The sequence below is a fragment of the Pinus tabuliformis genome, chromosome 1_1, assembly GCF_031772625.1.
Source record: "Pinus tabuliformis cultivar Carrire ecotype Pingquan chromosome 1_1, CPIR1, whole genome shotgun sequence".
In the NCBI taxonomy this organism is placed as follows: domain Eukaryota; kingdom Viridiplantae; phylum Streptophyta; class Pinopsida; order Pinales; family Pinaceae; genus Pinus; species Pinus tabuliformis.
Window position 1 is genome coordinate 217246780 of NC_142297.1, and position 144179 is coordinate 217390958.

Genomic DNA, 144179 nt, shown 5'->3' on the forward strand with positions numbered 1-144179 from the left:
GATTCGTTTCGCATCTGTAAGCCTTTGGAACCAGTCATCTGTACATATTAATTTGGAGTTTTTATCGACTTATAAAATAGTGTTGTGATCTATCAACTTTGAATTCTTAAACATTGAAAGGATGTCAATATTGTTTCTAATAGTTTCCACATAACAATTTAGGTGGGAGAAATCAAAACTTTTCCAGAATGCGATCATCTAGTACTTGAGCTGAGGTTGGAGATGCCTAACTTTGGGTATGCTCGCGTGGAAGGCATATTTAGCGTTGGGCAGTCACTGCAACTAATATATCTTAATGATGATTGCTAGCATCACTCCTCGATAGCTTCAAATATTTCAACCCAAAATTTATTAGCTTTAGATATAAGGAGAGAAAATTTGAAAACACTGTGGCACCTTGAATCTCAGGTAGGTAGTCATGTAACTCATTGACAGGGTTGTTTCTATTTTCCTACATTCTAAAAATCGATTTACTATTTACATATACCACATTACATATGGTTGACATAGGGGGGGATTGCAGGCACCTCTCAACCTGACGCAGTTGCAAGTCGAGTCTTGTAGGCTATCCAAGATTCCAAAGTCCATAGGGCAACTGAAACACCTCAAGAAGATTGTCCTCCGCGGTGGCACTGGGAATACTCAGATGCCATTGGAAAGTTTGTCGAAAGAGTTCTGTCATCTGGCATCCTTGAAACACTTGGTATTAAGTTACTGCCATTTGAGGCCGCTGCCAGATGCTTTTGGGAATGTTACCAGCCTCCGATATGTTGATTTGTCCTAGTGCGGCCTACTTGAAATGTTGCCTGATTCTTTTGGGAATTTAATCAACCTACATGATCTATTGTTGATTGGCTGCCATAAATTGCAGAAGCTCCCAAATTCCATTGGAAATTTAATCAAGCTTCAACATATTGACTTGTCTTGTTGCAGAAAATTGCAGATGCTACCAAGTTCCCTTGGGAATTTAATCAACCTCCAACATATTTACTTGTCTGGTTGTGAAAAATTGCAGATGCTACCAAGTTCCTTTGGGAATTTAATCAGGCTCCAACATATTAACTTGTCTCGTTGCGGAAAATTCCAAACGCTGCCAAGTTCCTTTGGGAATTTAATCAACCTCTAGCATATTTACTTGTCCGGTTGCAAAAAATTGCAGTTGCTGCCAAGATCCTTTGGGAATTTAACCAAGCTCTAGCATATTGACTTGTCTGAGTGCCCAGAAATGTGTATGCCCCCGAATTCTTTCGAAAATTTTGTACAACTAAAATATCTAAATTTGAGTGGGTGCAAGCAGTTGATCATCTTGATCAAAACCCTGGGAAAGGTCACCACACTTGAAGACTTGCCTCTTTCAGGAGGCTTCTCTCTTTCAGCTCGTGAGAATATTGAAGCAGTGCCCCCCCAACGTGCATATTAATGGTTCTTGGAAAGATTGTGTTTGGACTTTGAGTTCAAAGAATTGTCTAGTGCTATCGGAAACCTAAGTAATTTGAAAACTCTGAAATTAAGAAGCTCTTGCCTGGAATCGCTGCCACCTTCATTCAGTGATCTAAGGAGCTTGAAGGAATTGACGCTAGCCTACTACTCCTTGAAATGTCTGCGCGATTCCATCAGAACGTTGAGTCAATTGTGTTAGCTTCCTATACCAATAGGTTTCATTTTTCATGATTGACAGTGGAAGTGCCAAATATGTTCATCTTTGATGCTGCAAAGGTTCCATATTTTATATGACAGATAGATGTGTAAATATTGTTCTTTATCATAAATTGATGGGTGGCCCAACAGTGCAATCTGGACCATGCCATGTTTGAATTGTTGTTGTAGAATAGAGAAAGAGCATCTGTCCAAACAGTTTAAGCTTGGCAGATCAGTAGCTAGGTAGAGAAATTAAGGTGCCCAACTGTCTAATCTGGGCCCTTGGAAGTAATAAGGGTAGTTTTAGATAGGAGGGCAGTTAAAAGAAAAAAGCAATCAGGGTTTGCAAGTCTAAGTGCACCCTTCCAGAAGTAACAAAAAATGCTAGGTGTATTAGGCTGGGTAGGTAGCTTGGGTTGCAGAAGCAAGGTCATTCTCAGTTTTTTGCCTTGACAAGGAGAGTTCATCTCATCAGTGACAAAAGTACCAAAGCAGTTGTCTGATGACAGAATTTTGGAAGCATGTCTAACTCCCGTTCACTCCCCTTCAAAACTTTCTTACTAACTCCCCCTGAGAAGCTTGGGATCTGCCCAACAAGTCCTGTTTTCATTTCATTTTTGTAAAACATTGAGTCAAGTTTGACTTTCTCAATGAAAAGAAGCCACATTTCTTGTGTAAAATTATTTCTCCATATCTCATTCAAATCCCATGTCTAAGTTTCAGATCATAAACTTAGCCTCATTCCCCCTTACATTTCCATTTCACAAAGTCATATTAACTTCTAACCCTATTATGTAGCTCCCTAACTACTTCCCCATCCCTATTGCTACAAAAACTATATAAAATCCCAGAAAGATTATATATCCCGCCCTATAGCACTATAGCTATGTAACATGGTTTGGGAGATATTAGTCCATTTGGGACCAATATGAACCCTTCTACGTCCTAACCCCGGAGTTAGTTTAACCCCTGGTTAAATTAATAACCATCGCCCACCCCTTTACCCTCAAACCTTACTATCCTACCTTTTGCGCTCTTTGTTTAAAGTTTAGTGTTTAAATGTTTCAATTAAACATTAAACGTTACCCCTGCATAACACATAAACCCACATTTCCAAAGTTTTGGGGCCCCCCTCCACTTGCAATAAGATATTAATAAAAGGCGAGCCTGCTCCAAAGTTGCACGCCACCCCAATTAACCCGCCAGTCGTCCGATGCCCAGCACTTCAGATCCAACGGTGGGCGGTCATTCTCAGCCCCCGATCCGCCGGAGGTTAACGTTCGAGGGATGGGCAGTTTCCCTGCCGTACCCCCGCCACGTGTCGCCTTCCCGGCGTGTTCGGAGCCCCCTCGGCCAATACTGCCTATGCTGAAAAGCGGTGCGGGAGGAAACCGGATACCACCCTCTGACCCCTAACGTTAGCAAACACGTCATCTGTGACATCACCTCCGCGCTGGCCCGCCACTGTCCCGTGTCGCTGCCACATCACCTGCTCGCGTCATCACCCCGTCAGCGTGTCCTATGCCACGACATCATCCGAGTCAGCTGCCATGTCATCTCGCCATACCCGGGACCCGCCAATGACGTCATGATGACGTCATTTCAAAAAAAGCGCCAAAAGTGCCAAAAAGTCCAAAATTTTCATAAAAACACGCCATTTCGACCGTTTTGTTTCATTTTCATTGGTTGTGTGCGGGAGCTGTTTGTGCCATTTTTTCGCTCGTTGGTGTCAAAATTCGAAATTCGACCAATTGCACTGTTGCTGCCTGCAAATTCGCCGCCATTGTTCACCATTGTACCGGTCCAGTTGTCCTCGGCGCCATTTTTACCCAGTATTTGCCCAATTTCACCAGTTTCACCCTGTTCTTACCATTTTTCTTCATTTTACATGAAACCTGCAAATTACTGAAATTAAAGTCACTCATACGCCTAAAAACTACCCAGATTCGCTCACCACCCGCCACTATTAAAAGAGAACCCTGCCAAACCCCGACAATTCACGAATTCACTGTAGGAAGTTGTTTTTAAGCTCGGGTTTCCGTCAAAATTCTGCAATAACTCAGCATTATTCTTTTCTGCTGCACTCCACTCATAAACCTTTGTAATTTCACTGTAATACTCCCCATTCCCTTGTAAAAATTTGCCCTCACAGTCTTCTATCCAGAGAGTTTGCCAAAGAGACTAAAGCCTTATTCGAAACTCTGCAAAGTTTTCCTTTTCATCATAATTACAGATATTGAAGGCCATTCCCTCACTTGAACTCATTTTGCAACTCCTTTGCAAATCCTGAAAGTCAATTATCATCAATTTGTTACTGCTGTAAAACTTCATTCCAAATAGACATAAAAGGTTTTACCATGGCTACTCAAACAGCTCTGAACATCACTCCTATGAATCCACCAAACAAGGAGCTTGAATCAATGCCCCTGGCTGACAGAGATTACCTCATTCAAGACTTAGTTGGGGATAGAAATCACTTGCAGACCTTCTGCCAATTAAGAAACAGTTTCTTAAACAACTGTGATATGTATGGCATATGGGAGTCCAATTTGCCTTATTATTTCCTCCCCTCTATTAATATTTTTCCTGAGATCATCCATTTGTGTGCTGAGAACTATGAACCAAATCAGAGAGCTGTCAAGTCTCCATCTGGGAGCATACTTTTTCATATTACTCCTGACTCCATCAACCAGATGCTAAACTTCAAATAGACTCAGCTATTGTTTCCTTTCTCTATGAAACACTTGCTGGATGAAGCCTCCAGACTCTCCAGCTCTAAGATTGCAAGAATTGCTAAGACATTCATGAGGGCAGACTGCCAGCCTACAGAGCCTCCTCCATTCTTGTATGTACACTTCAATGAGGTTGGCAAGCTACTTGTAGACATGATATCCTATGTATTAGGCTTTAAAACAAGTGAGCATGTGGATGAGACAGTGTTGGTTCTGTTGTCTGCATACAACCCAGGGTAGCCTCCTGCTATCAAGTATAACTATGCCAAGTTCATAGCTAATAAAATTCATGATCAACTGATAAAGCTAGATAGGGAGGGAGTCTTCAAGTATTCCTCATATATCTACCATCTGTTCATGTATTACCAGTCAGAGTCTTTTCAGTGTCCCATCAAGAAGTTGGATTCAAAGGGTGAAAGACGCTCTGTTATCTTTTGTTCATCAGTTTTCCATGAGGTTCAAAACTCCCCATTTTCCTACTACGAGTTCATTGACAAATTTGTATACCCATTCTCTTGTCTCCTAATGAGATCCCCTCCTCCTAGATTATCATATGACATACAAAAGATCTTGCAGCTATCCAAGAGTTATAAAATAGGTGATTGGTATCTCTATAAAAATCACACTGTCATTAGAATATATGGTTGTGAGCTCTGTCCTTACAGGCTCCCAAGATATGTACCAATGAGACTGTTTGCCTTGGAGTACTATAGGCAACTTATCAATTCTGATCTCACTCACTTTCATAGTGCCAAGAAGAAAGCTCATCTGAAATTCAAAGACCATCTAGGCCCCTTCATTATGAACAAGAAAGAGGGTTGGCAAGATGCCGATCAAATATTGAGGGACAAATATAAGTTAAAAAGGAGCTTCTGGTGGGTCCCTTATGACCCGGAGGGTTTTATCAGTGCCAGAAGAGTGAAATATAGGCTGCTAGCGTATGACCATTGTAAATTTCCACAAATTGAACAATATGCCAACCAAGATGAGTGGCTGCAAGACACATTAGTTGAGGAATTGACCCAAGAGGAAATAATGGAGAAAAATGTCAAGGATTTAGAAAAAAACTCTTGACTTGGATTCTTTGCAGTAGGTAACATTCAAGTTGCCACATCAAATTGGAGAAGGCACATCTGTTGCTGCAGCCACACAAGCCACCCAGGGACCATCTACATCAGCAACAGGTACAGCCAAAGGAAAAGAGCCAATGGATACAGAACAAGGAATGGTCACAGAACAACCTACTACTTCAATGGAACAATCTCAAGGACAGGCTCCTCCACAGCAAATAGAGGCACCACAAGTGCCTGCTTTACAGACTCCTGCCCATGAGGAAAGAGGCAGAAAACAAGACCGAGAAGACTCCACACCTGCTAGTGGGTCTACACAGCAGCCTGAAGCTAAAAGGCAAAGAGTTGATTCTCCATTTGAGGAGGAAGTCAGTGAGGAAATACTTGAAAGTCCAAGGAGAGACAGAGAAGAGAGTCAACAAACACCTACAAGCTCTTTCCAACAAGAGCAAGACAGACAGCATGGCATGGAGGTGTCTTCCTCTACACATCAAAGTAAGAGGCCGGCTAGCATCAAAGCCACCTTTAAAGAAATTAAGGCTCAAAATGAGCTATTAAGAGTACAATTGTATGACCAATTTCTTAAGGCAACACTTGCCAAGCAGGAAAGGTTGATGGCAGCATATGACATCAAAGAAGAAAAGATGATTCTCAGCCACTTCAAGCCCAAGGTTCAGCAGCCACAGTCGGCTGCAGATTATGTCAAGACAAGCTTAGAGGTCCTCTCTAAGGATATACACCCGATGGATCAGATAGAGCTGCACAAGCAGACAGGGGAAATGGTCTATGCCACACTGGCAGACAAGGCCACACTGGCCCATGAATTGAAGGAATCTTTGAAGAACACAAATACTCAGCTTGATTTGGAAAGAATGTCCTCCACAGCCAAAGACAACAGAATAAAAACATTGGAGGACATTATTGTGGACCTAGGGCATGATCCTAAGAATCCCAAAGCCATCAAGGCCCTAATGAAGAAAAAGGAGGATGATATTGCTGCACTGAAAAAGCAAATGAGGTTGTCCTCAACTATGCACCCACAAACAGCAGAACTTGTGCAAGAGAAAGAAGCTGAGGATACAATGGACCTGCTGATGCAAATGAACCAGAGAATAATTCAGATGGAGGGAGAGTTGGAGAGAGCACTGCAAGGCAAGCAGGGAGAGTCGACCTCCCAGCCACCTCAAACCGCTCCAACTGTTGCTACTATTCCACCTACACAAGCAGCGGTGACCCCTCCTATTATTCCAGCAACTACAACAGCTACAGATGCTACAACAGCAACAACAACAACACCTGAATCAAGCATGAGCATGGATGAAATGATGAAAGCTATCAAGGAGCTAGAGATTCAGGCAATAGAGTTAAAGGAGGCCAAAGAAAAGTTGGCCAATCTGGAAGTAAAATATGATAAGTCCAAAATGACAGTAGCTGAAAAAACAAGGGAAATTAAGGCCTTGAGTGACAGAATAAAAGTCTTGGAGAAGGAACTAACTTTGGATAAGACACTTGCTGAAATAAAAAAGATTCTTTGGGCCAAGATCAATCAATCAATAACTGGCCAATGGCAGTCAATTCAGGCCATATATGAACAGATAGAGTTAATTGGCCTAGCTTAGTTTGAAAATCAGAGAGCTAGAGCAGCATTGGGAACCATGCCTGAACAGGTCAACAAAATGATTAATTTTTTGAACCATCAAACTAAGGAAGAGTTGGCAGCAATGCAAATTATGAATAGGACAGATGCCATACTCACAGCAAAGAAGGTGCTGACTTTGAGAGGTTTTGTATAGACACTGGAAAGAAAGTGTCAAGAAATGCAAAGGGACATAGATGATTTTAAGTTGAAACTTGCAGCATTACAAAGCAAAGGTTTGCCCAGCTTGCTGACCAGTGCTGGAAGACTGTTAACACGTGAGCAATATGCCACCAGAGTGAACAACTATGTCACAAATCAACTTACTGCATCCTCAAGTTCTCCAGCAGAGGCAGGACCACCTTCTGGGCAGAATCTCTATGATAAGTTGGAAAACTTATTTTTTATTGAACATGAAATTAATCATTTGTTTGAGATGCCACCCAACTATTATAGGTATATAGAGGCTGATGAAACACTCATCAAAATACAAAGGCATCAGTTACCTCCCGAGGATTGGTGGCAGGAAATGCTGGCCATTTTACCCAGGTAATTTCAGTTTTTTGCCCCTTTTTGTTATTTCAAATTTCGGTCAGCTATGAGTCAGCAAAATGAGGCACAAAAGCACCAAACAGAGCAGTTAAGCAACAGGTGGAGCAGGTCAAATCAATGACAAAGCAAAGAGCTGGGACAACAAGCCCAAAAGACCACAATTTTTAAAAGCGCAGCCCCAGCCGACTCAATTGGACTCAAAAGTCAAATTTCTCTGACAGAATGAACAACTGTTATATTCATCTTTACTACAACATTTACTTTTTCATCAGCCGCTCCTTAGGAGTTGGTAAAAGAAGTTATGAGCTAGTAACTCGTCATCCAGATATTTTATATCTCCTTTTTGTATATATACCTCCCCATAGAATGTATTTGGGGTTGGTTGGTTGGTGTTTTTCTCTCTGAAGAACTGTGTTGTAAACTTTCAGACTTTAATGGAGTTGGTGGAGTTCCTGATTTTTTATTCCTTGGGTGTAAAATCGATGAATTTCTTGCTGCTACAGAATTCCTGTGTCGTTTCATGCAATAATAAGTTTTCCTAAACCGTGTTTTTCCTTTCTTCGTTTACAGAACTCACATATGATACATGATCTTAGTAGTAGAGAAAATGAATAGCTCAGGATTTGTTTAAGTACACCCTAAGCTCAGTCTCTGGTACTAATTGTGTTTTCTTCAGAATTAGTCATGAATATGAATTTCTTCATTGCTCATGTTTGCACTAATTCTTCCATGGTGAATGATGTTTAGGAATTCTTAAATTGCTCCTAGACAATATTCTCATATTTTCCTTCTGTCAGCATAGTGGAAGATCCTTAACTGCCTTCCACTGCTTGGTTTCATTCCACTACCTTTCAGATTTGAAGAATTGTTTCATGGATGCCTATCTGGCTCTATAGTATCTCTATTCTCAACAAACACTTTCAGCAACATATAATCATTGACTCCACTGCCCAATGGACTAAGACATTCTGAAGACTACGTACCACCTCTGCTAGAAGACATCACCCAACCAAACCAAAACTCAAAACAAAACTCTGTACATCATAACTAGCCTAAAATCTCACAAAACAAAGCTAAATCATAAAGAGAGAGCCCTCTCTGATTGCAGGTAGGCTAGGACCTGCAGTCCAAAGATTGGTTTGTGGTTACCTCGGCCGTATTCCCTTAGGAGTCAAAGGGAACAACCTGAGTGATAACAAATTGGAAACGTTGAAGATCGAAGGGATCAAGGATCTTGAAGTGTTAGAGATAAAGGAATTGGAAACGTTGAAGATCGAATGGATCAAGGATCTTGAAGTGTTAGAGATAAAAGAATGCCCGACAATAGATGCAACATTCAAGAAAGTTGGAGGGGAGGTTGGAACAACAACCAAGGAAACTGGAAGATGTTTTCCCCAATCTTCAATGCGTCCAAATAGAACATTGTGATCATCTTGTGAAAGTTGGAGCATTGCCAACAACACTTAAACAATTCGTCATTTTCAGGTGTAGAGAATTAGAGGAGCTACCGAATAAGGAAACATTGTCATCCTTGACGGCATGGAGTTCGGGTGGTTGTCCTAAGTTGAAGCAATGCACAGGTTGGGGTATCATCCTACAAAAGAAACAATGCAATGGTTGGTGCATCCGACAAAGATTCAAGGGTTTGACGTTCCTAAGGCACATCCAACAAAGCTTCAAGGATCGGGCATTCCTAAGGCGCACCCGACAAAGCTAAAGGCTTCGACGTAAGAAAGTTATGCGGGAATGGAGAAATCGACGGGAAAATTGCACCTCATGGAGTGTTTTCGTTGAATACCACCAAATGTTTTTTCCAAACCAGCAATATCATGTATTAAAGTGACAGAAGTCATTGCAGAAACCATCAAATTTGGCCGGTGTTTTGGATTTGAAATTCCTACCGGTGTTTTGGATTTGAAATCCCTACACTGTACTTGGTGTAAAGCATGAGCAGTTTTGTGTGTCTACAGTCTAAAGGATGGGCAGTTTTGCATCTATGGTTGTTTCTTAAGTAGCCTGCAGGGGGCTAAGCATGGTTTTAACCTGTAACTTGTTAGTATGAGGGCAATTGACGCACATAATAAATGTATCCAAATAATGTGGATTTAAAATGTAAGATGTTATTTTTGTTATGACCACCGCAAGGCATTATGTTTGTGAATGATGTGTAATCAATCTAATATTTTGCAATGGATCAAGTATCATGTATTTTTCTTTTATCTTCCTTGTTTGCCCAATTTTATTATGTCTTATTCCATTGAAGATGGGCAGTTAGTATATAAACTTGGATACCTTTTAATTATGGGAAATGAATCCCCAATAGCTACATTATTCAAAGACAAATAGATAGATAGATTGAATATATATATATATATATATATATATCTATATATATATATATATATATATATATATATATATATATATATATATATATATATAAATGAATATTTAAAAGGGTTTTTAGTGAAGGTAAATGTGAATGCACATGTGATAGAAAGATATAATGCATGAGTGTTTGAGTTACTTATTTTTGTTAAGTTAATTCTAATTAATGTTTTTAATGGAGCTCTCAAGAACAATAAAATGGTAAGATATAAAGAGAATATTCCAATGATTATTGGGTGCAAGAAATAGAGCATCATTATGTATCATGATATTTTCATTGATCATTGTTACAATTCAAATAGAGGTATGAAACTATTGATTCAAATGAGCGCGAAGCAGCTTATGTGTAAGCAAACCAATTATTTAAAGACAAAAATATGTGTAAGCAAAGCAATTATTTAAAGACAAAAATATAAGTGTACATTGTTAGGATGAGAATTTAACCTTGAACCTTAGTGGTGGTTTGCTACTAAGAAATAAAAGTGAAAGCCTCCACCTCAACTATGTCTCCAAAATCACAATTTTTGTCTTTGCCCTTGACCTTGGCTTGTTGCCCCTCAAGTCCATACCATGCATAAATCTAAACCCATAAATAACCAAATTGAGGCTTCAAAATGTTGATGCTTCTATTTGTTTTAAATGGGGATTCCTATCTTGCTATTAGTCACATGTGTGTTGTTTCTATCGACGCTACTCTGGTGGGTGGCTTTGTCAAAAATGTCTTCTTAATTCCAACTTTGAAATTATAATTCTCCAACCATGATGAGCAGGTTGTAGATAGATAGGTCACATTGAATCCACATTAAATACTTGGATAAACATGTGGCCATTTAAGGCCCTTGATTTGTGAAATCTAACCCATCTGATCCATCCATTTCCATTCAATGCTCCATGGCGTTTCAAACATAAAATGGCCATGACCATGAATGATTATATCAATGTGAAAATAAAGAGCAGACTAATGAAATAATATTTGCCATAGAAGGTTTTAAGAGTAGTGAGGCCAATGAAGTCCCTAAATTATGAAGAAAAAATAGTAATGGAGAAAAAATTAGGCCCAAATTAGATGGAACCTCAATGTAATGGAAGAGAGCATTGACATGAATGTATGTCAATTGTTTAGAAATTGAAATTAGTACACACAAATTAAACAATAATTTATAAAGGCTCTTAAGACTTCAACGATGGTTTAGAATGGAAAGATGTTAATAAAAGACATGTTTGTTCCTAGTAAATGATTGTTGAACTACTGAATATACAAAAAGATAGGCAAATAACTTTCTTTCCTACAAAGGTATACTATAGAAGGGTGTAGAGGCATACCTCTGAAATCATTGTCCCTACAACCTCTAGTTGTTTGAGCCATGGAAGTATGTTGTTCTGAATGGAATAGTCCAAATCAATCAATGTTTCTCTTTTTACTTTCACCTCCTCAAATGACCGTTTGTGTATCAATGGAAAATAAATTACCCTCAACTCAGTGAATTGTGCCAATAGTCTAAGAGAAGGTGGAAAACATTTCAATTCCTTATATTTATGAAGTTGCAACTCCTTCAAGTTCTTTAAGTCACCCAATTAAGTTGACAAACAATTCAAATCCTTACATACATGGAGTTGCAATTTCTTCACGTTCTTTAAGTTACACAATGGCAACATGTCCAACAAAGGACCTACATCTGGAACTATCAAATTGCTTAACTCTCCAATTGCACTTGGAAATTATTTTAAAATTTACCTCCCATATATAACATTTTAACCAACCTCTTGTGTGCCAACTATGAAGGGGACACTTCGGTTTTCCTACAGTAAGAGAGATTTATGTACCCAAGCATGCTTATATTTCCTAGTGTTTTGCTTGACTCCAAATCAATATGTTGGAGTTTAATGATATTTAAAAAAGGAATCTGACAACCTTTCTAAAGTGGGGAACTAGGAAAACTTGATCTATAGGAGGTTATTTAAATCACAAAATATTATGGAAACTCTTCAAATTTGGGAAATTATATAGCTGAATCTATTGGAGTTTAGTTAAATTACCAAAGGAATCTGGTAGGCTCTCAAAATCTTGGCACACAAGCAACTAAATATGTTGGAGGTTGTTTAACTTACCAAAGTAATGTAACAAACTCTTCAAAGCTTTGCACTCAAACTGTTGAAAATGGCAACAAGAAATGCAAAAAATAACATTGCTATAAATAGCATTTCAGGATATACTCCAACTCTGATGGAAATAACAAAAACTAGAAATGCTAAAAATAGAATTGCTATAAATAGAATTTCGGGATAGATTCCAATTTTAGTTAGTCCCTGAACTAAAATTGAGAATTAAATTTCGAATTTGATCTTAGCAGCTGTTTGAAAAATAGTTAATTAATTCATCTTGAGTTAATTAGATGGAGAAAAACAAACATGAAGTCTATGTGAAGACATGCAACAGTTATCCCTTAATTAAGGAGATAAGGATGAGTTGTAATTAGTTAGCTTAGTTAACTGAGTTAAGTCAAGTTAGATTAGCTCCAACAGTTTGTGGAACTGATTGTGAGTTCAGTTAGTTAATGCATGCATGCATGTAACTAGTATACTTCAAATAAGTAAATATTCTCTCATAAATAACTCATGCATGTCAGTTCAGTCAGAAACCTAGTTGAGATCAAAGGAAGGGACAATGTAATATCAGTTGGAGGATTTTTCCTAGATAGGAAACTCATCCATGCAGAAGGAATTATCTCCTTTAGGATTGCGCAGTTATTTCAGAGGTTGGTGTGTAGTGTGTGAGGTAATTACACACAAGTGGCAGCTTGAGGACCTAGGAGAAACTATGCAAGGAAATAGGAGGCTTGGAGGGCAGAGGAGAAGGTTTGTGAGAAGCCTTTCACTGTCTATGAGTAGCAGTGAGGGATTGTACTGAGAGCTGGATAGCTTGTGAGCTAAAGCTTTGTGTAATCCTGAGATATTTCCACTTGTATGATAATATAGATAACGAGGTTTTTAGCTAAGGCTTTCCCCAGAGTATTCTTCTGTGTTTAATGTGTGATTGAATCTTCTTCTCTATTAGATGTGTTCTATTTGATCTTGCTCAAAATCGATTAAGCTTTTGCAAGTTTGATTGTAGAAGTAGATTAAGTATTTTGCTTTAGTACATTGCATAATCAGATGATCTATAGTGGGCATTTCTACATGGTATCAGAGCAAAGGTGATCAAAGCGGAGAATAGTATACAAAGAAGGGAGAAATTCGAAGTTTGAAGTTCTTGATTATAGAAATCAAATTCTTATCACATCTCAAATTTCAGTAATGGCGTTCAACGGTTTGAGAGTCAAGTATGCCCTGGATGGTAGCTCGAATTATATAGCCTAGAAGGATCGCATGGAAGCGGTATTAGAGGACAGTGGTTTGAAGGAATTCATTAATCAAGAAGTCCCCAAGCCAACAGCTGCTAATGCCCAAGAATTGACGGAATGGAAGAAATGTGTGGCTAGAGCAAGGAGGATTCTTCTAGAGGGAGTTCAAGACCACATTGTCTCGAGTCTCCATGGGAAGGAGACATTGTTTTCAATGTGGAAAACATTGAAGGATCTATATCAGAATAACAATGATCAAAGGAAGCTGGTGCTGAAAGACAAGCTTTGGAAAATCAAGTGTGAAAAGGGTGACACGATCTATACATATCTGAACAAGCTCACCACCTACAGGGATGACCTTGGAAGTGTAGGAATCATGACAGCGAATGATGACATAGTGAGTCTTGCTCTCCTCGGCCTTCCTAAGAGCTGGCATAGCTACCAAGACTTAGTAAATGGAAGAGAGAAACTGCCAGATTGGGAACGACTGTGGTCAGATCTGATGCAGGAGGAGATCAGGAGAAGCACCAAAGATGGTTCTTCATCCAAGGAGGATGAAGAAAATTGCGCCTTAGCGAGTAAGGAAAAGAAAGGGAAGGAGAAGGATTTTCATCCCAAATCGAGTTCTTCTCATGGTGGGAAGAAGATTGACAAATCTAAAGTGCAATGCTTTAATTTTCATGAGGTGGGCCATTATGCAACTAATTATCCATTGAAGAAATCCAAGAAAGGATCCAAGGAAGGATCTGAAGGTGAGGCATTAGCCTCTTAGTTCGAATTGGATTTTACCCTCATCGTATGCATAGTTTCATCGATGATGGGTTGTGGTTGGTTTCTTGATAGTGGAGCCTCATTCAACATGACTAGCGATAAGAGTTTGTTCAGTATGTTGGAGGAGAAAGACCTCAAGATACTCATAGAGATGGGTAATGATGAAAGGTATAGTGTTTTAGGTGTGGGCATGGTTTCTTTTCAGAGGGAGCATGGAGCTCGCATTACCTTGACAGATGTGAAGTATGTGCCAGGACTGAAGAAGAACTTGGTATCGATTGCAATGCTGGAGGACAAAGGCTATGATGTAGTCTTTAGTAAGGGAAAGGTTTTCCTTAGACACATCACCATGAGACAGGTGAAGCAGATTGGTTCACGAGTCAAGAACCTGTATGCTCTTGAGGTTCAAGATGCATGCAAAGCCTTGAGGAGCAAGGAAACTGTTGGAGACTTGGTGGTTGAGAGGGAGAGTACACTACCTCTCAACATGCAACGCCAGAAGAAGTCTCAAACAATTGTGGAGGAGCAAAAATTGGTGAAACAGCTTCAAGAGGTTGTGGAGCAGCCACAACTGGAGAAGTTGAGAGGAGATCGAGTGGAGGCATCCACTCATGCAGAGACCTCCAATAGGTGGAAATTTTGAGCCAAGTGGGAAGAGGGATCACATGCATCCATACCTTCAGGTGTGAGGTGGGGCGATGTGAAATGATAGTCCCAAGACAACTGAAATAGGGGTAGGATCCTTGAGGTACCCAACCTCTTTGATTAGACCTTGCTATGGGAGCATCGACAAGGAGTAGCAGGACTGACTAAGTGGGTAAAGACAGATGCAGATGGAGTGATAGAAGAAGCTTCAGCATCAGAGGGTGTTTCTAGCCCAATAGGGAGGTCAGTTGGGAGATCTGTTACTTACTTCTCAGTAACTGAGTTGCAGTGCAACAGTGGGCAGCACGATGCAACATGATGAGAGGAGGTGCAGTGCGGATGCAGTGCTGGGAGACAATAACAACAACAACATGGATGAAATAGGAGGAATTAGTGTGATTGATGCAGTTAGAGATCAAAGTGACAGAGGCTAGAGCTGTCAGATAGTGAAGAGAAGAGAGGTGTAGAGTTTTTAGTCGACAGAGGTAATAACAGTGAGAGACTTTGATGACAAAGGCATCATTCTGATTCAGGATGGATATTTTTTGTTTCTAGAGTTGCTAGAGCAACAACACTTGAGAGAAGTGTTGCATGCGAAACATTCGAAAGGTTCAGGATCGGGTTCGAGTTGAATGCCTTTCTTTTTGAGAGGGAGTGTTGAAAATGGCAACAAGAAATGCTAAAAATAGAATTGCTATAAATAGAATTTCAAGATATACTCCAACTCTGTTGGAAATAGCAAAAACTAGAAATGCTAAAAATAGCATTGCTATAAATAGCATTTTGGGATAGATTCCAATTTTAGTTAGTCCCTGAACTAAATTTGAGAATTAGAATTCGAATTTGATCTTAGCAGCGATTTGAAAAATAATTAATTAACTCATCTTGAGTTAATTAGTTGGAGAAAATCAAACATGAAGTCTATGTGAAGACATGCAATAGTTATCCCTTTGATTGATGAAGTTATCCCTTAGTTAAGAAGATAAGCATGAGTTGTATTTTAGTTGTAATTAGTTAGCTCAGTTAACTAAGTTAAGTCCAGTTAGATTAGTTCCAACAGTTTGTGGAACTGATTGTGAGTTCAGTTAGTTAATGCATGCATGCATGTAACTAGTATACTTCAGATAACTGAATATTCTCTCATAAATAACTCATGCATGTCAGTTCAGTCAGAGATCCAGTTGAGATCAGAGGAAGGGACAATGTACTATCAATTGGAGGATTTTTCCTATATAGGAAAATCATCCATGCAGAAGGAATTATCTCCTTCAGGATTGCGCAGCTATTTCAAAGGTTAGTGAGCAATGTGTGAGGTAATTACACACAGGTGGCATCTTGAGGACCCAGGAGAAACTGCGCAAGGAAATAGGAGGCTTCGAGGACAGAGGAAAAGGTTTGTGAGAAGCCTTTGACTATTTATGAGCAGCAGTGAGGGATTGCACTGAGAGCTAGATAGCTTGTGAGCTAAAGCTTTGTGTAATCCTGAGATATTTCCACTTGTATGATAATATAAATAGCGGGGTTTTTAGCTTAAGCTTTCCCTAGAGTATTCTTCTGTGTTTCATGTGTGATTGAATCTTCTTCTTTGTTATATGTGTTCTATTTGATCTTGCTCAAAATCGATTAAGCTTCTGCAAGTTTGATTGTAGAAGTAGATTAAGTATTTTGCTTTAGTACATTGCATAATTAGGTGATCTACAGTGGGAATTTCTACACAAACAACTCAATCTATTGGAGATTGTTTAAATTACCAAAAGAATTTAGCAATGTATCCAATTTATTGCACTTTTTCAAGATGATGTGTTGGATATTGGTTAAGCTACCAAAGCACTCAGTCACTGACTTCATTTCTAAGCATCTCCTTAAGTCCAATTCTCTTAACAATTGTAGAAAACAAAATTCTTATGGAAAATTTGACAGATTGAGCTTTTCTTGGAATGAATATTTAGTAGGAGGACCAATCATGATCCATTGTAAGTGTTTCATCTTCCTTATAAGCATTGGAATTCTCGAGAGGGGAGCTTAAATCTCCAGTGGCTAGAGCTCGATGTACTACCAAGTTTCTTATTGATATTGATCTAATAGTTAAATGTATGTTATGGTTATGTGTTAATATACTTTCTATGAAAAAAGTCGAGTATTATTGGAATACATCACAATTATTTGAATTATATGGAAAAAAATAATTATTTGTTACTTTGTGATAAGTGTAGAGACATAGAAAATAATATATGACCTCACAAGGGAAGCTTGTTGTTTATTTTGATAAATTTTTCATATTGTTCGAAAGCCCATTTTTTTATATTTAAAAAAAATGAACTTTTAATAAATAAAAAATATATTGATTTAATAAAATTGTTATCAAACTATTTAATATATTAAAATATTTTATATATGTTAAGTATTAGATTACCTCGATGGGGGTGGGTGAACATGAATTACGAGACCTGTCTCCCAGAGGGTAAAACAACGTTGAATGATGTGTGTTAAAAGGAAGGATGGTGGCCAAGCTAAGTGGTGTAGCCCAGATAGAAACATTGAGAAGGTGATGGTCTCCTTTATAGTCAAGCGACTTAGCAGTTTCAATATTATTTGGTTTCTTGGTATGGGAGGGAGGGTGAGTGGTATCAATATGACTATGTGTGCATAGGTTTTTCACCTATGCATTCCCATTGGTCTGTGTATCTCGGATTCGAGGGAAGCCAAATGTGGGGGGTATGTGCATAGTGTGAGTCTCATTCGAGTGACTTCTAGGGTGGTGTGGGATGCAGGGGAGTGGATTTGGGGGTGCCAATAGAGTGTGTCTGAAATGCATAACGAAGCTTTTGCAATGAGAAATCAAGTGGAATTGCTATGCCTTGGACATATATTCTGAGTCATCGATGGAAATTTGGTAAGTGGAGGATCTCCCTTTGGCTTCAATTACTCCTTGTTTTATGTCTTTGGTCAGTGTCTGGTTGTCTTGGTTTTGTTCCTTTCATGGGAGGGTGCAATTAATCCGAACTTAAACAGGAACGCAACAACTTACATATATGATCATAAACACAGAGATGCAGTAGAAAAACACTTCATTTCATTAATAGAAAACTATTGAACCATGCTTACAAACAGAATGGAAATAAGATAGCTCAGGCAATGGTAGCTTATCTCTGAGCAGAGATGTGGCGGCTACATGCCTCTAAACTGTATTGCAATGAGGCTCAAGGGCCTATTTATTATTGGAAAACATGAGAAAACCCTAAACAACCAAAATCCTAACCCTAGGAGATGTAACACCAAGAATTTGTGGGCCCGTTGGGGTTAGTTGGGCAACCAACTTCCCGGGGTCATAACATGGTCATATTATCTCCATTTGGCACGTACAATAACTTGTTGGAAATATATCTTTGAGTACTACAGGTTTCTCCGCAGGCCCCTTCCTATGGCTACGGGCCTGCCACAGACCCCAAAAAAATGTAGTTTAGAGGGTCAAAACTCCTCCGGAAGTTCAGGACCCGAAAAACTGCTAAAAATAGTAAATGATGAAATGAACAAGGAAACATATGTAACTGACTGGGGGGTCTAGGTGGAATATGTGGGTGGCCACAAATATACACTTGGATCATTCCTCCAGCCTTAGGAAGCAATGGTCCCCATTGCATGCAAAGCCTCCATGAGTTGATGAAATTTCTGGTGAACCTGGTCCCTAGTGAACCACTTGCCCTGGTGAAGGAGTTGGCCTTCTTTGGCAACTCGATATAGTTGCATCCTCTGTTGGTGAGTGTTCTTGATCTGTGTGTCCATGATCTGATCAGTTGTGGCCTATTCCATGCATTTTGAGTTGAGCTCTGTTGGTGTGAGTTGTTCTGCAATGTCAGATGTGTCCAACAAGGGTGGAAAGTATGGCCGAAGGGGATCTCTATTGAACACTAGGTGCAGACCATGGAACGGTGGGATGCTAAGCTCAAAGGCATTATCATCGATGACCTTGGTGATGGTGTATGATGCATATCACAGTGGGTGAAGCTTGCAGTGGGGTCCAGCAAGGCACTCCTTCTACAAATATAGCCAAACTTTGTCGCCCACCTGGAACTTATGCGACACTCGACGATGATCATGGAATTTCTTGTACTTAGCATTGGATCTATCCAATATATCATGGACCTGCTGGCGAATGTGTTGAATGCACTCAATGAAGTTGTTATCCCTTTCAGCTTCGGACTGAACATGAGCCGAATCTACCTGAGTGGCTACAAATGGTATGGCCACATCAATGGGGCATAATGGTTGAAATCCCAACCCTACCTGAAAGGGGCTATGGCCTGTTGAGCTATGGAGAGCTCTGTTGTAGCTATGTTGGACATAAGGGAGACTTTCATCCCACATGCGTGGATGCTTTGAGTTGTACATAAGCAGAATGTGTACGATCATCCTATTGACAACCTCTATTTGGCCATCACCTTGGAGATGGAAATTCATGGACTTAGTAAGTTTTGTATCCAACATCGACCAGAGACTTGATCAAAATGCACTTAGGAATCTGATGTCCCGATCTTAGGAAATGGACTGTGGGATCCCAAATTGTACCCATACTCTCTCAAAGAAGAGCTTAGCAGTGGCTTCTACTGTGATACTCTTCTTGTAGGCCACCATGATGGCCATCTTAGAGAATCTATCGACAACCATGAAAATGCAATCATTGTCATGCTTAGTAGAAGGAAGGCCCGACATGTAATCCATGGAGAAATATTCCCAAGGATGGCTAGGAGTAGGTAGAGAAGTATACATGCCTTGCTTCTTGATGGTTGGTTTGGCAATGGCATAGGCGGTGTAGGATCTAATGTACTTCCCAACATCCTTTTGGCCAATAAAAATACTTCTGCAATACCACCACTATTTTCTCTACTCTAAAATGTCCAACGACCCAACTGTAGTGTGCCTCCCAAATCATCTTGGCACACTCACTTGAAGGAACAAAGATGTGTCCCAGGTGACATAACAGTCCATTCTGTAGGTGAAAATTTGGAACTTTCTTCCCTTCCAAGAGTGTTTGGCATATGCTATCAAATTTTGGATCGATCTTGTAAAGATGCGGCCACCCCGATGTCTCGTGCCCATAGGAGTCGAGCACAATGATCAGTGCCATGACTGGTGGTCAGTTGAGGCAATCAAAAACATTATTGGTGTTTCCCTTCTTATACTTAATGTTCAAATGGAACTATTGCAAATAGGTGGACCATTTTTTATGGCGATCATTCTGTAACTTCCCTTGTGTCTGTATGAACTGTAGAGGTCGGTGGTTTGTGTGGATGACCATTTCCTTCCCCAAAATGTAATTCTTCCATTGATGGTAGGCTTGCACAATGGAATACATTTATTTTTCGTAAGTGGGGTACTTTCAGACTGTGTCTGAAAGTGTGTCATTGTGGTAAGCCATTGGAAGCCCATGTTGAGTAAGAACCACACCAATAGCATAGGCGGAGGCATCTTTCTCAATCTCAAATGGTTGTTGCAGGTCTGGTAATGTGAGCATTCATGTAGAAGAAAGGCTATTCTTTAACTTGGAGAACACTGGTTGCTGGGTTTCCAACCAAAAAAACACTTCTTTTGCTTCACTCTTGGTGACTTGACTTAAAGGCCAAGTGATATGAGATAATCCCAACATGAACCTACGGTAGAAATTGGCAAGGCCCAAAAAGATGTGGAGCTCTATTAGAGTGCTTGGGGTTGACCAATCCTGAATGACTTGTATATTGGATGGGTCCACATGTACACCCTGCTCATCAATGATGTACCCCATATATTGAACCTGGGTCAGGCCAAAGGTGCATTTCTCCAAGTTAGAACACAGTTTGTGTTGGCACAAGGTTTGAAGGACCTGTTGAATATGGTGGAGAGCTCTTTCCAACTCTGGCTAAAGATCAAGATGTCATATAAATACACCACCATGAATGCATTGGTGAAGGGTCACAATATTTCGTCTGTCAGTCTCATGAATATTGCAGGGGCATTCGTCAATTCGAACGACATGACCAACCATTTGAAAAGTCCCTCCTTGGATTTGAAGGTAGTCTTCCACACATTGGAGGTTTCGATAGGCACCTGGTGATAACCTGACTTCAATTCAATATTTCTGAAATATTTGGCCCCCTTAAGCTAGTCCAAAAGGTCATCAATCTGCGGTATTGGGTACCTATTCCGAACAGTGATCTTTTTCAACACCCGATAATCAATACAGAGCCTCTAGGTCCCATCCTTCTTCTTTAACAATACAATTGAGTTCCCACAAGGTGATGAGGTTGGGCCGATGTTCCCTTTCTGCAATAGTTCCTGAATCTGCCTCTTGATCTCATCGTTCTCCAAAATAGAGCGTCGATAGATTGGTCCATTGGGCAGCGATGCACCCGCGGTCAGATCGATGGAGTGCTTGACTTGACAGTGAAGAGATACCCCTGTGGGTGAGGCAAAAATATCCTTGTACCCCTCCATGACCTTTTCCATATGCTACTGCTTTGTAGAGGAGCCTTGCCTGGAAGTTGTGGCCACAACCTTCTTCTTTCCCTTGGGACGAACCATAAGGAAAACAAATTTCCTGGTCTGGGAAATGATATTACTTTCGGTATCCTGTACAAATTATTATCCCAATTAATAATCATAGAGCGAGGTCTAGACTCATATACAACATGTCGCTTCCACAAGTATGGTTGTCCTAACAATACATCAAAAACTTCAAGAGGAGAAACGTCACACAATACCTCATTTGTGAAGGGCTTGATGCTGTAGGGAAGACAACACTACTAGCTAACATGAAGATCTCATCCTTGGTGAAGCCACCCAATGGTGTACGGCCATGAATGTGATATAATCTTTAGGTCTATCTGCTTCATGACCTCTATTGAAATGATGTTCTTTTGGCTCTCACTATCAACAATGAACTACAACAGAGAACCCTTCACCCACATCTATGAGTGGAAGAGGCATTCCCCCTCCTCTGGATATTCAGGCTCAATCTTTTGGATCTTGGTGGTGGCCATAGTGGTACTGGGCTCCGCATCAATGATTTGCTTCCCTTTGTCAGTTCCTTATTGGGTTTTGATTCAGATTCGGAACTTGCATATGATTTGGAAGCCTTCAGCTCGACCACCAATGAATGCTTGGCCCAGAACTCACTTGTATTGCGATTGGAGATATTATGGAACTCACACCATTTTCCCATGTCCTTCTTCATCTTCGGGGTGTTGTTCTTTTCTTTCGGATTTGGCGGGATATCCTGGGTAGCGTCGCCTTGGCTTGGTCCTTTGTTCTATGATTTGGGGGCACCTTTTCCTTGCTTTGGATTTGTAGATCCAAAGTCCCACTTCTTCTATTTAAACTTCTTCTCAATCTTGACAGCATATCGATACACCGTGCCGAGTGAGGAAATGTCCAGGAACTCCATCTCATCCTATATGTACTTGTGTAGATAGTCGTGGTACTTGAGCACCAAATGTCGTTCAGTATCCTTAATACCCAGCTTCGTGTGAAGGGTATGGAAAGTATTTGTGAACTCTGACACATCTTGGTCCCTTCCTTTTCATAGCATGGTCCACTTTATGTATTTGTCTTCATACCTCCCGATAATGTAATATTGTTCCTTGATGGTGTCTCAGAAATAATTCCAAGTTGGTGCGACTGAAAACAACGAGGGTTCACTCTCATCCTTTTGTTCACAGTAGGTTTTCCACCAATACTTGACGTGTGGGGCGAATTTAAGAAGTGCAAAAGTAAACTTTTCCCGATTGGAAAAGTCATGAACTGAAAATTATCCTTCCAATAGATTTAACCATTTATCTACAATGTCTGCATCTATCAGGCCTTCAAATATGAGAATACTGAAGTCAATTTGTACCTTAAAAGGAGTGGTGCCTCAAAAGTGGCTGTTGGATGAAGATGCATCACCTGTGGGTAGCTGTCAAAGGATTTGGGAAAATTTATCCATCATCACGTCCCTTTGTTGCTTGAGGGCTTCCTCAAGAAATTTTTTGAAAGGATCTCCTACCCCTTCATCTTTATTTTCTTCTGCCATGGGAGGTCATCGAGTTTTGCGAGGCTAATCTTGCAATGATTCAACCAGATCAAGCCCTAAGTCCTTATACCCTTACCTCGTTTGGGACATGCAAAGAAAAATAAAGAAAGAGAAGACCGCTCTGATACCATTGATCTGAACTTAAACATGAATGCAACAACTTACAGATATAATCATAAACATAGAGATGCAGCAGAAACACACTTAATTTCATTAATAGAAAAAAATTGAACTATGCTTACAAATAGAATGGAAATAAGATCCCTGCATATGAATTCTAAAACACAGAAAATAAACAGTGTGAGAGCATAACACATAAAACACATATACACAAAGATTTTCCCCTAGATCCCAAAACCAGGACTACCAACTTGATTTTTCATTATGTTACTTTCAATGTTACAATACATATTTATACATGCCGAAGCATCCAATACCATGGATCGAAAACCATCACGTCGAAAACCATGGACCAAAAATCATCACGTCCAAAACCATGTGCGAAAACATGCACAAAACCATAGGTAGGTCCGCCCAACCTAATATAGGGTCAAAAACCAAAATTTTCCGTGGCGCTACCCCAGACCCCATAGAGTGGGGTTACCTCTAACCCTTAAACCCCTTGTGACTCCCCCCCACTATGCAATCACTGCAATGAAGGGGGGGCTCTGCCCCCCCTCTAACCCCTCGGTTAACTACATAGGCTAGTCGTGGAAAGAATATAACACAACCCAACATTCTCCCACTTGTTATTTTCTTTCCATAGGGGGCCACGAGAGAGCTTAGTCATTTATCTAGCCCTACAATGCCCATTGTTTCCCTACACCAAGAGAACTTCTTAGACCTCACAGATTTTGTCAATGCATCTATAGTATTCTTCAAAGTGTCCACCTTTACCAGCAACACCTTTTTGTCTTCTATCATATCCCTCACAAAGTGATACTAAACATCAATGTGCTTTGTCTTTGAATGGTAAGCAGGGTTCTTTACCAAGAAAATTTCACGTTGGCTGTCACAGTTTATCCTTATAGCTCCCTGTACTAACCCCATACTTGAACAAAATCTCTACAACCAAACTACTTCCTTGCTTGCATGAGTGGTTGCCATGTATTCTGCCTCTGTAGTTGATAGTGCCACTACAGGTTGTTTCTTACTCATCCAACTGACTGTACCTCCAAATAGGTTAAACACATACCCACTTGTAGATCTTCTCTGATCCAGATCTCTAGCCCAGTCTGCATCAACAAAGCCACGAATATCCAAAACTCTGTCCAATCCTGGTCTTCCTTGGTAGCACAAACCATAATCACTAGTGCCATGCAAATACCTGAAAACCCACTTCACTGTTGTCCAATGCTCCTTCCCTAGTTTTGACATAAACCTGCTCAATACTCCCACTGCATGTGCAATGTCTGGTCTACTACAGATCATTGCATACGTCAGGCTACCAACTGCACTTGCATATGGAACATGGGACATATCCTCTTCCTCTTCTTGTGTCTTGGGACACTGTTCAGTAGATAACTTTACACCTACAGGAATAGGAACCTTCACCAGTTTATTGTCCTACATATTAAACCTCTAAAATATTCTCTCGAAATACTTCCTCTAGTTTAACTAGAGTTTCCTCTTTGCCCAATCTCTTTTAATTTCCATGCCCAAAATATAGTTTGCAACACCAAGATATTTCATGTCGAATTTGGAGGACAATTGGGTCTTCAAATCCTAGATAATTTCTTTGTCATTTCCAACCAACGACATATCATCCACATACAAGACCAGATAAATAACACAGTCACCAAATAATTTAAAATACACACGGTGATTTGCTTTGCTTCTGGTGAAGCCAAGTCCCCGTATAAATGTATCAAATTTTTGATACCACATCCTTGGTGACTTTTTTAACCCATACAAAGACTTCTTTAACTTGCATACCAGTTCTCTCTTACCCTTCACCGCAAAGCCTTTAGGTTGCTTCATGTAGATCTCCTCTTCCAGATCCCTGTGAAGAAATGTTGTCTTCACATCCATCTGTTCTACCTCAAAATCAAAAGCAGCAGCAACAGATAAAAGTAATCTAATAGAAGTTACCTTGGCAATAGGAGAAAAAATGTCACCAAAATCAATTCCCGGCACTTGGGAATAACCTTTTGCTACCAGTCAAGCTTTGTATTTCTCCACCTTTCCTTCTGCATTTGTCTTCTTCTTGAACACCCATTTGCTGCCAATGGGTTTTCTTCTAGCCGGCAACTCCACTAGATCCCAAGCCTCATTTTTGTGCAAAGATGCCATTTCATCAACCATGGCTTCTTTCCAGAGTTTTCCATCCTCTGAATCTATTGCTTCCTTCACAGTTCTGGGATCATCATTAGTAATAGATAAAGCAAAATTTTAATAGAAATCAGATGGACTATAACTTTCTGGTAGCCTTCTTTCTCGAACTAATCTTCTCACACCCGGAGTTTGTGGCTCTTCATCTTCTGATTCCTCCTCTGCTGTAGAGTTTGATTCTTCCTCCTTTAGCTCAAACTCTATCTTCTCAAGTTCCTTTGATTGGACTTCATGTTTAATAACATATTTTACCTCTTTGAACACCACATCTCAGCTGTACACAACCTTCCTTGTTACTGGGTTCTAAAGCTTATAACCCTTTAAATCATCCTTATACCCAATAAAGATGCACTTTTTAGATTTACTATCCAAAGTGGTTCATTTCTCCTTTGGAACATGTACATATGCATCACATCCAAATACCCTTAGATGTGAAAGAGAGGGTTTCTTACCAGTCCATACCTCTCGTGGAGTCTTATCCTCCAACGTTGATGAAGGTGATCTGTTGACCAGGTAACATGCTATCTCCATCGCCTCTACCCAGAATTCCTGTCCTAACCCAACACCACTGAGCATGCTTCTTGCCCTTTCCATCAACGTCTTGTTCATTCATTCTGCAACTCCATTTTACTTAGGTGTCTATGGAGTAGTCTTTTGTCGTGCTATACCACACTTCTTCAGAATTCTTCAAATTCCTTACTGCAAAACTCTCCACCGTTATCTGTCCTCAACACCTTTATCTTCTTCTCTGTCTGGTTTTCCACCATAGCCTTAAATTCTTTAAACCTGTCAAAGACTTCAGGTTTCTTCTTAAGGAAATATATCCATGTATTCCTGGAGAAGTCATCTATAAATTATACATAGTACATAGACTTACCCAGTGATGGAACCTTCACAGGTCCAAACACATCACTGTGCACAAGCTCTAATATTTGTTTCGCCCTCTTACGACCAGAGGGGAAACTCACTCGATTCTGCTTCCCATATACACAATTTTCACAAAAATCAAAATCCAGAGAGCTATTACTCATAACTTCTACCATACCTTTACCATGAAGTATTCAAAGGCCCTTCTCTCCAATATGTCCAAGTCTTTGATGCCACAACATGGTCTTCTCTCTAGAGACCACTAGATTTTCTACTCCACTTTCAAGAACCACTGAACTGTTGCACCCATCAACAATAGTGCTACCTTGCAGCTTGTATAGAGTTCCAATCCAAATTCCCTGCATCAATACCAATGCTCCCCGAATCATCTTGTAGGTATCCTTCTCGAACACTATTTTTACACTTGCATCATCCAACTTGCTTATAAAAATTAGATTTCTAACCAATGCAGGAATATGCAAAACACCTGGAAGTGTTCTAGCCCTTCCACCTTGCAACTTCAACTTTACTTTTCCGCAACCAACGCTTTTAGCCTTCCTTTCATCCCCAAAGAGGACATCACCACCATCATATTTCTCATACTCGCAGAACCACTCTCTATGAGGAGTGAAGTGAAAGGATGCACCTGAGTCAATCAACCATGCCTCGTGATCTACATGTGTACTTGAAGAAGCCAAGTACACATACCCACCTTCATCTGAGGTGGTTTTCGCCTCTGTAGAAGGAGCATCATCAGATCCCTTTCCTTTGTCAGGAGCTTTAGATTTACAGTCCCTTTTGTAGTGCCCTTCCTTTCCACATTTCCAGCACACCACCTTTACAACTTTTCCTGGAGATTTAGATCTCCCACTCGATGACTTATTTTTGTTTCTGTTCTAGGACCATCCTTGTACAGACAAGGCATCACCATTCTAGCTCTCCATATTTTTCCATCTCATCTCCTCCATCAGCAAGGATGGGACTATTTCATCAAACTGCAAAGCAGTTGCATTGCTACCTATTGCAATAACTAGACTATCCCACGAATTTCATAGACAACACAACAAACTAATGCACTTATCTTCATCTGAAATTTTAATATCAATAGATAATAACTGACTTACCACAATATTAAATGCATTCAGATGCTTTGTCGCCAAGTCTCCATCTTTCATCCTCAGGTTATACAGCTTTTTCCATAGGAACAATTTATTCACCAGAGACTTAGATTGGTGCAAAGTCCCTAACTTGTTCCACAAAGCCTTCGCCATAGCATCCCTTGATACATTCAACAATACTGAATCTGAGACACACAATTGTATTGTGCTCTTTGCTTCTAATCCAACTTCTTCCATTCTTCATCAGACACTCCCGTTGGTTTAGTACCTGGATCTACTGTGATCCATTGATCTTTGTCTACCAACAGATCCTCCATCTTGAGTTTCCACAACTCAAAACTTTGACCATTAAATTTCTTGATCTCTATCTTTCCACTGCTTGTCATCTTCTTTCACCACCAGAATCGATCCTGCAGATCTCCCACTGAACAGGGTCTACCACAAGCCCAAGCGAAACCCCTCAGCAACAAAGGCGTCCCCTTGAAGCCAAAACAACTCTGATACCAAATGTAGGTTTTAACTTGGTACATAAATTACCTGTATATGAATTTTTAAACATAGAAAATAAACAATGCGAGAGAATAACACATAAAACACATATACACAGAGATTTTCCCCTAGATCCCAAAACCAGGACTACCAGCTTGATTTTTCATTATGTTCCTTTCAATGTTACAACACATATTTATACATGCCAAAGCATCTAATACCATGGACCGAAAACCATCGTGTCCAAAACCATGGACTGAAAACCATCGCATCCAAAACCATGTGCAAAAAGCATGCAAAATACCATAGGTAGGTCCGCCCAACCTAATATAGGGTCCAAAACCAAAATTTTCTAGGGCACTGCCCTGGACCCCATAGAGTGGCGTTACCTACACCCCTCAAACCCCCTGTGACTCCCCCCCGCTACGCAATTGGCACAACGAAGGGGGGCTCCGCCCCCCCTCTAACCCCCTGGTTAACTACGTAGGCTTGTCGTGGAAAGAATATAACACAACCCAATAGGGCGATGGTAGCTTATCTTTGAGAAGAGATGTGGTGGCTACATGCCTCTGAACTATGTTACATTGAGGCTCAAGGGCCTATTTATTATTGGAAAACATGAGAAAACCTTAAACAACCAAAACCCTAACCCCAAGAGATGTAACATCAAGAGTCTGTGGGCCCCATTGGGGTTAGTTGGGTAGCCAACTTCCTGAGGTCGTAACATGGTCATAATATCTCCATTTGGCATGTATGATGTCTTGTTGGAAAGGTCTCTCTGAGTACTACATATTTCACCGTAGGCCCTTGTTTATGGCTATGTGCCTGTCGCGTACCCCAAAAAAACCCCGTTTAGGGGGTCAAAACTGCTCCAGAAGTTTAGGTTCCAAAAAACTGCTAAAAATAGTAAATGCTGTAATGAAAAATGAAACATATGAAAATGACAAGGGGGTCTAGGGGGAATAGGCAGGTGGCCACCAATATCCACCTAGATCAACAATTTTGCATCAAAATTTTATTTTTGGAGTCTAGAGAGTCAGAACTGGGTGGTCCTCTTATATAGGAGGCTCTACAAAGGACCCCTCTTCAAGGGTTCATGTCAATTTAATTTACAGTCGGTGTGTTGGTAGTATCTGTGGTCATTGCATTTATTGGATGGGTTTTATCTCTCAAGCGGGATGGAGTAGCCAAAATTGTAGGAGTGGTTTGGATGCTTTTTCCAATTTGGAAACTTGGTGTTTCAATAGTTTGGTGGATATGCTACGCCAATGAGGGTGTGATCGATGAAGAGTGGGACCTCGAGTTTATATGGGGGAGTGATCCGACTGTGTGGAAGGGATGGATGATGATTTGGTGGGGGCTGCATGCATGGAGGAAGAAGTGGCTCATTTTAGTGCCTAGTCTTTGGGACACGTGTAGCAGTCACCTTCAATAGCCTCCATAACAGAACTATTGCATGAAATCTCGGCCAACCTCGAGGTCATCCACCAATAGAGGTACAAGGATAGGAATGAGACTTTTTCTTATATAAGTAACATCTCATACAACCAAAGGGACATTGTAGATGGAACAATTTATGCACATCAAACTCAACATCACACCAACAAGCAATTGGATGAGATTGAAGCGTGGCTTGTTCATATTGATTATCATGTTCATGAAGGTCATGGTCCTCTAGGGGGCCTGGGTGTTTTCCATGCACCGGCTCCTCCCCCTTGAAACATTATCTGTTGGGTTCATTTTGGTTTTGCAATTGTTTTGGGCTATCCGACTCTTCTGCCTCTCAAATTCATGTAAGGAACAATGATATCTTATTCATTTTTGCACTTCTCTCCTGGCTAACAAATCTGGTCAGAGTGAAGTTGGTTGAGGAGTTCTATGGATTATATGTTCTACCTTTTTGAAGAATTAAAAAAAATGTTTATTAAAAGTTTCAAATTTATATACTAATTTTATTTTTAAAATGGTTTTAGTCAAATTTATTTATTTATTATTTTTATTAAATTGATCTATTCCATTTCAACGAAGCTCTCATAATTCATAGAAGACAATTAACACAAAAAAAGAGAATTCTTTTTATAATTGCAACTCTGCCAAAATTTTTCTCTATATAAAAATATTAAAGCACTACAAGTAGTTTATAAAACAACAAAAGTTAATTTAAAAGCTTCCAATAGTTACAGTTGTTTTGGACGAATTCAAAATAGTCGACTGACTGTATCTATAGTAACACAAAGAGGCCTTGAACGACACAAAATCCTTATCACACTTAGAACAAAATATATGTACTACAATGGTAATAATATGTCGACTAAACATTAAATTAACCAAGAGAACTCAAACCACTACAAACTAGATGCTCTCTGAGAAGAGTCGTCAAGCCTTAAAGGCCAAGGCATTAAAATGAGGGAACACACCTGGAAAACGCATTAAAATATAGGAACTCGTTAAGATCAGTATGGGAAACCCAAATTTGAGCCAGTATCACTCTTGAAGGAACCATGCCTACCTGCACATAAACATATATACCTCATATTAGTGATTCATGAACGACATTACAAAAAATATAGAAGCAATTCATGGGGTAAGCCATACAAACAAAGTACCTGAGTGGAAAAGCTAGGTAAGAAGGAACCCTTTTCCGCAAAATGGGCAATTAAAACAAAACATAATGAAAATTGCAGATATTAGAATGAAGGTCTGCATCCAAACTAGAAGTTTACCTTGAAAGCTTCTGCGTATCTAGTTGGTGAAGCTGCAACCCTATAAATTGGATCATATGGACTGCAAAGCCTCGGTGAAATGCCATGGAAGGTTGCAAGCATAATAGCCCTAACAACACAAACCCTAAAGCAATAAACCCTTGAGCATACGGAAGCCTCGACGAAAATATGAGAATAGTGGAATGAGGCCCAAACGCGAGGTGTGGGGGGCTAGTTACTTCCCAAGTCCTATGACTTGATAATTCCCTGTCGTCCAACCAACTCAACATCCATGAACCATAGATCTCAAGGGATGGCGGCCAGGTGGATGGAGACAACCAAGTTTCTAGACGCTTCCAACTCACTACGGGTCCCTTCGGTGGGTTTGTTAACCAAGCATGAAACCATGTTAATCATTATATGTGATAACCTAAATTTGAAGCATGAATTAACGATCACGGTTACTTTGCATAAACACCATGGTTTTCGTATTGAATGTGTGCCAAATAAATTTATTTTGCAAACCTTTATTATATATGCCAGAAAAATTAATCTGTAACCTTTATTAAATATATATATGTTTGTGTGTATGTGTGTGTGTAAGGTTTTTCATATAAAAAAAATTATGTGTTGTTGCATGGAAAAGCGAATAGAGGTATATGACAAGTGGTAACAGAGCCACGTTTCAGCACTGTGGCATTTGGGAGATAATTTAATCATTTATGTTAAATAAACAGATATGTATTTGTGTTTACAGTGAGTAGAAGGCAAGAAATATGAGGAGAATCGGGCATACCCCACCGAGACCAAGTATGGGAATTGGTCCTAGTACATCAACTAAAGGGCACCTTGACATGTGGGTCTAGTTGGGAGAGGAGGCGCAACACGTTAACACAAACCTGTATGAAACAATACAATAGCTAAAGGGAGAAATTGCAAAGTTAAGGGAAGATAATAAGTGATTAATGCAAGAGAAGGAAAGGATTATGAAAATCCTTTCTGATAGACAAAACCACTGACAATGAGTCCCAAGTCGTGATCTTGAATATAGGGTTGGGAACCACAGGCAGAGGGAAGATAATCTCAAATCTAAGGGGAATCATGATGGAAATGGATACGAATTCGATAATATCTTTGGCCATAAGAATTCAAAGAAATAAAAAATAGAATTGCACGGTGAATTCAAAAAAATCAAGGCTCTAGTGTTTGATGGTGGGCAAGAAGAAGCTGCGTAAGCATGGTGTTGTCTAGGTAAATCCTCTCTATGGAAAGAGACGATCCCTCTAGCCCAGTGAGTGGGTTTAGTAACCTATGTGACAATCTACTAGACACTATCCTAAGTTACAATTGAAAAGAGAGACGAAGAAGATGGCCTACCCCGTTCTGCTTTGTTGAAGACCTTGAATCACTTGCGTCACATGTTCATTCCTGTTGCTCTCAGCATTTATGCACCTGCACAATAGATCAAGACATAATAAGGCATGCAAATACAAATAGTGCATTCAAAATAAACCTACTTAACTGATCAAGGAATGTTAAGCTAAATGATACACGAGCATACACATTTAGGGAAAATGAACCAGCAGTTGTATATTAATAGAAAATAAGGGGAAGCATACAACCAAGCCTTGATGTTGATAGGATCTCCTTGAATGAATATCCAAGTCCAAGCTAAGCTCTCCAAGCACTCCTTCTCCAAGACAAATGAGTAGCATATAGGCACAATCTTAGCATAAGGGTGCAAATAGGCATAGACCAACCAGCCTCCAACCTTTTGGGAAAAGGAGAGGATGAATATATAGGTTGGGAAAAGGAGTTAGGACCTCTCCAAAGATAGGATTAAGCCCTCATCTCAAGGAGGTAGCTCATAGGGATAAGACCAAGAGGCGAAGTTGGGAGAATTTGACCTCATTTATGTCGAACAACCTCTAGCTCACCGCTCTGGAAGCTTCTAGATCACAAATCTTCTCATCCTCTTTGGGAAAATTTCCTTTTTGGGATAAGCGTTGGTATACAAGTGAAAAGAGCGATGCCATCACGGGTCAAGTACAGTGCAACAGGCGTTCATCATTTTTTTTAGCCTCATAAGCGTGATGATTCTCAAATTAGGGTTTAAGAGTTATTTCCTTTAGGGGAAGCTTAAGGCATTTTGTAGTCAATGTCTGAGGGAGGATCTGAGTTGCATATGAATAAGTACACTGCATGATAGTCATGTTTCGGGCACTTCGGGGTATGCCACAGGGAATTCCAACAGGTTTGACAAAATACTGTGTAATAGATGCCCCCTAAAGCATGAAGCCAGAATGAGGAGTGATGACTGAGATGCTTTATGAGCTTTTGCAAGGACGAGGTCAAACACTGTCAGGAAACCTACAAATCAAGGACACATATAAATATACATATCTGATATCAAAACATGAATCCATGGTATGGAAGCAGCCATACAGATGGTAAGGACTATATGTAAGGATCCATGGTACGGATGCAGCGATCCAAATGAGGAGGATCATTTGTAAATATAAGATCCATAGGTATGGACATAGCCATCCGATATAGAAGGATGATCATCATAAATATAAAGTCCCATGGTATGGTAATAACCATCCGTATAGCAGAAACATGTGTACAATCATGAATAACACATAACTCCACGCAGCTTGAGTCATATCAAGCAGGATTGAGGGTCTTGTGATGAGCACCAATATTGTAGCAAGAATGCTACAACTCCTGGGGCTACCAACTTTACTTTATCAACCTGGGGTTTGTACAAACTTGGAGGTGACAGTGCTATATCTACACGCAGATGTGATGAGTCCGCTCTTTGTGACTACTAAGTTGGCGATAGACCACTATGGTTTTTCAAACCAAACTTCTATTGATTCAGAAGAAGCTTGATTACCAATGAGAAAAAGGGAAATTTACACTAAATGAAATCTTGTCTACTGTAGTAAGGAAAATGCTGAAATCAAATGCTTAAACACACCATTCATCTAACTAACTGCTAAGAGGCTTTGCTTCAAAAGAATGCTAAGTTAACATGTGTGTGATCCTACTGTCCTAGGCATGCAATTTGAAACATCCAAACATTCTACTATTGTGCATGTAAATGAACTCAATAACTCTTTTTTCCTTTTTGTCTTTTTTGTGTGAAAATGTGAATGCTAACTTCTCTTGGTGATGTGGCAAGTGGATTAGGGATGATGGTGAATGGTCAGATGGCTTGGGAGGAAAGTAGGGGTCTTCTCCTATCTTCCTAGGTGCTTTTTCCACAATTCGGCCTCAAAACAGGCCACTACAGGATGTCCTAGTGCCTCCTACAAGATGTCCTAATGCTCCTACAGGGCCCCCTATATTCCTACAGGATCTGGCTGAGAGCAAGAGGAGGGATTTGGAAGGTGGTGTAGGGCTTAAGGAAGGTGAATGGTGGGAGAAATGAGGCAAGGGAGTGGCTAGGACTCCTTCAGAGCTCAAAATAGAGTTTGTGAGATGGTTGGATTTGCTCAACAAGCTTGGAGAAGTATTCTTATGGAATGATGAATTTGGTGAAGGAATTAGTGGAAAAAGTGATAATTATGGATGGATGAGGTTAGGATGGGGTCGCTGGTCATGAAATCCCTATGTACTACTAAAACTTCTTCACTGGATCAATCATTGACATTTATCCATGAATTATGTTAAACAAGAATGATTTTAAATCAACTAAAGAAAAATATAATTTCATTATCTAGTTGCCTATTTCATGCATGGGAAAACTTGTAGATAATGTGAAACCTTTATGACATCTAATGCAAGGATGAAGATATCAAAAATGAAAATTAAATCATATCCTCGAAAACTAGTAAAATGTTGGCCTAAGTAACAGAAAACCATAAATTCCATGAGAAATCAGAATTCGGTCTTTTTGGGGCTGCATAGGAGTTCTTTACTCAAACGATGGTCCTTGAAGGGAGGGGTGAGGCCAAATTCACCTACTAATAGCTTTTTGATATTCCTTTTATCTTCCTAAGCTACTGCTGAAGCAATGCACAAATGGAAGCAAACTAATTAAATCCACAACTACTTGCAATGAATTCACGCTAAAGGCAATTCAACCATTAATCTATGAAATCAACTAAGCATACAAATACATGAAGAGAAGACTTTGCTGCTAGGGTTGGGCCCTAGTCCAAGAGCTTTAGCCCTCTGAGTCAACTCAGTGCTAGATCAAGGAAATTCTCATTCTCATTATCTAATCAGAAAATTACATAACAATGTCTTCCACAAGTCTTGAACTCGAAAAATTCTTAGTGTTTTTACATCAAAAATTGGAATCGTAATGAGGCTCTAGGCCTCCAGGCTCCTTATATATACAACTCAAATCTCCAATGACTTCCTTAAATCTAGGGAGGCTCGGTTCCCAAACTCAAGATGAAATGGCTCTTTAACAATGACTGGCTCGGCTTCCTTTTGATCTTCATGACTCGGCTGCTTACAACTCTGAGGTAGTGTGATTTGATGGAGGAATATTCGAATGAGTGAGGAGTAAATGAGGAGGATCTATCTCCTACAATCTCTCCTCCTTGTCTCATTCGAGTTTATGCCCTTAATTAGCCAAAATTGCCATGAATTGCTCTAAAAAACATGCAATCAATGCACATTAGTCCACTATTTAAATAAGCTTGGAGGTGTATTAAGGTCCATATAGTTACCCAATGATGAGGCTCATCATCACCCCCTACTAAAAGTGTTGCTCATCCTCTGAGCAACTCAATCTATATCCATGTCTTTCATTGCTCTAGTGGCCTCCCTGGCATCCCATGCTTCTGTTGTAGTTTCCTCTTCCTGTGAATAGAATCCTGCCTTCCTCTCTATCTCCTCCCATTGCTTTCTTTCTTCCTTTTCCTTCCTTCCTTCCAACATTCCTAGGAGCAGTGGTGGAATGAGTCTCAAGCCAATCGAATTGACTTTGAGTCTTTGGAGAGCTTGATTGTGCATGGGTGTTCTGTCTAGTGCATCTCTCATTATTTGAGGAGAATGGTACTCTCTATTTTTTAGGCTGTAGGGAAAAGTGTTCCATCTCCTTTGGAAAGCTTGCATGCTGCCATCCCCTAACAACCTGAACATGTCCTAAAAGTGTGTGACTGCTTGATCTTTGGCAGCAAGGTATCTAGGCACAAGTTTAGGGTCATTTGCAATTAGGTTATGGGTGCTGATGACAACCATTGGATTTGATTGATCAACTCTTATCATGAGGGGTTCTGTCTCTTCTCTTTCCGTTACTTTCTTCAAGCTCTTGCATCCTCATCATTTTTCCATGATGCTAAGGCCATCAATTACAAGTCCCCTAGTTTTGAATTTGGATCCGACACATTAAGATTTGTCAAGTCCAAGTTGTCTAGGTAAAACTCAGACATTTTTTCCCTATCCTCCAAGGTGCTTTGATCACAGAGATCAATGAATCATCTGTAGTCTTGGAATTGCATAGTGCCTCTCTGTGCTAAAGTCTTAATTTGGAACTGTAGCCACTATTCCTTAAGATATAATGCATAGGACTTTGCTGGCATCCTGCACTGGATTGCCTCTAAGGATAAATTGGTCATGGATGCCAATTGACTTTCTCTCTCTTGTAATTGTCCCCTTAGCCATGCATTCTATGCTTCCAACTGAGCTTTCATCATTGCCTCTCTGTCCCTTATGTTGCTCAGTTATCTGCCCATCTCCTTTACTTTCTCCTCCATGTGGCCTATGTCCTCCATTGCTTTAGATTTGGGAATTTGCATCCACCTATGTGTTATTTTTCTTTCCTTTTCAAGCTCCAAGAATAAGGGTATGGAAACATTTTGTGGAATGACCCTGCCCCCTTCAATGAACCTGTAGTAGGAGTCAAGGTTGGGTTGAGGACTAGGTTCCCTCAGTTCTAGATCTTCCTTCTTTGTTTCTTGCTGAATGATCCCTTCTTGGTCCATTTTTTGAGTTTCCTGTAGGTTTAGCAGAGTTTCCTGTAGGATGGCCTCTACTTCCTATAGGTCCTTTTGTGTCTCCTATAGGGGGCCTTTTCCTTTGGATGAAGCAGACCTGGTGTCAGGCCTCCTAGCATAAGTTATGAGATATTTGGGAGAGGCTTGTCCTGATGATCCTTCTCCTTGACGTTTCACAAGAGGAGCTATCTTTTCTTACTGCTTTGGTGAGTCTTCAATGACATTAGGAACTTTGGTGGGTGTTTGAGGATTTCCTTTCCTGATCCTTGTACTTTTTCTTGTCCTAAAGTATAATGGGGTTTGTCTATATCTCTTCCCTTTTTGCTTGATAGGTGTACTTAGGGCAGTAAGAGCAGCTGCTGCCTCTTTCTCAGTGGGTTCTGGAGATACCCTTGGTGATTCTTCCCCCATTTTTCCTTGAAATGTAGACCTCTATTCTTCCTTGCCCTTTGTTTCCTCTTTTCCATTCTCCTTCTCATCCTTGTCTTTCTCTTCTTCTTCTCCCTCCAGTTCCTCACTCTATTCATCAGTTTCTTCTTTTTCATCTTCTTTTGTCTCTTCATCACTTTCCTCCTCATTTTCTTCCTCTTCTTCCTCCTTTGTTTCCTCTTCATCCCTCTATATTTCCCCTTCATCCCTCTCATTAGCAGTGGGGCTTTTGTCATATTCAAGATCTTTTTATTTCTCCCTTTGTCTGCATGTCTCTGAAATTTGTCCATGTAATAGGGAGTCTTCAGTTTTAGAGGGAATCTTCTAGGATAAGTTTTATTAACACATGATGGGCTAGATGTTGATGTTTTACTTCCTACACCTTGATGCTTATATCTATCAGTGATTGGAGAAGAACGTAGGGTATGCTTAGTGTGTTTTGAGGAGGTGTGTCTACTCCAAACCTTAGTTCTTGAAGAAGGTTGAAATGGTATCCATATACCACAAGGTATCTTACTTCATATGATATATACTTAATGAGGTGGTAGATAATTTCATTCCAAGGGTATGGTAGGCTTTCTCTTCTGACCCCATTTTTGTCTTCCTTTGCCTCCTCTCCTTCAAAAAAGAATTTCTTCTTTTCAAGTTGGCTGTTACCCTGATCTTCCATTCTCCAAGGCGACCCTAAAGGAAGTGTGGTGATTATGCTTATGACTTCAGGGGTGATTTCTATTGAGAGGCCTTTTACCACAACAGTGGTATGGGTCTTAGTTAGTGATATGAGTGAGATAGAAAAGTCTCTGGTCACCTCATCATCATCCCCTCATTTTTTCAAAGAAACCCATTCAATTGTGCCTTGTGAAGATCTCTACTATAGGAGGGTGCTGATGAATTCTCACTGTGTTTGTGGGTTCCCTCTTGTTAAATTCCCCTGTCAGTTTTCCTCTGATGATTGTGGAGGCTTATATGGGTCTAATTCCAAATTCTAATGGGTGAGAGATTTTAAATGACAATTCTGTATATAATTCCCCTACATTGCAATCTCCTTAACCAAATGGAAGGTTTTTCTATATTTTTTTAACTTGGAAAATGTGGGAAGGTATAGCTCCTACCTCCTAGTTACTACCTGATGAAGCCAACCTTTGATTTTTCCTCTCTAAATTCCCACTGCCAATCCTGTAGATGACTACTCTGTATCCTATAGGTTCTCCTGTAGGTTTTCCTATAGGATCCTATAGGTGCTCCTGTGCTGAAAAACGGCTCACTCCCTTTCCTATAATCACTACTTCAAGAGCCAAGAGCAACCTTACTGGCAACCGAAGTACAAGCACCCACTTTTGGACCGTTGGTCCCACTACCACTTCATCTTTCCTTCTTACCTCGCAATCATATCCCACTCCAGTCATCCATAACTTAACCATTTTTGGCCTCATTTACTCTTTCTCCTAATTTGATTGTTGCCACGTTTGTAGTGAACTAACTGTATTCTCCTTGTTGACTAGTCGAAGGTGGCGAAGTTAACTGGCCACCTTTGCTTATAAAACCTACTCTTACACAATCCTACAATTTTTTATCATATTATGCTAACGAGAGAGCTTAAGCAAGATGACATACCTGTGGGTAATATGCCTTGATGATGCTACTTGTTGGAGAATGATGTCCCTGTTGTCTATTTGCTACATATGTTTTTTTTTTAATTGGCCTCCTTTGATGCTTTTTCTTTGATGTGCAGGTACTGGAGGGTGATGTTGATGATCATGTTGCTATTTCTAAGCCCTGGAGGAGCTTCCTTGACAATAGGATCTCTATGCTGAAGATGACTGCAACCTGTGAAATTTCTTTTTGTGGGATAGGCTGCTACAAGATTTCCTACAGGAAACCTACAAGATGTCCTGTAGTTACCTCTCCCCTAAATTTTTATTTATTCCTTCACTTCTGGAGCATGAGGATTGTTGTCATGGGTAGAGAAGGGGTCTAGTAATTAGTAGGTGAGAGGTATAGCCTTTATGTATTGTCCTCTTGTTCTTTGTTCTTCTCCTCTTTTATTTGTTTTTTTCTCTCTGAAAACTGTAATTTTTTTGAAGCTGACTTATTGGATGAATGCAGGGGTAATCATGGTGGTGAGAGGCATGGTGATGAGGTGGCGAAGTAAACATTTTTTTTTTTAACACAAGCAGGTAATCCCCTTTCTCTAGGGTCAGTTTCCTTGGGATTCCCAAGCCACTGTAATTCCCACAGGATCATCCTATAGGTTTTTAGGAAATCCTATAAGTTTACAGGGAATCCTGTAGAAAACACAGAACCCATGCAAACTGAGCTAGATGAGTTCACAGATGGAGGGAAGGATGGGATGATGAAGAATATGGAATGGAGGAATGAAAACATGAACTGTATAGGTCCTTTTGATCCTATCTTATTGCTCTGATCCTCCTCCTGTTGACCTACAAACAACATTTTCAAAGTTTTTCTTTTCTCTTTTTTATATATATTTTTTGTTTTTTTTGTTTTTGTTTTTGAAAACAACTAGTCTACCTCCAAGAGGTTTTCACCCTAGCTGCTTGCTTTGGTTGCCTCAAAAGAGGTTTTTACCCATATATCTTTTTATCTTTTATTTTTTCTTTTTTGACACCATTGATCCGCCTCAAGAGGTTTTCAACCCAACAGTGGGACTCAGGTTCCTCATGGAGGTTTTCACCTGAGTCTCTTTATTTTTTCTCTTTTTTCCTTTTTCTTTTTTTTTAGTGACTTGATGGGGTAGAAGCTCAGACTCGCTCCACTACCATCACTGTCTTGTTGATGCCATTAATGAATTCTTTCTTTGATAAGGGCTTATTGTAGACCTTCAATCTATTCCCATTGACAAGTAAAGGAATAGCCTCTTCATCAATGGTTCTCATATGCACTGAACCATTATCCTGACATTTCTCTATGACATAAGGCCCTAACCATCTAGCCCTTAACTTTCCTTTAAAATCCTTGTATCTGGAATCATACAACAAAGCCTAATCACCTTCTTGAAATTGTTTGTCCTTTATGTTCTTGACATGCCAAATCTTCCTTTGAAATTGAGTCACCTATGTGTGCAGGAGGGCCTGCATTCTAAACTCATCTAACCCATTCAGCTGGAGAAATCTCTCTTGTTGCACCCTGTTGAGATCTATATCTAGTTGTGTTGCCATTCCTAAGGTGTTGTATTCAATTCAATGGACAATAAGGCCTTCTTACCATAGACAAACTCATAAGGAGTGAATCCAGTGGTGGTCTTCCAAGTGGTATTATAGGCCCAAGTGGCCTCAACTAAACTATCTTCCTAGTCCTTTCTACTACTTCTAATCACTTTGGTCAGAATGCCCTCCAGTGCTCTATTGGTCACCTCCACTTGCCCATTATCTTGTGGGTGGTAAGGAGTGGATGTTCTATGCTTTATCTTGTGCTGGCTTAACAAATTTCAATCATGTGAGATGTAAATTGGTTACCTTGATCAATGACCAGTTCTCTAGGGTACCCAAAATTATAAAATATATTTTCCCTTAAAAACTCAGCCACTTTCTCCTCTGTTGCTGCCTTGATAGCCTTGGTTTCAGCCCACTTGGTTAAATAGTCAGTGCACACAATGATGTACTACTTTTGCCTAGATGGAGGGTCAATGGGTCCAATGAAATCCATGCCCTAGTTGTCAAATGGCTCGAAAGTCACTTGAGGTTGCAGAGGCGTTTCATCCCTTGGGGTAGGTTTTCCCATCCTTTGGCACCGACCACATTGACTAGTATACCTCTTCACATCCTGGTGAAGAGTGGGCTAGTAATAACCAACTTTTAGCACCTTGAATGTTGTCCTCTTGGCTGCAAATTGACCTCCACAAGACCCATCATGACAAGTCAGAAGGATGTCAAATACTTCCTCTTGCATGACACATCTTCTCAAAATTTGATTCGGGCCTAGTTTGAAAAGGTTGCCCCCAATCCAAGTGAATGGGGTGCTCTTCCTCACAATCTTGCTTTTCTCTTTGGAGGACAAGTTCGATGGAAACTGTTCATACACCAAGTAATTTTCTATGTCAAAAAACCATGGAGAGAGAAATGAAATGGCGAATAAGTGTTCATCCGGTAACTGATCATCAACCATTCCTTCCTCCCCTGTAAGCAACGTTAATATGGATAAAAAATCTACAACAACATTCTCCTTGCCAAGCTTATCAATAATAGTTAGATCAAATTGTTGTAATAAAAGTAACCATATAATAATCCAGGCATTCACATCAGGTTTATTCATCAAGTATTTAGTTGCAGCATGGTCAACATGTAGAAATGTTTAGTAACCTATAATCTAATGCGTAAAATTGTTCAATGAATGCACAACAGCTAGGATCTCCTTTTCAGTCTTAGTGATGAAGTAAATGGCATAAGGTAACTTATCATCCATATGGCCTAGAGCTACTCCTATGGCTTTATGAGAGGCATCACCATGTATATGGAAAGGAAGGGCCCAATTTGGTTCTCGGAGAATAGGTGCAGTGGTAAACTTGTCCTTTAGGGTGTCCAAGGCCTCTTGATAGCTTCCTTACCATAAAAATTCAGAGTCTTTGGTCAGTGCTTGCATAAATTATGGCACAATCTCTAGTTCCTGCTATGTATCTCATAATTGTTTTTCCTGCACTCCAATGTGTGTCTTTTGGAGTCTCCATAAATATGGAAATCAAACCCACTCCTTGCATGATATCCGGTCTTGTAGCCGTGAGATGCATGAGGCTTCTAACTAATCTTTTGAATAGAGTTGGATTGACATCTAATTCTATATCATCCTTGCTTAATGTTATACCTGTTGAAACTGGTCTAGGTACAAGTTTGCAATTTTCCATCTTGAATCTTTTCAACAATTCTTTGGCATATTTATTTTGACAAATAATAATTCCTTTTTCAGATTTCCCAACTTCTACGCCAAGAAAATATTTCATGAGACCAAGATATTTCATCTCAAATTCTTTCATCATGGCTAATTTAATTTCATCTAACTCAAAATCATTTGTAAAGATCATGTCATCAACATATAAGAAAACAATCAAAATCTCTCCGTGCTCATTTACCTTTGTGTACAAGGTAGGCTCAATGTTTCTTCTGCAAAATCCATTCTTAATCATGTAGCTGTCGATTCTACTATACCAAGATCTAGGCACTTGCTTCAGCCCATAAAGCGCTTTCTTCAACCTGTAAACTTTATCTTCGTTACCTTCAACTTCATAACCTGGAGGCTAATGCACACAAATTTCTTCTTCTAGAATTCCATTCAAGAAGGCTGATTTCACATCCATCTGATATACTTTCCACTTATTTTGAGTCGTTGTGGCTAGAACTTCTCTTATGGTATCTAATCTAGCTACCTAAGCAAATGTTTCTCCAAAATCTATTCCTAGTTGCTGTGAGAATCCTTTTGCTACAAGTCTTGCTTTAAATCTCTCAATTTCACCTTTCCCATTCAAATTTGTCTTGTGCACCCACTTCACACCAATGTGATTTTTGTCCTTTGGTAAATCAATCAAATCACATGTATCATTCTTTTCAATAGCTTCAATTTCTTAATCCATGGCTTGCACCCAATTTTCATCTCTGATTACTTGTTCAAACGAAGAAGGTTGGAATGACAACAATGAAAAATTTGAAATAACATCCAAATCATCATAAATATATTTCAGACTTCTCATCTCTCTCTTACCATTACTTGATTCATCACCTGGTTGATTATTAGGATAATTTTGGTTTGTTGATCTGCTTGAAGATCCATGTTGCTTTGAAAATCTTGGAGTCCTTGTTGGTGTGCCTCTATTTGGTGTCTTCACCTATGATTCTTGCTGCTCTTTTTCTAGTACATCATCTTCTTCCATCAGTGGCACTTGTGCATCAACTGCTTTGTCTACAATTCCATGCCATGACCCTTGGTCTTTGAACACAACATCTCTGCTAATTATGGTCTTCTTCGTGACAGGGTTTTACAATTTGTAAGCTTTTGATTTGTCACTATAACCATTAAATACGCATTTTTCACTTTTATCATCCAATTTGCCTCTTCGCTCCTTAGTCACATGTGCATAAGCTACACATCCAAATACTCTAAGATGAGATACGCTGCATGACATACCTGACCATGCTTTTTATGGTACTATGTTCATCACATTCTTTGTGGGAGATCTATTGATCACATAAATAACACATGTAACTGCTTCTGCCCAATACTCATTAGACAAGTTTATGCCTTTCAACATGCTTCTTACCATGTTCATAATTATCATGTTCTTTCTCTCTGCTACACCATTCTTCTACAGTGTGTACCAGGTTGTAAATTGTCTTCTGATTCCATGTTGTTTGCAATAATCATGGAATTCCTTGGAGTCATATTCTCCAACAATTTGTTGGAAAGACAGAGAAGCTAAACACACAAATTCACCCAAAACACATGAGTTGCAGCTATTCTATTGATCACACAATACTTGATTTGTCGATCACTTTGTTTATCTACTAAGGCTTTGAATTGCTTGAGCTTTGCAAAAGTTTCAGACTTCTGCTTGAAGAAGTAAACCCAAGTCTTTCTAATATAATCATCAATGAATGTGAGGAAGTAACAACTTCCACCAATAGAATGTGTCCTCATAGGTCCACACAAGTCTGTATGCACTAGCTCAAGAGGTTTCTTTGCTCTGTATGCAACACCCTTTGGAAAACTTTCACGGTGTTTCTTTCCCAAGATGCAACACTCACAAGTACTAGTAGGTTCTTTGATGGGAGGTAATCCTTCGACCATCTGTTTCTGCTGTAAAAATCTTAAACCAGAAAAGTGCAAGTGTCCAAACCGAAAGTGTCATAACCAATAATCATCAAAACATGAAACTGTAAAAGAATTGACCTGATTATTGTAATTCACAATGAGAGGAAATAGTTTGTTCTTCGTCATCTGTAACTTTTCTGCCAGCTTCTTTCTGGGGGGCTTTTCATGTATAACACACTCTTGTCCTTGAATGATAACTCTATATCCTTTCTGTGTCAATTGACCAACAATTATCAAATTATGTTTGAGACTAGGAACATAATATACCTCTGAAATTATCTTCAACTCCCCCTGCTTGGTCAGAATGTTGACCACTCCTTTTCCATCTTCTTCCACAGTCTTGTCAGTCCCCAACTTTACCTCTGTTTTCATAGATTGATCGCAATTTGCAACCAAATTCTTGTTGCCTGTCATGTGGTTACTGCAACCACTGTGTAACAGCCACACACTAGCAAAAGGTTCATGCATGGTATGACAAGCTAGGAATATGGAGTTAGTACTTTATATAGTGACATTATCTCTTTAGTTTCCTTGATCAGCTATCTTCTTCCTGCAATCACAAGCATAATGACCAAATTTATTGTAATAATAACATCTCACCTTTGATTTTTCAACTCTTTGATTATTGTTTAAGCTTTTGTAGTTTCTTCCACTTTCATGTTCATGCTCTTCTCGGCCATCTCTCCCACCACTATATCTTCCGCTAAGTCCTTTGCCTCTCAATCTACTTCTGTCTCGACCTCTGTCTCTTGAAATAGAAACCTGACTTTTGAAGGCGGTCTCTAAAATGGAATCCTTATTTATGTATATCCTTGCTTGATGCGATAGAAGTGATCTCATCAACTCATCAACTGTCAATGATGCCAAATCCTTGGCTTCTTCTATGGTTGCTACCACAACATCAAATTTGGTAGACAAATATTTGAGGACCTTCTCAACCACTGTTTGATCTTTAATTTGTTCACCATAAATCTTTAATTGATTTATGATAGTTATGACATGATTCATGAAAGAATCGATGTCCTCTGTCTCCTTCCTCTACAGACTTTCAAAATCTCTCCTAGTATTCTGCAACTTAACAATATTGATTTTGGCCATAGCTTTATAGCTTGTTGCCAAAGTATCCTATGATTCCTTTGCTAAAGATGTGATCATAATATTCTAGAACACTGCTCGGTCCACTCCCTACTGGATAAGCTACAACGCTTGAGCATTCTTCTTCTTGTCCGTCTTCCATTGTTCCCTGTTTGCATTAGTGAGAGCTTGTGCTTCTACTTCATTCTTAGGTTCTGAAAACTCAAATTGGACATAATCCCAAACATAATGAGCCTGCAACATGGTCTCCATCTTAATGGCCCACACATCATAATCCTTCCTTGTAAATGGTCAGAACTGGAGCTAGAAATTTGAGAAAGCCATCTTTCTCCAAAAATCTCTTTTAAAATCCCTAAATTTCTCTTTTTATAAACTTTGCAAAACTCCTAAAAAAACTCCTTCCTTTTATAAAACCCTTGACTATATTAAAATACCTTTATATAAAAAACTTTTATAATAAAACTCTTTTAAAAAACTTTATAAATCCCTTTTTTTAATAATCCCAATTCCTTTTTAATAAGGAGTTGTCTTTAGTGCAACTTTTTGGAGATTTCGATGACGGAATCCGGCGGAAAAAATTGAGTTTAAATATTGATTTGTATTATTTAAAATGGTTTTTTAACTGCATATTTGGATTCAGCACCCTGAAAAATCCCTAGGACGCTTTCATTGTGTAGAAATTACCTATCAAACTTGCGATTTCAATAAATTGCTGCCGGATTTTAGAGAAATTTGACTGGAAAAACCCACCGAAAAAGCTTCCAAAAAGTCTCACTAAAGATAAATCCTTTTAATAAGCCCTAGCTTTTGTTTTATATATATAAAAAAACACTTTTAAAAACTAAGCCACACGTGACATGCATTAACAAATAAAATTTTAATGTTTAACTGCTTTAATGTCACTGCCCACGTGACTTTGATGAAGCCGGAAAGTCATTCAAGCTTGAAACTCGGAAATAAACCCACACGATTTTACCTTTCACTTTTTCGCGAGTAGTTAATATTGCAAGAGTGTGCGCACCCCTGACAGATAATAAACTGAACAATTAACTCGAATTCTCACAGATTCGTAGTTAAATGAGAATTGCGTAGTTTTATGTACTAACAAAGTGCAAAATTTGCGTGGTTTTTAACCATTCGACAAAATTGCAATGCAATTTAAAAAAAACCGTCGGTCTTCTTTTCTTGGCCCTATTTTCACTGGATTTGTAGGCACCACAGATCTTATGATCCTTCCTTAGCTCCGATACTAATTTGCTGGAAATGAAGAGAAGCTAAAACATAAATTCACAGAAAACACGCGAGCTGTGGCTCTTTTATTGATCACACAAAACTTGATTTTTACAATGAACCCGGTGAAGGGTATTTAACCTTTTTGATTAGTGACTTGCCTAAAATATCTTGACATGCTAACACACACTAAAAGCCATCTATCACTTAACTCGACTTGGCTAAACACTCCAATACTCAACACTCAACACGTAGTTAACTGACTCTCTAAGTTTAGCCAACTCCTCATGCGGGAGTAATTAGCTTATTTTAACAAATTGTTGCATAGTTCCATTTTTCTTGCAGTATTAGAAAAAAGCTCCTAATGTGTACTCACTACCTTTATCTAATCAAAGAATTGTAATGCTCTTTCCTATTTTTTTTCAACCATACTCTTGAATTCTTTAAAGTATTCAAACCGATCACTTTTGTTTCTTATAAAGTACACCTAGGTGTATCTAGTGTTATGATCAATAAATATAAGAAAGTAATATGCTCCACTAAGGGACTTAGTTTGCATTGGACCACATACATCAATATCTAGTTCAAGTATTTCACATTTTCTTCTATTTCCACGCACAATAAATTCTTCCCTATTTTGTTTTCCTAATGCACAACCTTCACATTCAAAGTGTTCACCCTTAATATTTGGAAGGTCTTCTACCATCAATTTCTTTTGTAGATACATTAGGTCATTATGATTTAAGTGTCCATATCTTTTATGCCAAAGCTCTATATTTGACATGCCTATTGATGCCAAAGCTTGATGCCCATTCTTCATTACATCCAACTTTTATAATCCTCCAACTCTCATTCCTTTTGCAACAACCTTGTAGTTTTCCTGCACATCCTTTACCAAACAATGTGATTTCACATATTCAACTTTTAAATGCTGATCTGCAATAGTAGAGACTGAAATTAAGTTCTTCTTTAATCTTGGAACATACACCACATTTTGAATTTGTTTTTCTTGTCCATTAGGCATCATAACATTTATATCTTCATATCCTTTAATTTCATGTGATCTATTATCTCTTAAATAGACATGTGCACCATTATTAACCTCATGATAATTATCAAACCAATCTCTTTTACATGACATGTGGATTGATGCACCAGAATCTATAAACCAAGAATTATCATCATCAGTTTCCGCCGATAAGCAACATTGGACACAAACAATTTAAGATTTCTAAAGTCATGACTAATTGCTTCATCTCTATCAACATAATTTCTTGAATGCCTTCTTTGTTTAAGTTGATCAGGCCTTCTTGTCATGCAATTCTTAGCAAAATGACAAGGTTTTCCACAGTAATAACACACATCATCTCTACTTGATTTGGCATTTGTCCTTGGTAAAGGTGCACTTTGAAATGATTTTACCTATGTCCTTTTGCCTTTATTTTTTTCCCACTGTTTTCCTTTGAAGGAATGTTTCCCTTTACCCATCAATGCTAAATATCAATTGGGAGATTTCTGTTTAATAATTATTATCCGCTCTTCTTCCTGCATAAGTATACCTGCCAACTCATCAAAAGTAGGAGCCTTCTCTCTAGCTGAAAGGCCAGTGACAAACATTTGATATTCATCAAGCATTCCATTTAATGCCACAGTAACCAAGTCTATACTAGATATTGTTTCACCAATGTCACTTAATTTATCCTTTAGATCTTTAATTCTGGAAATAAAATTATTTATAGTTTCATTTTCTTCCATCTTAACTGAAAGAAGCTTACCCTTTGAATACAATATTCGATTTGTAGTCTTCGTCTCATACAAATTTTTGAGAATTTCCCATGTCTCCTTGGATGTTTTTCACTCTCTAATGTGTGGAATAATGTTGTTCTTAACAGACGTCCACAAGAGTACCTTCACTTTGTTTTCCCATCGCTCCCAATCTTGAATTGCAACATCTGTGGCTTGAAGGGATATTGGCTTAACTTCAGCTCCAGACACTTTCATTCATATATTGTAGCCTTCCATCAAAGTTTGCAACTTAAACTTCCAATTTCCATAGTTTTCACCATCTAGCTTGTTAGAGTGAGATAAATAAGATTTGGTCAAGACATTAGCCATGTTACTTATTTTCACCAAGTACCAACCACCAAAAAATACTAATTTTCACAAATAATTTCCTCACACATATAAAGCCTCAAGCATAAGTCATAAAATTTTATCCAATATCATATGAATGTCTCTTGTACTCAAAGAAAACTCGTATTTCACCACTCCACAACCATCCTGACTACACAACTCATTTGCTTTAAAATCTTCAAAATTCCAATTAAAAAACCAGCCTTTTTTTGAAAACCACAATTTACTTTTTACTTGGTAATTTCCATAAATTTAGGAACTCATAACAACTACCACAAACTTATTTCATGTAGTTCAAACTGGGAGTTGTGTATGAGCCATAAAGATTAATAAAAATTCTTTTCATTGCTCGAGTTTGTAAAATAAACCACGTTTTAAAATATCAATTCCTCTATTTAATTCCAAATAAACCAAATAAAAACTTTTCTTCCAACACCAATTATGATATTGGCGTTAGATTATATAGATCGACTATTGTGGAGTTGATTTATGAGAATATGGTTTTAGCCTTACATGAAGGCCTTTTTTTAGCTTGCAAACGAATATGGTTTTACCCTTACGCATAGGGAAGGATTTTTTGAGCATGCAAACTGAAATGGACTATGACCATAGGCCTCTTTTAGATCTCGCTTTCTCGTGACTCAGTGGAACACAAAACTCCCCTCTCCGTCCAGCATGCTCTCCAACACACAAGCAATTTTTCCTTGCAGTGCCACTTCCAGCGAAAATCTCTCACAACAATCTCTTCCCTCGGCGATTTCCACATTATTTGCACACAAAGACTTCTCTGAAACACAACAATGTCCCAAACTCATATAGCAATTTCTTTGGCAGCAGATAACTCCCTCGAGTGAGCCTCACGAACCAGTCCTCCGCAACAGCACACTCTTTATGCAATAATGCGATTACTCAAACTCACACACAACCGACTTCCCCAATCTCTATCTGTAGTCTCTACGCAACAACTCTTCACTGGCACACCCTTGCACGTTATCAAAAACTCTAGTTGAAGAAAAATTGTCATAGTTGCACCACTTGCAACAAAAAACTCTGAACACTTGTTACAGAGCGATCTCCCAGTGTGATCGCTCACAACAAAATCTCATGCACTCAATGTTGAACCTCGCTCCTCGCTCTGATACCAAATCAGAGAACACATAACTTGAACTCTACATTGCTATCGAATGATTTTTATACATGCTTGATGAAGTTTCTCGATTCTGGTTATCAGTGTCTTCCTCAAGAAGCTATCTGAAGTCTCCATAAGCCTCGAGACAATCTCCTAAACTCTCGAGAAGACTCCCTACTGAACATAGTTAATGCGGAAGGTTGGTTGGTTGGAATTACTGTTTATCCAACAATTCTTGAACTTCTCAACCTCGAGGCTGAAGGACGTGGGATGTTCGTGGATACTGTTAGGCCAAGGGATGATTAGAATATGTTCTTTGGTATACATTGTTTGCTGCAATATTGGATCGTTGAAGGAACATTTTAGCTCAACGATATTTGACGAATGAGATCTTTAGCTCAACGATGATGTCTTTGTCTTCTTCAACGTAAAGATCCCCAATTTGATGGTGTAGAATTCATCCAAAACCTTGGTTTGGTAGCTTCCAACGTGTATGTTTTGCAGTACCATGTCGAGAGCCGAGGAGCAAAAAAGCTTCAACTGCACATCCTACACAATGACGCTCCGCAGGCCCCCGGTGTCTTGGATTGAAGCTTCAACTTTCTTGGTGTTTTTGGACAAATGTACTGGACTTTATGGGTGGTTTCTTAGTGTTTTTGTACAAATATATCTAATATAAAACCGGATTTCAACAATTAGACGACGAAGTTGAGTCAAGAGTTCTCATTCACATTCTACAGGTAGACCCTCAGGGAACCTCTTTGTTTCTACAGACTAATCGTAGATCATATAGTTCTTTGGCACCCATTGGAGCTTTTTCTCTTGTTTGGAGTCCGAAGCATGTGAAGTTTGTAGAAGTAGCCACATATAAATTGTTGAAGGATGCAACAAAGGGGGCTTTACTTCAGTCTATCTTGACGAGGCCACCTCTGGTTGCCCAATCATCTGTATTCCAAAGGCTGGAGTACATCCTCATTGCTGGACTGTTGCAACTAACCTAGTCGCTTTCACTAAACCGCGTGGCGTCGTTTTCCGGAATGTAATGTAGTTTTAAATTCAAGCACGCCCAAGGAAGTGTTATACCACCATTCATCTAGAGGTAACCACTTGACCCATTATGTTTGTTTATTAGATACAAAGAAACAAAGATATCCTTCCAAACATTTTTTCACTATCTTAGTTTTCCCATCAGACTAAGGATGATATGATGAGCTATAGCTAATTGAGTACCAAGACAAGAAAACATTTTCGTCCAAAAAATTCCAGTGAAAATGGGATCTCTATCACTTACTATAATCTTTGTATTTCCATGAAGTTTTTGAATTGTTTCCATAAATGCAGTAGCAATTGTGCTGGCTTTAAAAGGATGAGATAATGCACAAAAGTGTGCATACTTGGTAAGTCTATCAACTACCACCATGATGACACTCTTTCCTTCAAACTTGGGTAAACCTGTGATAAAATCCATTGAGACCTCCTCCCAATGCTGACTTGGAATGGCTAAAGGTTGTAACAGACTCGGGGTCTTAATTGTCTCAACTTTATTTTGTTGGAAAACCAAACATTTTGCCACAAAATTTTGAATATCAGATTTAAGGCCATCCCAAAAAAAATCCTTTTTGACCCTATGGTAAGTTTTTTAAAATCATGAGTTTCCTCCTAAGGGAGAGGTGTGCAATTCCAAAAGAATCTTTTGTTTGAGTTGGGAATTATTACAAAGACGTAAGCAATCTTAGTACCATAATGAATCATTTTTCTAGCTAAATGTATCAGATGTATTGGGATCTTGTTGCAACTTTTGAATGAGTGACCAAACCTCTTCATCATTCTTCATTCATCCCTTGCTTCGATTATCCACTCAAGTTGGATAATAGAAATGGCACAAAGAAATGCTTCCACATCCTCATGCTTTCTTGAGAGTGCATCTGCAACAACATTTTGCTTTCCTTTTTTGTTGATGATTTCAAACCCATAACCCAACATCTTTGTCACCCATTTTTTCTACTCTTCTGAAGATAATATTTGTTCCAAAAAGTATTTAAGACTGTCATGATTTGTTTTTACCTTGAAGTGTCTTCCCATTAGGTTAGGTCGCCATTACTTTAGTGCATGTAGTATTGCTAACATTTCCTTCTCATAAACAGGTTTTTGTAAATACTTTCCTTTAATTGGATGACTTTCAAAAGAAATGGGTCTTCCTTCTTCCATTAAAACATCACCAATTCCATTTCTTGAAGCATCACATTCCACAATAAAAGTTTTTGTGAAGTCTTGTGTAGCTAAGACCAGTGCTTGGCACATTTCCTCTTTAAGATGTTCAAAGGCCTTCATTTCTTATGGAGTGCAAGAAAATGCATCTTTCTTTAGTAATGATTTTAGAGGTCCCGCCATTCGCCCATAATTCTTAACAAGCTTTCAATAATACCATGTCAACTTGGGAAATCCATGAAGATGCTTCATGGTTGTGGGGATTTTCCATTCCTTAATGGATTTAATTTTGTTAGGGTCTACCTTAACACCCTCATTAGATAGAATATGACCCAAATATTTCACATCCTGTACTCCAAAGAAACATTTAGAGGTTTTTTCATATAACTGTTTCTCCTCCAATAGTTTGAGCATCCTGTCAACATGATGAACATGATCCTTCCAATGCTTTTTATATATTAGTATATCATAAAAAAATACTAACACAAATTTTCTAAGGAATTTTTTGAAAATTGAATTCATCAAACCTTGAAATGCAAAAGGTGCATTAGTAAGGCCAAAAGGCATGACCAAAAAATCATAAGGACCCTCAATGAGTTCTAAATTTTGTTTTCAAAATGTCTTTAGCCTTCATTCTAATTTGATGATATCTTGAACGAAGATCCATCTTAGTTAAGTAAATTGCTCCATGTAATTCATCCAACAATTCACCAATGACAGGAATGGGAAATTTATCTTTAATAGTGAGCTTGTTGAGATCCCTATAATTTTGACACATATGCCATGATCCATCCTTCTTGTGCACCGATACTATTGGAGTAGAGAAATAACTTTGACTGGGTTGAATTATACCAACCTCTAGCATTTCTACAACCATACGTTCAATTTCACTCTTTTGGGCATAATGATATATGTAAGGCCTAATGTTTGGAGGAACACTTTCTGGAATCAAGTGAATCACATGATCATGATCATGACTAGGTGGGAGGCCATTAGGAGTCTCAAATACCTTGGAATGATTGTCCAAGGCTTTTTGGAGATTTGGAGAAATAGATGATTTCGATGTTTGAACCCCTAGTGAGCATAATTTTTCAATTAGACCTCATTGTTATTTCTTCAAAGGATTTGTCATGCCATTAGATTTGATTATCTTTCCTAGTTTCCCTACGATACCCCTTAATTCAAATTCCTTTCCTCCCAAAAAAAATTTCAAGAAACGTTCTTGAAAATTGAAACCTATTGTACATAAAGATTGTAACCATTGGACTCCTAGTACAATATTAGCACCACCCATTGCAATGGAAAGCCTTGGACTATTCAATACATATTCCCCCATGGTTAGCTTGATATTATGGCACTTTCTAGGGCAATTTATAGTTCCTCCATTTGAAACCATCACTTGACACTCTAGTGTTGGATATAGGAAGAAATTCAATTCCTTGGCTATCTTACAATGAATAAATTTATGGGTACTACCTGAATCAATAAACATTATTACCTTTTTCTTATTGATATATCCTTTTGTCTTGAGAGTTTGAGGAGCGATAATTCCTTCCAATGCATTACAAGATATGGTCAGATTCATTTCTTATTTCTCTGGGGTTAGTTCCTGGTGTATATCCTCCTCTTTTGATATTTCTTATTCCTTTTCTTCTTCCTCTTCACAACCTATGTAGAATAATTTCTTCTCAACAAACTTATGACCTTTAGTGTATTTGTTATCCCAATTGTAAAAAATCCCTTTTTCTCTTTTTTTGTCCAATTTTTGTGGTGTCAACCTTGTAGGTTGTGGAAGGCTAGGAGTAGCAACACTTCCATCTTTATAGTTGTGAGTGGTAGACTTCCTTTTTGCCATAATTTTTCTTTCAACTTTTCTTTCCACCCCAAATGCCTTCTCCATTGAATCAGGTTCCTAAAGGCGAACCTCATATTGGATTTTATCCTTTAAGGTGAATATGAAGACATCAATCCTATGCTCCTCTGGAATTTCATTTACCATGATATTCAATTTTTGGAAGTCCTTAATGTGCTCTGCCATTGAACCCTATTGTTTGAGATTTATCAATTAGCTAAATAAGGTGTTGTTGTGTGTATCCTCATAATGTGCTATCATTTCCTCCGTAAAAATTGACCAAGTGAAAAGTGGTTTATGTGAACAAAGCCATCGATACCATACAAACTAATTGGGTTATAAATATAAAGTTTCAATGCATACCTTTTGTGTGTGTTTCACATAATGGAGATCGAAATATTGCTCCATATGTAGTATCCATGTTACCAATCCTTGCCATCAAACTTCTTCATATCGATCGTTGGAATATGGTGGGTCTTTAATCCAAATTTAGAGTCTATAGAATTGTGATTAACATTACTTTTATTCTCATCATGGGTTTCATCTAATACATTTTCGCCATTAGGAAGCATTTCTTGTAGCAACTTGGTCAAACCTTCCTTCAAACCTTCCATGTCCTCTTTTAAACCATTCTTCAAATCATCCATGTTGCCTTCATTTGTGCTTCTACATCATCCATTTTAGCTTCCATACCATTCTTCAAACCATCTATATTAGCTTCCATTTCGTTTTTTGTTACTATTTACAAGAGAGAAATTTTTTTGCACGTGGTCTTGATCATATCTCTAAAACTATAACGAGACAAGATCTGAAATTTGCACATGAAGTTCACCAATATTTCGGCTCAACATGGTTGCAATTTCATCTTCTGATGCTTCGTATAAAAAAAGTTATAGCAAAAATGCCACGATGACCTGTTTGAAGCAGCAAAACCCTAGAATCCAAAGATCTGATACCAAATGTTATGCAACCAGATCACAAATAGATAGATCAATGACTTAAAAATTATCCTCTTCGAGGGGGAAACCTTCTTTACATTACATACATGAATAATTCTTGGATGATATAAATGAAAAGACCTCCTTTGTATATATAGGAGACTAAGGGGTCATAATATAATCAGAGCCTACATAAAAATAATAATGTAAGGGCACAACAATAACAATAGTGGGCTTCTATGGGGCACAACAATAACAATATGAGGGCTAGATGGGCACAACAATAATAATAACGTGGATACAATAGTATTATATGGACCTAACAAGGTATCATTTTCTTCAAGGTTGGAGATATGGAAGTTCTTCTAGGACCATAGATGGTTTCCACACAACATCCTTGCACTATTTCTGTTCCCAAGTATCGTCTTTGTACTATGTCTCATTCCACTTGATCTAGTATATAGATAATGAAATGGTATCAACAACTCTCTCTTTTGTGTAAATCTCCCTCATCTTATAACAAAGTATAACCCTCTTCATCTAGTTATAGGAGGATGGTTTAAAATCCACAATTTGGTCCTATCAATGTCTGCAACCATGATAAATGATATACAGGGTGGATCTTAAAGTGGATCAATAGAGCTAATTTATACACAATTTGTCCAATATGTTTGAATATTAGAGATGGCCCATTGGTCTTGGGTGCAAATATTTGGTGTTTCTTATCCTTGAGAGATGTTTGCTTATATCGTTAGATACAAAGGAACACATGGTCCACTTCCTAAAAGTGATGATAGGTGTGACATTACTCAACTCATTGATCCATTTTGATATGATCCAAAAATAAATTGTCCTTTAGTCTCCCACAAATATTGGTTTAAAAAGTCAAGGTTTTCCCCACTTTCTAAGCCTTGAATGTGCTTTGTTAACATGAGACCATGGGTGTTTTTATTTTTATCCATATGCCACCTCATAAGGTGGATCTTTTTTTGTAGCACCATCATAGGTTGTATTATATCACCATTCAGGAAGGGATAGCCACTAAACCCACCATTATTATTATTTTGAGAAAAATTATGTGGTTTCACCATGCTAGGTGGTATTGTACTACCATTTTGCAAGGGGTATCCATTAAAACCATAGTGCTTGTCATCTAAGGAAAAACATATCGAACATGTTTCTAGACACTTATTTATAACTCTTAAACGTTGAATACATGTCTGTGTTGTTAGATAAAAAACATCATAATAGCTTGGAAAATATAGAGAGAAGTAAATCTATGCCTTCATAAATAGATATATAAGGATGAAACATAAGTCTATTCAAGGAGGAAACCTCATTTTACAATAGAATAATGTACAAGATGATATGAATGTAAGATTAGGTCTCCTTGGTGTGTGTGTGTGTGTGTGTAGGAGACAAATGGTACATTATAATTAAAGGGTCTAGTTGATGACACTTATATAACAATATAAATGTAATAAATTTAGGATTAACTTAGGTTTTATCATGGTGTTTTGTAAGGTTGAGCATTCCTCTCCCCTTCAAACAAGTGTTTTCCTCAAAATTAGATTAGTTGTGGATATTGATGCATGAATAACTCATCTTACCATGTCATCTTATCTACTATATCTCCTGCTAGATGATGAGGTATTTAGTAATTTCCTGATTCCATAGTTGTCTAATCCTAATTTCAAGGATTTGTTTTGGTTCTTGATTCGGATCTTGGGGAAGTCTCCTAAGATCTGAAAAATTGAAATGGTTGAAGAGTAGGATAACACACAATAAACAAAACCACAAAGAAACTTTTTATTAAAAATAGAGAATAATTATAAAAACTACATTGTGGAGGAAAATTTGTCCTTTTACAAAATGCAGCTTGTTACTTCTAGCCTTGTTTAGTTACAATACCATGAGTAAATTCCATGGGTGGGTAAATACCATGGGTGGATGCCACTTTCCATTTGGATCATTATTACAATGCCATGGGTAAATTCAATGGGTGAATAAATACCATGGGTGGATGGATATCATGGGTGGATGCCACTTTCCATTAAGATCATTCCTCCCCACTTAAGAAACAATGGTCTCCATTGCGTAAAGTTCTCTCTTAAGAATCCTTTTTTTAATATGAAGAGCCACTGAAGAGAACGGTTTTGTCTCGTTAACTCATAACCATGATGAACAGAGATTTGAGGATGGAGATACCCTGTAATTCTTGTGACCAACTGTGATACTGACAATATGAAACCTAGAAAATGGACTTCGATGAAGCATGGGTTTGTGGATGGCCCATGACCATAACAAATGAATATTTGAGGATAGAGATACCTTGTAATGCTTTTGGCCAACAATGATACTAACAATGTGTAGCTTAGAAGATGGACTTTGATGACAAGGGTTTTGTGCGGTTGATCCATAACATTCAGTTTGTGGGTGACCCATAACCATGATGAATGAGGTTTGAGGATAGATATATCCTGTAATGCTTGTGGGCCAATTGTGAGACTGATAGTGCATGGCTTAGAAAATGGACCTAAAAATATTTTTCTTGTTCAATGTTTTAAGCATCAATAAATGAATACTGAATCTATTGGGATTGATTTCCAACACGTTCAATGTTCCATGCTCTTCCAATCACTCCTTTGGTTGAGCTTTAGTGTAATCCTTCTGAGAAATCCATTTAAGGGCATTAGCATAGATGACATCCACAATCTTTATTATTAAAGCTTCCTCCCTTATGATTGAATAAATGTTAGATATGGCATCCATACCAGTTTTCTTTCTTTGGTCAACTTATAATGAGAACTTTGACATTTGGATAAGTCCAAGGGATTCATTTCTTTGGGCCAATATTTCTGAAAATTTAAACCGAATTAGGTCCATTGATATGCCAAGAATTCTTAGAAGTGTTCTCGAAGTGGTACAAGAATGTGGTGCATCACTTTGTGCTTCCTCTTTTCTCATGGAAGAATAAGAACTGGCAAGATATTTGGTAAGGTGTTTAGGCATAGAAGATGATACCCTTCTTGTCGTTGTTATATAAACTTTGATGATGGAAGACTCGAGAGGAGTAAAGCCTAAAAATGGTGGCTCACACTTTTGATACATGTATAACATATGTCTTTCCATATCCAAATCACTATCCATATCATCCTTATCAAGTATCAACCAAAACAAGTAAAAAAGAGAAAGAAATGTTGGAGGAAGATTTATATTCTATTCAAGTGTTATTTATAGATCATACCGACCTCGGGAGGGATTTGCGGTAGCCAGAATAGGCATCCATGCATTTAGAGAGGTTATTATCCTCACCTTTGCAATGCTCACAGTTTGTTTTCCATCATTTCATGAATAGTGGTACGTTCTATCTCATCCATATTATCAAATTCATCTATAACACATATACCCATGTCGGCAAGCACCAAGGCTCCACCTTCAAGAACCATTCTGTTGGTGAATGGATCCATTTGAATAACAACTGTCAGACCAACACCACTACTTCCCCGCCCTATGGTGTAAGATTCTCGAGGTTTCACATTGATCATGTGTTTCAACGGCTGAATCATTACAACTCTAGGATGAAACTATGACTCTTCATTCCATCCATAATTTTCTTCTAGTTGGGTCACCAACAAGAATCAGAAGCATGGCCTTTTTTTTTTACTTCCTCGTGTCCAAATATTTATGGAATTAATGAACAAGCAAGCTTGTTGTAGATGTTCCCATACTCACCAAGTCACTTTATTTGTTCTTATTCACTCCCTTGTAAAATGTACTCTTCACATATTTTCTTTAAATGAGTAATCACCATTACATCAAGATGTGTGTTAGCCACCAATCCTACTCACATTTCTTGAAATACTTGGAAATCCCTGAAATTACATACTAGTCTTTGAACAATATTGAGTATTATAGAATGAATGGAGACACCATTATGTTGAATACATTAGAGCATCTCTCGAATGAAATACATTATCAACTATTTCATATTCATATGCACCACAAACCGAAAACTAATCTAGATTTCACTACTTCAGTAGACAATTATGATACCCCCTAAGAATTCAAAATGTAAGAGAGAGATATGTGACCCTAATTTATCTTTGTGATCGGTAAAAGTAATTTTACTTTGATCAGAATATATAGTTTTAAAATTGGTGCAAATTTAATGATAACCAGGCAAGGAAATTTTAATTGAAGGATGTGATACAAAGTGGACAAGTGCAAGGAAATTCTATGCAAAGTGAGTTGATTCCATTAGAGCACATACAAATGTAAAATTTAACCATTAGTGCCTCTCTCTCTCTTCTCATTGAAGTTGGGAAGCATTAACAAGAGCATATCGTAACATAAGTACATGAATCATGTTACATTGATGCCACTTCCATGCATACTTCTTGACATTTCTTCAGGTGAAGCTCTTGAACGTCACATAACATAAAAATATTCTCAATTGTGAGGCTCACAACATGCACTTTGAATCCAATGAGACCTAAGCAATATATGCTTTCCATCCTCCTATTTCTATCTTCTCTACCTTCTTCAATGTTATTTCTTTCATGTCAACTTGGTATTGGCATATTATTCCTTGTATATTGCAATATGTGGATCCATATATTCATATTTCCAACAACCCAACATTTGCGGCATTTTCAATTGTGACAATAGCCACAGTGACATCTCTAGGCATCTGGTAAGTTGATAGGTGGTTGAGCTAGGATTGAATCAAGCTATGGAAAAAAGAGTTAGCAGTTCACGGGTGATACGATACCTGTAGTTGTGTGCAAAGGGGAGCTCGAGAGAGTTCATCTGATGTGATCTTCTATGAAGATAGAGAATAGGCCAACATACATAGTCAGAGCCACTATGAGCCCACATAGGGATATTTAAGAGTGTATCAGGCCAAATTGTGCATAGGTTGTGTGGAAATCATGGAGTGAGAGAAAAACAAAAAAGGGGTGGGTGGCTCGACAAAATATGAACATAGTTGGAATGTATGACCTCTTGAGGAAATAAGGTGAGAATCAAGAATCCCTACATTGAATTCTAGATCTATTCTTTGAGTGGGACATAGGGTTTAGATGGCATACGAACCTAGTAGGCTCAATGGTTGTGTAGGGGATCCATCAAGCCATCCTTTTCCTTGTAGTCGAGTACCCACATTATATCAACAACCCTTCACGGGAAAACCAAAACGAGTAACTCAAGTTTGATCTCAAACTCTCCCATGAAATTTCTCATTGACGTCGTATTTAACAGAGTGAATGCGAATCAAACCCTATGTGAAAAAACCCTTTATGAATAAACCAACTTCACACACATAATTGTCATTGAACTATCTTCACACACATGATTATGATTGAACTGTCTTCACACTTTTGAAAATTTGATTTCCATGTATTTGTAACTCGCTCTGATAACACTAATTTGGATCTATGGGAGGTTCGCAAGATCTGAAAAATTGAAATGATGGAAGAGGAGGAGAACACATAGTAAACAAAACCACAAATAATTTTTTTATTAAAAACAAAGAATAATTGTAAAACCTACATTGTGGTGGAAAATTTGTCTTTTTACAAAATACAACTTGTTATGTAGAAATTAATATGTAGATTCTAAACTTCTCATGAAATTTACTAAATCACAAGACTAGAAGCTACTCTACTGATCTGTGGAAGCTAATTCATGATTGAGAACACACATCATAAACATGCATCAAGATTTAGCACACATAAACAAACATTTATCTACCAGAAATAAATTGCTCATAAACCCTTACTATATTTATTTCATTAATCAAATAATAGAGATGAAATACAATGCTTGCTCAAGCCTGAGCACACCCTACAAGTGTATAATCTATCTCTCTTCCTGACTGACTGAACCTGACCAATACTTAGGCAATTTTCAAGCCTCCAAGCTCTTATTTCCTTGTGCTATTCCTTAAGGAATTAGCCCCTAGTATTTAGGAAATTCCTCAATCTAGATTGTGTAATTCATGTAGGCCCATCCTTTGACTACATGCACCATCTGTAAAACTTGGATTAGTTTACAACTGATAGTACAATTCCCTTGAACTCTAATCTCAACTAGGTAGCTCGAATTCTCTGCATGCATCAATTATTTTCAGTTGATTGATCAATTAACAAGATGATAACTGAGTGTGATAGAGGTTACACTGCACAACTTGACCTTCCACTAGTTTCTCCAACAGTTGGAACTAGTCTAACTGATAATAACTCAACTTAACTGAAATAGATTGCTAGAAATTAGCAATCAATCATATTGAGCTGAAATCAAGTTTCTCCAACTAAAATTAACTAAGTTAATTGAGTGAAAAGAGACATGTCACCTCAGTTAACTACTTCCAAGTATTCTATTGAAATTGAAATTGAACTTTTAATCTAGTTTGACCAAGGCAAAGTCAAAACTAGATTTTCTTGCTGCATTTTCAACACTCCCTCTCAGCAAGAAAGGGTTTATCAGATACCCAATCTTGCCTCTATGGAAATCAAATTTTCCTCTTGAAAAATCCTTTGTCAAAATATCTGCATCTTGTTCCTTTGTAGGAATGTATTCTAGCAAAATGATCCACCTTTGCACACAATCCCATAGTTGGTGATACCGAATGTCAATATGCTTGGATCGATCATGAAATACTAGATTCTCAAATAGTTTGATACAACTATGATTGTCACAGTAAATCATAGTAGGATCCATCATCTAACCAAATAACCCAACAATAATATTTTTCAACAAGATTGCCTCACATGCTGCTTGAGTGGAAGCCATGTAATTTGCTTCTACTGAGCTGAGTGCCACAAATCTCTGCTTCCTGTTGTGCCAAGAAACTTCTACAGACCCATCAATGAAAATTCCTCTCAATGTTTTCTTCTTATCTAATGGACTTCCTTCCAAATAGGCATTTACGAAGCCTTGCAGCTTCACTCACTCTGTTCATTTGTACCAAAGTCAAAACTGAGTAGTGCCTATGAGGTATCTCAACACATGCTTTGTTTCCTTCCAATATAATTTGGTTGGATTAACCATTTCTTGACTAAGATGGTTAAATGAATAACACATGTATGGTTGTGTTTTCACCAAATACATAAGTGAACCCACAGGCTTCCTATAAATGGTAGCCTCCACTTCCTCACTTGAAGTGGCATCCTCCTTCCTCCAATTTCTTGCTAGAGGAGTGTCCATCGGTTTTCTACTCTCCATGCAGAACTTCGTTAGTATCTCATTGGCACAATTTCCTTGAGAGACAAACAATTCTTCATCTCTTTTTCATACTTCCAAATCGAGGAAATAATGCATGAGTCCCATGTACTTCATTTCAAATTCTCTTGTAAGATCCTCTTTGCAAGAACTGATCAACTTCTCATCACTAGTTAAAATTAAATCATCAACATATAACACAATAATTAATAATTTACATTCAACCAAAATATGATAAATATTTGTATTTGCTGCACTCTTGGTGAAGCCCAACGTGGTTAGATAGCTATCAATCCATTATACCAAGCACGGGGTGCTTGCTTCAATCCATACAATTATCACTTGAGTCTGCACACATGCAACTTTCTGTCGAAGGTCTTGAAACCTTTCAGTTGTTCAATGTACACCTCCTCCTTAATAAATCCATTGAGGAATGTTGTCTTCACATCCATTTGATGGATCTTAAATCCCATTTGTGGTACAAGTGCTAGAATTGATCTGATGGATGAGTAACTTGCTACTAGAGAAAAGGTCTCCTCATAGTCAATTACCTCCACCTGAAAGAACCCCTTGTGTCTTGGACACAAATATGGCCTTTTTTTCTCAGTGCTTCCATCTACTACTTGATTTACCTTGTAGATCCATCTCGAACCCACCACTAATTTGTCCTTTGGTCTTGGGACCACTTCCCAAACACTGTTTATGATAATGGAATCATATTCCTATACCATAGCATCAACCCATACTGGTTTCTCTACAACTTCCTCGAATGAGGATGGCTTAGTCTCTACAAGCTCACTCATTAGAGCCATGTAGCCAGTGTATCGATTCGGTGACCTCTTTTTCCTGCACTGTGATGTGGGTGCTCCCACATTCTCTCTAGCATCATGCAATAATCTATCAGCTTCCCTGGTTTTCTTCCTTCCTAATCTGGTTGTCTTTGCTTGAGTGGGTGTCTCCACTATCTTCTCCTCTTCTTTTAGCTACTCCACAACATCTTGAGGTTCTTCCTTTGGAGCCAAAATCTCCTGATGTGAATGCAACTGAAGCTCCCTCTTAAGAGAAAACCTCATTGCCTTCTCCTCATCAAACTTGACGTCTCTACGAACAACTATCATCATGATAGATGGAAAGTAAACACGATAGTGTGAGGTGTTTCTTTGTACCCAAAAAATATGTTGGTGAGCTCCAGTATTGCAGTAATGATGCTGCAACTCCTGGGACTCCCTACTTTACTTTTATCAACCCGGTAGTTCATAAAAAATTTGAAAGCGACGGTGCTATATGCACAAGTACTAGCCCTTACTACAGGCTATCACTTGATCAGCTGGCACAAGTTCGCCAGGAGCTTAAGCCAACTTCTATGAGTTCTTAGAAGAAGCTCTTAATTGTGATGGAAGAAAGCTAACTCAAAAGAGGCTATTCTACTTGCAAAAAGAATATGAAAACTCACAGGAAGCACAAACCCTAGCAAACCCTAGTTTTACCCACTACCCCTACTTTTGTAAGAAAAAGAGATGAAGCTACAGAAATGGATTCCATTGACTACTGAAAAGGTAAAATGCATGTATTCAAGCTACTTCTGAAGGAAAATATGGAAGAATCATCTTTTTGTACTTTTTAGCAGTTTCATGCAGAATTATTATGCTTGTGTTTTAACTATTTGTGATTGTGCAGAGGTTTGGTGGTGAAGGAAAATGGAGTTGGCTTTTGCAGATGATGAGGAAGGTATGGAGGGGTCCTAAGAAATCCATATTACCCTTCTAGAGATTTCCATTGTGATCAGACTTCAAAAAATTGCTCGCATGAACTTCTACAAGAAGGCTGTAGGGGATCTACAGGGAATTCTACAGGAAGTTCTACAAGAGGAGGCCGAAAGTGATTTTTGGAGGTTTGAAGGTGGAAAAATGGTGGGAAAAGAGAAATGAAGGCTGGATGGAGGTGTCAAAGGGTCTAGGACTCTATCAATGAGGATCATACATGAAAGAGATGGTTGGATTTGTTCAAAGGTCAAGGAAGCAATCTTGCACAAGAACGTAGAAATTATGGTAGTTTGGAGAATTGAAGTGAACAAGTGAAGGATTTTGTGAAAGATGAGCTAGTATAGGTTGCGCTATGGAAGGATGGAAAGCTGGAACGTGTTTCAAGTGAGCTACACACCTACTTCTAAGACTGACCCAAGTAAAAACGAAAAAACAGAGTTTTCCTAATTTGACCTAAAAACAGAAAAGTGCTTAACAGAATTTTATGAACAGGAATCTATGTGAGAAATCCATGGTAAGTGCACAAGAAATGGTCTGAGCATGTGAATCCAAGCAAATATCAACTTCTCCAACTCAAAACATCACACTACCAATTGCATGAAAGAAAAAAAGAGTGTTTTTGGGGCAGCAACAGTGCCTTGTCCTCAATCATGGTCCCAAGGAGGGAGAAAGGGAATCCAAGCCTACTGGTAGCCTTGTTGGTTCTTCCTCTATTACTATAGAAAACTACTTAAACAACTTACAGCAAGAACAACTAATTTAATCATCAAAAGCAACCTATTTTACCAAAGCAAGATTTAACCTAAACAACAAAAATTATTTCATGAATGCAAGAAAAGCATATAAATACACAAAGGAGGTGTTGGGCACTTGGGTTGGGCCCAACCCCAAGAGCTACAACCCCCTAGGAAAGATCAGTGCTGGTTCAAAGCTGGATTCATCTTCATTCATCAAAAAATAATATTTACATCACAAAATTGTCTGCAAAAAGAGCTCGAAAATGAGCTGAGTACAAGGCTGCACTAAAGTGTGAAACTAGACTATACAGTGGCTAACCTACTGAGGCCTAAGGCCTTCTTACTTATGCAAGTGAGGACTCCCAACAATCCTCCTAAACTTTAGGAACTCGGCTGCCTAAAGCTGCAGATAACAGTAACTTCAATAGACCTACTCGGTTGCCCTTGTAATCATTGATATGGTGGCCTTTGAACTCTGAGCTATTGGTGGAGAACTTGAGGAAGGGGTCATAAATGCAGGAGACACCCCTCCTATAAGTCCTCAGTCCTGTTTCTTTGAATTTGGCTGCCAATCTGCTCATAAATGCCTGGTCTTGGTCCAAAAATGTCCAAAAATCTACAATAAACAGTCATTAGACTTTGTGGTAAAGTGACTATCCCCATTCACTCAATTAACATAAATATATTCAAAAACATGCACAAAACTATGGAGAATGGTGGATTAAATGGAAACAATAGGCAAAATAAGCCCATATAGTTACCCATTTCTGGGGCTCATCATATGCCCAACTCTGTTGTCACCTCTAGCACTTTCCTTGATTCCTTAGAGACATGGCAATATAATAATGCTCCAAAGATCCTTAAGTGTGACAAATCTGGTTTCTTCCCTAAAAAATCTTCTTCTGATGTACTCATCCCAAGAGTCCGATGAGGATTCCTCCTCTGCAAATAGATTGTTGTGTTGCATGCGTCAGCCCACAAGTGTAGTAGTAGGCCTTGGTCATGCAATATCGCCCTTTCTGCTCCCACAATAATTATGTTCTTCCTCTCAGCCACCCCATTTTACTGTGGTTTATGGGGTTTTTTCAACTCTCGTCAAATGCCTTCATTTGCTCATAAATTTTTAAGCTCATTCGACACATACTCACCTCTGTTATCTCTCTTAAGGGCATTCACTTTATTGCGAGTTTCTTTCTCAACAAGTGCTTTAAATTCAAGAAACTTGGAGAATGTTTGATCTTTCTTCTACATGAAGAAAATCCATCACTTCTGTGAGAAATCATTTACAAATATAACATAATACATGTGCTTGGTAGTGAAGGCTGTAGAGAAAGGTCCACAAACATCAGAGTGGATCCTTTCAAGGAATGCATGCGCCCTGTTGTCCCAATCATTGAAGGTGGCTTTTACATATGTTGGGTCTCCAAAATGTCATTCACTTTCACCTTCATTTCCATCAATTTATCCCCATTCTCTAACTCTGTAGCCCCATAACCCTACATTAAGTAACTATTTTCATGACTATATGGGTTTATCATTATTATTTTCCAAGTCATTTATTTTTATTTTAAGTATTTTAAGTGAATTTGTGATTAAATATTAGGAAATTAACATATTTTCATATATATCTAAAAGTGCTATGAGTTTTGTGATATTGTAGGCCTACTTGGAGATTCTAGAAGGGTCCTATTTGGCCACCCAACTACAAATTCGAATTTCAAATTCCAACTCATGAAGATTTGTGGAATAATTGTAGGAGATGTGGATAATTAACTATGCACATTCAAAGGAGAAGAATCATGGATGAGAATTTTGAGAGGATTTGTATCTTACATTTTTAGGAGATTGATTGTAACCACAAGAGATAAATGTGGATTTAGGAGAGATCTAAGGATCTATGTTTATTGAATAGTTATCCTTATTTTTTGTATAAATAGGAATGCACCCTTCATACAAAGGGTTGTTAACGGTAAGTTGTAAAAGTTGTGTAGATGTTGCTAGTTGTTAGTAGCTAGTGGCTAGTTGATAGTTGGAGGTTCCAAGTTCCATCCAAGATGTGATTTGTAAAGTGAGGATAGAGAATTCTTGTAATATCTTGTAACTCATTTTATGAAATATATACTACTACTTTGATTTCCAAGATGTGATAGTTGTTTAATGTGCTTACTGAGGAATCAAGGGTCCCCATCAACCACAATTTGCACATATTGGTAACATAGTGTAGTTATTTTATTTCATTTCAATTCAGAAAGTGTGTTTTCATTTTATGCAAGTGTGCTTTACCTTTCAACAAGTGTGATTTCATTTCAGCAGGTGTGAGTGTGATTTCAATTCAGCCATTACGATTTTAATTATGCAAGTGTGGTGTGATTTTCATTTATGCAAGTGTGGTGTGATTTCAATTCTACAAGTGTGATTTCAATTATGCAAGTGTGGTGTGATTTTCAATTATGCAAGTGTGGTGTGATTTCATTTATGCAAGTGTGATTTCATTTTCAAGCAAGTGTGATTTCCTTTATGCAAGTGTGATTTCAATTTCTTTATGTTTAGTTTGGTTTGGATTGGATTGATTTAATTAACTTTGTAGTTAGTTTTAATTGCATTAGATTAATCTATTCTAATAAATAACCACCTAGTACATATAGTACAGGTATACCTTGTCAGTTCTACGAACCCCAGGTTGACAATTAATGACAGGGATTTAACTCACAATTAAATCACCCAACAATGTACTTCCACAAGGTACACCCTTTGCATGTATCGCACTGTTGTAGTGCTTCTTTGTGGAGGCTTGTGGTGATATGTTGAATGATCTTCAAATCTCCATGATGTAAATGGACAAGTCTTCTATGCCATAATTCATCGACATCTCGGCTCTACACCTTCTCCACCATTGTGCTCAAAGTAGCAGAATGTTCCACATCTAGTATGTAGAGGTTCTTCAATCAAACCCCAATCTGCTTCACTTGTCCCATGGTGATTTGTCTCAGGAATGCATCTCCTTTGATAAATATCACATCATAGCCACGGTCTTCCAACATCCTGATAGAAATTAGATTCTTCTTTAGAATCGGTACAAACATCACATCCTTGAGCCTGAGAGGGGAGCCAAACTCCCTCTCAAAAGTAACTGTACCAATTCCAATCACTTTATACCTTCCATCATCACCCATATTGATGTGCATCTGGAGATATTTCTCCTCCAAGTCACTGAAAAATTATTTGTTCGCTGTCATGTGAAATGAGGCACCATCTAGAAATTAATATAAATTGCTCATGAAATTTACTAAACCTATGGAAGCTAATTCATGATCGAGAACGCACATCATAAACACGCATAAAGATTCAAAACACATACACAAATATTTATCTAGGGTAAAGAAACTACTCAAAACCCCTTATTATATGTTGCATTAATCAAAGAATAGAGATTAAATACAATGCTTCCTCAAGCCTGAACACACCCTGCAAGTGTATAGTCTTTCTCTCTGCCTGACTGACTAAACATGACCAACACTTAGCTAAATTTTTGAGCCTCTAAGCTCTTATTTTCTTGCGCTGTTCCTTGAGGAATTAGCCCCTATTATTTAGGAAATTCATCAATCTGGATTGCACAATTCGTGTAGACCCATGCTTTGACTGAATGCACCATCTATACAACTTGGATTAGTTTACAACTGATCGTACAATGCCCTTGATCTTGAATCTCAACTGGGTAACTCAAATTATATGCATGCATTGGTTATTTTGGGTTGATTTATTAGTTAAGTGGATTACCACTAAGTGTGATAGAAGTTAAACTGCACAACTTGAACTTCCACTAGTTTCTCCAACAATTGGAACTAGTTTAATTGAAAATAACTCAACTTAAGCTAAATAGATTGTTAGAAATTAGAAATCAATCATACTAAACTGAAATTAAGTGTCTCCAACTTGAATTAACTCAGTTAACTAAGTGACAAGAGCCATGTCACCTCAGTTAGCTACCTCCAAGTATTCTGCTGAAATTGAAATTGAAATTTTAATCTAGTTTGACCAAGTCAAAGTCAAAACTATATTTTCTTCCTGCATTTTCAACATGTTAGTTATAACGTTGTTTAGTTACAATACCATGGGTAAATTCCATGGGTGGGTAAATACCATGGGTGAATGAATACCATGGGTGGATGCCACTTTCCATTTGGATCATTGTTACAATACCATGGGTAAATTATATGGGTGGATAAATGACCCGAACTTAAACAGGAATGCAACAAATTATATATATAATCATAAACATAGAGCTGCAGCAAAAAAACACTTCATTTCATTAATAGAAAAATAATGAACTATGATTACAAAAAAAATGGAAATAAGATAGCTCGGGCAATGGCAGCTTATCTATGAGAAGAGATGTGGTAGCTACATGCCTTTGAACTGTGTTAAAATGAGGCTCAAGGGCCTTTTTATTATTGGAAAACATGAGAAAACCATAAACAACAAAAAACCTAAGCCCAAGAGATGTAACACCAAGAGTTTGTGGGCCCCATTGGGGTTGGTTGGGTAGCCAACTTCTTGGGGTCGTAACATGGTCATATTATCTTCGTTTGGCGCATATGATACCTCGTTGGAAATGTCTCTCTGGTTACTACAGGTTTTTCCATAGGCCTATGCTTATGGCTATGGGATTGTCACAGACCCAAAAAAAACACCGTTTAGGCAGTTAAAACTGCTCCGGAAGTTCAGGACCTGAAAAACTGCTAGAAAAAGTAAATGCTGAAATGAACAAGGAAACATATGAAATTGACTAGGGGGTCTAGGTGGAATAGGTGGGTGGCCACCAATATCCACCTGGATCATTCCTCCCCCCTTAGGAAGCAATGGTCCCCATTGCGTACAGAGCCTCCATGAGGTGAGGAAATTTTTGTTGAACCTGGTCCCTAGTGAACCACTTTTCCTGGTGAAGGAGTTGGCTTGCTTTGACAACTCGATATAGTTGTATGCTCTATTGGTGAGTGTTCTTGATCTATGTGTCCATGATCTAATCAGTCATGGATTATTCCATGCAGTCTAGGTTGAGCTCTATTGGTGTGAGCTGTTATGCAATGTAAGATGTGTCCAACAATGGTGGAAAGTATGGCTGAAGGTGATCTACATTGAAAACTGGATGTAGACCAAGGAATGGTGGGATGCAAAGATGAAAGGAATTGTCAACAAAGACCTTTGTGGTGGTGTATGACCCATATCGGAGTGGGTGAATCTTGTGGTGGGGTCTAACAAGGCATTCCTTCTGCAAATGTAGGCAAACTTTGTCGCCCACTTGGAACTTGTGCGACACTCGATGTTGGTCATGGCACTACTTGTAATTAGCATTGGCTCTATCCAATATATCATGGAATTGTTCGCGGATGTGTTGAATGCACTCAATGAAGTTGTTATCCCTTTCAGCTTCGGATTGAACGTGAGCCAAATCTACCTGAGTGGTTGCAAATGGTATGGCCACATCAATGTGGCATAATGGATTAAATCCCAGCCCTACCTAAAAGGGGTTGTGGCCTATTGAGCTGTGGAGAGCTCTGTTGTAGCTATGTTGGACATAGGGGAGAATTTCATCCCACATGCGTGGATGCTTCGAGTTGTACATGTGCATAATGTGTACGATCATCCTATTGACAAACTTTGTTTGGCCATCAGTTTGGGGATGGAAAGCCGTGGACTTAGTAAGTTTTGTATCCAGCATCGACTAGAGACTTGACCAAAATGCACTAAGGAATCTATTGTCCCGATTTGAGACAATGGATTGTGGGATCCCAAAGTGTACCCATACTCGCTCAAAGAAAAGCTTAGCAGTGGCCTCTACTGTGATACTCTTCTTACAGGCCGCCATGATGGCCATCTTAGAGAATCTGTTGACGACCATGAAAATGCAATTGTTGCTGTGCTTAGGAGAAGGAAGCCCGACATGTAATCCATGGAGACAGATTCCCAAGGCTAGCTAGGAGTAGATAAATGAGTATACAAGCCTTCCTTCTTTATGGATGGTTTGGCAATGGCACAAACTATGTAGGATCTAATGTACTTCCCAACATCCCGATGAAGTTTCCACCAATAAAAATACTTCTCCAATACTACCACTGTTTTCTCTATTCTGAAATGTTTAGTGACCCAACTATAGTGAGCCTCCCAAATCATATTGGTACGCTCACTTGAAGGAACACAGATGTGTCCCAAGTGGCATAAGAGTGCATCCTGAAGTTGAAAATTTGGAACTTTCTTCCCTTCCAAAAGTGCCTGGTATTTGCTGCCAAATTCTAGATCGCTCTTCTAAATATGTGGCCACCCCGATGTCTTGTGCCCACAAGAGTCGAGCATAGTGATCAATGCCATGATTGGTGGTCAGCTGAGGCAATCAAAAACATTATTTGTGCTGCCCTTCTTATACTGAATGTTCAAATGGAACTGTTGCAAATAGGTGGACCATTTCTGATGGCAACCATTCTGCAACTTCCTTTATGTCTGTATGAACTATAGAGGTTGGTGATCTATGTGGATGACCGTTTCCTTCCCCAGAATGTAATGCTTCCATTAACGGTTGGATTGCACAATGGAATACATTTCTTTGTTGTAAGTGGGGTACTTTCAGACTGTGTCTAAAAGTGTCTCACTGTGGTAATCCACTTGATGCCCGTGCTGAGTAAGAACCGCACCAATAGCATAGTCGAAGGAATCTGTCTCAATCTCAAATGGTTGTTGTGGGTATGGTAATGTGACCACTAGTGTAGAACAGAGGTGATTCTTCAACTCGGAAAACTCTTGTTGTTGGGTTTCCAACTAAAAAACCCTTTTCTTTCACTCTGCCCTTGGTGACTTGACTTAAAGGCCAAGTGATATGAGAGAACCCCAACATGAACCTACGATATAAATTAGCAAGACCCAAAAAGCTGCAGAGCTCTCTTAGAGTTGTTGGGGCTAGCCAATCTTGAATGAATTGTATCTTGGATGGGTCCACTTGCACACCCTGCTTATCACTGGTGTACCCTAGATATTGAACTTGGGTCAGGCCAAAGGTGAATTTCTCCAAGTTAACACACAACTTGTGTTGGCGCAGGGTTTGAAGAACCTGTCGAATATGGTGGAGGTGCTCTTCCCAACTTTGGATGAAGATCAAGATATCATCTAAATACACCACCACGAATGCATTGGTGAAGGGTCACAAGATGTCATCCATCAGTCTCATGAAGGTTGTAGGGGCGTTCGTCAATCCGAACGACATGACCAACCATTCAAAAAGGCCCTCCTTGGATTTGAAGGAAGTTTTCCACACATCGGAGGGTTCGATAGGCACCTGGTGATAACTTGACTTCAAGTCAATCTTGCTAAAATATTTGGCCCCCTTGAGCTGGTCTAGAAGGTCATCAATCCATGATATTGGGTACCTATTCTAGATAGTGATCTTGTTCAATGCCTGATAGTCAATACAGAGCCTCCAGGTCCCATCCTTGTTCTGTACCCATATAATCAGGCTTCGACAAGGTGATGAGCTTGGCGTGATGTGCCCTTTCTGCAATAGTTCCTTAATCATACTCTTGATCTCATCATTCTCCAGAACCAAGCACCGATAGATAGGTCCATTGGGCAGTGGTGTGCCCGGGGTCAAATCGATGGAGTGCTTTTCCTGACAGTGCAAAGGTACCCCTGTGGGTGAGGAAAAAGTATCCCTGTACTCCTCCACAACCTTGTCCATTTACTGTTACTATGCAGAGTAGCCCTGCCTGGAAGCCATGGCCAAAACCTTCTTCTTTCCCTGGGGGAAAATCATAAGGAAAATAAATTTCCTAGTCTGGTAAATGATCTTACGGCATTTCTTTGTAGTGATCAAAGGGATAGCGATAGGTGGGGCTACCTCCAGTATCTTGTACAACTTGTTAGCCAAAGTAATAATCACAAAGAGAGGTTTAGACTCATATACATCATGTCGCTTCCACAAGTATGGTTGTCTTAATAGTACATCAAAAACTTCAAGAGGAGAAAAATCACACAGTACCTCATCCGTGAAGGGCTTGATGCTGTAGGGAAGGTAACACTACTGGCTGACACGAAGATATTGTCCTTGGTGAATTCACTTGATAGTGTACAACTATGGATGTGCTATAGTCTTTAGGCCCAGCCGCTTCACGACCTCTACTAAAATGAGGTTCTTTTGGTTCCTATAGTCGACAGTGAACTACAACAGAGAACCCTTCACCCACGTCTTGGAGTGGAAGAGGCGTTCCCCCTCCTCTGGATCTTCAGGCTCAATATTCTAGATCTTGGTGGTGGCCATGGTGGAACTGGGATTTGCATCAATGATATTCTTCCCTTTTTCAGTTCCCTTATCAGGTTCTGATTCAGAGTCAAAACCTGCGCCTGATTCGAAAACCTTCAGCTTGGACACCAATGATTGCTTGGCCCGACACTCACTTGTATTGTGAGTGGAGTTCTTATGGAACTCACACCATTTTCCCATGTCCTTCTTCATATTCGGGGTGTTGTTATGTTAGTGTCAGTCTTTCCAGCCTTCCTCCAGTGATCAAACATGCTCTTACAAAGTGATTTTGAAGTGTCAAGGTCAAATTTTGTCATTTCAGTGAGTCTTCAAGCAAATTTTGGTCACTAGGCATTAGGTCTAGGGTTTGCTTTCACTCTTTTCAAAGTTGCCCAAATGTCAGTCTATGTCACTATTCAGCTGAGTCTATCATCATTCATAGGGTTGTCATTATCATGTCAGTGTCTAATGGGTCATTTTACACCGTGTTCATGCTTCAGTTGTGCCTAGGCAAGGTTCATTTCCCTCTCCTAGGGTTTTGAAGGCAATTTCTCTTGGATGGTCAAATCATCGGCAAAACTTGTATCCTGATGTTCATACACCTTCCCCTATCCTTAAATTACCTTATCAAATGCTTCCCATCACTGAGATCCCTCAAATTCCTCATTTTCGCACAAACCCTAGTTTCTTGCTACAACTTGGCAATTTTCTAGGTTGGGCTTGTGTTTTGCCCTTTTGGACCCTTTCCCCTCACTCAATCTCTGAGATTCCACTTTCCCCTACTTCCTAACATCCCTCCCTACTTCCAAAAATTTCCCCAAGAATTTAGAAGCCCCTTATCCCCTTCATTTCGCTTCATTTCGACAAAATCCCTTGTTCCACACATCGGGATAAGTTTCACTAAAATGATGTTTCTGAGAAATCAAAGATGAATTTTGCAAAACTGAGAGAGGTTTTTGTCCAAAACATGCAAAGGAAGAAAAACCTCCTTCACTTTTTACACAGATGTCATGGTTTAGAGAAATGTCAAAAAGCAAGGTGAGAATGAAGGTGCTCCAATGACGGTTGGCCAAAGCACTAAAACGAAGAAAAAGGCCCGATCCCCTCCACATATTGGCTGAGGATTCCTTGAAGGAGCATGATGCTAAATGACTCACTTCCAGCACAAATTTCAAAAAATTTGAGCATTTTTGGTCACGTGAATTTTTGGGCAAAAAACAGGTTTTCTTCACCAACGCGTCGCACGCCGCGTGCGACCCTTTCGATGGGCAACTCCTTTTCAGGAAAACTCAGCATTTTTGGATTTTTCATGCAAAAATACACTTTCTCAGCAATTACCAAGAAATTTCACCAAGTTTTGGGCCTCCAGAAAGTCAAAAAATAAGCAAAAAATGACTTTCTGCCACCTTTTTGACACACAGGAAGCAGTCTTGGGAGATTGCAATTTTGGAGGGGAAAATGGACACCAAATTCAGAAATGCCACTTGGGTTGGAAAGTAGACATCCATACCTTTCCAACAAGCCCAATTTTGTCTCATTTGGACACCTAGAAGTGCCTCAAAAGCAGCTCCAAAGGTGCGCAAGGCATTCAGGATCAGGGCGCGACGCGTTGGGCAATTTTCACAGAAATGCACCTACAGCTCAGCAAAACGCAGTTTTGACTAGATTTGACTTTTTGGAGTGGATTTTGATCCTCCTTGTTGTAAATGATGTAATTTTATGATATTTTAACACTCATTTATCTCTTCTAGAAGATTCATTCATGAGATAGGCAAAAATTTAATGAATGAATTGGTTTCCTAGCTTATAGAGGCAAGTTGTTTTGACTGCCTAGTTTTTAGTTCTCAGTTTAGAATTGGTTGAAACAGATCCTAGGATAGTGAGCTCGACCCCTAAAGGCAAGGAAAGATGTTAGATTACCTATATTATGTACTTTCTTGGTCATTTTCATGGTTGGACTCTTGAGGGAGAAGCTTCTATTGTATTACTCATTGTATCTCTGCAATTTTTGGCAAAGGAAGACCATGGTTTTGCAGTCCTTTTTGGGATTCTTGCGGTTACATGTATTGATGGTGTGTTTCTGTTTGTACTTTTAAGTTTGTTATGTGATTCATCTTCTTACTTTTCCTTCTGCAAATTAGGAAAATGAAGTGTTAAGGTAGAATTCATGGTTGCTATGCTCTGCCTTTAAGTTTGCTTAATATCAATGTTTTCAGCTGTTTAAGGAGAATTCAAGGTGATTGCTTGCTCTCCTTAGCTCCTCACCAGTCATTCTCATCCATCCACCTCTATCAAAGGCATCAATACAGTCTCCTACCTTGCCCCAAAGAACCCCCTGCGAAAACTGTGTCCAATCCCCGCACCCAAAATTGCCTTTCCCCAATTTTCCACCAAAACCCTAAAAATCCCAAATCAAACCTTTTTATCAGTTTACTAGCCTAAAATTAGTGTTTCCTCATTGGTTATCTCGTCCGTTGAAGACCTATACCGAGATATACCGGAGAGAGCCCTCTCCTGCCCCGTAGGGCTAGCTACGAGGCTAAGTGGTTTGATGTTGCCTTGAAGTTTACCTTTCTCAGCTTGAGGTGAAATTTCATGTGCCAACATGTTATTTTCTTGCAACTTCGTCAGGCTATCCTGGGTAGCACCGCCTTGGCTTGGTCCTTTGTTATGTGGTTTGCGGGTGTGTTTTCCTTGCTTTGTATTCACAGATCCAAAGTCCGCTTCTTCTATTTAAACTTCTACTCAATCTTGACAGCATACTGATACATCGTGCCGAGCAAGGAAATGTCCAAGAACTCCATCTCTTCCTGGATAAGCTTGTGTAAACATTCGTGGTACTTGAGCACCAAATTCCACTCAGTATCCTTGATACCCAGTGTCGTGCGAAGGGTATGGAAAGTATTTGTGAACTCTAACACATTTTGATCCCTTCTCTGCCTTAGCGAGGTCCACTTTATGTATTTGTCTTCATAGCTCTCGATAGGGTAATATTGTTCCTTGATGGTGTATCAGAAATAATTCTAAGTGGGTGCAATTGAAAACATTGAGGGTTCACTCTCGTCCTTTTATTCACAACAGGCTTCCCACCAGTCCTTGATGTGTGAGGCGGCTTTAAGAAGTGCAGAAGTAATATTTTCCCGATTGGAAAAGTCATGAACTGAAAAATATCCTTCCATTAGATTTAAACAGTTATCTACAACACCTGCATCTATCAGGCATTCAAATATGGGAATATCAAAGTTAACTTGTACCTTAAAAGGAGTGGCGCCTCTAGAGTGGCTGTTGGATGAAGATGCATCGCCTATGGGTAGTCGTCGAAGGATATGGGAAAAGTTATCCATCATTGCGTCCCTCTGTCACTCGAGGGCTTCCTCAAGCAACATTTTGAAAGGATCTCCTGCCCCCTCGTCTTTATTTTCTTCTGCCATGGGAGGTCATTGGGTTTTGCGAGGCTGATCTTGCAATGGTTCAACCAGATCAAGCGCTAACACCTTATACCAAAAACTCATTAGGGACATGCAAAGAAAAATAGAGAAAGAGCAGACCACTCTGATACCACTGATTCAAACTTAAATAGGAATGCAACAACTTACAAAAATAATCATAAAGATAGAGCTGCAACAGAAAAACACTTCATTTCATTAATAGAAAAATATTGAACTATGCTTACAAACAGAATGGAAATAAGATAGCTCGGGCGATGGTATGATCCAGGTGGATGTTGGTGGCCACCCACCTATCCCATTTGGACCCCCAAAACTATCTCTTTCAATTTTTCAGTTTCTGTAATTATAGCACAATTTTCTATTTTTAGCAGTTTTTCAGGTCCTGAACTTTCGGAGCCGTTTTGAGGCCCTAAACGACGTTTTTTGGGAAATCTGGGAGCAACATGGGTCCATGGACCGATGTTGCTTTTCCCAGAGTTGTAGTGCTTGGAAAAATCTTTTTAATGAGCTATTGTACGCATCAAATGAAGATCATATGCCAAAGTTACGACCCTGGGAAATTGATGTACCAATTTACCCAAACGGGGCCCACAATTTGGCGTTTCATCTTCTAGGGTTAGGTTTTGGGATGTTAAGGGTTTTCCATTGTTTCTCAACAATAAATAGGCCTTCGAGCCTCATTGTAACACAGTTCATAGGTATGTAGCCGCCACATCTCTTCTCAGAGATAAGCTACCATCGCCCTAGCTGGTTTATTTCCATTTCTGTTTGTAAGCATATTCCAATATTTTATATTAATGAAATGAAGTATTATTTCTGCTGCATATCTGTGCTTATGGTTATATCTGTATTTTTTTGTGTTCCTGTTTAAATCTGGATCAATGGTATCGGAGCAGTCTACTTTTTCTCTATTTTTCTTTGCATGTCCCCAACGAGGGCGGGATATAAGGAGTTAGGGCTTGAACTGGTCGAACCTTTGCAAGACCAACCTCGCAAATCCCGACGGCCTCCCATGGCAGATGAAAAGAAAGATGAGGGGCCAAGAGATCCTATCAAAATCTTGCTCAAAGAAGCACTCGAGCGACAAAGGAATGCGATGATGGACAACTTTGCGCAGATCCTTCAGTGGCTACCCAGAGGCGACGCATCGGCTTCAACCAGCTAGTCTAAAAACGCCACACCATTTAAGGTACAAGTTAACTTCTAAATCCCCATATTTGAGGGTCCAATAGACACGGATGTTGTAGATAAATGGTTAAATATGCTAGAAGGGTATTTTTCAATTCATGAATTTTCGAGTCGAGAAAAGATTGTTTTTGCTCTTCTCAAAGCAACCCCCCACGTCAAAGACTGGTGGGAAACCTACTGCGAGCAAAAGAATGAAAGCACAGGCTCACTATTTTCAGCCGCACCCACATGGGATTCATTCTGGGATGCCATCAAGGAGCAATACTACCCTATCAAAAGCTACGACGACAAATACATAAAGTGGACCACACTGCAGCAGGGAAGGGACTAAGATGTGCCAGAGTTCACAAACATTTTACATACCCTTCGCACACAGTTGGGTATCAAATATTTTGATCTGCATCTGCTACTCAAATACCACAACTGCCTACACAGATACATCCAGGAAGAGATGGAGTTCCTGAACATCTCCTCGCTCGGCACGGCGTATCGATACATTGTCAAAATCGAGCAAAAGTTCAAACAAAAGAAGCGAGACATTGGATCTGCAAATCCAAAGCCCAAAGGACAAAGCCAAGGCGGGGTGACCCAAGAAAACCCGTCGAAGCCACAAGAAAAGAACAACACCACAAAGCCGAAGAAGGACACAAGAAAGTGGTGTGAGTTCCATAAGAGTCCCACTCATAACACAAGTGAGTGTCGGACCAAGCAGTCACTAGTGGCCCAGTTGAAAGCTTCAGAATCAGATGCATGTTCCAAACCTGAGCCAGAACTCGAAAAGGGGAATGGCAAAGGGAAGCAGATCATTGATGCGGAGCCCAGTGTCACTGTTGACACCACCAAGATCTAGAAGAATGAGCCCGAAGATCCAGAGGAGGGGGAATGTCTTTTCCTCTCACAGATGTGGGCGAAGGGTTCACCGCTGCAATTCATTGTCAACAGTGGTAGCCAAAAGAACCTCCTTTCAGCAGAGGTCATGAAGCGGTTGGGACTACCGACTACACCACACCCACAGCTATACAGTATCGGGTGGCTTCATGAAGGACGAGATCTCAAAGTTCGCCAGCAGTTCCGCCTTCCCTACAGCATCAAGCCCTTCACAGACGAGGTATTGTGTGATGTTACACCTTTAGATGTTTATGATGTATTATTAGGCCGACCATACTTGTGGAGGCGACATGCTGTGTATGAGTCAAGGCCTTGGGCTGTCATTATTTCTTTGGATAATTCATTATACAGCATACCAGAGGTAGCCCCACCTACCGCCACCTCTTTGATCTCTACTAAGAAAGGCAACAAGCTCATATCCCAGACTAGGAAATTCATCTATCTGGTTCTCTCCCAAAGTAAGGGGAAGATCGTCACCACATCCATGACCCCTGCGAAGGGTTCCTCCACGCAGCAGCAGCAACAGAGGGATACGGTCATGAAAGAACACAGGAAAAACTTCTCCTCACCTACAGGGGTACCACACAAGCTTTAGGTGGGCAATAAAGTCTGGTTACATTTGTAGAAAGAGCGCCTTACAGGAGCCCATCAGAAGCTCTGACCACACTGACATGGTCCTTACACCATTACCAAGGCTATGGGAAATAATGCTTTGGAGAAAAACATTCCTCCATTCCTTCATTTGCACCAAGTGTTCAATGTGGACCGTCGCCGACCATGCTTCCCACCATTATTGGACACATCAGAGATTGTAGAACAGCTCACTAGGGACCAAGTTCAACAGATGGAGGAACTCAATGCAATGGGGACCATTGCTTCCTAAGGGGGGAGGAATGATCCAGGTGGATGTTGGTGGCCACCCACCTATCCCATTTGGACCCCCACGTCTGTCTCTTTCAGTTTTTCAGTTTCTGTAATTGTAGCACAATTTACTATTTTTAGCAATTTTTCGAGTCCTGAACTTTCGGAGCTGTTTTGAGGCCCTAAACGACGTTTTTTGGGAAATCTGGGAGCAACATGGGTCCGTGGACCGATGTTGTTCTTCCCAAAGTTGTAGTGCTTGGACAGATCTTTCTAATGAGCTATTGTATGCGTCAAACGAAGATCGTATGCCAAAGTTATGACCCTGGGAAATTGATGTACCAATTTACCCAAACGGGGCCCACAATTTGGCGTTTCATCTTCTAGGGTTAGGTTTTGGGATGTTAAGGGTTTTCCATTGTTTCTCAACAATAAATAGGCCTTTTAGCCTCATTGTAACACAGTTCAGAGGCATGTAGTTGCCATATCTCTTCTCAGAGATAAGCTACCATCGCCCTAGCTGGTTTATTTCCATTTCTGTTTGTAAGTATATTTAAGTATTTTACATTAATGAAATTAAGTATTATTTCCGCTGCATCTCTGTGTTTATGGTTATCTTCGTATTTTGTTGTGTTCCTATTTAAATCCAGATCATGGTAGCTTATCTATGAGAAGAGATGTGGCAGTTACATGCCTCTGAACTATTTTACAATGAGGCTCAGGGGCCTATTTATTATTGGAAAACATGAGAAAACCCTAAACAACCAAAACCATAACCCCAGGAAATGTAACACCAAGAGTTTGTGGGCCCAGTTGGGGTTAGTTGGGTATCCATCTTCCCGAGGTCGTAACTTGGTCATATTATCTCTGTTTGGCATGCATGATACCTTGTTGGAAAGGTATCTCTAAGTACTACATGTTTCACCATATGCCCATGCCTATGGCTTTGGGCATGTCGCATACCCCCAAAAAAATTTCGTTTAGGGGGTCAAAACTACTCTGAAATTTCAGGACCAGAAAAATGCTAAAAATAGTAAACGCTGAAATGAACAAGGAAATAGATGAAACTGACTGGGGGGTCTGACTGGGGGGTCTATGTGGAATAGGTGGGTGGCCACCAATATCCACTTGGATCAATTCATGGTTGGATGAAGACCATGGGTGGATACCACTTTCGATTCAGATTAGATCTAGTATGATTCCCCCCTATTCATTAATCTTTGGTAAAATATCTTGAATTGGTATATTGTCACCGATTACCTTCTTTAAACAAGAAAAATGGAAGAATAGGTGTACATGTGAATATGTAGGAAACTCCAATTTGTAAGTGATACTTCTAATCCTCTACAACACCTTCTACATACCATAATACTTGGGAGACAATTTATTTTCCTTTTGTTGTTTGAGGGACATCTATTTGTATGGTTATAGCCCAAAAATTATCCAAGCTTTCATTATAATATTGATCTACTTATTTTTTCACCTTATTTTATGTTACAACTATTTTGTCCTTCCATGATTTGAGAACCTTAATGGTTAGTTATTTATGTGCTCCTCCACTGAATACATTTTTTCTTTCCCTCTCAAGGGTAATGTGATAGGAGGATGAGATACATAAAGTTCCATAAAAGGGGACAATTTTGATGAAGTATGGAAGGCATGTTGTACCACCATTCTTCCAAGGGAAAGCACTTGACCCATTATATTTGTTTACCAAATTAAAAGAAACAAATATATGTGTTTGGAAAATTAATTGTCTTAATAAAGTAATCAGTTTCTCGCACATAATTATTAACGAGGGTAAGTTTGCTTATTTCAAGGCTATCATGCAAAGTATATGCAGGCAACAATTTCTAACTGGCACTGACTAGTTCCTAATTATCATTGAGCTTTCCTTCTACAAGAAATTAACACTCAATCAAACCAAAAGTTGTTGTAACTCTTCACAGTTGTAGGAATAGAAATCAATTCAACAAAAATCTCAATGTCAAACCCTCACTTGCATAAAAATAAAACTCTACACACAATGTTGGAAATGAAATCACATTTGTAGATAGCACTCAACTACTCTTATATTACTCTCATAGGGAAAAGGAATAAACCTCTTTGAAATTGATTCTTCACTCACATGAAACTCATTCAACCACGACCACACACAATCATCAATCGTTATGCTAACAACCATAAATCAATTCGTCAACTGCATAACATGCTTTATTAGTTGTAAACATAGCCAACTAATATTATTTATTAGTAATGAATTATATGTAGCACCATTTGAACAAAATTAGCTACACATAATTAGTAAGGATTGATCTAGGAATAACAATGCTAACGCATAAAAAATCTATATGAAATATTCTGCAAGCTAACTTAACCAACATTAATGACAATATATCAGCAAGAATCTGTAACATTAGTAAATTGAAATTGTAACAAGAATTAAAATACCATAACCTACAAGTGAATTAAAATAAAATTACTGCACTACCTCTATAAACAAATGATCCCTGCTAAGAGGAGGGTCCTTTCTCCTTAGCAAGGAGTTGGTAAAATCATAGCTCATAGCATAACAAATCATAAATGGGTGACGAACTCATAGAGATTACATTAGATATGAAAATAAAATACAAGATGCCTAGTCCAAAAAAGATGATGTCGACCCCCTAACCTACCCTCAATCGATACATTTTATACAAAGAGACAAGGGGGCCAATTAGAACCAATTCCCCCCAAATCTAGACTCTCAAAGTTATGGAAAGATTTACAAGATATTGTGTTTACTTGTTTTTGGAATATCTTAGCTGGAAAATAACTAAATATCTAATTATATTGGATTGATATTTCATGAAACCATCTGAGGATATGCTAGAGTTGTTTCATTTGTCAGTTGTTTGCTATGTTTGGATTGTTGTTTTTCCACAACCACAACAAGAAATATCTTCTTAAAATAACCAATCTTATCTATCAAATAACACACTTTTTGAAGAAACTACTCGTGTTTCACCTAATTTGGGATGTTTTGGATAAAACCCATGTCTCATATTTTCCATATTTTCCTTCCTTTTCTCCAAAAATCATGCTTGAAGTTAGTTACCTGATTCTCCTTGACATGAGTTGTATGAATGATAGATCATGAGATAGATCCTTAGAAAGTTTACCTAGGTATGATTTAGGTAACTTAAATCCATTTCAACATCACTAGGAACAAAACTCATGTTCTAGAATTTCATCTAGAGCTGCGTAAATATGTCAACCATGGAGGCTAGTTACAATAACTACATAGGAGCACTAGAAAACTCTCATCAATAAAACCAACAATAATTATTTCTAATTCATAAAAAATAAAGGAAAATAATGATAATTAACTATTTTACCATTCATAAGCTTATTGTGGCACATTCATGAAGAAACACAATTAGATGGGTAATAGACGGGTAAAAATATGCAATAAAATGACCGAAAATGGTTTTTTAGAATCATGAAAAGGGTGACAATTTAGTGACCCAACATCTCCCCCACATCTACACGTTTTCATTTCCTCATGCAAACATGGAAAATTGACAACAAAGAGTCACATATCCTTGATGACACCCTCATAATTTTCCATTGCACCCTTAGAAGAGATTGTTTCTTCCATTTCCAAAGTTCCTTTACATTATTAGTAGGGCCCTTGTTATTTTAAATTCTAGCGTTGTTTAAAAAGGAATATAAACATATAAAAATAGAAACCCCTACACCAAATTATGGCCACCTTAAATGGTGACAAAGAAAGGGATTTCCAAAAGCTTTGTGTAAACACTTTTCCCTTTGCTTTGAATATTTTTCTTGTTGTCTGTCCACCATCCTTCAACAAATGGTTCCGCTGAAATAATGTTGACGACCTTGAATTTTCATCCTTGATCATTTCTCTTATACCCACAACAGGTTCTTGTGGAGCAACTTTCCCTTTTATATCCAACGTTGGTTCATGTGTTTCAGCGATTCATTTTGTGTTATGTTTAACACTTGCTCTTGTGTGGTCATGTTGATGTTTTCTTGGGAATTCACTACATATGTTGTATATCCATACATGCCATTACAATCAGATTCTTAAAATGTGGATGTTCAAAATTATCTTGGTGGAGTTGCAACAATTTGAGTTACCACAATCTTTACATGGAGTTGCCACAGATTCAAAGAAATTGACATTTCATGCAAACAAACCTTGATATTGAGGTGATTTTTGGTGGGTATTCTTATTACCATTTAATGTCCTTATCTACAAAAAAACACAACAAACCATTGTACATATCCTGATATATAACAAATAAGCTTCTACAAAAGTTGTAGCAAATTATTATGAGTGTAGCAACAAACTTTGTTAACTAATTTCTCAAAAAGTACAAACTATATTTTGATAAAAATTTTGTTCAAGTTTTTAATACTTTAATAGTTCTCCACACCAAGAAAAGATACATCTGATGCATGGATCTTGAGATATAATCAAAATGGTTGTAGGTGATGATGCTTAATTTCTCAAAAATTATAAACTAGTTTTGCTTGAAACTTTGTAGGTTTGTTCATATTACCTTAATGATTCCCTCCTATAAATTTTGGGGCCATTCGATGCACAATTTGGTAAATATCCACAAATTAATTTCTGTAGTTTATATGGAACAAATAAATGAGAAATTACCAAAATTCTTTTCCTTGTCCTTGGGAAGCATATTAGTAGTAGAGGGTCCCCTATTTTTTTGAATGAAACCTATTTGCGTGGCTATACAATGCATCTCATCTCAACAAAACATCTTTTACAAGAATATGAGACATATGCGAGTGCAAACATGAGATGTACTTCTTGTCATAAATCATTAAATTATCTCTCCTCTTGAGCATGCTTATTAATAGGTGAAACACCTTTCTTAACTTTATGATCAATAGTTGGAAAAACAAATTTATTTTCTGCAAAACTATGAAAAACACAAATATTTGTAAGGAACTATGAATGATCATTAAATTATAATCCTATTGTTTGCAAACAAAACCATCAACACTATCATCACCATGACCTTTATAACATCCTCTTGAAATACTTGTGTATGCTTGAACTTTATGCATTTTGGTAGACTGTTGTAGCAACCTTTAAAGATAGTAATTCTATATTAGTTGCTAACTGATATTCCCCAAGAAAAATTTCAAAAAATAAACCAACCTCTACTTCAAACAACTGTCAGAAGATAGGTTCTATAGAGATAGGGAGAGGTAAGGGGACATTATCAGTGTACGAGGATGGTTGTCCATTGAAGATAGAGTGTAGAAAAGCTTTAGAAATCTAACTAAATAAATTATGCCCACTAGAGTTGCGATTGAGATAATATGATTGGAGGAAGCTAGGATGTTAATGTTTTTTGTTGATGATTCAAAATATACCATGAATATAATGGAGTGTTGTTTGGCTATTGGGGACTAAAGTAAAAATATTCAAATAAATGTGAAAATGCCAAGAGAAGAGAGTTAGAGTTGGATCCCAATGCTGACTAAATAAAAATTACTATAGGGAAAGGCTTATTACAGAGGCTCCCACAAATAAATACAATTGGAAATGGATGATGGAATAATAGAGAGATGGATGAAGTGTTTCTCTCTCCGAGTTGTAAGAGAGACAACCTGGAAAGTCAAATTTCACATTGAGTTAGAAAATTTGTGAAGAAGTTTCCTGTAGGACACACTTGAGAAAGGAATTTGACAAGAAGCATCACATTGGATGATCATGTATTCATTACAATATTTAGAAGGAATCGACATTGCATGTACTGAGAGGTGGCATGAAAATATTGTGAAGGAGTAGGGGCCTCATCCTCTCTACAAGAGTATTCCACCCAAAGAAGCAACAACAATAGACAAACAAGTGCATAAAGTTTTGATATGTGGTAAAAAGTGTTAAGGAAACATGTGATTTAATTTAGATTAATAGAAGGAATGAGTGGCTCGAGGTGAGCCATGAGTGAGTGTTGGGGGCATGTTGGGGCTAGTTTTCAATTAAAGGAGTTGAAGAAATGTTAAAATTTTGAGAGAGTTTTGGGCTCAGTGCACACAAAAAGGAGGAGCAAAAACATTGCAGAGATATCAATGCATATAGTTGTCATAGAAGGAGTAGTGCATAAAACTGGCGCAAAAAGGAGAATTATGCAGAAAGGAATATTTTTTAAAGCAGATGAGACATAAGGGATAAGTTTGAATATATCTTAGAACTAGTTTTGCTTGGGTCCGAATTACTAATAGTAGTTTGTCTACCCATGGTAATTATTTTCTTTAGTATCTCCCATGGTATTAAGGTCAGCTTAAGACCGCATGATTATGTATAAATGGGTGGATTTTGATTTTTATAATCCTATTTTCCACTACATTATAGTGAAAGAAACCCAATTTCAATTTACCTTAATTATTAGCTAGAATGCATCCCCTTTCACCTTTCGTTTAACTTATGTGAGATTTATTCCATGTTAAAAGGGTGTAATTACATAATTGAGTAATTTGTCATAGTTATTTTTTCAAAATTCTATAATTATGATATAATAATTATTTCATAATTGAGATAATTGAGAAAAAACTCATAATTGTGAAAAATGTTTCTAGAGTTTGTCAGTGCCAAGGAGAGCAACTTTACCCGCTTGTGTATGAGTTGGCTAGGGGTCCATTATTGTAGGGTTTTTTTAACCTCGCAAGCCCCTAGTTTCCTAGATACATTGTCCCAAAGGATAGAATGAACCTATATAATCTCACCAAAAGGAGAGGGGGAGGGAAGAGTATCCATACTATAGCATGAGGGCTCTGATATATTGGGATGAGAAGGTCATGCTATTGGTTTGAGAGGAGAGCTCATTTGCTAGAAGGTATTTTTACTTTCATTTTGTTTATGATTAATGAAATTACATGTTCCCTTTCCTTTAAATCTATGCTTATGGTTGATTATACATGTTAATATTTATTTAAGCTAAAAATCTTCTACGGAAGACTCTTTGCGGTCTTTGTTTGGTGATGTATGTTCGTAGGTGGTTGATCCATTATGGAAGAAAAGATATCTTGGTTGGAGTGAGGACTTTTTTCAACAACCCAACACCTTTCACTAATCTACGAGGGCTACAGGTGTGAGATCAATCCATTAGTTTAGGGGTTACATGCATGATTGAATATTTGAGCATATAGATTGAGATTTATATCTATGATTGCATTGGTCATTTGTTTTACTATTTGGTAACCTTACGAGGAACATAGGGTTACGAAGTAATAGCTCCTTATGTGTGAATTTTTCCACAACAAAACTGGTGCTTTTAGAGTTTTCCCTATTTGTTTTGAGATCTACTCTTTCACTTTGGATCTAGATTTTGTAGTCTTAAATTGATTTATTTGTGGTTGTATGAGATCATTTGGATCTCCAATAGTTTGATTTTCTTCACATCTGAGCCAATCTTGGATCTGAATTTTTGTTTTGTTTGTTTTTTTTATATATGAGAGAATAATAGATCTGAAAATTAAAATCAAATTCTAGACTTTTTTGGTACAAAATTTGAGTGAATTAACATCATATTTGGATTCCTCTCAAAATTTCATCCAAAAAAAAAAATTGACAACAAACTTTGTACGAGGATTTTATGGCTGATTAGAGTTAGCTAGTTGAATTCCTTTCTCAGTTGCACCCACAGATTGTGTTAGAGAGTTGTTGGAACTCTTTGGCCGAACTCTTGGCCTTTTCTCCATGTGGCTATAGCCACAATGAACTTCCATTCATTTATGCGGTTGGAATTGTAATCCCAACAAAGCCCAAAAGATCCTACAAGACTCTTGCTTTTTGCTTTGACGTATTTTTAGCCTTTGTATGTAGTCCAGATCTATTACAAATATGACCCCTTCTTGTTTGTTGAATTGGATTTGTTCATTCGTCTCTCGCAATGGTTTCTTGTTTCATTGATTAGATCTTCAATTCATCCTTTGATCTCTGACCTTCTGTTGGTTTCTTGGATATGTTGTCACTACCATTATCAGTTATTGAACGTTCTAGATGTGAACCTAATGTTTTTGATTTGTTTTGGATCCTCCTTTGCTTATCCCTTTAAGGTGTTCCTTGAGGGTTTGGTGTGCTTGGTTGGGGATATTTTCCTCATATTTGGATCTTATTCTTTATATCTATTTGGTTGATTGGGTAACAACTTAGATTTGATTTTTCTGCCAATTTTGCAACCATTTTTGCCTTTGTTTGGCCTTTTTCACTTTTCCTTGAGTGATTTCATTCTTGATTTCTTGCTTTGATTACAAGTGGTGGTGTTTTTTCTTTGTTGTGCACGTTGTCAACCTAAGAAGTTTATTTGGGTGTGTTTGATCTGTCTGTTATTGTTAATCTTTTCTAATCCTTCCTGCCTCTAGGGTTTGGTTTTGACCATTCTAGAACATTGACTCTTCTTAAGATATTGTGATAAAACCCTACTTTGTTGACATTTCCTTCCTATTTTTCACTTTTTATCTTTCTTGTTGATTGCTCGGAAGTGTCTATTTGGATTTGGATTCCTAGCTCTTATGTTTTTTGAGTGCTTTGCGTTCTAACTTAGGGACCTTTTTGGCCTCTTCTCAGATAATTATTTCTTGGTTTGTCTTTTGGGTTTGAATTTGTTAGGTCCCTATAACACTAGTGTATTACCTCATTGTTATTAGTATATCCCCCTTATTTTTATTGTTGTGCCCCATAGAAGCCCACTATTTCTATTGTTGTGCCCTTACATTATTATTGTTATGTCGGCTCTGATTATATTGTGACCCCTTAGACTCCTATATATAAAAATGAGGTTTCTTCATTTGAATCATCCAAGAATTGTTCATTTATGTAATGTAAAGGAGGTTTACCCCTCAAAGAGGCTAATTTTGAAGTCATTTATCTATATTTTCTTCTATTTTGTGAGCTGGTTGCACAATATTTCGTATCAGAGATCCAGATTCTAGGGTTTCGCTTCTTCAAACAAGTCATCGTGGAATTGTCGCTATAAATTTGTTTCTACAAATCTTCAGAAGTTGAAATTAAAACCCATTTGATTCAAAATATTGATGAACCTTGTGTAAGAATTTCGGATATTGTCTCACTATATTTTCAGAGATATGATATGAGGAAGCTAGGCTTTTGCAAGCTCCTGAATTCCATCTCAAACAGGTGACCTTGGGAAACATGTCATAAGTTTCTCTCTTAGTATTGGATTCAAATTGCATAAGAAGGGAAATGAAGAAAAAGGAATGTAGTTTGTTGGGTATCATCTGCAGAGCCGAAGATTGAAACAATGACACATGGAACTTCATACAAATTCACTCTATTGAACTAGTCTATAATCAGGTCATCTTGGGAGATTGAGAATAACTATTTATTAGAGAATCCAATCTCAATCAGACTTGTGGAATTGAAAATAGGACTCATAGGGATACCACGGGACATAATTTCAGACCTTGGAGATCCAAAATGTCAGAGATACATCAGATTCAATATCAATATCCTACAAAGAAAAAACAAAAAAAGTTGTGTAGTCTTTTTAAAAATTTGCATAAGTTTTGTTTGAAATATTTTTTTGAAGTGATTCAAAGGGAATAGTGAAGCATAATTATCATTAATTGAGGCCCCAAAGAAATAAAATTGAAACATCTAGTAAGCAACCCTAAAGCTCTACTATGACTCATGAAGAAGAGGAAGAAATGCAACATGATATTTCAAAATTATGAGTCCAAGTGAAACAAATTTCACTCTCACAAAAAGTAACAGAAGCTAAGATGAATGGTTTGAAGAATGGAATCAATGAAGCAAAAGGGAACATTGAAGATTTGAAGAAAGACATGGAATAATTGAAGGGAGGTTTGGAAAAGTTGCTACAAGAAATGCTTCCTAATGGCGAAAAGGTAGTAGAGGAAACTCAAGATGAGAACGAAAGAAATGTTAATCATGATTTCATAGAATATAACTTTAGATTTAAGACCCACCATATTCCAAAGATCGATGTGAGGAATTTTTATGGCAAGGATCCCGTAACATGGATACTACAAATGGAGCAATATTTTGATCTCCATAATGTGAAAAGCACACAAAAGGTACATATTGCAACTTTATATTTAGAACCCAATTAGTTTGTATGGTATTGATGACTTTTCTCTCGTAAAAAAATTATCACTTGGTCAATTTTTACGGAGGAAATGATCGTACATTATGAGGATACAGAGAGAAACTACTTCTTTAGCCAATTGATAAATCTCAAACAAAAGGGTTCAATAGTGGAGCATATTGAGGACTTACAAAAATTGAATATAAGGATAAATGATATTCCAGAGGAGCATAGGATTGATGTATTCATAGGGACTCTAAAGGATAACATCCAACATGAGGATCTCCTTTGAGAACCTGATCCATTGGAGAAGGCATTTAGGTTGGAAAGAAAAATTATGGCAACAAGGAAGCCTACCACTCACAACTATAAAAATGGAAGTGTGGTTTCTCGTAGCCTTCCACAACCTACAATGTTGACACCACAACAATTGGAAGAAAAAACAGAAAAAGGGGTTTGTTACAATTGTGATATTAAATACACTAAAGGTCATAAGTGTGCTGATAAGAAATTATTTTATATCGATTGTGAAGAGGAGGAAGAAAAGGAACAAGAAATGACAAAATAATAGGATATACACCAGGAACTAACCCCAGAGAAAGAAGAAATGAATTTGACCATATATTATAATGTATTCGCAGGAATTACCACTCCTCAAACTCTCAAGATAGAAGGACATATCAAGAAGAAAAAGGTAATAGTGTTGATTGATTCGGGTAGTAACCATAATTTTATTCATTGTAAGATAGCCAAGGAATTAAATTGATTCCTATATCCAGCACTAGAGTGTCAAGTGATGGTTGAAAATGGAGGAACCATTAATTTCTCAGGAAAGTTCCATAATATGAAGCTATCCATGGGAGAATATGTATTGAATAGTCCAATTCTTTCCATTCTAATGGGTGGTGCTGATGTTTCTTAGGAGTCTAATGGTTACAATCTTTGGGTATGATAGATTTTAATTTTCAATAAATTTTCTCAAAATTTTTTTGGGAAGGAAAGGAACTTGAAATAAGGGGTATCAGGTGGAAACTAGGAAAGATAATCAACTCTAATGGCATGACAAAGCTTCTAAAGAATGAACAATAGGGCATGATTGCACAATTATGTTCACTAGAGGTTCAAACATTGAAATCATCTATTTTTCTAGACCTCCAAAAAGTATTGGACAATCATTCCAAGGCCTTTGAGACTCCTAAAGGCCTCCTACCTATTCGTGATTGTGATCATGTTATTCATTTAATTCCAGGAATCATTCCTCCAAACGTCAAGCCTTACAAATATCCCTATGCCCAAAAGAGTGAAATTGAACGTATGGTTGCAGAAAGGCTAGAGGTTGGTATAATTCAACCTAGTCAAAGTTCTTTCTTTTCTCCAATAGTATTTATGCACAAGAAGGATGGATCATGGTGCATGTGTCTGGATTATAGGGTGCTCAAAAAGCTCACTATTAAAGACAAATTTCCCATTGCTATCATTGATGAATTATTGGATGAATTACATTGATCAATTGACTTTACCATGTTGGATCTTCGTTTAGGATAATATCAAATAAGAATGAAGACTGAAGACGTACTCAAAACAACATTTATAACTCTTGAGGGTCATTATGAATTTTTGGTCATGCCTTTTGGCCTTACCAATGCACCTTCTACATCTCAAGGTTTAATGAATTCCATTTTCAAACCCTTACTTAGAAAACTTGTGATAGTATTTTTTGATGATATACTAATCTAAAACAAGTCTTGGAAGGATCATGTTCAACATGTTGAAAGGGTGCTCAAGCTATTGGAGGAGAAACAATTATATGAAAAAACCTCCAAATTTTTCTTTGGAGTACAGGAGGTGGAATATTTGGGTCATATTGTATCTCATGAGGGTCTTAAGGTAAACCCTAACAAAATTAAATCCATTAAGGAATGGAAAATACCCACATCCATAAAGCATCTGTGAGGATTTCTTGGGTTGACAAGGTATGGCTATCCAAGAAATGATATGGCTAGGAAAAACCACTATCAATCCAGGAAATCCTCCATGCCAATGGCATGTCATAACGAAATAACTTCATGCATATACCATGCATGTCAAAACTAGCAAGGAAATCATACACGCAACTGAATACTTGCAAATAAATCCAGTTGTAGTCGTTGATCCACATGTTCCTTTGTGATTTCCTACTTTCCTTTGCCTTCTTTCTCCAAATCCATAGTATGTTAGAGTGCTCCAAGAATGCTCTAAGTGTGCAAGAGTATGAGAGACTGAGAGAATAGAAGGGAGCTCCACACAAAAACTGTCAAAAGGCCATGAACTAGTCCTTAGAATCCTTTTTATCATTGAGGTCTCTATTTTCTTCATTTCCCTCTATTTTTCCTTAAATTTCCTTCCCATGCAAATCTTTGACCTTTCACCTTCCTTTTGTCCTATTTTCCTTTATTTTCTTAAATAAATTCCAATTAATGCCTCTTTTCCTTTGCCAAATTCCTTTAGTCATAATAAACCAAATGAGCACCCACTAGGATGTTTTTCCCACCATTTAGCTTGCAATATGTGTCCCATGACCTTGGTCTTATATTCTTTTTACATGGAAATTCAACCAGGTTTGTTACACAGTCGAAGCACTTTGGGCCCAATGAAGCTACATGGGAGATGGTTGATCAGATGCGGGCTATGTATCCCTCTCTATTCACTGGTCAAGCAAATGTATTTTGGTATATGTGTTTTATGTTATGTTTGATGATGTATGTATATATATATATATATAGATATATATATACCACATCGAATTGTGTTATAAAGCTTTGATAAGTAGTATGGTGTTCATGTTATGATGGTCATGGTCATGGTATTGGTAATATGATATTATGTAGATGTTGCATTGAGCTATGTTATAAAGTTCCATGGGAAGCATACGTTTTTTGGGTTCATAAGTTTCACTGAACACCAAGGATAGTGTTACCCCAAGGGGGAGTGGTTTGTAACATCCCCTAATGGATTTCCTATGTAAATAAAAGTAAGACCAAGGTCATGGCACATGTATTCTAAGTTGAATGTTGGGAAAAACATAGTGATGGGTATCACTGGTGATTAATTAATGGCTATGGAAATAAGTAAAGGCACTGACAAAGGAAAAGAGGCATTAGTTGGCATTATATTTATGCAATAAGGGAAAATAGGAGAAAAGGAAGATGAAGGGTTGCAAATTTTCATGTGAGGAAAATTGAAGGAAAAATGAAGGGAAATGAAGAAATTAGAGGCATTAATGATACAAATTCTTCTAAGGCTCAGTTGTTAGATTTTTCCAGTTTAGCTTTTGGGCTCTCTTCCATTCTCTCATTCTCTCATACTCTTGCAAACCTAGAGAAATCTTGGAGAATTCTTTGAGAAAGCTTGGAGCACTTAAGCATTCAATTTTATTTCGAGAAAGAAGGCAAACGGAAAGTAAGAAAGTGAAAGGGAACAGTTGGATCAACAATTACAACTGGATTTCTTTGCAGATAACAACTTGCATGTGTGATTTCCTTGTTGATTTATGGATGCATGGTATATGCATGTGATTTTTGGGTTATGTACTGTCATTGGCATGGAGATTTTCCTGAATTAATGGTGATTTAGCCTTGCCTTTCCATTTCCTAGATAGTGATGGTGTTGTGGGTTTTTCCACTTGATTGTTTTCTGGTTGGTTCTAATAATTCCTTATGGCCATGGGTTGAAACAAATGCTTTGGAAGCCCTAGAACAACTTGGGTTGAGTTACTAGTCCTGGAGCCTAGGTTGGGACAAACTCTTATGAGCCCCTTGTGGGTTCAGTTACTAGTCCCTGGAGATGGGTTGGAAAAATTCTCTAGAGCCCTTAAAGGTTGTGGGTTGAGTTACTATTTCCTAGAATGTAGTTGGCATGGTGTGTCACTTTCCCATTCGTCTTTTTCTGGATCTTCAATTTTCGAACTCTGATACCAATCTGTAACCACCCCCTTCCACATTTACCCAATCTCACCGGCCTGCCAAGGTAAACATGAGAGGATGAGTTACTATGACATGATATGACCTCCAAACTCCAATTAAGGATGACAAATTGACCATAGAATTACAACTCACCTCATCCCTCAGGGCTACAGGAGCACTCAGGGGCCAAATAACCAACCCAGGTGACCAAACCCTTAGTTGGGTCTCCTTTTCACATAACTTAACCCCTAACCACTTGCATATAAAGGCCACTAAACACACTCACAAGCCTGTCTAAGTGTGGTTGTGACCCAAATTGTTAGTTCAAAGGGTGCAGTCCCAAGATCTAAGCCACAATTCCAGGTCAATTTCCATACCGCTACCCAACACTCCCTGTGACTTCTCAAAATCATAATGACATAACAAAAATGCTACACATTCAAAATTAGAGGTAGAAATTGACCTAGAATGCCTTGAAAATAAAACGCATTTTGTCAAACACATAGAAAACATGTAAGCTATAGGTCATGAATGTATATCTGATCCTAACAATCTGAGATTCATCTGAGAATCATCAAGAATACCCCATGCCCTCTTCACGTGGTTGAAAAATTATTTATTAGTCGATACATTCATAAACCAATCAATAACTAGACCATTCATGACAAGAGTCATAGATGATACACATTATATAACCAACATATAACTAGAAAATAACCAATATAGAAACCAATGAAACTCAACCATACGATTACCATCATAACCAATACATATACTCATAGATCACCATAGAAAAATGTCTCATATTAACATAGGAAAATAAAAACCAAGTGAGGGAATTCCATGAACCAACCAACCATAGATTGGGATGAAACAAATCTCATATTCCAAGCATGAACACGGTATCTCATGGAATAAACCAAGACAAATCAAACCAGTGCTTCCAAAGGCCAAACCACCTCAACCCTTAACCAATGATTCCACCTCACGATCAAAAATCACTAACATCAACCAGATAGATCTCTACCCAAGTTGTTCGGGGCTCTAGGAACTAGTAACTCTACCCATAGACTTCCAAGGCTCCAAAGTGTTTGTCCAACATGCCTCCAGGGACTAGTAGCTCAACTCACTAAGGGCTCTAGAGTTGTTTTTGAAACCTAGACTCTAGGACTAGTAACTCAACCCAAGCTACTTGAGGGCTTCCAAAGTGTTTTTTTCCAAACCACATCCATAAGGAATTATGAGCAACAACCAAAAAAAACAATCAAGTGGAAAAACCCACAACGCCATGGCTATCTAGGAAATGGCAAGCCAAGGATAAATAATTGTCAATCTAGGCATATCTTCATTCCAATGGAAGAACATAACCAAAAAATCACATGCATATACCATGCATCCATAAATCAAGAAGAAAATCACACATACAACCCATTACCAACAAATCAATCCAACTGTAGCTGTTGATCCAATTGTTCCCTTGCACTTTCCTACTTTTCGTTGTTTCTCCAAATCCAAGTGAATGCTAAAGTGCTCCAAGTATTATCCAAGAATGCTTTAAGATTTCTATAAAAGTGCAAGAGTATGAGAGAATAAGAGAATAGAAGAGATCTCCAATGCTAAACTGAAAAAAATCGAGCAACTGATCGTTAGAAGCCTTTTTATCATTGAGGCCTCTAATTCTTCATTTTCCTTCATTTTTCCTTTAATTTTCCTCATATTTAAATATGTGACCCTTCACCTCCTTTTCTCCTATTTTCCTTTATTTCATAAATAAAATTCCAATTAATGCCTCTTTTCCTTTGCCAATGCCTTTGCTAATTTCCATAGCTTTTAATTAATCACCAGTGATACCCATCACTATGTTTTTCCCAACATTTGTCTTGGAATATGTGTCCCATGACCTTGGTCTTATTTGTATTTACATAGGAAAGCAACCAAAGACTGTTATAAAGCCCTCCCCCTTGGGGGAAAACCATCCTCGGTGTTTATGAACAAACAAAAAAGATGTTTCCCATGGAGCTTTATAACACAACTTGATGCAATCTCTCTCTCTCTCTCTCTCTCTCTCTCTCTCTCTATATATATATATATATATATATATATATATATATATATATATATCTGTGTGTTTGTGTGTGTGTGTGTGTGAGCTTGGCACATGATCTAATCCTCAAGGAGCTCTTCCTAGGCTTGATGCATAAATACACATGTTCCCTAACCTGAAACTCCTTAAATACCCTATGCTAATTTGCATAACTCTTTTTCCTATCCTGTGTTTCCTTTAGATTCTTCTTGATAACCTACATTTCTCATTCCATCACTTCCAACATGTATGGTCCAATCAACACCATGTTCACTCAATCACTCTAGCTTATAGGAGTATTAAAACTCTACCAATAATCCTCAAACGAACTCATTTTCAAGGACTTTTGATACCCATTATTAAATGCAATCTCTACCAGTGGTAGATACTCTTCCCACTTCCACTACTAATGCATGACATACATCCTCAACATATCCTCAAGAATCATGTTAGCCATCCCTCTCTATCCATGTTATGCTCTTGACCTGTAAGAAGATACTAGAATACCAAATATTGTGAAGAAATATAACCCAGAACACAGAACAATGAGAAATAACAGCATGTATTTTATTATTCAGAAAGGAAAGCAATGTTCACTTGCCTCTTTGAGGGGGCAACCTCCAATAGAGCAGGGCTCGATTACAAAATAAGACACGACGCTCCTCAATGGGGAGTCTCTATCCTTTATATAGGATTCATACATGCAATACCATGGGTCAGTACCATGGTTCTTATTAATACCATCTATCTAATACCATGGCCCATTTGCAACTAACTGTGGTCCCTTCTTTAAATGTGGGTCAACCACTTACAATTATTAATATGGGCTTTATTGACTCTTTAACTAACTATAACTATGACTCAACCCTATTGCATAAATAAGCAGGTTAGGGTTGGACCCTAACATACTGTCCCCCATAAAAACAACCTTGTCCTCAAGGTTGAAGCTGCAGAAACTGCTAAAGAACAGTGGCTGGTTCCCAGGTCGCATCTTTTGGAGTGGTGTCATTCCATTTGACGAGGTCTTCCTTGATCGTGCGACCACCCAGGTGCCATTCTCAAGTGTCAAGAACCTCTTCAGGTTGGAGCCAGATTGAACCCTCTTCATCAAATTCGGGTAGACTGGTTTGAATTCTACAATTGTTCCCAACCACTTTCTTGAGGCATGAGACATGGAAGACGGGATGGATTTTTGTAGTGGGTGGCAAGGCTAGCTTGTAGGCTACTTCTTCGATGCACTAAAGTATTTGATACATTCCATAGAATTTTCAAGATAATTTCTAACAACCCTTGTCTTTAAGTGATGTTTGCTTAAATGGTTGCACCCTCAAGAATACCTGATCCCATTCTTGAAATGTGCACTCTGAATGATGTTGGTATGCCTGTTGCTTCATGTGATTTTGAGCTTGATGGAGATTATCTTTGAGGTAGGCAAGAATGGTTGCACAGTTCTGTAGGAGTTGATCCACTACTTGTACCTTAGAGCATCCCGGGATATAAGAAGTAGGTGAAGGGGGGAGTTGACCATAAACTGCTTCATATGGAGTCATCTTGGTGGTGGCATGATAGTTAGTATTATACCACCATTCGGCTAGAGGTAACCACTGTACCCATAGATGTTGCTTTTCTGAAGTGAAACACCTGAGGTAGGTCTCCAGACATTTGTTGACTACTTCAGTTTGACCATCAGTTTGGGGATGATAGGAAGTACTGAGTTGGAGTTGGGTACCTTGTAGCTTGAAGAGTTCCTGCCAAAAGTTACTGGTGAAGATTGGGTCATGATCAGACACAATGGAAGTGGGCATGCCATGCAATTTGAAGATCTGGTCCATGAAAGATTGAGCCACCAAAGTGGGTGTAAAAGGGTGGGGTAGGGCGCAAAAATGAGCATACTTAGAAAGTTTTTCCAAAACCACCATGATGACTGATTTGTTGCCTAACTTCGGAAGACCAGTAATGAAATCCATAGAAACATCTGTCCAGATTGAGGCAGGGATGGGCAATGGTTGTAAAGTGCCTATGGATTTGACTGTTTCTCCTTTGTGGTGCTGACGCACATCACATTCAGCTACAAAAGTAAGAATTTCCTTTTTCATGCCTATCCAAAAGAATGAACGCTGAGTGCGAGCATAAGTCTTTTGAAATCCTGAATGGCCTGTAGTGGGAGATGAGTGCAACTCTGCCAAAATGTGATTTTGAGGGTGGATGTTGGTGATATCACTACTTTGTCCTTGTAGGGAAGAATGTCATCCTACCAAGAGTAGCCCGCTGTGGAATTCAGATCTGCTTGCAATTTATTAAGTAGTTGGGAGAACGAAGGATGTGAAAACCATTCCTTGCGAGCCTCTTCAAACCACTCTGTAATGGGAAGAGAGATTGCTAGCAAGGTGCTTTCCTCCTCAAATTGGCGTGATAAAGCATATGCTATGACCATTTCATGCCCTTTCTTGTAAATTATCTCATAATCATATCCTAACATTTTGGCTAGCCATTTATTTTGTTGTGGCGAGGATAGGTGTTGCTCCAAAAAATATTTAAGGCTTTGATGGTCTGTGCAGATTTGGATACGCCACCCCAATAAGTATGGTCGTTAGGTATCCACTGCATGTAAGATGGCCATCATCTCCTTCTCATAGGTAGATTCTCCCAAATTTGTCCGACTTAGTTGTTGTATAGTGAAGGCCAAGGGTCTACCTTCCTGCATTAAGACATCCTCAATACCCGTACTTGAAGCATCACATTCAATCACAAAAGATTTGGTGAAGTCGGGTAGTGCCAATACGCGAGTGGAACACATGGCATGTTTGAGAGCTTTAAATTCATGTTGCTCTTCATCATTCCAAAGGAATGAATTTTTCTTGAGAAGGTGAGTGAGGGGTCTAGCAATGCAACCATAATTACAGACAAATTTGCGATAGTAGCTGGTGAGACCCAAAAATCCTCTCAAACTCTTCAAGGTCATGCCTGGATCTTTTTGGGATCCACCTTGACACCTTCACGCCCCACAATGTGGCCCAAATACTCGACTTCTTTCATGCCAAAAGAGAACTTGGACAATTTGACAAATAATTTATGCTTCCGGAGTAGTTGCAAGAGCAGGTCTACATGTTGAAGATGTTTTTCCCAGGTGAGGTTGTAGATGAGGATGTCATCAAAGAAAACAAGGACAAATTTTCTGAGATATGGTTTTAGGAGGTGATTCATGAGGCTCTGAAAAGTGGATGGGGCATTACAAAGACCAAATGGCATTATCAGGAATTCATAATGGCCTTCATGAGTTCAAAAAGTAGTTTTTGGAATGTCTACTTATTTCATGTGAATTTAGTGATAGCCCGAGCGAAGGTCTAGCTTAGTAAAGAATTGAGCCCCATTTAGTTCATCCAACAAATCATCAACAACCGGGATGGGAAATTTATCATTGAGTGTCAGCTTGTTGAGGGCCCTGAAGTTTGGACACAGATGCCATTCCCCATCTTTCTTGAGCACCACGACCACAGGTGATGAATAAGGACTAATGCTAGGACAAATGACACCGGCTTCCAAGAGTTCCTTGATGATTTTTTAAATTTCATTCTTTTGGGCAAAAGGGTATCTATATGGGCACACATTTGGTGGTTGTGCCCCTGGGACCAAAGTAATTCTATGATAATGTTCCCCTCTCGAGGGTGGAAGCTCATGAAGTTTGTCAAAGACTTGCAGATGGTTGTTTAAGACCTGTTGCATCTCAAGATGAATATGAAGAGAAGTGGGCTCGAAGGCCTGGATGGCATTAAATTGGGTGATAACTCCATGGTGGCCCTTTTTTAACAACTTTTCCATCCGATGTGAGCTGATGATAGAAGGAGCACCTACCTGGAGTTCGTGGAGGGTATGCGTGTGGTCATTCTGCTTAAAGCTCATATATAACTCTTGGAAATCCATTGTGATTGGGCCGAGTGTGTGGAGCCATTCAGCCCCCAAGACAATGTCACACCCACCCATGTTGATGGCAAACATGTGGGTCTTTAGGTGGTAATCCCCCATCTGAAGTTTGACATTTTCACAGTGGCCGCCACATTTCATTGTCCCCCCCTCAGCAATCTGAACCTGGAAATTAGAGACTGCTCTGACAAAACGATGCACTGCTTTTGCGACTCTTTGATGGATAAAATTATGTGTGCCACCATTATCAATTAAGACTACTACAGGGCGATGTTTAACAAAACCTTTGATTTTGAGAGTTTGGGGAGAAGAAATGTCTGCCAAAGCATGGAGCGAGATAACTGGTTCTTCTGGTGTAGCTGGGAGCTCATTGTCCTACTGGTTGTCCTCATCTTCCTCCTCTGGTCCCTCAAAGGGTGGGGCTTCCTCAGTAGCATCAATTTGAAATAATTTGGGTTCCTTGCATTTATGCCTCGGGGAGTATTTTTCATCACAGTAGTAAAACAATCCTTGCTTTCTTCTTTCTTCCATTTCTGCTAGTGACACCTTTTGAACCTTAATTGTTTGGGTACTACTCGGAGCCTGGTTGGTGTGTCCCTTGGCTATGAATTTTGTACTAGGCGACTGGGACACTAACGCGTGTTCCACTTCACGAGCCGTCGTGCAAGTTGCCAACCATGTGGCTGGGTGGTGCATCTGGACGTGGGCTTGTATGGCGTCTTTGAGACCACTGATAAAACATTCCAAGTAGAATTCATCTACTAGACCTCCTGTGCAGAAGGCTAATGCTTCAAAGGCTTTAATATATTCTTGTACTGTGCCTATCTGTCTGAGCTTAGTAAGACGACCCAAAAAGTTAGATTCATGTTCAAAGCGATCAGAAAGGGCTTTTGAGAATATCTACCAAGTCATTGGCCTTGCATAGCATCATTGATGCCACTGCCACCATTGCCATCTTTCTTGGTCCAAGTAAAGGCTTCCCACACTTAGCTTAGTCTCATCATCTCTGATGTGATTCAATGTGAAATATTGCTCCATTTGTGATAGCCATATGGCTGGATGAGAGCCATCAAATTTATACATGTCCAGCTTGGGTGGTCGAGGGTGGGACTATTGGTGGTTTCCATAGAAGTGAAGAGAATGGCTAGATTCGCCCTCATGGTTTTCATTAAAAGCATATGCCTCCGATTGTAACCCCGACTTGCCCTTTGTGATTGCATCATTTAAGGACTAGATCTGCTTCGTTAAGTCCTCCAACTTTTGTTCAAGGGTGTCTATCTTCTCATTGGCCATAGCTTGAGCTCTGGTTTGTACCATGCATAGATCCGGTGCACTTGTCGTTACTGTGAAAGAAAAAATTGGGACCACCCAAAAATTTGAAGTTGACAAGTGAATGGTACCACCTTGCTCAGCTCATCATCCTGATTCTTATGGGCTAAGTCTCCTATAAGCGTCCTGGGAGGGGCTCATATATATATATATATATATCTATATATATATATATATATTTTTTTTAATTATTTAATTATTTATTTATTTATATATTTTTTTACTTCGAACGAAGTTTTACTCCTCGCTTAGGAATACTGCAGTAGCCAGTTTTCAGAAAACTTAATCCTGACCAATGTCCTGCAAGAATCACCGCAAGGTATAGGAGCCACAAGCCTCCCTGCACAAATAGTCAGATCTATCTGCGAAACCCTCAACTGCAGAGTGTGAGTAGGAACGTGGCAGCAACCGAACCCCCGTTACTAGATCTAAATGGCAGATCTGATTGTTGTGGCTATGACAGAGCCCAACCTGCTAGATCTAATCTGGAAAAGAAGATGATGGGCAATCTGTAGAGAGATAAGGGAACTATGGTCTCAAGTAGTGTCAGGTGCTATAGATCACAATATACATAATCGTCCAACAGTAGTACTCGACCCAATCTTTTAGGGCACTAACTAAGGAGGATCAACCATACCCTTAGCCGTACTACCCGACTACCCTATCGTACGCGCGAGTAATATCCCTGAGCATTGTTCTCGGTGTATTGTAGCAGCAAGACAGCCAACGGTTTATCTATGGCGAGGTTTCAGGTGAGTCTAGCATAGAAAATTTTAGGGGCGAATGTTCGCCCTTTGGCGAAATTAAGGGGTTTTAAATTTTTAGTGGGCGAATTTTTTGTATCATAGTACATTTTTACAAATCACCTCAAATAGCCCACCTTATTTTAAGGGAGAGGGTAAAAAAGGTAAATTTAGCCCTTGAAATTAGGAGTTACAACCTTCCATTCGCCCATTTTTAAGAATAGGTTTTATTTAAGTGAATCCTATGGGCCAAAGGCCCAAATACCATATTTATAAAAGAGGTATGGTAAATTAATAAAAATATAAATAAATGAGAGGTATGGTAAATAAATAAAACATTTTTTATATTTACTCCATAAGTCACCTTATATACATGCAAGGGTGTAAACAAATAAAAATATAAGTAAAGTGGAGGTATGGTAAATAAATAAAATGTCTTTTTATACTTACTCAAAAAGTATGGTAAATAAATAAAAATATAAATAAGCTAGACGCATGGTAAATAAATAAAACCTCTTAGTCCATAACCCTCGTTCTATTTATGAAGGCTCAAGAAAGAGGTTTTATTTAAGTGAATCCTATGGACCAAATACCATATTTGTAAAAGAGGTATGGTAAATTAATAAAAATATAAATAAATGAGAGGTATGGTAAACAAATAAAACATTTTTTTATATTTACTCCATAAGTCACCATATATTTACAAACACTCAAAAAATGTGTTATATTTAGGTGAAAACTATGGGCAAAATACTATGGGACAAATACCATGGACTAGATTGTTATTAATACCATGCAAGAAAACATTATTAACCCTAATATTAGTATTAATAAAAATAAAAATGGCACATGGTATTGACCCATGGTATTCACCAAAATGGCACATGGTATTGACCCATGGTATTCACCTGGAATGTAGCCTATTTAAATGGGGGAATTAAACCAGCATAGATCCATCTTTACTCTGGATCTACTAACCCTCGAGAGGTATCAAATATCGTGATATGAAAACTAGCATAGAGTGAAAAAATATTTGATCCCATCAAGAGTAAAAATGGATGTTGTAATTTAATGTATGTTAAACATTTTAGCTTGGTTAAAATAAAAAATAAAATAAAAATCAACTATTAATTTTATTAATTTTTATAAATTACTAATAGTAATTTCTAAGCTCCAGGTTTATGATAACCCATGGTATTGACCCATGGTAATACCATGGTATTCATGTGAGCATAGACTATTTAAAGGGGAAATTCTATCATCTTAGATCCATCTTAATTCTGGGTTTACCAAGTGCTCAGAGGGATAAATAGATTTCATCCCCTTAAGAGTGGTAGATGTGGAATTAAGGTGGATATAGGTTGGCTTTTATGATAATGAATATATTAAATAGACTTAGGAAATTATATTGTAAAAACATCTTAAGGTGAATGGTTAAAGCATAGACATTGGACAAGTATATTTGTATACTTCTGTTTTAAACTGAAACAAATCTAGGCTAAAAGGAATGGATTGATTGCACTAGTCATTCTTCTATAGCTTTCCAACATATGCTGGAGTAAACATATTGTAATTTGGGTAATTTTTCTAATTGCAAATAGGAACATACTTGTGTATTGGCAAGGTGCTTACGAGGTCCCTAGAAGTGATGAATTTGAATTTTTCTTGGTTTTATATATAGTATTAGGTTTTTTCTCATGCTTTCTGTGAATGGCACGGGTGAATTCTATCCTACACCCACTAGGTTATCGATATGTAATTTCGGTAATTTTGATTTCAGAAGATATTTTAAAGAAATGCAATGATTTCATTTCTGTATTCAATAAACAGAAGATTTTATAATTGAGTAAAATATTCGCTATGCGTGGTGAGAGATTCGCCAAAAAATTATATATACATATCATATTATTGATAAAACCGCCTTCCATTTTTCCTATATACCATGGAGATTCGCCCATTTATTATACATGTAAATTTAGGGGGGTTTCTTAAAATTTTCCCTGGAGTCTACGGGGCTTTCGATATACCCAGAGGGTACATGGAAGACAGTCCGTGCGCGGTTCTTTTTAATGTGCTACTACTCAAAGGGGTACCCACAGGGGTTACAAGGGAGTCCAACAAGCATGACCACCTCTTGTATTTCCTGCATGCATGCCTCCCCAAATTCGCAGCTTTATGCGCTCAACGACAGATCCCATGGTTTAAAGACGTTGGAACACATTTCTAGCCAAAAAACAATTCTGCTAAAAATGGAGATCCCACCGGCCTTGGAAAGTTCTCTGATACCACTTATGCTCTTGACCTGCGAGAAGATACTAGAATACCAAATATGCGAAGAAATATAACCCAAAACATAGAACAATGAGAAATAACAGCATGTATTTTATTATTCAGAAAGGAAAGCAATGTTCACTTGCCTCTTCGAGGGGGCAACCTCCAATAGAGTAGGGTTCGATTACAAAATAAGACACGATGCTCCTCGATGGGAGTCTCTATCCTTTATATAGGACTCATACATCAATACCATGGGTCAGTACCATGGTTCTTATTAATACCAGCTATCTAATACCATGGCCCATTTGCAACTAACTGTGGTCCCTTCTTTAAATGCAGGTCAACCACTTACAATTATTAATATGGGCTTTATTGACTCTTTAACTAACTATATCTATAACTCGACCCTATTACATAAATAAGGGGGTTAGGGTTGGACCCTAACAATCCATCTATCTATAGATGATAGGTTGTATTAAAATCCAACTCTGACCCAAACTTGCGAATAACTCATTCAAAAATCTGGAAGTGAACTTATCATCTCTATTTGAAACAATTTTTTTAGGAACACCATGCAGTCTCACTTTCTCCCTTATGTAAATCTAAGCTTTGTCACTATCTAAGTTTGTAGACTTAACTGCAACGAAATGAGCTACCTTGGTCAACCTTTCAACCACAACCATAATAGAATTATGTTACTTTAATGTCCTCAGAAAAATTGTAATCAAGTCCATGGAAATGACCTCCCATTTCCACTATGGAATCAAAATGATGCAATAACCACTTGGATGCTTGCACTATGCTTTTACCTGTTGACAATATAATCATTTCGCAACATACTCGGCCATCTCTTTCTTCAAGTTTGGCGAGTGATAGAATTTCTTAACCATTGGAAATGTCTTCTGATATCTCGGGTGACTTGAATATGGATTGACATGAAATTCCCTCAAGATAAGCTTCTTGAGCTCACTATCATGTGGTACATAAATCTTGTTCCTAAATTTAACTAGGCCATTTGTTGTGAGATGATAATCCACATCTTTATCACCTGTAATATGTTTTTGTAACTTTTGCTTAAGTTGTTGGTACCTATCTTCCTACTTGTTAGCGCTTGAGATTTCACCCTAGGCTGAGGAAGGTAAACCTTCAAGGCAACATCAAACCATTTCACCTCGTAGCTAGCCCTACGGGGTATGAGAAGGCTCTCTCCGGTCTATCTCGGAAGATTTTCAATGGGGTGAGATGACCAATCAAAGGTAACACTGATATTAGGCTAGTAAACTGATAAGGAGGGTTGATTTAAAGTTTTTGGGGTTTTTGGTGGCAATTGGAGGGAGTGCAATTCAGGGTGCGGGGATTGAGCTCAGTTTTTGCAGGTGGATCTTTGGGGCAAGGTAGGAGTTTGTGCTGATGCCTTTAGCTAAGATGGATGATCAAGGAAGAAAAAGAGAAGCTAAAGAGGGCAAACAATGACTTTGAATCCTCTCTAGACAGTGGAAAACATAAACATTAAACAAATTTGAAAGCTGAGCATGGCAAGCATGAATTCAAACTTTATCACTTCATTTGTTTAATAATCTGCAATAAAGAGAGAGATGGAACACATAAACACACTTACAATTACAATAAGAGAACACACCATCAACACAAGAGCCCACAAGAATCCCAATGATGTCTGCAAAACCCTGGTCTTCCTTTTACTCAAATTGCAGAGATACAAGTAAAATATACAATAGGAGCTTCTCCCTCAAGAGTCCAACCATGAAAATGAGCAAGAGAAGGCATAATATAGATGATCTAACTCCTTTCCCCACCTCTAGGGGTCGAGCTCAACTTCCTAGGAGCTGGTTCAACTAATTCTAAACTGAGCACTAGATAATAGGCAGTCAAAACAACTTGCCTCTAAAACTTAGGAAACCTATCCATGCATTAAATATTTACCATTTACATCAAAGAATCTTCTAGAAGTGATGAAGGAGAGTAAAAGCATCTAAGTGCCATGAAAATTACACAAAAATCCATCATTTACATGCCTCAAAAGTCAACCAAAGTAAAAACAGTGTTTTGCTGGCCGAACTGGTCAAAACAGTGAAATTTCCCTGAGTGGTCGCGCCCCTCACATTGACTGGTCGTGCGCATTGACAGCTCTGTTTGAGGGCCTTCCTGGTGTCCAAATCAGGTGCAAGATAGCGCATTGGAAAGGTCTGTGAGTCTAATTTCCAACCCCACTGAAATTTCTGAATTTGGATTTGATTTGAGCCCTCAAAAGTCATTTCTCCCAAGACAGCTTTCTGCAACTCAAAATAGGGGCAGAAAGTCAAAAATTGCATGTATTTTGAGCTTTTGGAAGCCCAAATCTTCATAAAATCTGAAACCCATCTATAAGCTAGTGTATTTTTGCATGACAATTCCAAAAATGTAGAGTTTTCCCCGTTCTGAGCTGTCCCCATGACTGGTCGCGCGCGGGGTGAGACCACTCAAATGGCCAAAACCTGTAAAATTCTCAAAAATGCCAAAAATGCCTCAAAACTCTCAAAATTTCTTGGGTTTGCTGCTAGGAGGAGGCTAATGAGTATCATGGTGAGTGAGAGAGGCCTCAGCCAAGATACGGAGCGGTTTGGTCTTCTTCTTCCTCTTGCGGGCCTCGGATAACTTCCTTTGGAAAATCTTCATTTTTGCCTTGCAAACATGCATCCTCGCCCAATAATGATTCTTCATGTTCCGTAGCATCCTCTTGTCCTGGTTGGCCTTCTCCAATAGCCTCTCAAGGTGAGCATTCTCCTGAATGAGCAAAGACTCCCGGTCAGCAGGCAATGGGTCACCGAGCCTCCTATGGTTCAAAGTTCGATCACTACGGATCCTCCATAGCTCATCAAGTTCTTTCTCCTCCTCCAATTGTCTGTTGCGCTGCTCCAGATAAGTGATGGTCCATTGAGCCATTTGGAGCTTTTGCTGCAACATGAGGTTCTCCTCCTCTCTCTGCCTGATAATCTCATAAAAATCTGAAGAAGGAGAGCGGGCATCAAGGCCAATGAAATCATCATGTGTATCACCAGCTCTCTCATCCTCAACCAAGGGCACCTTGCCCTCCCGCACTGCCTCTGCTGATGAAGAATGCGAGGCCCCTTCCACCTGGTGTGGAGATAGCACTCGCTGACCTGTAGATGATGATGGCGAGACCCCTTCCACCTGCTGTGTTGAAAGTACTCGTCGAGCTGCTGCAAACAAGGCCCTTGGGCCTTTCTGATATGTAAGATGCGGTGGGGAAGCAACATGTCTCGGAACAATAATCTCGGGCTAGTGTGATGGACTTCCCTCCTCATGAATGGCCTCTGGCTCTGGTTGTGGCTGTGGTGGCACTGTAAAGAACTCATGAGAAATGAAGTCTGCCCATGGAATGCCCTGCTGACTCAACTAATGGGAAACAATGAGCTGGATGAGACCATGATGGCACAAACTCCTATGCTGCTGAGCTGGGGACTGCCTCTGAAACACGGACACCATTCTCTGAATGTCCTGGAAGAAGAAAACTGGGATGTTCATCATCCTCACTCGGGTAAAGTGCATCAACAGGCGAATGTGACAAGAGAAGACCTGTGAAAATCTTCCCTCGCATGTGAAGTAACGCATGATAAGCCGCATGATCGGAGCATACTCCCCCCGGAGGAATCTGAAGGGAAAGACCCCTGACAAGTGACTCATGAATGCTGGCCTGACATATGGCTCAAAATAAACATAATCCAGCATTTTGCGCTTGGGCCACACCTCACCCACATTTGGTATCCCGGTAGCCTCTGAAATCACCTCCGGAGATAGTACTAAATTCACCCTGCAAGAGTGACCTGCCCATCATGAAGGTGCAAAACAAATAAGCGGGCCAACTCCCTGTGGTGCTGAATCTGGGCAAGCCTCTCACAGAACTGAAAACATGACATATAACGGAAACAATTCACTGCCATAGGACAGGCCTGCAATTCTGCCAAAGAGGTGGGTTCCTCTCTCCTATGATGACCACCTTTGCCACCCTTACGAGGCCTCTGCTGTACCTCGATCTCTGTGGAAGAAGACCGGTCATCACCTTGCTCATAGGTTTCAGTGGTTGACATGGTGCTTTTGAGCAAAGTGAAGCAAATAGATAGAGTAAACTGTTGCCCTTGCCTGCAAAAATGCTGAGAAGTATGCTGTTTTCATGGGGAAAAAATCATAAGGGAAATGTTAGGGGAGGGATTTTTAATAAGGAATGGGAAAATATGTAAAAACATGGATTTTTAAGGGATAATTCACAAAATGTCAAACATATCATCTCATCTTCCATCATTAGGAAATCATTTGCAAAGAAATACTTTATTAGGGAAAATACGTATGATAGTCATCAAGGGAAAGGACATGCATTTGCAACAGGAGTATAGGACAGCATAGATAGCTTGCTCCTTTGAGTTTTTGTTTTTTCAATGTACATCATAAGGTAAACAGTGTTTTTCAAAGGATTTTATGTACATTTAGTCATAGGGGAACAAGGCTTCTTTTACATCTTGTCATAAGGGAAAAGGGATCTTAATTGAACAGGATTTTAGGGAAGGGGTAGATAGGAAAACAGGGCTTGGTTTTGGGGAGACACAACAATATTCTTTTGCAAACAATATTTACAGCAATATGTCCATTTTATACATATACACAGCTGCATTTTTCTTGTTTTTGCTATGGATATGCAACAGCAGTGTGTCTTCTATTTTCCAATGACTATGCACATCAATATCTTTTTTTTATTTGGTCATTTTACCATATTATTGCTCTTTTCTCTTTTTACATAACATTTTTTATCCTTGCTGTTGTTCATTTATTTTCCTTGCCGTGTGGAGGGTATCAGGGTTTGTGTAGAATACATGAAAGGGCATTAGGGTTTTGTAAAGGGATTTGGGGGAGGGATAGGGTTTTAGGAATTTGGGATGAGAGATTTAGTATTTATTGCAAATGAGATAAGATATATATGACATTTGTGAATTTAATAGAAAACAAGGAGGGAATAAATAGGGATTTAAAGCCTTGAAAAAACATCAACCCTAGCATAATGCCTACATGAACAAGCAATCGCCCAAATCCATTTCTCCTTACATTTCTTGGTGATAAACATATATATGCAAGCCCATCATTTCATGTTTCAAGCATTCAAATGCACTAGAAGACCCTACCTCGATCAGTTGAGCAAGCAAGAGGGCGATTTAGTCGATTTGGAGTGGTTCTGTAGAAGACAGCTTGAGTGGTCGCGCCCCTGCTCTGAGTGGTCGCGCCCTGCCCGAGTGGTCGCGCCCTTTAGAAAAATACACTGCAGAGGGGTCGCTGAGTGGTCGCGCCCCACCCAACTGGTCGCGCACTGAGCTTGAGTGGTCGCGCCCCTGAGAATGACTCCAACTTTCTGCAAATCGCCTCTTTTGACCTCTCACTCGTTTTTGCAAGCTCTCAAATGCATAATGAGGCTGTTTAGAGGGAAATTTACTCTTTATAGGCCCAATTTGAAAAAATTAACTTACCAAACCCACTTTCTAATGTTTTTGTTTTGACATTCACTTTTAACACTGTTTTGAGTTCACTTTGTCCTGAATTTGATCTTTTGAGTGCTTTAACTCCGTTCTTTTTGCAGGTTGACCATCTGATGGACTCTGGCGAGGAGACCAGGGTTATTGCCGGCATTTTGAAGAATTTTGAAAATTTTCCTTATTTTTTGCAAATTTCACATGACCTTGGGTTTAAAAACAGGGTTTTTAAATCCAAGGTATAAATGAGCTGTACCTGATGAAAAATATCAATGGAACATATTTACATACCTCCTTCCGGCTTGCTGGGGACTATTAGACCTCTGACTCATGACCTTGCAGTGATTTTTGACCAAAACCCTAGACCTAAAACTTGGGACTTCAAGACAAAAATAAAACAAGTGTAACACAAGCTCATTAAATGATATGACCTGATCCAGCAAAGCCAAGAAGGGAACAAGGACCAGCTCCTCCATCAGTTTTATGGCATGCCTAACGGGATGCAAAACTGATACTGATGAGACACCTACCTATGCACATGCAAAGAGCTTTTGATCACCGATGGAGGGCTCAAGACCGACACTAACATTGGCTCCAATGGGGATGGTAGCTCCTTGGAGGTGCCAAGAACCTTAGACCTCTGGGAGAGCAGACCAGTGCTTTATTCATTGGGCAAATGGAGTCAACTTGTACAGACGTGACCAAACTTGAAATGACTTTATTCGACTTGGACTATAAACTGAAATTTTCAAAGGACTTTGACTCAAACAAACTAACTTTTGCAGAAAATAAACAATCTGAAAACTCCACACCAACCAATCCCCATCCTCAGAATTATAGCCTTCACCGCGGGCCCCAAACTAAGGATGAGAGATCAGTTCACACTTGCTGTAATGAAAGGAAAACGGTAATTACAATGAGGATGATTAGAGCAGCATTGCTCAAGCATGATATCTTTTCAGAAGCCGGCCATTCACCGACCCACCGGGACATTCATCCCCATTCAACTCTTTGAGAATGAAAGCATTGGGACCACGATATGCAGCAATCTTATAAGGACCTTTCCACAAATTATCAAATTTACCGTGCTTACCTTTGTCCTCATTTCGGGCATCCCACCTCAAAACAACATCCTCCAGCTGAAAGTTTTCCGACTTTGCCTTCTTGTCATAGATTTTCTTGATACGCTCTTGCAACCTTAAAGAATTTTGGAGAACCTCTTCCCTTGTTTGCTGTAAGTGAACCATTTGATTGATTCGCCTTTGCATTGGATCCGGATCTTCTCCCGCTTCTTGAAGCAATCTCGCGACCGGTACACTAAGTGATGTTGGAAAAACTGCATCAATTCCATAAACAATCTCAAATGGCGACATGCCAATGGACTTCTTTTGACTTACCCGATCAGCCCATAATGCATTTACCAACTTCTTGTGCCAACTTTTCTTGTTAATTTCCAGCATCTTCTTGATAATGTTCACTAGTGACTTATTTGACGATTCGGCCAGCCCATTGCCTTGCGGATGATAAGCGGTGGAGTGCCCCAAGCTGATGTTATACTTATAGCAAAAATCAACCATCTTATTGGACTTAAAGGCTGCTGCATTATCTGTGATTAATTTGAATGGACAGCCAAAACGTGACAAGATATTATTTTCAAGAAAAGAGATGATTACCGAATCTGTGGCCTGCCGAGTGGGAATTGCCTCTATCCACTTTGTGAAGTAATCAGTGGCAGTTAAGATCCATCGATGCTGCCCGGATGATGCTGGGTGGATTTCGCCAATGAAGTCTAGGCCCCACTGCTGAAATGGTGCGCTGATTTCCACCGGTTTGAGAGGCAATGGCTGCAACCTTTGTTTTCCTTGGAATATTTGGCATTCATGGCAGCTCTTCACTGCTTTGTATACATCAGAAAATAGGGAAGGCCAATAGAAACCAGCTCGCAAGATCTTATTGGCTGTAGTTTTCCAAAACAAATGACCTCCACAGTCGCCTTTATGGAAATCCTCTACTGTTGCCTTTGCTTCCTCTTCAACCAAACAATTCAGCAAGATGCCACCGGGATCTTTCCAATAAAGTGCAGATTTCATAATACAAAACTTAGCAGCCTTTAGCTTCAATGTTCTTGCTTTGTTTCTTGACATTCCAGGAGGTGCGGATACATTCTGAAGCACATAAACTATATCAGCATACCAAGGAGAAGTAATAAAAATATCCGATACCTGAACCGCTGAATTTTCTTCCCCATCATCGGATAAGGCAGCAATCAAGTTGATGTCAAGGGCATGGAGGTTTGTTTCAGCCATCAATTTAGCGAGACCTTGTCCTTTAATCAGCTTGGTGGGCTTGATTTCAACATCATATTCTAAAAGAGCAGCAATCCACTTACCCCTCCTACCTTCCGGCTCCGTTTGTACCAAGACATCTTTTACGGCTGCACTAGGAACATATGCCAATACATGAGAGTTGAGTATGTATACCCGGAAATCTTTCAAAGCTTTAATCAGTGCCAACGCTTGTTTCTCAATGATGTTATAATTTAGCGCCCCATCTCTTATGATTCGGCTGAAAAATGCAATTGGCCTCTCAACTCCTTCTCTCTTTTGCATTAATACGGCTGCCAATGTATGCTCAGAAGCAAAAGAAAACAAAATGAAATCCTGAGTATAATCGGGGCTGATCAAGGTTGGGGCTGAAGACAAGATTACCTTGATTAAATTGAAAGATTTGACCGCCTCCTCGGTCCATTTGATCTCGCTGTCCTTCCGAAGCATATTGGTTATCTCTCTAAGGTGCTCTGCAAGGTTAGGAATGAAGCGGCGCAGAAAATTTAATTTGCCATTAAAAGATTGTATTTCCTTCTTGTTTCGGGGCTGCTCTAGTTGCTGAATTGCTTCCACCCGTGCAGGATCAATTCGAATACCATCTTTGGAAATGATATGTCCCAGCAACTTGCCTTCACTCATGGCAAAAAGACTCTTTTTCGGATTTAAAGAAATGCCATATTTTCTGCATTTTTGGAAAACTTTCGTCAAATGAAATAAATGCTCTTCATCTGATTTGGAAAATACGGTTAAGTCATCAAGATAAACAACTAAGAATATATCCTTTTCATTGGCAAAGGCCATATCCATAGCTCGCTGAAATGTGGCACCCGCGTTCTTCAACCCAAATGGCATTTTGGCATAATGAAATGTTCCCCAAGGCGTAGTGAAGGCTGTCTTATCACGGTCATCTTCATGCACTAAAATCTGATTGTAGCCGGAGTATCCATCTAGCAATGACATCCTTGAGGCACCCACTACCCGCTGCAATATGTGGTCCATCTTGGGCAGCGGATAGTTGTCCTTGAGAGATACTTTGTTCAAATTTCTGAAATCTATGCATAAGCGTATTTCACCGGTCTTCTTTCTCACTGGCACTAGATTGGAGATCCAATCAGAAAAGCGAATAGGAACTATAATTCCAGACTTGTAGAGCCTATTGACTTCCTTCTCAATCAAAGGCAGCAACTTGGGATTGATCCTCCGCAACTTTTGCCGAAAAGGTTTTTGATTTGGCTTTATGGGAATAGTGTGTTGAATAATGCTTGTATCATAGGTCCTTAAATCTGAATAATCCAAAGCAAACACATTAGAAAATGATGACACTAATCTAATGTATTGATTCTTTACCTTGAGTGGTAATGCCTTTGATAACTTCACCATCTTTGGATTCTCTGCTGTCCCAAGGTTCACATCTTCCACACCTTCTTCTGTTGGCATCAAAGTTGGCTTGCGCGCCACATCATCTTGATCAAAAAGTTCTTCTAAAGGAATCAGCCCTTTAGGAATATAGTTATCTTTCAGCTGCAAAACATCCATTTGATTTACTCCTTCAGGCTCCATGTCTATTGAGATTTCTTCGAATTTACCTTCTCCATGCAAGAAGTCTTTGATTTCTTCGTCATCTTGGAAGACTTGCCAACACCTTTGATTATCCGGGATTGTAGGGCGATGCTTCACATAGATTTCGAACTTGTTGCTTGAATTCATTGGTATTTTCAAATTACTTGCTGCCTTGGCCAATGCATCCGCAACACCATTTTGAATCCGGGGCACACATGTCAAGGTATGTTCTGAAAACCGCTTCAGAATATCTAGAACAGCATTGCGATAAGCCCGCATACGTGGGTGTTTGGCTTGAAATTCCCCCTTCACTTGTTTGATAACTAATTCGGAGTCGCCATAAACCGCTATCTTCTTTGCTTTCAACTTTCGAAGGATTTTCAAACCAGCAATAAGGGCCTCATATTCTGCTTCATTATTCGAACAATCAAAAGCCAATTTATAAGAACACACCCGTACCTTGCTTGGAACTTGGTTAGGGACTGAAAATGGACTACGAATCCACACACCTATACCAGCTCCATCGCTGCCCACTGCCCCATCAAAATCCATGGTCCAAAGACCATCCTCATCATCTTCCAAGGGCTGCACTTGTGATGTTGTTGCAGTCATGATTTGCTGCCCATTTGTTTCAGCGATTGACCTTATGACAGCAGTCCTTTCTTCACTTTCCGTTCTCAATACTTCTCTGAAATTTTCTGCAATGCCTGGGATATCTTCCACCTGAACTAACTGACTATCTATCTCATTGAAATTTTCCGCAAACAAAACAAAAGATTCTAAATTTGTTTGTACATAATTTACAGGATGATTTACGGGCTTTTCCTTACTAGTGATCATGTATTTCATCTTCTGTTCGCGATATACTTTCCTCATCTGTCCAAACACCGGAATAGTAGCATATGAAAAATCCAGCTGAAGAGTACCTTTGAGCTTGGATCCCCATGACCTTGAAAGGAGCATGCCAAATCTTGGGGGAATGTCCGCCACTACCACATCCATCAAGAGATTCTTTGCGGGAATTTGATCCAGGCTAACAACCAAATCTTTAATCAAACCGATGCATCTAACTCGGCTGGAATCAAATGAATATAAATCATGGTATTTATGAGTAATATCAAGTCCCAACTTCTCCATAATTGCCTTGGGCATTAAATTATGTGATGCTCCCGAATCGAACATAGCATTATGAAGCACATAATCATGTATTCTCAAGCTGATATAGAATGGAGGAACCTCACTCTCGGGGGACTCACCATTTAGAGCTGGCCCAAAGATCAATTCCGGCTGGTCATCCTCTACGTTCACCGCATCTAACATTGGGTCAATGTTGAACATTTTGGAAATTTGTGCTCGATATGTACTGTTCTTCATGACTTCTGTCAATGGAATGGTCAATTTCAATTTTGCAACTTCATTCTCAATGCTGAATGCTTGACTCTTTTCACCTTCCTTTGCCGGATTGTCTCATTTTTCTGCTCTATCTTTAGGTACATTTGATGGCTGATCCATCTTGTTTGCTGGAACTGTTTGAGTTGATGAAGGATCCATGACTTCTTTACCTTTTCTTTGTGGAACAGCAGCACCATTCTTTGCCAAGTTTCCCGCCCTCTTTTGAATCGGATGTATGGGAATCGTCTGGTTTCTCAATTGTCTCTGCTGGCCATGCTGAGCTGATAAAGCGTGTAAGTAACCTCGTTGATACTCTTCAGACTCATCTTGAAGTACAACATCATTAGATAAAATGCAATGCTCATCTTGAGGTGTATAAGCATTACCTATCAGCTCTTCTTCCTCCGTGATGTATGTGGGCAGATCATCGAGAGTGAAGAAATGATTTTCTTCACCAACACCTTCACCTTCATCTTCTGATTCTTGAGTGACATAATTTTGCTGAAATGGAGGTTGGATTGGCTGCTGTACGGCCGCCTCTTGCGCTCGTGTTTCCCGCTGTTTGATTCTATATTGGGGCTGCTGTTGTTGACCTCTAAAATTTGGGTTTCGAACTTGTGGTTCCAGTTTTCCAAGACTAAGATTTTGGAGTGCCTTTTTCACCTCCTCAACTGTACGAAGAACCTGAGAAGTGGATGTTGCCTCTTCTTTGATTGTGACCTTCTTCTCCGCTTTCATTCTTGCCCTTTTGTCATTCAAATTAGCCTCCACACTGACTGCAATTTTCTGCATTTCCTCCAAGGTAGGAGGATCTCGGTCTCGCAGTGAGTAGGCCATCTCCGGATCGAAACCATCCGGGAACTTAAGCAATGCGGACTTTCTTGATGGTTTCAAATCATCGGGTATAGCGTTATACACTGAATTAAATCTGATTATATAGTCTTGAACCGACTCACCCGGATTTCGTTTGAGGTTGTTGTACTCGGCATTGATTTGCATCGGGTCTTTTCTTATTTCCCATCGGTCCAAGAATTGATTCTCGAGTGCTTCCAAGGTGGTGATGCTGTTAGCTGCCAACCCTCTGAACCATTTTCTTACTTCTCCGAAAAATGTTTGCACGAACAACCGCATGGTAACATCTTCTTCATCTAACTCATATAGATCAAAGAAAGTGGACATTTTATCGATATGTTGTTGTGCTGTAATACTTTGTGGAGTGCCATCAAACATGGGAATTTTACTTTGGTAATCAGCAGGCATATCATGAAGATTAGCAGGCAATACAAGTGGGGCAAACCGGGCTGCCATTTTTCTAGGTAAGGTAGATCTTGGAGTAGCAGGCGGGGTAGGTGTGGCAGTATGAGGAGTAGGAGGAGGAGAAGCAGTGTGTGAAGCCGAAGGCGAAACAACTGTAGATGGGGGATGAGTAACTATGGGAGCAATAGCAATATAAGGAGGATTTGCCTGTTCATGCGCCGTGATAGAAGATCCAATATGACCAGAGATATTTTCAAGGAAATCAGCAAGAGTTGTAGCTTGTACACGTGTCTGGAGATTCCTCAAAATGAAATTTTCAACTAATTTATTATGCCTCTCGAATTCAATAGCAGCTGCAAAATCAGGATTTGGAACTAGAGTAGCAAGTGCACTTTCAGATTTAGTCTTGAACAAGGACAACTCAAAGCTTTCGTCGAAATCAAGATCTTCAAGATACTCGAAAATAGCTGGGCATGAATGAGATTTCAATATGCGACTAGAATTAGAAGCCAGTTTGGAAATCGAGGAACGAAAAACCAATCAGCCTATAAAAACTCTCAACTCAATCACCCGAAAGTTCAGAGTTTATAAACATACTGGGTTTAAAGCGCAGATTGCCATGTTACCTTCACTAGCTCACGGAGGTCGACCGAAGGAGCGTTTATCTACTTACGCTGATGTAAAACAAAAGCGTTTTCGAAGGCTACCTGGCGTACCTTCAGACTCCGTCTAAGCTTATGAATTAAACACGCCAATCAGCAAACAACCAATTTGTTCTTCCCCAATATGGTCACCACTATGTTAGCGCTTGAGATTTCACCCTAGGCTGAGGAAGGTAAACCTTCAAGGCAACATCAAACCATTTCACCTCGTAGCTAGCCCTACGGGGTATGAGAAGGCTCTCTCCGGTCTATCTCGGAAGATTTTCAATGGGGTGAGATGACCAATCAAAGGTAAAACTGATATTAGGCTAGTAAACTGATAAGGAGGGTTGATTTAAAGTTTTTGGGGTTTTTGGTGGCAATTGGAGGGAGTGCAATTCAGGGTGCGGGGATTGAGCTCAGTTTTTGCAAATGGATCTTTGGGGCAAGGTAGGAGTTTGTGCTGATGCCTTTAGCTGAGATGGATGATCAAGGAAGAAAAAGAGAAGCTAAAGAGGGCAAACAATGATTTTGAATCCTCTCTAGACAGTGGAAAACATAAACATTAAACAAATTTGAAAGCTGAGCATGGCAAGCATGAATTCAAACTTTATCACTTCATTTTTTTAATAAGCTGCAGTAAAGAAAGAGATGGAACACATAAACACACTTACAATTACAATAAGAGAACACACCATCAACACAAGAGTCCACAAGAATCCCAATGATGTCTGCAAAACCCTGGTCTTCCTTTTACTCAAATTGCAGAGATACAAGTAAAATATACAATAGGAGCTTCTCCCTCAAGAGTCCAACCATGAAAATGAGCAAGAGAAGGCATAATATAGATGATCTAACTCCTTTCCCCACCTCTAGGGGTCGAGCTCAGCTTCCTAGGAGCTGTTTCAACTAATTCTAAACTGAGCACTAGATAATAGGCAGTCAAAACAACTTGCCTCTAAAACTTAGGAAACCTATCCATGCATTAAATATTTACCATTTACATCAAAGAATCTTCTAGAAGTGATGAAGGAGAGTAAAAGCATCTAAGTGCCATGAAAATTACACAAAAATCCATCATTTACATGCCTCAAAAGTCAACCAAAGTAAAAACAGTGTTTTGCTGGCCGAACTGGTCAAAACAGTGAAATTTCCCTGAGTGGTCGCGCCCCTCACGTTGACTGGTCGCGCACATTGACAGCTCTGTTTGAGGGCCTTCCCGGTGTCCAAATCAGGTGCAAGATAGCTCATTGGAAAGGTCTGTGAGTCTACTTTCCAACCCCACTGGACTTTCTGAATTTGGAGTTGATTTGAGCCCTCCAAAGTCATTTCTCCCAAGACAGCTTTCTGCAACTCAAAATAGGGGCAGAAAGTCAAAAATTGCATGTATTTTGAGCTTTTGGAAGCCCAAATCTTCATAAAATCTGAAACCCATCCATAATCTAGTGTATTTTTACATGACAATTCCAAAAATGTAGAGTTTTCCCCGTTCTGAGCTGTCCCCATGACTGGTCGCGCGCGGGGTGAGACCACTCAAATGGCCAAAACCTGTAAAATTCTCAAAAATGCCAAAAATGCCTCAAAACTATCAAAATTTCTTGGGTTTGCTGCTAGGAGGAGGCTAATGAGTATCATGGTGAGTGAGAGAGGCCTCAGCCAAGATACGGAGCGGGTTGGTCTTCTTCTTCCTCTTGCGGGCCTCGGATAACTTCCTTTGGAAAATCTTCATTTTTGCCTTGCAAACATGCATCCTCACCCAATAATGATTCTTCATGTTCCGTAGCATCCTCTTGTCCTGGTTGGCCTTCTCCAATAGCCTCTCCAAGCGAGCATTCTCCTGAATGAGCAAAGACTCCCGGTCAGCAGGCAATGGGTCACCGGGCCTCCTACGGTTCAAAGTTCGATCACTGCGGATCCTCCATAGCTCATCAAGTTCTTTCTCCTCCTCCAATTGTCTGTTGCGCTGCTCCAGATAAGTGATGGTCCATTGAGCCATTTGGAGCTTTTGCTGCAACACGAGGTTCTCCTCCTCTCTCTGCCTGATAATCTCATAAAAATCTGAAGAAGGAGAGCGGGCATCAAGGCCAATGAAATCATCATGTGTATCACCAGCTCTCTCATCCTCAACCATGGGCACCTTGCCCTCCCGCACTGCCTCTGCTGATGAAGAATGCGAGGCCCCTTCCACCTGGTGTGGAGATAACACTCGCTGACCTGTAGATGATGATGGCGAGACCCCTTCCACCTGCTGTGGAGAAAGTACTCGTCGAGCTGCTGCAAACAAGGCCCTTGGGCCTTTCTGATATGTAAGCTGCGGTGGGGAAGCAACATGTCTCGGAACAATAATCTCGGGCTGGTGTGATGGACCTCCCTCCTCATGAATGGCCTCTGGCTCTGGTTGTGGCTGTGGTGGCACTGTAAAGAACTCATGAGAAATGAAGTCTGCCCATGGAATGCCCTGCTGACTCAACTGATGGGAAACAATGAGCTGGATGAGACCATGATGGCACAAACTCCTATGCTGCTGAGCTGGGGACTGCCTCTGAAACACGGACACCATTCTCTGAATGTCCTAGAAGAAGAAAACCGGGATGTTCATCATCCTCACTCGGGTAAAGTGCATCAACAGGCGAATGTGACAAGAGAAGACCTGTGAAAATCTTCCCTCGCATGTGAAGTAACGCATGATAAGCCGCATGATCGGAGCATACTCCCCCCGGAGGAATCTGAAGGGAAAGACCCCTGACAAGTGACTCATGAATGCTGGCCTGACATATGGCTCAAAATAAACATAATCCAGCATTTTGCGCTTGGGCCACACCTCACCCACATTTGGTATCCCGGTAGCCTCTGAAATCACCTCCGGAGATAGTACTAAATTCACCCCTGCAAGAGTGACCTGCCCATCATGAAGGTGCAAAACAAATAAGCGGGCCAACTCCCTATGGTGCTGAATCTGGGCAAGCCTCTCACAGAACTGAAAACATGACATATAACGGAAAAAATTCACTGCCATAGGACAGGCCTGCAATTCTGCCAAAGAGGTGGGTTCCTCTCTCCTATGATGACCACCTTTGCCACCCTTACGAGGCCTCTGCTGTACCTCGATCTCTGTGGAAGAAGACCGGTCATCACCTTGCTCATAGGTTTCAGTGGTTGACATGGTGCTTTTGAGCAAAGTGAAGCAAATAGATAGAGTAAACTGCTGCCCTTGCCTGCAAAAATGCTGAGAAGTATGTTGTTTTCAAGGGGAAAAAATCATAAGGGAAATGTTAGGGGAGGGATTTTTAATAAGGAATGGGAAAATATGTAAAAACAGGGATTTTTAAGGGATAATTCACAAAATGTCAAACATATCATCTCATCTTCCATCATTAGGAAATCATTTGCAAAGAAATACTTTATTAGGGAAAATACGTATGATAGTCATCAAGGGAAAGGACATGCATTTGCAACAGGAGTATAGGACAGCATAGATAGCTTGCTCCTTTGAGTTTTTGTTTTTTCAATGTACATCATAAGGTAAACAGTGTTTTTCAAAGGATTTTATGTACATTTAGTCATAGGGGAACAAGGCTTCTTTTACATCTTGTCATAAGGGGAAAGGGATCTTAATTGAACAGGATTTTAGGGAAGGGGTAGAGAGGAAAATAGGGCTTGGTTTTGGGGAGACACAACAATATTCTTTTGCAAACAATATTTACAGCAATATGTCCATTTTATACATATACACAGCTGCATTTTTCTTGTTTTTGCTATGGATATGCAACAGCAGTGTGTCTTCTATTTTCCAATGACTATGCACAGCAATATCTTCTTTTTATTTGGTCATTTTACCATATTATTGCTCTTTTCTCTTTTTACATAACATTTTTTATCCTTGCTGTTGTTCATTTATTTTCCTTGCCGTGTGGAGGGTATTAGGGTTTGGGTAGAATACATGAAAGGGCATTAGGGTTTTGTAAAGGGATTTGGGGGAGGGATAGGGTTTTAGGAATTTGGGATGAGAGATTTAGTATTTATTGCAAATGAGATAAGATATATATGAAATTTGTGAATTTAATAGAAAACAAGGAGGGAATAAATAGGGATTTAAAGCCTTGAAAAAACATCAACCCTAGCATAATGCCTACATGAACAAGTAATCGCCCAAATCCATTTCTCCTTACATTTATTGGTGATAAACATATATATGCAAGCCCATCATTTCATGTTTCAAGCATTCAAACGCACTAGAAGACCCTACCTCGATCAGTTGAGCAAGCAAGAGGGCGATTTAGTCGATTTGGAGTGGTTCTGTAGAAGACAGCTTGAGTGGTCACGCTCCTGCTCTGAGTGGTCGCGCCCTGCCTGAGTGGTCGCGCCCTTTAGAAAAATACACTGCAGAGGGGTCGCTGAGTGGTCGCGCCCCACCCAACTGGTCGCGCACTGAGCCTGAGTGGTCGCGCCCCTGAGAATGACTCCAACTTTCTGCAAATCGCCTCTTTTGACCTCTCACTCGTTTTTGCAAGCTCTCAAATGCATAATGAGGCTGTTTAGAGGGAAATTTACTCTTTATAGGCCCAATTTGAAAAAATTAACTTACCAAACCCACTTTCTAATGTTTTTGTTTTGACATTCACTTTTAACACTGTTTTGAGTTCACTTTGTCCTGAATTTGATCTTTTGAGTGCTTTAACTCCGTTCTTTTTGCAGGTTGACCATCTGATGGACTCTGGCGAGGAGACCAGGGTTATTGCCGGCATTTTGAAGAATTTTGAAAATTTTCCTTATTTTTTGCAAATTTCACATGACCTTGGGTTTAAAAACAGGGTTTTTAAATCCAAGGTATAAATGAGCTGTACCTGATGAAAAATATCAATGGAACATATTTACATACCTCCTTCCGGCTTGCTGGGGACTATTAGACCTCTGACTCATGACCTTGCAGTGATTTTTGACCAAAACCCTAGACCTAAAACTTGGGACTTCAAGACAAAAATAAAACAAGTGTAACACAAGCTCATTAAATGATATGACCTGATCCAGCAAAGCCAAGAAGGGAACAAGGACCAGCTCCTCCATCAGTTTTATGGCATGCCTAACGGGATGCAAAACTGATACTGATGAGACACCTACCTATGCACATGCAAAGAGCTTTTGATCACCGATGGAGGGCTCAAGACCGACACTAACACTACTGTCCCATCTACAAGATCCAATCCTAGAAATTTTTCCCATATGAACTCATAATTGTAATGTGATTTACCTACACTATTATGCTAAGAGCATCTGCAACCCTGTTCTCCTTTCCCTTGATGTACCTGATCTCAAAATCATACTCATTAAGTGTAGCTAACCACCTAGCTTGCCTGACATTCAGATTAGGTTGGTCAAACAAGTATCTCAATCCACTGTGGTCATCCTTCAAGATGAACCTCTTGCCAAGAAGATAGTACCTCCACATGTCCAATGCGCGAATGATCACTACCAACTCAAGATCATGCATCACATATTTCTTCTTGTGCTCACTCATTTTCCTTGACACATAGCATACTACCTATCCTTCCTCCATTAAGACTCCACCAAGTCCTATCTTAAAAGCATCTAAACATACCGTGAACTCTTTATCTTGATCTGAAATATTCAACACTGAAGCATTTGTAAGCAACTGCTCAAAACTAGTTGCACATTCCTTTGTCCATTCAAACTTCTTCCCTTTTCATTGTAAAGATGTAATAGGATACACAATCTGCGAGAAGTTCCTAATTAACCTCCTGTAATAACTTGCTAATCCTATGAATGATCTGACCTGATCCATATTCCTAGGAGTTTCCCATTCCATGATAGCTATGATATTTTTCAGGTTGAGTGTTATACCTTCCTTGGAAACCACATGCCCTAAGTAATGAAATTTTGACTAAAAGAAGTTACATTTACTAAGCTTTGCATACAAATGATGCTCCCTCAACAATATTAACACTATTGCTAGATTTTAATCATGCTCTTCCTCATTCTTAAAATATATCAATATGTCATCAATGAATATTATCACACACTTGTCTATATAAGGACTCAACACACTATTCATCAAACACTTGAAAGTAGCTGGAGCATTAGTCAAACCAAAAGGAACCACAAAAAACTCATAATTAACATACCTGGTCTAGAAGGTACTCTTGTAGATGTCCTCTTCTATGATGCATACATGGTGATATCCTGATCTAAAATCAATATTCAAGAACACTACTTCTCCCTTTAAATGATCAAATAATTCATCAATATGTTTCAAAGGGTACCTATTCTTGATCGTCACCTTGTTCAAATTCTAGTAATCAATAAACAACCTAAGAATACCATCCTTCTTATTCAAAATAAATATTGGTGCACCCCAAGGAGACACACTTGGTCTAATGTATCCCTTATCAAGCATTTCCTAAAGATGCAAATTCAATTCCACTAATTTCAGAGTTCTTATCCTGTGCGATGCCTTTGATGGTGATGTTGATCCCGTCATAAAATCAATAGAAAATTCCACTTCCCTATGAGGTAGTAACTCTGAAATATATCTTGGAAACACATCCTAAATCTACTGCAAAACTGGATACCTCTTCAAGACTTCCACATCCTCAACATCCTTACCTTTATCACTGGAAACATGCACTTCAAACAATACACACCCTTTCCTGCAACTGCGCTTTTCCTGATGGTTATAACCATTCTCACTGATATGGGCTTCTTCTTACCCTACAACATTCTCTTCCCTCCATCATCATCCAAGCACTCAATAGCTTTATCATATAAATATACCTTAGTATTATGAATGTACAACGAATCCATACCCAAAAACATATTATATGACCCTAATGGAAGCACATTTAGATGCACTGATGTAGACATACCGTTCAACTCAAATGCATAAGATCTCAACCAATGATGAACTCTTTTCTTGATATATGTAGCCAACTGCAGCAACCAAGACTCTACAAGCACTTATTTATTCAAGAAACACTTATCCACCAGGTCAAGATTGATATAACTATAGTTAGATATAGGGTCAATCAAAATAGAAAAAACCTTGATCAAAAATCTTACCTTACATCTCGATAATAAATCCCTGATGATAAACTTGCCTATTATCCAATGCTGCATAAATCTGAGGAATTTTTTGTCAAACATACCCAACTTTTTGTGCCTCCTGAGAACTATAAATTTGCAATTTGCCACCCTAATGTTGTGGTAAATCTCTCTTGCGATGATCCTTGCCACAAGTCCAACACTGCAAAGGGTTCCTACTATTACCCTTGTCTTTCTCCTCAAACTGAAATCCCTTGTTCTTAGTTAGCTGGAATGAAATTCTTGTGCGGAACTAAATTCTCCTTGTCGCTTATATCCTGAGGTTTTCCTCTCTTCTTATCCCACTTTCCTTTATTCTTTTCATTATCTTACCAATCTTGCTTATACTCAATCTTTCACTTCTATTTATCATAATAGTGATTCAACTTTTTGATGACTTCCTCCATGAAAATCAAACTCAATTTTGGCGTTGAATGATACCGGAAATCCAATTATGAATCTATAAATCTTTTCTTTCTCCTCCTTAAGATAAGGCACATATCTCAATAACTCTAAGAATTTTCTAGTATACTCCACATTGGTCATAGATCCCATCTTCAACTCATAAAACGCCTTTGCCCTATCATCATAGTATATTTTAGATAGATACTTATTCCTGAAAATCATCTCGAATTCACTCCAAGTTAGCTCCTTTCCTCGAATTCCTCTGACATTCTTTACATCTTCCCACCAAATGTCTTCTTTCCCTTTAAGTTTGAAAGTAGTTATCTTGGCTTTCATATTTTCTAAATAATCATGCAATTTTCAAAACTTATTCATCCCAAGCGTCCAAGTTTCTGCATCTGGTGACTTCTTCATTTCTCCATCAATTGTAGGAGCCTTTTATTTCTTTAACTCCTTTGGAAAGTATTGCTTCTCACTCCTCCTATATGGATGGTGGTGGTGATGACGATGATGTCTCTCTAAACCTGAACTAGAGTAGAAGCTATGGTCATTACCTCTCTTGTCAGGTGTATTCAAGAACCACTAGAGAAATTTTGATGTATAAAATGGGCCTTCTGAGGAATATTATAAAATAATAGTGGAAATAATAAAATAATATTAGATTACATCATCAAATTTTAGAGGGAAAAAAGAAAAAACTAGTTTTTCAGCTCATATTTTCAACTTATCTCCCTAACATTTTTGTCAAATTTCAAGTGAGAGAAATAATCAGATGCAAAATTTAATCCCTTGTCCAAGGAGTACCCATGTTGCATACTTTCGATGGACCCTGCTACACGAAAAATAAGAAATAAAAGAAAAAACGTCATTTTTCATGTAGTAGGGTCCATCAAAAGTATGCAACATGGGTACTCCTTGGATGAGTAATTAAACTATCCATCCAACAAGTGCTCCCACTAAAAATTTGAGTAAAACCATAGGTAGATAAGTTGTAAATGTGAGTTGAAAAAGTTTATTTTATTTTATTTTAATTTTTAATATTTTTACTTTTTACTCAAAAAATGGTGAATCATCCCCCATAGTTGACATCATCATGTTGAATCCTATTGGTTCTTATAAATTTGTTTTTGGTTGTGCATTTTTGTTTTGATTCCCTTTTTTCACCTTAAAATTTCTCTAATGCTACCTTCTCTGAGTGTGTCATCCCTATCAAACCTATATCCTAATTGAGATCTTCTACCATATGCCCCATTGATCCTTTCCTCTAGTCCATGGCTAATGTTAAGTGGTCCTTATCTATGCAAATATAATATACTTTGAAGGATGAATGCATTAAATTCTGCTTTCTTTTCCTATGCTCTGGAAAGTCTTTCATGTGACTGAATGATCCTATAATTATCTCCCTTACAACTCCTGATCTTTGCTTTCAAGCTTCTCATTGTATCTGCTATGTCAAGGGAGTACTCATTGCCATGTTGTTCATATGATCTATAGGGAGAATCACATGAACTGTAGTCCACCATTCTGCTAGTCATCTTGATCTTCTTCTTCCTGCAAACATACCATGTCAGTAAACCAAATATAAACATGATCAAACATACCTTAGTGAATTTCAGGGAAGGCTATCTCATTTGCACAATCAATCCAGATTAGAATGACAGAGGTATATATATTAAAATCAACATATTAATCATCTCAACTTCAACAACATCAACCTATACATGATGACATAATTGCAACAATGACTATCATAATGCTTGTATAATGAACACATAAACAATGAACACGCATGCATGAAAAACACATCCTACCCATCCAATCCAAGTGTTGAGCCTGGGTGATCTGATGATATGTGGTATCAGATATCACCCAAAGATAATGGAAACCTGCTCTAATACCAATCTCATAACACACCACCCTAATTACAATTTGTTTTTACATAGGAAATCAACCAAGGGTTGTAACAACCCCTGGTTGATTTCCTATGTAAATAAAAATAAGACCAAGGTCACAGGACACATATTCCAAGATTAATGTTGGGAAAAACATAGTGATGGGTATCACTGGTGATTAATTAATGGCTATGGACATTGGAAAAGGCATTGGCAAAGGAAAAGAGGTATTAATTGGCATTTTATTTATGAAATAAAGGAAAATAGGAGAAAAAGGAGATGAAGGGTCACATATTTGGATGTCAGGAAATTGAAGGAAAAATGAAGGAAAATGAAGAAGCTAGAGGCCTCAATGATAAAAAGGCATCTAAAGATTAGTTTCTAGATTTTTGTCAGTTTAGCTTTGGAGCTCTCTTCTATCATTCTTAGAGAAATCTTGGATCATTCTTGGAGCATGCTTGGAGAACTTTAGCATTCAGTTGGATTTAGAGAATGAAGGAAAATAAAGCAGGAATGTGCAAGGAAACAATTGGATCAACAACTACAACTTGATTTCTTTGCAGGTAATAGGCTTCATGTGTGATTTCCTTGCTTATTTATGGATGCATGGTATATGCATGTGATTTTGTGGTTATGTACTATCATTGGCATGGAGATATGCCTAGATTTATATTGATTTACCCTTTCCTTGCCATTTCCTAGATAACCATGGTGTTGTGGGTTTTTTCACTTAATTATTTCTCGTTGGTGCTCATAAATCCTTATGACTAGGTTGGAACAAACACTCTAGATTCCCTAGAACAACTTGGGTTTAGTTACTAGTCTTGGAGTCTAGGTTGGGACAAACTCTTTGGAACCCTTAATGGTTTGAGGTACTAGTCCATGGAGTTGGGTTGGACAAATGATCCAGAGCCCTGGAAGGTTGTGGGTTGAGTCACTAGTTCCTGGAGCCTTGGAAAACTTGGGTAGAGACCTATTTGGTTGGTGTTAGTGATTTCTGACCATGAGGTAGAATCACTGATTGAAGGTTGAGGTGGTGTAGCCTATAGAAAACATTGTTTTGTTTTCCTTGGTTTATTCCATGAGATCCCACATTCATGCCTGGAATATGGCACATGGGTGATTGGCTGAAAGAGAGATTTGGTTCAGCCCAAACTATGGTCAGGTGGTACGTGGAAGACCCTAAGTTGGTTTTTATTTTACTACGTTGATATGAGACATTTTTCTACAGTGATCTATGAGTGTATGTATTGATTATGATGGTAATATTGTGGCTGAGTTGCCATTGTTTCTGCATTGGTTATTTTCTACTTATATGTTGGTTATATGATGTGTATCATCTATGCCTCTTATCATGAATGGTTTAGTTATTGATTGGATGATGAATGTATGGACTAATAAATGTTGTTGCAACTATGTGAACATGGCATAGGGTCTTCTTGGTGATTCTCATTGAATATCATACTATTATGATCAGAGATGCATTTATGACCTATAGCTTACATGTTTGCCATGTGTTTGACAAAATGCCTGTTATGTGAAAGGCAATATAGGTCAAGTTCTTCCTTTGAGTTTGAATGTGTAGCCTTCTTGTTGTGTCATTTATGATTTTGGAAATGGTCTAGATACTTACTTGGGATTATGGCTAAAATCTGGGGACTGCACTCTCTGAACTAGACAATTTGGGCCAAAACTGCACTTAGGTAGGCTTTTGAGTATGATTGGAGGCCTTAAACTATGTCGAGGCCTTGTTATGCATGCGATCGGTGTTAAGTTGTGTGAAAGGAGCTCCAACTTAGGGTTTGGTCACCTGGGCTAGTTCTTTGGCCACTGAGTGTTCTTGTAGCCCTAAGAGATGATGTGAGTTTTCATTTTGTGGTCATTTTGTCGGCCCCAATTCCTTAATTGAAGCTTGGAGGTTGAGTGACAACAAAGTAACTCTTCCTCTCGTGTTTACCCTGGTAGGCTAGTGAAATTGGGTAAATGTGAGAGGGGTGGTCATAGATTTGTATCAAAGCACCCAGGTTCAATACTTTGACTAGATGGGTGGGATTCATTTGTCATGCATGCGTGTATGTTTTCTATGTGTTCGTTATGCGTGAATTATGATAATAATTGTTGTAGTTATTTCATCATGTAGAGGTTGATGATGTTGATGTTGAGATGATTGGCATGTTGATTTCCTTATTTATACATATGTTGTGCTAACATGGATTGATTGTGTAGATGAGATAACCTCCCTTGAACTTCGTTGAGGTATTTTTGATCATATTAATATTCAGTTTATCATACTTGGTATGTTTGTAGGAAGAATAATATCAAGATAACTAGCAGAATGGTGGAATATAGTTTATGTGATTCTCTTTATAGATTAGATGAACAACAATATGATGAGTACTCCCCTAACATAGCAAATACATTGAGAAGCTTGAAAGAAGATATTAGGAGTTGTAAGGAGGATAATGACAAGATCATTAAATCATAGGAAATAATTTCCGGATAACAAGAAAAGAAAGAAAAAATTAATGCAGTCATCCTTCAAAGTCTATCTGAATCACAGTGATAGACACCACTTAGGATCAACCATGGACATGAGGAAAGGACCAACGAGGCATATGAAAACAACTCTCAATCTGGATACAAGTTTGACAAAGATGGCACAGTCATAGATAGTAGGTTCTCGGATACACCTGACAGGAGGGGTAATGACCACATGTTTTATTCTAGTTCTAGTTCAGAGAGACACCATTTTCATCATCGCCACCCTCTGTATAGGAGGAGCAAGAACCAATACTTTCCAGAGGAGTTCAAGAAATAAAGGCCTTCTACATGTGATGGGGAAATGAAGAAGTCAAAATATGCAAAATCTTTGTTTCTTGGGATGAATAAGTTTTTCAAATTGCATGATTAGTCATAAAATATGAAAGGCAGGATAACTACTTTCAGTCTTAAAGGGAAAGTAGACATTTGGTGGGAAGATGTAAATAATGTTAGAGGTATTGAAGAAGAGGAGCTGACTTGGAGTGAGTTCAAGATTTTTTTTAGGAAGAAGTACCTATCTAAAATATACTATGATGACAAGGCAATGGAGTTATATGAGTTGAACATGGGATCTATGACTAATGAGGAGTATATTAGTATATTCATGGAGTTGCTGATATATGTGCCTTATCTTAAGCAGGAGAAAGAAAAGTTTCAGAGATTTGTAAGTGGATCACCAGTATCCTTCAAAGATATAATTGAGTTTGATGAGCTTAGATCTATGGAAGAATCCATTAGAAAGTTGAAGCATTGTTATGAGAAATCGAAGCATGAGATTGAGTCTATGAAAAAATGGAAAGGTAATGAGAATAATAAAGGCAAGTGGGTTAAGAAGAGAGGGAAACCTTAGGATGCAAATGACAAGGAGAATGCAGTGTTGCATAAGAAGTTCAATGCTGCTGACAGAAGACAGGGATTTTAGTATGAGCAGGAGAACAAGGGTGATGGCAAGAATCCTTTGCAGTGTTGGAATTGTGGCAAGGATCTTCCCAAGAAAGATTTCCTACAACATTAGTGTGGCAAATTGCAAATTTACAGTGTTGAGGAGGCACACACTATTGGGGATGTTGGGCATAGAATTCCTCGGATTTATGCAGACTTGGATAATAGGCAGGTTGATCATAAAACATCTATTATCAAGATGGAAGAAGTGCATGCAGAGTCTTGGTTGGTGTAGTTAGCTACAAGTACCAAGAAAAGAGTTCATCATTGGGTGAGATCTTGTGCATTTGAGCTGAACGATATGTCTACATTAGCGCATATAATTGTGCTTTCGTTGGGATCATACAATATGTTGCTAAGTATGGATTGGTTATACATTCACAGGACTAAGGTAAATTGCTATGATAAGGTTATTCAGTGTTTGGATGATGATGAAGAGAAGAGAATATTAGATGGTATGAAAAGTCCTACATTAGTGAGAATGGTTACACCCATGCAGGAAAATTGTAGTTGTAGGAAAGGGTATGTATTGTCCACAGTGCATGTTTCCAGTGATAAAGGTAAGGATGTTGAGGATACAGAAATTGTGAAGAGGTATATGATTCTGTAAGAGTTTCATAATTTTCTTCCAATAGAGATTTCAAAGTTACCGCCTCATAGGGAAGTGGAATTTATTATTGAGTTGATGCAGGGAGTAGCAACATCAAAGGCATCATAAAATATGAGCACTCTAGAATTAGTGGAATTTAAGTTGCAGCTTGAGGAAATGCTTGATAATGGATACATTAGGCAAATTATGTCACCTTTGGATGCACGAGTATTGTTTGTGAAGAAGAAGGATGGTACTCTTAGGTTGTGTATTAACTACAGGTAGTTGAACAAGGTGATGATCAAGAACAAGTACCCTTTGTCGTGGATTGATGATTTGTTTGATTAGTTGAAGGGAGAAGTAGTGTTCTCGAAGATTTATTTGAGATCAGAATATCATTAGGTACACATCAAAGAAGATGACATCTACAAGAATTCTTTCTGGACCACATACGGGCATTAGGATTTTTTTGTGGTTCCTTTTGGTTTGACTTTAAATGCTCCAGCTACTTTCATGTGCTTGGTTAATAATGTGTTGCATCCTTATCTAGACAAGCTTGTGATAGTATATTAATGACATATTGATACATTCGAAGAATGAGGAAGAGAATGCAAAACATCTATCAGCCGTGTTAGGATTGTTGCAAGAGAATTAGCTGTATGCCAAACTTAGTAAGTGTAATTTATTTTAGATAGAATTTCATTACTTTGGGCATGTGGTTTCCAAGGAAGGCATAGCAACGGACCCAAAAAATATCAGAGCTATCATGGAGTGGGAAACTCCTATAAATCTGGATAAGGTCATATCATTCATGGGATTAGGAAGTTATTATAGGAGGTTCATTTGGAACTTCTCACAAATTGCCCATCCTATTACATCTTTTTAGCAAAAAGGGAAGAATTTTGAATGTACAAAGGAATGTGCAACTAGTTTTTAGCAGTTGAAGAAGTTTCTTACAAATTCTATGGTGTTGAAGATTGCAGATCTAGATAAAGATTTCATGGTATGTACATATGCTTGTAAGAGAGGACATGGTGGAGTCCCTATGAAGGAAGGACATGTAGCATGCAATGAGTCAAGGAAACTAAATGAGCACGAGTAGAAATATGTGACACATGATCTTGAGTTGGTAGTGATCATTCTCGCATTGAATATGTGGAGGCATTATATTCTTGGCAGGAGGTTTGTCTTGATTAGTGACCACAGTGGGCTGTGATACTTGTTGACCAACCTAATCTAAATGCTAAGCAAGCTAGGCGGTTAGGTATGCTCAATGAGTTTGATTTTTAGACTAGTTACATCAAGGGAAAGGAGAACAGGGTTGCATATGCTTTTAGTAGAAGAGTGCATGTAAATCACATTGCAACTATGAGTTCATATGGGATAGATTTACAGGATCGAATCTTACAGACAGAGAAAAAGGATGACAGGTACTAATAACTTAAGTACATGTTACAACAACAGGGTATAGGTGATCAGGTTGTGGATTATCATCTTACGACATATTTTTTCGTGAGATTTAGGGACAATATCTATGAGTTAGACAACAATTAGATCGAGAAGCTTATCTTTAGGGAATTTCATGTTAAGGCATATTCAGGTCACTTGAGATATTGGTGAGAACTAGTATTGCAGCAAGAATGCTGCAACTACTAGGCTACCAACTTTACTTTTATCAACCTGGTAGTTCGTAACAAACTTGGAAGTGACGGTGCTATATGCACAAGTACTAGTTCTCACTGCAGGTTATTATTTCATTAGCTAGCGCGAGATCACTAGGAGCTCAAGCCAACTTCTATAGATTTCAGAAGAAGCTCTATGTGTGATGAAAGGAAAGAAATATTACTCTACAGATGCTATTCTAACTGCAGAAAGGAGAAAGACTAGAATGTAAAGCAAAACCTAGTAAACCCTAATTAACAAGCTAATTCTACTTTTGCCAAAAACACTATGAAAACCATGAAAGAAATGCCATTACCTACTCAAGGAATTAAACAACATCTAACCATGCTATTTCTGGAAGTAAATAAGAAAAAAACATATTTTTGGATTTTTATGTGTTTTTATGTGAATTTAACATGCATCTAATTTATTGTGTGTGAGTGTGGCAGCGAACATGTGGCGTTAGAGGGCGGTTTTGGAGCTTGGGAGGATGTAGGATGGTGTGGATGGGTCCTAGGAGGTCTTAGGTGGCCTTCTAGAGGATTTTCCCATACTCGGCCTTCAAAAGAAAGCCTACAGGGAAAACTAGAGGAGGACACAGGAAAACTACAGGAGGAAAACAGGGAAACTACAGGAGGCCTACAGGAGGATGCCGAGAGAAATTTTCATTGTTTTGAGGGTGTGAGAGTGGGTGGAAAAGGTGGATGAAGGTTGGAATGAGGTGTTAGGGAACCTAAGGTCTACCATGAATCACCAGGAGAGAGAAAGATGATTGGGTTTGCTCAAGGAGAGAGGAAGAAGTTCTATGAAAAATGAAGGAAACTAGGGCAAAATTGAGGTGAGGTTTGGGAAACCTATAGGGAATGGATCATATGGAGGGTGTGATTGCTGGTAAACTGGCCTACTACTAGAAGAGATTTACTGCATAGAAACTGACAGTCAACCAAGAAAATCAAGCAACCAATGAAATGAGTGCATCTTAGGAAAAATAGAGTTTTGCATTAAAATGGCCTAAACTATGATGTATAGAAGGAAATGCTGTGAAATTTTGTAAGAAAGGAAATCATGCAAAAGGACTATTGAGAATCAGGAAGTGAACATGATAAAGAAGATCTAAAGCAAAGAAAAACTGGTCTATCAACCTACTAGAGAGCTGTAAACACTAGAAGTCCTAGGAATGAGGAAAATCTGTGTTTTTGGGGCAGCAAGAGAGTCTTTGCCTCAAATCATGGTCCCAGATGGAGGAAGAGAGGCCAAGGCACTGTTGCTAGCCTTTTGAATCTTCTATATCACTGCTTAACCTACTACAGAAAGCACAAATGGAAGCAAGCTACTAAATCATCAAAAGAAACCTATTCTTAACCATAAGAGAAATACATCTAACATCAAACTAATCTACAAACTGAAGTAAAGCATACAAATACAAGTAAAGAGAATATTGGTAGCTTGGATTGGGCCCTAACCCAAGAGCTTCAGCCCTCTAAGGTAACTCAGTGCTAGCTCAAAAAGGATTCCATCTTCATTATAAAAAAAAGGCAAGATTACATAAAACTGTCATAAAATAGTAAGCTCGAAATTTGAGCAGAGTTTGCACAAGAAAAAAAGTCAACCCTAGTGAGGTCCTAGGCCTCTCTACTTATACATCTAAAGCTACCAACAAATTCGTTAAAATCAGGGAGGCTTGGCTCCCAAAACTCAAGATAACTATCAATCATCTTCCACTTGCTCGACTGCCTTCTAGTCCATGATTCAACTGCTTGTACTCTACGCTAAATGAAGGGGAATTCGAAGTGAGGATCAATAAATGAGGGGGATTCCCTCCTATAAGTCCCCTCCTCTATCTATTTTGAGTTATTGTTGTAGTTTGACCAGTAGATCCTTGAATTTGACCTCGAAATCCATCAATAATCTGCATTAAATACATTTTAGACCACATGGCATAATAACTAACTCAACTCAACCTATAAGCATAAATATAATCAGAAAATCATACAATAAGCTAAGAGAATGGTTGATTTGACTAGGTTAGGAGGTAAAATGAGCCCATATAATTACCCATTGATGAGGTTCATCATCACCCCCCACTAAAGGTGTTGCTCATCCTCTGAGCAACCTAGTCAATCTCTTCATCTTTTATGGCCCTCGTGTCCTCCCTAGCATTCCAGGCTTCTAATGTGGTTTTCTCATGTTCTCCATAAAATCCTACCTATCTGTCTATATCCTTTCACTGCTCCTTCTCTTCTTCTTCTCTTCTGCCTTCTAGCATACCTAATATGAGTGGAGGACTCAGTTTGAGGCCAATCCAGTTGACCTTCAGCCTTTGCATGGAGCGCTTGTACATTGGCACTCTTTTCAGTGCCTCCTTCAGCCTCATGGGGGATGGTATTCTCTGATCTGCAAGTTGTGGGATAGGGTGTTCCATATTTTCGTGCATGCATGCACACAATCATCCCCAAGTAGCCTAAGCATATCTTCAAAGTGTGCAACGGATTGTTCCTGATTGGATAGATATTTAGGGGCAATTTTAGGGTCATTGGCAAGCAGGTTGTGTGTGTTGATGAGTGCCATAGGATCTGATGGCTCAGCTCTTATCATCAATGGTTCATTTTGCTCTTTTATTAACAATATTTTCATTTCTGCTGCCCTCAATTCTTCATGGTTCATCCATGATGCCATGGCCATTAATTGCAGATCCCCTAGCTTGGCATTGGGGTCCCACACATTCAGGTCTGTGAGGGCCATGTTGTGTAGATATAACTCTGCTATCTTTGCTTTGTCCTCGGAGCTGCTTTGGTCACACAAATCCCTGAACTGCCTGTAGTCCTGGAAAGGCATTATGCCTCTTTGTGCCAAAGTTTTTATTTGGAATTGAAGCCATTGATCCTTCAGATAGAGGCCATAAGATTTGGTTGGTGTTCTGCATTGTAATGCTTCTATGGATAAGCTGGCCATGTATTCCAAATGAGTCTCTTTCTCCTACAGTTGCCTCCTTAGTAATTCATTTTCATTCTCAAGGTGGCTTCTTATAATGGATTCTCTGTCTCTGAGAGCACTCAATTCCCTGCCCATTTCCCTGAGTTTGTCTTCCATGTGGCCAATATCCTCAACTCCTTTGGACTTGGCTATCTGCATCCACCTATGCGTTCTCACTCTCTCTTTTTCCAATTCGAAAAACAGTGGAATTGCAAATTTTTGTGGGATTATCTTGCCTCCCTCAAGTAGTCTGTAATAGGAGTCAAGATTAGGCTAGGGGTCAGGTTCTTGTAGCTCTTGTGCTTCCTCTTTCACCTCTGGCTGTCCTCCTATCTTTTCCTCAAGTTTTTGTGTCTCCTGTAGTTTGGACAATGTCTCCTATAGGACTGTTTTAGCCTCCTGTAGGTCTGGTTTGGGGTCTTGTAGAATTTCCTTTCCCTTCCATGTAGAAGATCTTGTAGTCCTCCTTTCATAGGTTATGGGTGGCTTGGAAGGAGATTCTTTCACCTTGGCAGATGGTGAATCTTCAGTGTTAATGTGAGTCTTTGATGAAGGCTGAGGTTTACCTGTTTTAATTCTGGTATTCTTCCTTGCCCTGAAATACATGGAGGTTTTTATTTTCCTCTTCTGCTTATACTTGACTGGTGTACTAAGGGCAGTCAGGGCAGTTGCTACTTCTCTTTCCAAAGTTTTAGGGGACTCTTCTCTTTGCTCTGCCCTCTCCACCTCCTTTTCTCCCTCTTCTGTCTCTTTTTCCTCCTCCTACTCTGTCTCCTTTTCTACCTCTTGTTCTGTCTCTTCAACTCTCCCCTCCTCTATGTCTTTTCTTTCCTCCTTCCTCTCTTGCCTTGCTTTGTCACCACCAGCTTCATCTTCTCCTCCTTGCTGTTCTCCCTCCTCACTGACAGCAGGACTAACATCATACGTTAATGCCTTGATGTCATCCTCAGCTGTCATATTTCTGAAAACTTCCCATGCTATAGGGATTGTAAGGGTATGGAGGGCTTCTTCTACTAGGATCTTGATTAGGCCATGGTGAGCTAGTTGCTATGAATTTTCTTCTTATACCTTGGTGCTAGAGTCAATGAGGGACTGAAGGAGAAATTAAGGGATACTGAGCTTTTTATGTGCTGGGGTATCCATGCCATATCTCAATTCTTGGAGGATTTTGAAATGATATCCATAAACAATGTTGTGCCTCCCCTCACAAGAAATGTATTTGATCACTTGGTAGCTAACCTCATCCCAGGGATATGGTACACTATCCCTCCTAATTCCATTTTTGTCTTTAACAAGGGTTTCATTATCTTGGAAAAATTTCCTCCTGGCAGCCTGGCCAATTATTTTCTCATCTCTACTCCAACGAAGCCCAATAGGAAGGGTAGTGACCCTACTGATGAATTCAGGGGTTATTTCAATGGATAGGCCTCTAATGGTTACAGTAGCATGAGTTCTTATGTAAGGGACCTGAGAGAGAGCAAATTCATGGGAATTTTCATCATCAAACCCTCTAAACTTCTCAAAGAAATTCATCCAGTTTGCCCGTGTAAATATTTCCACCACTTGAGGATGTGCATGGATACTAGTGGAGTTAGTGGGCCCTTTTCTCATAAACCCCCTTGTCATACTGCCTGTACTTCTTTTGAAAAACCAGATATGGAGGTGGAGACAAAGAAATTTGAGAGAAATACAAAAACAGAGGGGACTGTGTTTAAAAAAAAAAAAAACAGATTTTTTTATTTTTATTTTTTTATGTATTTCTACCCTCTTAAAGACTCATTTTATCTTCAATTTGAGGCCAAATCTTTCACATTTTGATATTCAACAAAGGGCATTCATGAAGCATACCTCTTCAGACTAAAATTTGTGCCCAAAATCACGTTTCCTCCCTTCAAAATGACTCACTACCCCTCCTGTAGAAGCCCGTTGTCCCTCCTGTAGATTTCTAGTAGGTGCCCCTGTAGAAAATGCCGAGAGCAAAAATATGGAGGAAATAGATGGAGGATGGTGGATACGAGGCTGTGGGGGCATAAGAAGACAATTGTGTGGCTAAGTTACAAGGAGAAACTGAATAAAAGGTGGTGAGAGTGTGCGGGGATGAGTGCTCATTACCTTTTATGGTTGTTTTCGGTTATGAGTGCTGAGTTGGCAAGGTGTACGTTGCCCAGATTAGGACCATTGGTCCCCACCTACTTGGTCATCATGACCCCCCTCGTAATCATCCCCTCATTACTGCATCGAAGTTAACTCTTCCTCCCACTACCTGTCCTTCGCATCTTTTTCTTGAGTTGACTGTGCGCATGTGTGGGTGATATCTTGGTTAAGTGGAGTCAACTAAATGAAGGTGGCCAAGTTAACTGGCCACCTTTCCCTCTTTTGATTTCAACCATCTCATTGCCTTCATATGATTCCTAATTACACAAATGTAGATAAAGGAGTGACTTAGCTACTTACCTGTAATCCGAGTGTATTTGCTACCATCGACTGTGAGGTGCTGTGGCTTTCTTTGCTGCATGCCTTCATTTTCCTTCATGCATGTTGTCTCTACTTGCTGATGTGTTGTTGTGTGTTTTTGTAGGTTCTTCTTTTGCTGGAGTTGAGCTACATGTGCCTTTTCAACCTTCAGATGTGTTGTCCCTTGCTGTTGGTGCTGGACTTCTATGGGATCAGCTGCTACAGGAATTCCTACAGGAGCTCCTATAACTGCTTCTCCCCTTGAAAGTTCAGCGATTTCCCTATGCTTGGAGCTCGAGAATGATGCCAGAGGTGGAGATGAATGATGGAGGGATAGTAGGTAAGCTTCAAGTAAAGTTAATGGTGCCTTTTCCTTCTTTTATTTTTGTTTTTTTTTTCAAAACTGAAAAACTATTTTTCTGTGGTTTTTTTCTTGGAAAGGAAAAAAATAATAATGATGCTTAGAGTGTGTTGCAGGCTTGGAAATGATGGCAAGGAGGTTTGAAGATGGTAAGAGGGATTATAGTTTCCTCATGAATCTTTTCTTGTCCCTCAAACTGCCTCCTGTAGACACTTTTGGCTCTCTGTAATTCCTACAGGAGCCTCCTGTAGATAAAACAGGGCCTCCTATAGAAAACACAGTTTTGGAAGAAGAGGTACAATGGGGTGAATGAGATGCCAAAATTGATGGAGGAAGGTGTGGAGAAGATGAGATGGATGCTGGTATGAATGTCAGGGTCCCCTTGGCACCTTCTTCTATTCCCTGTAGTCCTCCTGCAAATCTGCAATGCAATAAAAATTCATTTTTTCTTTCCCCCCTTTTTTTTTTGAAAACAACTAGGGTGCCTCAGAGAGGTTTTCACCTTAATTGCCTACCTTGGGTACCTCCAAGGGAGGTTTTCACCCAGGGATCTTATTCTTTTCCTCTTTTTTTTTTTTTACATCACTCGGCCGCCTTAGAAGAGGTTTTCAACCCAATGATGGGACTCAAGCACCTCATGGAGGTTTTCATTTGAGTCCTTATTTTTTCTCTTTTTTCTTCAGTGAGTGGGTGAAGTGGAAGCTAAGACATGCTCTACTACCATCATTTTTTAATTCAAATATTCAATAAAATCTTGCTTGGAGAGGGGTTTCTTGTAGACTTTCAACCGATGTCCATTGACAAGCATGGGGAGGGCTTCATCATTAGTGGTTCTGATCAGAACTAAACTGTTGTCATTGCATTTATCCACAGTGTAGGGTCCCAACCATCTTGTCCTCGGCTTGCCTTCGAAATCCTTGTATCTTGCATCATAGAGTAATGCCCAATCTCCCTCTTGGAATTGCTTCTCCCTAATATTTCTGTCATGCCATATCTTTCTCTGAAGTTGAACTACCTCTGTATGGAGAAGGGCTTGCAATCTATATTCATCTAATCCATTGAGCTGAAGTAATCTCTCCTTTTGTGCATGGCTGAGGTATAGGTCTAGCTGAGCTGCCATCCTTAGGGTATTGAATTCAAACTCTATTGATAGCAAAGGCTTCTTCCCATAGACCAATTCATAGGGTGTGAACTCGATGGTGGTCTTCCATGTTGTGTTGTAGGCCCAAGTGGCCTCAACTAATCTGTCTGCCCAGTCTTTTCTACTACTGCTCACTACCTTGGTTAGGATCCCTTCCAATGCTCTGTTAGTGACCTCCACTTGCCCATTGGCTTGTGGATGGTAAGGGGTGGAAGTCCTGTGCTTGATCTTATGATGTGTGAGTAGGTCTTCAATCAGGTTGGAAGTGAACTGACTGCCTTGGTCTGTGACCAACTCTCTCGGATACTCGAACTTGTAGAATATGTTTTCCCTCAAAAAATCAGCTACTTTTTCCTCTATCGCTGCTTTGATTGCTTTTGTCTCCACCCACTTTGTCAGGTAGTCGGTGCACACAATGATGTACTGCTTCTGCTTTGAAGGGGGGTTGATAGGCCCCACAAAGTCCATGCCCCACTTCTCAAATGGCTCAAAGGTCACTTGAGGTTGCATGGGCATTTCATCCTTTGGAGTGGGTTTCCCCATCCTCTGACACCAATCACACTGGCTCGTGTATCTCCTCACATCCTGATGAAGAGTGGGCCAATAGTAGCCTGCTTGCAATATCTTGAAGGTGGTTCTTTTTGCTGCAAAATGACCTCCACAAGGCCCGTCATGACAGGTCAAGAGGATGTCAAAGAATTCCTCCTCCCTGACACATCTTCTCAAGATCTGATCTGGGCCAAGTTTGAAGAGATTGCCTCCAATCTAGGTGAAAGGGGTGCTTTTCCTTACTATCTTGCTCTTCTCTTCTGAGGATAGGTGTGGTAGGAATTGTGTTGAAACCAAGTAGTTTGCTATATCAGTAAACCATGGAGAGAGTACTGATATAGAAAATAGGTGTTCATCTGGCATTTGGTAATCCACCATTCCTTATTCACCTGCAGGCAAATTTACTCTAGAAAAAATGTTAGCAACAACATTCTCTTTACCAGGCTTATCAATAATGGCCAGGTCAAACTGTTGCAGTAAAAGAAAACATCTAATAATGCGAGCATTTACATCTGGTTTGTTCATTAAATATCTAATTGCAACATGATCAGTGTGCACAAAGGTTTGATAGCCTGTGATATAATGTCTGAATTTGTTTAAGGAATGCACGACAGCTAGGAGTTCCTTCTTAATCACTGTATAGTTTAACTCTGCCTTTGACAAGTTTTTGCTTATAAAGTATATGGCATAAGGTAACTTTTCATCAATTTGTCCTAAGGTTGCTCCTATTGCTTTGTTCGAGGCATCTGTGTGAATGTGAAAGGGTAGGGCCCAGTTTGGGCCTCTAAGAATTGGGGCAGTCACTAGCTTGCTCTTCAAGGTATCTAGGGCTTCTTGACAGTTTTCCGACCATATGAACTCAACATCTTTGCCTAGGAGGCCAAACAAAGGAGAGGCTAATTTGCTGAAGTCTTTAATGAATCTCTTGTAATATCCAGCTAAGCCTAGGAAGCTTCTGACGTCTCTCACCTTTTGAGAAGGTGGGACCCTTTGGGTGATGGCAATTTTGTTGGGGTCCACCTGCAGTCCTTGTTGAGATATTGCATGACATAGCACGGTCCCTTCAGTCATCAAAAATTCACATTTTTCCGGACTAAGGGACAGGTTCATCTCAATACACTTATCTAGAACTTTTCCTAGGTTAGATAAAGCTTCCTGAAAGTCAGAGCCATAAGGAGTAAAATCATCCATGTATATTTCTACTGCATCATGAACCAGTTCAGAAAATATACTCAATACCACTCTTTGGAAAGTGGCTGGAGCGTTGCACAAGCCAAAAGGAATGACCCGATATGCAAAGGCACCCCAAGGACAAGTGAAAGTGGTCTTATCTTGGTCTTCCGGGCTGATTTGAATCTGATTGTACCCACTAAACCCATTTAGGAAGGACAAAAAAAAAATTCCCTGCCAGACCGTCTGACACTTGATCTACGAAAGGTAAAGGAAAATGGTCCTTTTTAGTGGCTTTGTTCAATTCCCGATAGTCAACACAGATTCTCCACTTACCATTTTTCTTTGGCACTAGAACCAAAGGAGAGACCCATTCACTGTCAGAGATGGGATAGATGAACCCTGCATCAAGCAATTTCTGCAGTTCTTGCGTAACAATATCTTTAAGTCCTGGGTTCATCCTCCTTTGAGGCTGCCTAATTGGTTTACAATCCTCCTTGATGTATATATGATGAGTACATACTAAAGGGTGCACTCCCTTCATCTCCTTATAACTCCAGGCGAAGGCATCTAGATGTTTTCTCAGTATGCTGCATAGCTCCTTCTCTTGGGAAGTAGATAGGGATGGATTGATTTTCAATGTTCTTTCTGGGCCGAACTCTATATTTTTAACATGGAGAGAAGTGGGGTCGACCATAGAAATATTAGTTGAGGGGTTGTTTTTGGTTTCTCTTACTATGTCTTCTAATGGTGATACACTAGGAGGTGGATTCTGAATCAAATTTTCAATCATATCATCCTCATCTTGCGGTTTCCCCACATGGCGATTCCTAATGTACAAAGTGGTTTGGAATAAACTTCATCCTCATCCTCCTCCACCAACCAGAGAGGTAGATCATGTTATAGCAAGGGTTAGGCAGGAGGATATAGGATTAACTGCTTGGACATGTGCCCATTCTTTATGGTCATGTTCCCAACTCAGCAGTTGATGTAGGCATTGGTTGTAGCCAACCAGGGTCTTCCTAGAATGAGAGGTTACCCAGTGAGCTTTGCCTTTGGCTCGAGAACTAAGAAATTAGCAGGGTACTCCCAAGAATCAATGGAGACCATCACATCTTCCACAATCCCCTCAGGGGTCACTGTGGAGCGGTCTACTAGTTGTAGCACTGTCGTGGTCTTCCTCAAGGAGCCTTGGAGGTTAATTTTGAGCATTGTGTCCTTTGTCATCACATTAATGGCAGCTCCCAGATCAATCAAGGTATGTGGGACCATTGTGCCATTGATGTGGACATCAACTACTGGGCTTCCAAGGTCCAGATATTTTGGATAGATTATCTGCCCCAACATCAGGTCGGACAGTTGTCCTATGACATTGATGGTTGGGGCATCTCTCTCGCGCCTTCTTGGATATTTGATCAACCTATTGTAGATAGGCATATCTTTTATGGCTTGGAGAAGTGGTATCTTCACACATAAATGTTTCAATTCTCCCAGGAGTTCAATCTCTTCTAGGGTAGGCTGGATTGTCATGGATAGTCTCTCAGGAAAGGGTGGATTTGCTTTAGGTTCACTTTCCTCTTTATCTTCCTCAACCTCCTTGGGTGGAGGCTGGCTATCTGGGAGAAATTTCCCGAATCACAAGTTGATTTCTTGAATCTCCACAGCATAAGTTGGGCATGATGGTTCCCCACTATACACTTGCTGAGCCTGTTTGTTGTTTAGGTTTGGATTTGGCTGGGCAGGCATTTGGGGTTGCCTTGGTGGAGCAGAAGGTAATGGTTGTGGTTGGGCAGGTGGTGGAGGTAGAAGAGTGGGAAGAGAGTTGTATTGGGGCCTCCACCCCTGATGAGATGCATTCCACTGAGGTTGCGGCTGAGCATAGGATTGAAATGAATGGGTGGCTGGTTGGGCATGATATTGAGATGTGAAGGACCAAGGAGGAGGCGTGGACTAGGAAGGATGAGTAGGGGGGCCCCAAGAAGGTATGGAGGTGACTTGGTTGGGGTTGTAGTATGCCTGAGATGTCCCTTGCATCCCCTACTGGTATGGTCTAGGTCCATGTGGCCTCCTTTGGTTTATGTAATAGATTTGTTTAGTGACTCCTTCGGCCCTTTGGTATAAATATTTAAGTCCGGACAAGGAAGGGCACTTATCTGTAGAATGATATTCTTCACAGACTGAACAAACCTCTACAGAGTTCAATGGGCATTCATTCCTAGGATGCCTCCTGATGCATCTAGAGAAAAAAATGGCCAAAGCCCTCTCTGCTTCCTCTTGTTTTCTTTTGATATGTAAGGTGTCCATTTGCATGGCAAGAGTCTGCAGCATCTCACTCTTGAAGTCTTCCAGCATGTTTCCAATTTGACCTTTAATGGATGAATTGGAAGAAGAGGTACTAGCTATGGGTTGATGCCCCCTACCTTTCTTTTTGGCTGCTCTAGAATGGTTTCTAAATATAGTCTTTATGTCCTCAGAGGATAGTTGGTAGATGTCTCCCATAGCCAGTAGATGGAGGGTGTCTAAAAGGTCTTCTCGAATTCCCCTGAGCAGGACCAACTTCAGAGACTCAGGGTCAAGTGTACACCTGGCCCTTTTGTAACTAAGCTGGAACCTCTCTTCATAGTCTTCTAGGGACTCATCACTTCCTATGGTCATTCGGAAGATTTCTTCTTTAGTATCTTTTGACCTACAATAGTCTGGATACTTGTTGTTAAAGGCCTGCTACATCTGAGCCCGAGTTGTGATGCAATTGCCAGGTAATGCCATGAACTAGTGCAGTGCTTCGTCCTTGAGAGTAGAAGGGAACAGTTTCAACTTTTGCTTGTCTTCTGCATAGTCATAAGTTAGAGAGATGACAAAAAACTCGAACAAGAAGGTGTCAAGATCTTCTCTAGTCAGACCATGGAAGTGAGGTAGGGTTGAAGGACTTATGTTCTTCATTTTGGTGTCCCCATTGGTCTCCTGAATGGGGAAGGTACCCTCTATTCTCTCTTCATTTCCCCTAGCATTTCTGTTTTCAGCCATTGGCTCCAGAGGAATTTTTTCTTCTTCTTCTTCCCCTATAGGTTATTCAAATATTTCTGGATGTTCACCTAAGGGTTCTTCTTGATTGTAGTCACCGAAGAAGAGAGAAGGTTGGCTGTGTGAAGTAGTGGGGTTGTTGGGCAAAAATTTTCCTAAGTTATCTCTACTTCTACGAGGCATGAAAGGAAATATTTTTGGTTGGTTTTTGCTTATTTTTCCCCACATGTAGAAACTGAAATTGTGATTGAACAAAACAAATTGAAACTAGCTGAAATAAACTTGCTGAATGGAAATTTGCAGAATTGAAAAGGAAAGCAAGGAAATGTAGAACTGAAAGAAAAGAAATGACTAGTCTACTTTTGCCGAAATAAACTATTAGCAGAATGTTGTAACAGGAAATAGAAGAAAGCAGTAATCACATAATACTCTAATGCTTCCACGGAAACGGCGCCAAAAAGTGGTGAGAGCCAGTATTGCAGCAAGAATGTTGCAACTCTTGGGCTACCAACTTTACTTTTATCAACCTGGTAGTTCGTAACAAACTTGGAAGCGTCGGTGCTATATGCACAAGTACTAGTTCTCACTGCAGGTTGTCACTTGGTCAGCCGGCGCGAGATCACTAGGAGCTCAAGCCAACTTCTATAGATTTTAGAAGAAGATCTATGTGTGATGAAAGGAAAGAAAGATTACTCTATAGATGTTATTCTAACTAGAGAAAGGAGAAAGACTGGAATGTAAAGCAAAACCTAGTAAACCGTAATTAACAAGCTAATTTTACTTTTGCCAAAAACACTATGAAAACCATGAAGGAAATGCCATTACCTACTCAAGGAAGTAAACAACATCTAACCATGCTATTTCTAGAAGAAAATAAGCAAAAAACATATTTTTTGATTTTGATGTGTTTTTATGTGAATTTAACATGCATCTAATTTATTGTGTGTGAGTGTGACAGCGAACAGGTGGCGTTAGAGGGCAGTTTCGGAGCTTGGGAGGATGTAGTATGGTGTGGATGGGTCCTAGGAGATCTTAGATGGCCTTTTGGAGGATTTTCCCACACTCGGCCTTCAAAAGAAAGCCTATAAGAAAAACTGCAGGAGGACACAGGAAAACTATAGGACTCTTTGAGTGTTCTTGTAATTATCAGTTTTCTATCAGTAATAAAATGGTTTCAGAGCCAAGTTGCATTTCGTTTGAGCATACTGTTGGGAACATCTGAGTTTGCTTGAGTGATAATGTCTGTTGCCTATTAAAGCTGAGGATGACGTCTATGGCGTTTGAAGACTAGGAGATTAGAACTTCTTTCCAAGAGGAGCCGCGAAACCTGCTCTGTTTGCGATCATAATACTGATAAATCTGGTACACAACATTTTGAAGATTTATGTCTTTTACTCTGAAGTTGCATAAGAAAATTGTCTTCTTCTATACTTAATTCTTCACGCTGTTATGGATTCTTTATCTGCATCTAGTTCTCGTCATGAATTCGGTGATAAGTCATTTGAAGAAATTCTAAAAGAACAAGAAGAAGCAAATATCGAGAAAAGAAACTCAAATGTTATAGAATCTATAGTTCTTGATAAGTCTGTTAATCTATTTTCAGAACCTGTTGCATCTAATTCTTGGACTCTTCCAAAAATAGATCCAAAAAATGTTTACAAAAATTTAGGATTACTGGACTCCATCCAGTTCTGGAGATATAAGGTCAAAGAAGAAGTCTTGCAAACAACCTCAAATAACAATATCCTTCATTCTCTGAATATTATAAATC

At 39.1% G+C, this 144179-nt stretch overlaps 1 pseudogene; it reads right to left on the reverse strand.

Moving 5' to 3' along the window:
• Positions 1-56634: 56634 nt before the first annotated feature.
• On the reverse strand, positions 56635-113697 carry LOC149212317 (DNA replication licensing factor MCM7 pseudogene; annotated as a pseudogene).
• Between the last annotated feature and the right edge of the window lie 30482 nt (positions 113698-144179).